General features: G+C 42.5%; 3 protein-coding genes and 1 pseudogene across 9 annotated transcripts; 1 reads left to right on the top strand and 3 right to left on the bottom strand.

Moving 5' to 3' along the window:
• Nucleotides 1-30,198: 30,198 nt before the first annotated feature.
• Nucleotides 30,199-39,388, bottom strand: NENF (neudesin neurotrophic factor). The gene is made up of 4 exons (XM_032466444.1): nt 39,057-39,388; nt 32,507-32,567; nt 31,701-31,804; nt 30,199-30,754 (listed from the first exon to the last, which is right to left on the bottom strand). Exons 1-4 carry the CDS (start codon nt 39,222-39,224, stop codon nt 30,578-30,580), a joined length of 510 nt encoding a protein of 169 aa, XP_032322335.1. The 5' UTR covers nt 39,225-39,388; the 3' UTR covers nt 30,199-30,577.
• Nucleotides 39,389-39,488: 100 nt separating this feature from the next.
• Nucleotides 39,489-81,172, top strand: PACC1 (proton activated chloride channel 1). 7 transcript variants are annotated; one of them, XM_032466440.1, is made up of 10 exons: nt 39,489-39,505; nt 39,739-39,843; nt 40,214-40,311; nt 49,636-49,732; nt 69,775-69,984; nt 71,413-71,564; nt 75,879-76,021; nt 77,292-77,436; nt 79,509-79,616; nt 80,224-81,172. In XM_032466440.1, exons 5-10 carry the CDS (start codon nt 69,873-69,875, stop codon nt 80,383-80,385), a joined length of 822 nt encoding a protein of 273 aa, XP_032322331.1. In that variant the 5' UTR covers nt 39,489-39,505; nt 39,739-39,843; nt 40,214-40,311; nt 49,636-49,732; nt 69,775-69,872; the 3' UTR covers nt 80,386-81,172. The 7 variants fall into 7 exon arrangements, with proteins under 7 accessions (XP_032322331.1, XP_032322330.1, XP_032322332.1 ...); XM_032466439.1 differs by lacking the exon at nt 39,489-39,505 and having other exon boundaries at nt 39,736-39,843; XM_032466441.1 differs by lacking the exons at nt 39,489-39,505; nt 40,214-40,311 and having other exon boundaries at nt 39,746-39,843.
• A 1,724-nt stretch (nt 81,173-82,896) lies between these two features.
• On the bottom strand, nt 82,897-142,447 carry PPP2R5A (protein phosphatase 2 regulatory subunit B'alpha). Its single transcript, XM_006193411.2, has 13 exons — nt 141,546-142,447; nt 111,620-111,816; nt 108,885-108,986; nt 99,155-99,247; nt 95,523-95,653; nt 94,351-94,410; nt 93,342-93,450; nt 92,483-92,536; nt 87,083-87,133; nt 86,656-86,775; nt 86,447-86,574; nt 85,610-85,711; nt 82,897-84,112 (listed from the first exon to the last, which is right to left on the bottom strand). Exons 1-13 carry the CDS (start codon nt 141,724-141,726, stop codon nt 83,980-83,982), a joined length of 1,461 nt encoding a protein of 486 aa, XP_006193473.2. The 5' UTR covers nt 141,727-142,447; the 3' UTR covers nt 82,897-83,979.
• Nucleotides 135,839-135,937, bottom strand: LOC116659435 (annotated as a pseudogene).
• Nucleotides 142,448-144,179: the final 1,732 nt, after the last annotated feature.

The raw sequence follows: 144,179 nt of genomic DNA, 5'->3' as shown, positions 1-144,179 counted from the left end.
GGAACCGTAGGGCTTAGTTATCACCCTCTGGCTTGAAGGCTTGAAGGAGGAAGGTGTTTCCAGAACTTGGAGACAGAGAGAGTGGTGTGGGGAGAGGCTTAGACTGGAGCTGTGATCATCAGCCAGACTCTGGCAGCCTGTTGAGGGATAAATGCGAACCCTCATCTTCTCCCGCTCTGAGCCCCTGCGGGGGCTGCCCGCTAGCTGAGCCCCGGGAAGGCCTGTGGCTAGGGAGCCACGAACCCAGGCCATGTGTGGAAAAGGCCAGGACGTGATGTGTGCACAGGATGCCATGTAAAACACACAGCATTTCTTCTTGTGAGTCTCAGTTCATGAAGTTTTAAAAACCCTAGGAGCAGTGTCTGACACTAAAATTACTGTCAGGAAGAGGCAAAATATTTCTGAATGGCTTTGGGTCAGGGCTTTGGGTGGCAACACTAAACCAGTGAGGACACGATCATGTCGGTCTCCTCTGCCGCCGGGTGTGCACCCATCCTCCAGGTATGCCCTTCACGCCGGGACGGAGATGCCCAACATTAGGGCTGAGCACATGCAGCCCGTGGTGCCCACAGGCTGGGGCGAAGGTCACAGAGGAAGAAGGGCCGGAGAGGGGAGTGCATGGGAGAGAGGAACAAAGGGGCCTGTGGTCGGGACACCCACGCCAGGCGTTTGTCTCAGCTCCTCAGGGACAAGGGGCAGAGTGATATTTCTGTCTCTCCGTGGGAGCAGGAGGGAACGACCTTCTTGCTTTCCACACGCCTGTGGTCAGCTCACTAATCCTCTGAGCCTTGTTTCCACGACCCACACACACTGCTGCTGAGTCTACATGGTGGGGTCACATGCTGGCGACGTCACATCTTCCCAGCCACATGTGACCAGGCTCCAAGGCCGGCTCTCCTGAACCCTGGACTCTCCACCCCAAGCCCACCCAACTCCCACCTTCAGGTGACCAGTTAGCAGAAGAGTCTCTCTTCTGGGAGTGAAGTAATTTCCTCTAATGATTGAAAGAAAGAAAAAAAAATACCGATCACGGTGTTCACGATGACAGAGAATTCTCATTTTGCCCCTGCTGTTTCCTTGGGCAGCAGAAAGCCAATGTGCCTTCACAGCCTTAGCTTCCTCCTGGCTTCCTCGTCTCCACTTAGGGCTGAGCTGTTTACTTGAGAGTTAATAACGTGGAGAGCATTTTGCCCTTTGAACGCTCCTCCTCCTTCAGGATTCCTTCATTTCTCTGTCACATTCCTGGTACTGGTCGACTTAAAGGTAGTTCCTAGACCCTGTCCTCTCCTTGCCCCAAACCATCGGGACCTTGGGCTGGATACTGATGTTAGGCCCTGAAGATGCTCCAAGGAAAAGGCTTACCAATGGCTTACTTTCTAAGTCAACCAAACAGAAAGCAGTTGCTTGACTGCTTAATCAATCTTAATCAGTCTTAACCGAGTCATTACTAAACTAAAAGGTAGAGAGAGGAAAAGAATACAAAGTCCAAGGAGATCAGGGTCTTCCCAAGGCTCTCTGCTCATCAGCTTGGACCATGGCCTGTGGAAACCAGCTTGCTAGTGGCAATGCCTGGTTAGCACCCTTTTACTGCTTCTTTTTATTCTTCACAGCTCTGCCACGATCCACGTGGTGATAACTCTTACTCCATGCCTCGTACTTCCAACCACATGTGATCACTGGTTAACTTTCTCCCTGGATAACTTGAGAGCCCTCTTGGAAGACAGCAGTCTGCCTCATTCGCCTCGTGTGACCCCATGGTCTGCACCAATGCCTGGGCTGTCGAAGCACTCCATAAAATGTATCTGGGGTGGAAGAGTGCATTAAACATGCATTACAGCTAAGTTTTTCAATGTGGGAAAAAAAATGAAGAGCTAGCTGTGGCTTTCCAAACTTTTAATTTTTGGCAGTGAAAACCTTCATTCCAAGAACATCCAACCTCAGCTCCCAAATAAATAAAAGCAAAGCAGGACCCCCAGGTAAGTTTGCCAGATTTAGCCATTAGAAACGCCAGCTACACATTTAAGATTGAATTTCAGAAAAAGAAATAATTTCAACAGGATAAGTATAGCCCAAATACTGCATGGGACATACTTATACTAAAAATTTTTATTTATTGTTTGTCTGATGTTCACATTTAACTGAGTGTCCTGATTTTAACTGGTGGCCCTCCACCCAGGCCTGTGCACACAGAGGACCCCAAGGGCACCCGGAGTCTTCCTGTCTGGTTTGTGAACCCCAATTTAGGAAACCTCATGACTCTCCCATGCTGCTGTCCGTCTCCCTTCTCTGGAGCTGCTCTCCCTGGAGCACGGGTGTCTGTGTGGGCCCCAGGCTGTGAGGAAAGGCTGCTGCTAAAAATGGGCTGTTTCCTGGAGCGTCTGAGTGTTTTGAAGTGTCAAAATAACTCGAGAGGCAGCCAACATTGATGACAAACAGCTACGCCAGTTTGTACAACCACGTCAAGCCAAACATACATTTCTTCACACCTTGTTTTCCCCAAATCCTGACTTTCCCTGAAAGGCTGCTGCGCATTGCATGAAGGCACCAGATGGAGCTGGGGTTGTTCTGCTCCCTCCTCGTGCTCCCAGCCCTCTCATTCTGGGGTGAACAGAGCAGCCTCCACATCCAAACCAGTCATCTGGGTTCTGCTGGGTGAATACTGGTGGCCTCTGTGGGTCCAAATCAGAGATGACCAGAGAAATGCCACCCCTCCCTCCCTTCAGTTTCTCTTCCCAAAAGGGGCAGTGAAGGGGCTCCTTGGAGAATCACGTGAACTCCTGAATGCCTTCCAGGATGAGCTCACTCTGGAGAGAGAGCCAGGGTATCTCAGTGGATGATGTCCGCTGATTTGTGCCTGTCCACCTGAGCCTCCTTCCCAGACGGGAGTCCCCCAGTTTGTGGTCTTGGTGGGGGACAGACAGTCCTCTAGGCCCAACTGTGACCCAGGCTCAGCCCACAGGATCCTCTGCCTTGCAGCTCTGACTCTCGGTGGAGAGGAGGGCAGTTAGGGATGCTGCTAAAGACGCCACCGGATGACCCTCTGCAGCTCTCTGGTCCCAGGCTTCCCAAATCTGCTGTGCTTTCTGAAAAACAGGGACATGGGCACCACTTCTTCTTCCAGGTAAATGTCATATAGGGTCACCCTCCCACCGTGGTATGTGCAGCGGCCAGAGAAATGTGGGCAGAAATGAGGAGCTTCACTTCTGGGTGGAAATAGTGTTAAAAACCAGTTCATTATGTAGCGTGTTTTCCCCTACTCTGTCATAGAAGCCAGCAACTCTCCAGGCGGTGGCCACTCCATCAGCCTGGGTCCTAAAATGAGGGCAACTCAGAGGAGAGTCCCAAACCGACTCAAAGTGACCTTTTGGAGTAAACTAGAAAGAAACATTTGTTGTGCCAAGCCGCTGAGAGGTTGGGATTGTTTGTTGTTGTGGCACATCCTCTCTGATCCTAACTGATGCCCAGGCACTGTCTCCTGAATCCCAGTCACCAGGGGAGCCCGAGCAGAGGCATTTTTCCAAGTCCCACTCACACGCTCGGGACTATGGCGATCAGCCAGATTTAGGAACCCCTACTTTGCTCCACACTGATTCTGAGGGATGGCTCTGAACTGTAGTGGGTTGAATGGTGCCCCCCACCAAATATATCCAAGTCCTAATCCCTGGAACCTGTAAACTGTACATTATTTCAAAGAAGCATGTTTATAGATGTAATTAAGAATCTTGAAAGAGGAGCTCACCCTGGATTATCCAGTAAGCACAATGACAAATGTCCGTACAAGGTGGGGGCAGTGGGAGATTTGAGACAAAGAGAAGCAGAGGAGAAGGCCATATGGGACAGAGGCAGAGACTGGAGTGAGGCGGCCACAAGCCAAGGGGTACTGGCCTCCCCTAGGAGCTGGATGAGGCAAGGAATGAAATCTCCCTTAGAACCTCTGGAGAGTGTAGCCCTGCTGCCCCTTGATTTCAGACTTCCAGCTTCCCGAACTGAGAGAGAATACATTTCTGTTGTTTTAAGCCCCAAGTCTGTGGTACTTTGCTACAGCTGCCATAGCCACTCATGCACTCAGTGGAAGGAGGGACCTCCGGCCAGGGTCTGCCCTCAGGGAGCTCCCAGTCTCACCAGGGAAATTGTGAGTCTGTGAGCTCTGGCTGCCTCTTTGAAAAACAAGCTCTGATAGAGGGGAGTTTGAGCAGAGGTCTGGAGGGGTCTGCATTGCAACTTAGTAGAGAAGGAAGGGGAGGGTGTTTCAGAAAAGGACAGGTAGGCGTGGGCACCAGGATGGGGGATGGTGGGTATTCCAGCCTCAGAAGAGCAGCAGCACCTGTGCTGGGGATGGTTGAACAGAACAGGAGGGCTGGTGAACATGGCCTTGAAACCCAAGCTGGCATTCCTTCATATCAATATTTATAAAGCTGGAATGGTAATTTGAAAAATTGTCTATGATTTCAAAATAGGCCAAAATAGTTAAATTCTAAATTGTATCTATGCCTTGACCACAACCACAAATATATATGTATATACACATACAACGAGACCAAAACATAAACAAATTATGGGATAGACTTAGGAATTTTTTTCTTTGTTTATTGTCATCAAAGTTGCAACACTTTAATAAACAAAGGAAACCCAAAATGAGAAGTGTTGGGTTAATGTGGAAATAATAATGAGCTACTGAGTGTCCTTGAGGAAGGGTGGGGTGGGGAAAAGGAAAGGTGATAAAAATAATGGTTAAGAAGGAGTCCTGTGCATAAAGGAGCGAAGATGGAGTGGCAGAAGCCAGAAAGCCCACAAAGGGACTGAGCAACATTCCAGGAGTGAGTTGTGGACAAGCGCAACTAGCGATGGGTGTGAGGGTGGAGCAGAGCTAGCGGAGCAGAGTCTGCAGCCAGGGGCCTCCCCGGCGTTCACAGCCTCCTGTGGCTGCCAGGCCAGATGCTGGCTGCACTCGACTGCGCTCTAGTGGCCAAATCCGGCAAGCCAGTCAAGCCTTTCACAGCTGCCTCCTTGGGATGGTCAGTGTCAGAGCATTGTGGAAGAGCCAAGAAGGAGCTCCTGGCTCTACCCGGTGGGAGAAAGCTTCCCAGTGGACACGATGCTTCCACTGACCATGGGAATTCTTTATAACTGGGCCAGTCCCGCTGGCGGGGCCCTGACCGGCAAGGCATGAGGAGTGGCACGTACAGTAGCGTAGAGGCTTGAGCCTGTGTTGCATCATCAGGGAATGCAAGGTACTGCACCGGGTGGTGGTGAAAGTTGAGGCTGAGGACGTGAGCTGAGGCTATGCCTCCCAGGGAGTTTGAAATGCATTGTAGACACTGGAGAGTTTTCCAAGAATTTAGGCCTGGGTATAATACAGGGATGAAGGAGGGTAACATGATAAAATTTGCTCTTTAGAAAGATCATTCTAGTAAAAGTGGAATATAGAAAATGGATAGGGCTGGTGGGAGAGGGACCGGTTAGTCCAGGCTAGAGAAGCCAAGGCCCTGAGCTAAGCGATGCCAGTGGGGGTGGAAAGACAATAACTCAGCCATTCTTTCTTTTATTCATTCAAGCCATGTGGCAGGGACAGTTTGTGATGCTGGAGTCACAAAGCTGCACCTGGGTCCCCAGGCACCCACACTGCCCCCTTATTCACAGAGTGGGAGGAAACCATTGATCTGCCCACACACTTTAAGCCCCAGGGATTCAGAGTGATCCAGAGCAATACTCACGGGGTGTTAAACACTGGGCTTTGCAAAAATTACGTGAGGACTGAACGCACACTGAGGGTTGAGAATCCTAGATCTGATAGCTTTTCCTGTCTACCCGTTCACCGTCGGTGCTCTGCTCCTGCAGACTTGCAAGACTGGAGACATCGTAAAGTGGCAGAGAACTGGAAGGCACTTAACATGTAAAGATGAGCACAGAAAACAGGTGACCGGGCAGCAATGTGGTCCAGAGCATGACGAACCACATTTCTGCCACATTCATATTGATTTGGAGTGCTATTGGGCTTGAGGGCCATCCTGCTGGGGTTTTTTTTAATTTTTAAAATAAGTTTTATAGAAGTATAGTCAGTTTACAATGTTGTGTTGCTTTCTGGTATACAGCATAGTGATTCAGTTATACATTTTACATATATATATTCCTTTTCATATTCTTTTTCATCATAGGCTATTACAAAGTATTGACTATAATTCCATATGCTGTACAGTAAGGCCTTGCTGTTTATCTATTTTTTATATAGTAGTTAATATTTGCAAATTCCAAACTCTCAATTTACCCCTCCACCCCTCTCTTTCCCCACTGGTAACCATAAGTTTGTTTTCTATGTCTGTGAATCTGTTTTTGTTTTGTAAATAAGTTCATTTGTGCCATTTTTTTTTTTGATTCTACATAGAAGTGATATCATATGGTATTTGTCTCTTTCTGGCTTACTTCACTTAGAATGACAATCTCCAGGTCCATCCATGTTGCTGCAAATGGTACTATTTTATTCTTTTTATGGCTGAGTAGTATTCCATTGTATATAATATATACTGCAACTTCTTTATCCATTCGTCTGTCGATGGACATTTAGGTTTCTTCCATGTCTTGGCTGTTATAAATAGTGCTGCTATGAGCATTGGGGTACATGTGTCTTTTAGAATTAGAGTTTCCTCCAGATGTATGCCCAGGAGTGGGGTTGCTGAATCATATGGTAAGTCTATTTTTAGTTTTTTAAGGAAACTCCATACTGTTTTCCATAGTGGCTGCACCAATTTACATACCCACCAACAGTGTAGGAAGGTTCCCTTTTCTTCTCATCCTCTCCTGCATTTGTTATTTGTAGAATTTTTAATGATGGCCATTCTGACTGGTATGAGGGTACCTTATTGTGGTTTTGATTTGCATTTCTCTGCTAATTAGTGATGTTGAGCATTCTTCGTGTGCCTATTGGTTATCTGTATGTCTTCATTGGAGAACTGTTTGTTTAGGTCTTCTGCTCATTTTTTGATTGGGTTGTTTGTTCTTTGGTTATTGAGTGATATGAGCTGTTTGTTTAGTCTGGAAATTAAACCTTTGTCAATTGCAGTCCACTGGCTTTGGGTGGGAGTGTTTTGAATCCCACCCATGATCTCTCTTGGAGCAGGGCTCTTTGTTGCCACGTGGCACTTCTGGGGCTTTAACATGCACCACTCTTTACACACCACTTAATAGGAGCTGCTCTCTGCCTTACACTCCTGTCCCCGGCTGGAGTTGGAGCCTAATTTGTGTGGCCAGGTCAGCTGCCTTGTTGTTTAGCATCAACAACTGGCATATTGATTAGGTCCCAGCTAGATACTGTTGTGTTCCCATCTTACAGAAAATTGACTCATACAGAAGCAGAAGGACTCACCCACAGTCACACAGGTGAGGTGGCAGAGCCAGGATTGGGATGCTGGCTCCCGACTCTATGCTCTTAACTAATTTGCCGTTTGGTCCCATGTGTGCAGGTCACAGAGCGATGACCAGAACCACATTGGGGAACATTTTGCCTTAAACTGTCCTCTATCCTGTTCCCCATTCGTGTTCAACCTGTTTCCCACTCCCTGAAGGTTACTGAATAGCTGGATGAATCCCAATTAAATACTAACTAGGGAGAGAGGCACCTGTGCCTTCTCCCCTGGAACCTTCCCTGTCTGCCCAGAGTCCTGGTGCTTCCTCATCACCTGTGTTCACAGGAGGTTCATGGGTGCAGGCTCCCCAGTAGGACTAATGGGAGGGCACAGCCTCTGATCTGGGGAAATTTATCTCCAAATGGAGTGGAGGCGGATGATCTGTTCAGTTTGTTCCTTTTGCCTGCCATCAGCGTGGTCAGCTAGTGGTTTTTAAACCATGAGTTGCCACACATTAGTGAGTCATGACAACTTAGTGCATTTCATGGAGTATGGTTAAGAGTTGTTTCAGGAAAATCTGTTTTAGTTATGTGTATCTGCGTGTGTGTGTGCACACACTTGGCTGTGATACAAAATATATTTCTTGCTATGAGTCAAGTCAGAAAAGTTAAGGAACCACTTATCTACATGTTTGTCTCCTCTGGCTTCACAATACTTGTTTGCAGGAGTTTTACAACCCATGTTTTGCTCGAGGCTAGTATGAAAGTGAGTTTCCATCAGCCCGTCTACACTGCCCGGGATGGAGCGGAGGACTGCGTGTTGAGGGGCAGGAGGTGCTGAGCTAGCACACAGAGGGAAGCTGTTGCCCACAGAGGAGTCAGGGTTGTGCCCCTCAGCCACCAGAAGTGCCACGCAGATACTGACCCAGCACCTCTCTTGCTAAACTTAAGTCACCCGCGCTCCATTAAAACTCTGACGCCTCTGAGCAAGTTAATTTGTTTGAACTGACGCAACTTGATGGGAGCCAACCCTAAGCTCTATTTTCCTAGTGCATGTTTGTCATTAAAATCCTACTATAAAATACATATTTTTAAAAATCCAGTTTATGAATTTGTCATTTATTCCCTGCTTCTAACTAACCAGGCCTGGCATATTTATAGGACTTCCTCCTCATGCCCCAGGCACAGATCCACAGATGTGTGGACTGGAGGGTGGTCTGGCCAGCCTCTGTGTCAACAGGACTGGTCTGGCTGCTTCTTAGAGGCCCCTCCCACCGCCCCCGCCAGCCTGTGCTCCACTGTGAGGCCCTGAAGCTGTGTCTTTATTTGGGGAAGATCACTTTCCTCTGTAGGGCCGCCCAGACCCTGGGATCACAGGGCTCCCTCGTGCTGAAGCCAGATAATTACCTGCACATCTGTAACGTTCCTCTTTCCTCAAGAAACCTGACACTCTTGACCTACCTTCTGGGTGGATCCTTTTTTTTGTTTTTGTTTTTTCAAGAAGCAGATATTATAGAAGTCAGAGTAGGGCACGAAATCTGACAACCTGGATTCTTGTCCCAGATCTTTCCCTGACCAGATGATGCCTTTGGGCAAGTTGTTGAACCAAATCAAGTTTCCGCTGCCTCACCTGTGCAATGAAGGATGCTAATGGCACGCATTTCATCATGTTGCTGGGAGGGTAAAATGGGGTAATACAGGCAAGGCTTCTGAGCCCCATACTTAGCATACAGTAAGTGCTCCCTGTGTGTGACCTGCCATTGCCGTAATGATTCCGAGTGTTACAGCAGTCTTCCGGGCAGTCTGAGAGGATGTACGTCTGAGACTCACACAGAGCCCCTCCTGGTTAATTCCAGCGATCCATTTCTCCACCACCCACTGACTCTAATGCCTCTCGCTTCCCACAGGGCCCCTGCCCCGCCTGATTTCCTGCCTCTTCCTGGCCCACCACCTGCCTCTCAGCTTCACTTCCTCTGCTCCAAGGCTGGCTTTGAGGGATGCTGGCTCTTCAGTACTTGCTGTCGTCTGAATAAGATAACGTGGGGTGTGGCGTGTGAGGCTCTGGGTTCAAGTCCCTGTGATACAGGAAGATTGGTGCGTGAGAGGATGGCTGTGTCCCAGGTCCCAGGAGAGTCCCTGGGATGTGCCCCCTCAAGTGGGAGTCCTTGGCTTCTTGCAGGAAAGAATTCAAGAGCGACCGTAGTTGAGGAAAAGTAGATTTATTCAGAGAGATACATTCTCCACAGACAGAGTGCTGGCCGTCTCAGAAGGCCAGAGAGTCCATGAAGCATGGGGTTGGGTGTTTAATTTAAAGTAAAAGTAAATACACACTCCGTAGAGTGCAGGCCTTCTCAAAAGGCAAGAGAAAGGCCACGAGGTGTGGGGTGGTTAGTGTTTATGGGCTGGGTAACTTCATGTGCTAACAAGTGGGAGGATCATTCCAACTGCTTTTGGGGGAGGGGCTGGGATTCCCAGGAACTGGGCCTCTGCGCCCTTTTTGGCCTTTTATGGTCAGCTTCAGAACTGTCGTGGTGCCTGTGGGAGTGCCATTTACCAGGCTAATATACTACAGTGAGCATATAATGAAGCTCAAGGTCTACTAGAGGTCAGCTCTCCCGCCACCTTGGGCCTCAGGGTCTATGGGGAGTTGAACTGTCCACCATCTTGGCGCTGACTGCTGAGTCATCCCTTTTCTGGCTGTGCCCTGCCCCCTTCCTTCCTGTCTCTCTCGCTTTGCTGCTTCCTGTCAGGAAGCATGGCTTTTTGCTTCAAGTAAATCCGGATGGACTGGAAAGGGGTCCTGAGCCTGAGACTCTACCAGCAGGGAGGGTCCTGCGATCAGGCAAGGCCTGGGGCTGCAGGTGTGTGACAGGGCTCCTGGCTGCAGGGCCCCCAGCAGGCGGAAGGAACACCCACCAGGGAGGGGTGAACTGGAGGAGGGGAGTCAGCCCTGCAGTCCGTGGCCTGGGCTCACGGGCGCCTGGAGGGGTCAGCGGACACGCAGTGGGAACAGGGCCTGTGTTGCGGGGGACGGGGACCTGAGGTCATCGCCTAGACCCATGAACTGGGCATGTCTGGTTTTTGTGGAAAAAGGTTGGATGTACACCCAGATGACTGAAGGGTCACCATCTCTAGAATCCACATGGCACTGGGGGACCCCATGTGGGGATGGCTTGGCTGTACTCCCTCCCAAGGGAGCCGTGTGGAGAGGGGCCTGGCTGGCCACCTGGGGCTTCCTGCCTCCCCACTAGACAGGTGTGGGCCAGTCGGAACAAGGTCAAGCTGGCTCAGCTCTAGGGGAGCCGGGGAGGCAGAGGCCTGGGAACTGGGGTTGTGAGGAAACACTGTGCTGCTTAGAGACACATGTCCCCTGTGCCTCCTTTAACTCTTCTGTGAGACAGGAATGGTGCTGATCCCCAATATGGAAACTCTTGGGTGTGTGACTGAGATGAACATAAGAAGTAGTTTGGAAACAGCTAAACTACTGTTCTTATATTGTCATCACTGTCCCATGTGTAAGGACACAAGGATTTTACTAAAATTCACTACCGTGTATATCGATACACCAACTTGGGGAATTCACAAAGGTTCCTGAAGTTGGACATGGCTTCTGAGCAGGACTGGAGCCGAGAATGGGCCCCGCTGTGGTGACAGGGAGTATCTGTGTGGGAGATGAGCCTTGGCTCAAAACTGGTGACAAAACAGGACTTTGAATTTTTCTGAACCAGGCGCCTGCCTGCCTCAGTGCTCAGCCGATATTCAGGTGTGGTGCTTCTGTGACCCAATGACAGTGAGGTCAAACAAACCAGATTGTTGGAGTTTGCAGCAGAGAGAGGTTTATTGCAGGGCCGAGCGAGGAGGACAGGCGGCTTGCACTTGAAAAACCTGAATTCCCCAGTGGTTTTTGGAGGAAAGCTTTTATAGGCAAAGTCTGAGGTGAGGGCATCAGGGTATGCGACTTTCTTCTGCTTGGTTGGTGGTAACGTAACAAGGAGGTGCTCCAGGAATCTTGTGCTGGGTCTGAAGTCACCATCCTCCACCTGGGTGCGGCCTTAGTTCCTGCTGGAGACCTCAGAGATAGTATGTGTATTCCCTGAGGAGGAACCAGAACCCTGCCCCCAGGCTGTGGTATTGTTTCTTGACTGTTCCTCCTTTGTTCTGCATTCCCTCCCTCCTCCGATTAGCAAAGGTTTGCATCTGCCCTTTGGAACTCAGGGAAGGTCATGGAGACTGAATGAAGCCCATTTCCTACAAACAAGAAATGGGGGACATGGGAAGATTTGTACCAGGGAGGACCCCACAGGTCCATTTCATTCCCATGATGGGCCCCCAGCCTGAGACTTCCCTGCTCTGAGCCAATCCTGGGGGTGTCTGTGGAAGTCCTTTGGTCAAAGTGGACAGACCAAGGTCAGCTGTGGAGCAGGGGAGTGGGTTCAAGGCTACCCCTGGGGTTAAATGAGCCAAGGCAGGGGACTGGGCATCCCATCTGCACTTCCTTACATTTGAAGAGATTCTGTGAGTTTGTAGTTTTCATATCTCCTCATACCTTTCATCCTCTCAACAAGTTAGCCTGATTATTATCCCATTTTTATCTGGATAGAAGAATAGGATTCACAGTGATTTGCCCAAGGGCACATGGCCAAGTTGGGACTAGACCCCTGATGCTGAAGCCCAGATCTGGCCTTTCTCCCCAATGCATTTGCAGGCTGTGTCCCAGGACTGGGCCAAGAACCAGGATCAGCCAGGGCTGTGGCCAGTAGCTCAGAGGACCAGAACCTGACAGCTCCAAGCACAAAGGCATATGGCAAATGTCTTGATGGACTGAAACAGTGTCTGGTAGCAGTGTATGGGAGAGAGGTCCTTTCTTTTTTATAGTTTTCCGTACAGATCAGAATTGTTGCATAAACAAGCTTTACATTTATAATCAGACAAAATAATCTCAGGGGTGGGGTGGGTGGAAATCTGTGTGCAAACACATTAGAGTCCTTCATCCACCAGCAGCTGCTCTTGGGGGCAATTCTCTGGCCTGAGTCCCCTGATGGTCTTTTTCCAATGATGGTTTCACCAGTGCCAATTTTCTAGTTCTCTCAGCTCAGTCTTCTTTCTGGCAACCACAGCTGCCCGCCCTCATCCGTCAAGGGTTTTCCAGCAAACCTTTGCACTCAGTTCCTTGGCAGAAGATTAGGGGAATCACATGGCTGAGTGACTGGCGTTTTCTGAATCATGGAATGGAAAGAAATGCTGCCCACAAGATCAGCACACAGGGCTTCTGTTACAAGTCTGGGTAATAACACAGTGTGGAAGTGATTCATCTGAGACTGCCTGGCATGTGCACACGCGCTGGAGAGAGGGCAGCGCGGTGCTCACCTTTCCAGTGACTAATGGAGCTTCTCAGACAGAGGGGAGCCCCGGGCCCCTCCCAGGCACACCACGGAGCCCGGTAGCCATGCTGCCGAGGGTCTGGGGCTGCCAGAGAGGTGTCTGGGGAGGTGACAGACAGCAGCTGAGGGCAGCAGGTGAAAATGTGAAAGATCTGGGGGACAGAGGGAGATTGGGGAAGACTGGGCAGACAGATCTAGGGAGAATATGGTCAGCTCTCCTGAAGACCAGGCAACAGGCTCTGACTTCTCCACTTCACATCCCAGACGCCCCTAGGGCCCACCAGGTACAGGAGACACGTGCTCACTAATGTCAGATTGGACCTAATAAATAATTAACGTGCTCACGGAGTCTTTATGAAGTCCAGGCATGGTCTCAGTCCTTGACCTGGTCCTCCCAACAGCCGCATGAGAACATCAGATTTTGTTTGGCTGGATTTATTGCTCTTGTTGTCACTTAAAGTTGATGTTTTTAGTTAAGCAAGGTGTGTATTCTCCAGTTCGCCTTAGTCCCCACCTTTCCCCATTGCCTTACACCACCCCACTCAGACAAGTTACCCTGTTACTGTGGCCCCTGATGACACTGGAGTCAGGAATCTGAGACATAAAGTAATTTGGTATCAGAATTTCACCTAGAAAAAAAAATACACGTGCCCCCTAGACCAAAATGGCACTGGGCCCTGGGAAGTTGCAGTCAGGTCCCAGTAAGCAGCTGTGCCTGGAACAGTCAGTTGTAGCTGGAGCAGAGCCCAGAATTTATTATAGTTTCTGCTTCCCTGGGACCTGGACCTGTGTATTATTATCCTGTGGTTCCCATAACAAATTATCACAAACTTACTGGCTTATAACAACGTATGTTTATTATCTTTACAGTCTGGAGGCCACATCTCCAAAATCAGTGTCACACTAGGCTAAACTCAAGGTGTGTACGGGACTGCGTTCATTCTGGTAGCTCTAGGGGAGAATCTGTTTCCCTGTCTCTCCTGGCTTCCGGAGGCATGTGTTGTTACTGTGCCCAGTGTAAGGTGGGGAGACTGAGGCTCCGAGCATTCAGCATTGTTTCAGGCAGCTCAGGGACAGAAGGCACGTGCAAAACAGAAGCTGAAGGTTTTGATGAAAAGACTAAATACAGAGATGTGGGAAGAGTTAGGGGACCTACAAGGGCTGCAGCCCGGAGTCTGCAAAGCAGGAGGCGGTTACTACCCTTGGCGTCTAGGATCTAGCGTCTGCTGTGACCGTAGGAGAGGGCTGCCTGTCAGGAAGGGGGCCTTTGGGAGAGAAACCAGCCACTGCCACGCCCCAGCCCAGCCGGGAGGGCACCTGGACCTCACTCTTCTCTCGTCCAGCTGATGCCAGATGTGGAGGGAGCCCACCAATACAGTCTCAGCCCAGCCTCCTCGGGGAGCTGAATCCCCACTCCAGCTTTCCCACCAATCCCCTTCCCTCACTGCCACCAAAAAACAAAACAAAACAAAACAAAACAAAACAAAAACCACCTCTGAATTCAGGTTGCCCACCCAATTCCACTGATTGGTTTGTCCAAACTGGACAACTAGACTCCATTTCAGCTGGAACCAGGCATATGTAGAAAGCAAACTGCTGCAAACAAAAATTTATAGAACCAAACATGCAACCCGCATCAACGAGAACTGGCTTGAGATGACCTGTTGCTTTGGTTCATCTCAGCCATTGATGCCCACAGTTCATTATTGTATGTGCTTGGAATTAGACATGGGGACTGTCACATGGAAATGCATGTTAGTGAACACACCCACAGGAAGAGGGACATGTAAATGCACATCCTTGGCTTTGCCAAATTAGGAATTATTTATTAGGTCTGGCTTCAAAAGGGGCCAGAGGCCATTGGTGAGGACAACTGGTGAGGCTGTTTCCATTTCATGATTCAGAAAATGCCAGTCACTCATTTATTCATTGCTTGCGTGGATTTTTTCTGCAAGCACCAATGACGTCTATAATACAAAGACGTTTCCGAGATTCCTGACAGTCAAGGCAGCCCTGGGGGCACGCGCAGCCTGGGACTCACTGCTCTCCAGACCCCCTGGTTCTTTGTAATGTTGACAGGCCTTCTCTAAGTGGAGAGGTGAGGGTGTGGGGTGGGATGCGGAGAGGAACAAGCTACAAAGGGACTTGCACGTCCACAGCTCCCCTTCTGGACCTGCAAACCTGTTGTTTTGCATTCTTTTGGCAGGTTGCTCTAACTGACCTGTGTAGCTCCTGCTCTGACACCTGCTTCTTTCCCACCCCTAGTGATTCCACCACTAATGTGAGCTTTCCTGTGTCCAAGCTTCCCATCTTCCGACCGCCTGGCTAGCTGACAGTCCTGGCCAGGAAGCCCACATCCTGCCCTGGTTCCCCTGGGATGAAGGCTGGCTCTCGTACCTGCCCTGGGTTGGGGCACGTGGGTGAACTCAGCAGGTTGAAGGGTGGAGATAAAGAGATTTGTGTCTTGGGGCTGACTCTGAAAGACCCAGTGCTGTGCCCAACAGAAGGGCCCCACTGTCCCCAAAGCCCCTGGAGCCATTGCAGGGCGGTCAGGGACACCCACCCCATTCCTGACGAAACTCCTAAAACCCGCACAGCACCAAGGATGCTGGGTCTGGCTGTTACCTCCCAAGTGAACCCCGCCCATGACTCAGCTGGTGCCTCTCCAGTTCCTGTCAAGCTCAGCTCAGAAGCATCAGCCTGGGAGCTGCCCCAGGGCCTCATTCTTCCCTGGGGAGAGTGCCCAGAGCCACAGCAGCACTGTGAACAGCACTGGACCATGTTCAAAGCACCCTGCACTCCACGTATAATCTCACATGGAAGGACGAGCAGAGGTGCCACCTCCAGCTGCACAGGTAAGGAAGTCCAGTCATTTACCTGGAGCCCCTCGGGTCCCATGCTGGTGAGTGGGGCCCAGAACCAGAGCTCATGTTTTTGGGCTCCTAGGCAAGAGCTCTTTCCCTCAGGAAGCAGGACGTCCAGTGCATGTCATGCCTCTGGGACCTCCACACCCCCGTGTCTGAGAGACAGGGGAGCCTGGTCCGTCTCTCCCTACCCTCCGGATTTGATGCTGGTGAGACTTACTGTGCACATAGCCCTGAACAAGCCCTGGGCACTGCCTCTTCCAGCTAATGACACGCAGTGGGTTTGAGGCTGCATCCTGCGTGGCCACTGTGGGTATCTGCTCCAGCCCACAGCCCTGGTGGAGAACCTAGAGGGTCATTTGAACAGAGGAGAGCTGTAGGCTTAGGATAGGCCCAGGGTCTGCCCAATCTTTGAGGCTGCATGTCCTTCAAATGCAAGCGGACACGGCAGCCCATTAAAACCTGAGAAGCTACCCAGATTAGCTACCCAGGCTGGGCCCTGCCTCCCCCATTGCACCAAGGCATCCTGCCCCTCCCCAGGCCCTGAGACCACCTACAAGGAACACCTTGGTCAGGTTGTACACCTCAGCCACTGTTGTGGGGCCAAGAAGAATGCCAGGTAGGCTGTGCTTGGTGGCCCGTGGGGGTGGGGAGGGGGGTGGGGGGACCAGGTGTCCCCTGAGCTGGTGCTTTCAGTGGGGTGGATGAGGGGTGCAGTGGGGTGGGGCCACCAGCCAGAGGGGACCCACAAGCAGAGGCATCAGTTAGGGGAGGAGCCAGCATTTACCCAGCCTCTTAAATAAATGATGTTTGACCAAAAGAAAGGAGGAGAAAGGAGGAGAGGGAGGGGATGGATCTGTTTAGCTGGATGATTCTTGCTACTGAGGGAGAAAAAGAAGAAATAAGACAGTCATCAAAGAGTATTAGTTTTTACTGAATATTGTACTGAATAGATGGTTTCAAGCTTGTGAACATTAAACCCTCTAAAAAGAAATAGGAGAGATGAGTTCAAGGAGCTTCCAGACCAGTTCTGAGTAAGAACCCCCCCATACCCCCCCCAGAATGGCAATAACCCAGTGACAAGGGCTTCACAGAAGGGCCACCTCCCTCCCACACACAGCTGGGAGCCCAGCAAACCTGAGAGGTGGGCAGGGTCGTGAGCATCCTGCTGAGGCCCAGCTGGGGCCCAGATGCCTGTTGGGCAGGCCTGACTCTCAGGCCTGGAATCCTCTTCCCCAGCTTCCAACCCTCACATCCCATTCCTCCCCTCCTCGTCCCCCTCCCCCCTCGAGCCCCCTGAAGCCACTCCCTGGCGCTGCCTGGCCTGGACCCATGTCCTCCTCTGAGCTGGACTCAGCGCTCCCAGGAGCAAGCAAGTACAACTGTGACCTATGTTTACCCCCTTTCTGAACAGGCTGGTCAGGCCTCCACCCATTTTCTGTCAGATGGTGAGTAAGGGGTCAGGGCAAACAGGGGTGTTGCTGAGGACAAGAAGGCTGTGACGTGCCTTGTGGAAAAAAAGATGTGAGTGAGATAAGCTTTGTCGTCACATAAAACAAAGCTGCACGTTTACTGGTATCATCTGGGCCTCCTGTTGGCGGGCAGGCCCCGTGCTGCTTCTCCCACCCGCCCCGCTTTAGCTGGGCTCGGGGGACCCGGCAAACGAGAGTGTGTGAGGCCGGGGTGCGTGCTCAGTCATGTGTCAGCTCTAAGTAGGAGGCGGGGGTCCCAGCGGAGCCAGGGTCCTGCTGCCGAGCTGAGTAACTCAGCTTCTGGCCTAACACAGCCTGGCTGTATACTCTTCCTCTTTGAAAAAAAAGCAACTTCCGCTGAGCTGCTGGGGGCTCCTCCAGCCGATGCCCACGACCTGGGAGGATGTCCATGGCAGAGCAGGCAACAGCCAAGGGAGCTTTGGTTACAGAACATCGTTTCCCTGGCCTGTCCTCACAGACCTCCATCCACTCCCCATTCGCCCCCACCCCTAGAGGCCTGCCCCCTTCCCCACTGAAAACACTGACCCTGGCTGTCACCCATCTCACAAAAGACAGACCTCTCCCACTGCCTGCCCAGCACACTGTCCTCGCCCCCCACCTGAGACTAGTGAGGTCCCCCTCCATTTTAGGGCCCAGGAGGAGCAGAGGGCACCCCTGTGCTCACAGCCTGAAGCCCCTGAGCCCTAAGGGGAGACTTGCTGGGGTTGGGGTGGGGCTGTGGTGAGGGCTTAGTCCTGGGCCCCCCAAAGTCACCACTTTGTCTAACTAGTGGGACTCTGTGACCCAGACTGAGGATCAACCCGCCAAACATGATTTCTGTAAGGAAACCAAATTCTGAATCTGGAGCCACCTGCTGGCAGAGGCAGGAAGTTCAGGATTCGTGGTAATTTCAGGGCTGAGCGGAGGGCAGAAGTCATAGCCCAGACCCAGCGGCTGCCCGCCACGGGCACCAGCCCAAGCTGCTTTCCGGACCCTCCAGGGCCGCACCCTTGCCCTCAATCTGTCCTCACACCTTCCATCACTCCCTTCCAACTTCCGCTGTCAGTTCCTGAAAGAACTGACATCACTGGACCAACAGCCTTAAAAACACAATCGAGCCTCACTCATCGTGGATTTAATATTTGGAAATTCACCTACTCGCTAAATGTGTTACCCCCATATCAACACTCAGGGCTCTTTCACGGTCCTTCATGGACACATGCAGAGAGGTGGGGACTTGAACTGCCTGTCTGGATGTCCCCAGCTGAGGTCGCCGGGACGCTCGGCCTCCCCGTTTCAGCTCCCATACTGGAAACAAGTGTCCTCTTGACTGTCATAGTTAGTGCCATGTTTTTCCAATTTTTGTGCTTTTTGTTGGCGATTTTGCAAGGATGGTGCCAAAGTGCTGTCATCTGTTCCTAAGCTCAAGAAGGCTGTGACATGCCTCACGGAGAAAAGGGCAGCGTTAGGCAAGCTTGCTTTAGGCAGGAGTTGTAGTGCCATGAGTTCCAACGTTAATCAACAATGTGTATTAAATAAAATATCTTTAAACAGAAACACACCTAAGACAAGGTTATGAAAAGTTTGTGCCCAAAGGCTCACAAGAGCCCAACCTTGTACTTCCTCCAGGGACAAAGTTTCAGGGTTTGCTAATTCAGTGTTCCCATGACTTCACAGAATGTAGTTACTGAGAATAAGGAGAATCCGCTGTCCAGGGGCTACACCTGGGCCCAGCCCAGTTTAGCTTCTCAGGCTCTCCTGGGCTTGGGTACTGACATGTGTTTTTCAAAGGTCCACAGGTGATTCCAGTGCAGGGCCTGGGGGCGAGCCACTGCGGCGATACCCGTGTTAGACCCTCTGGGCCTGGCCGCCAAGGCGGTGGTCCTGGTGCAACTGGGAGGGGGTGTGTAGCGGTGATGCGATGAAAGGTCGTAGGGACCTGAAGGCCCTGTGTGACCTCAGGCAGGTCATCTAATGTTCAGGGCCTCAGCTTCCCCACAAAGACAGCAACACCTGTGTGTGCTGAGGTTTTGCTGTGGGATCAAGCCTGTTTGGCTGTCTGCATCACTCTGTGGGAGCCGTACCTGCACCAGCAACATCCCGCTCCCCCCGTCCTCCCCCTGTCCTCCCTCGACCCTGTGATGTGGCTCCTTCTCAGCTCTGGAGGTGCTAAGGCAGCTGGGACAGGTGTCACCTTGGAAAGCGGGAGCTGAGAGGTAAGGTAAGATGCTTCCTGGGACAGTCCCAAACGGGAAACCGCACAAGGGCTGGGGAGGCAGAAAGCTGGGGAAAGACTGTTAGTTCCTGTTCGTGTGACCATTTTTTCACCCCAGATTGTATGGCTGGGGAGATAAGGGTCCCAGATGCTTGAGAATTTACTGAGCTGTTAACCACCAGCTACCAGAAAGATTTTGAAAAGGTACAAAAAGAGCCGGACACACACAAGTGTGTTTTTTATCAGTCCTTTCAGAAACACCCCTGGCGGGGTGGCATCCTCTGGAAACCAGAACCCGGTGGATCTCTGGGGCATGTCTCTGCAGGGAGGCCAGGCCTGGTGGGAGCAGTGCGCCCACATGTCCCCATTCTCTCAGAAGCCTGATGCCACGTAGCCTGGTCTTCCGTGAACAGGGCTGAGTTTTGTACAGGGCTACTGCATTTGCTTTTGGTTGAGAAACTGTATTTCCCCCCATGCCTACCCACCCCAGACTTCAAAACCAGAAGAGTTTGAAAAAAGAAAAATATGTAAGGGCAGAGAGCTGGTCCTGCCTGTGGACGAGCATCCTGCCACCTGTCCCACCTGCTCTGTGCAGGCTCTGTCATCCAGTTCCTTGTCACCATTTCTTCTGAGCTGTCCTCCCACCTCCACCCACAGCCCCATCACCCAGAGCTGCTGATCAGACCTCTAGTGTTATCCCTTCTCCATCCCCTTCCCCTCCCCTCCCCCACTTCCCTCTCCTTCCCTTCTCTTCTCTTCTCTTTTCTTCCCCTTGCTGCAAACCTCCCTCTTAGATTCCACCTCTTAGACTTTTCTGGCAGCAAGAAACAAAGACTCAGTCAAGTTACTTCAGGAAAAGAGGTTTTATGGGCAAGAAAGGCATGCCTGGGAAAGGAACCAGAACCATCCCAGGATCACAGCAGCCAGCTTCTGTCTCTCCCCAAAAGGCGCAGAGTCTCTGGTCACCCCTTCTCCCTCTGCCCAGCTTCTGCCTCAGTTCTGCTCACATGGGCTGCCCACCCCCTGAGCGTTCGCCCCAGCACCCCCAGCTGGCTCAGTTCCTGGGACCACCCCACCCCCGCCACTGGAATTTTCCAAGGCAGGAGCTGACTGGTCCACCACTTTGGGGCAGGGTTGCTGGCTGGCTGGCTGGCTCTGTGGGTCAGCTGCTGGGGTGGGTGATCGTGTGGGACAGGCAGCCACCCTGTGCCTCCGTTGTAGAGTAGCTTCTCCTGAGCTCTGTGTGGCCCTACAGCCCCCATGGATTGACATCGTGGCCTTCTGGGGGCAGCATGGCCCTCAGAGAAGCCCACAGGCTGGCCTCCCAGAGCGCTCTGCAAACAGGCCAGGCCAGAGGTGGGGTGCAGGCTCAGCAGGGAGGCAGGGTGGGTGGGGTGGGGTGTGCCTGAGACACTGAGCTGAGATGGCATGTCCCCTTTCTCCTCACTGTCCCTTCTCCTTGACATTCGGAGGGCAGGAAGGAGCTGACAGCAAACCCTCTGACCCCTCCCGCACTAGTTGGTCCTTCTCAGGGGAGAGAAGTTACTAACCACCTGCAGGCGTAGAAAAACTGCTTTTGATCTTCCCTGAATCCACTGTGGCACCCGGTGGCCAGGACATGGTTTGGGCCACCTGATGCCAATGTCAGAGATCGTTAAAAATGTATCACGGAGGTGACAACTGCAGGAAGTGCCACCACCCCAGGATGAGGCCACGGAAGGAAGCCCCAGGAATTATTAAAACTTAGAAACAGGGGCACGCACTGCAGGTTTGGGACCCGGACGTCTTCGGTGGGGGTGCTGGTGAGACTTCTCTGGGTGGGGGGGTGGGCGGGGAGGTGATGGAGTTGGTTCTGCAAGTGTCAGAAAACTGCAAACTGGGTTTAGCTGCTGCTCTGGGAGGGAACCCTGCTGCGGGGAGAGGGAGGAAGTACTGTGGGAGCCACTCACCAGACGGAGGTAAACAGGAGGGAGCAGGTCTCCCCTCAGCTCACCAGGTCTCTCCCAGCGCCTCCTACTGGCAGAGCCTGTAGGGAGCAGCTGCAAAAGCCAAATGGGGTTTCCCCAGGGCCCAGCCCCAGCACCTCAGAAGGGAGACCAGTGCACCTGTGAGCTGGGGCCAGAGTCTGTACTCATGCACATGTGTGTGTGCTCACACACACAGATAAACACACAGATGCACACACACAACACACAGATACCCAAACACACACACACTACACACACCACACACACAGATATACAGATACGCACAGATATGCACACACCAAGACCGCAAGCTCCCTCCCTGCAGGCTGGATTGTGGGCCCTGCCCCTTGGATGTCAGAGCTAAGTCAGCAAACCTCATGGCCCTGACTGGCAGGGACTTCTCTCACTCTGAACTGCCAGCCCCCAGGCCCTATTACCTCCCCACTCCCAAACAGCCCCTGGTTTGAGACCCTTGTATCAAAAGGAAGCTCAAAATCCTCCATCTCTGGGCTTGTGAGGGAGGCAGCATCAGCCATACCCACCCCACTGTCCTGGAGGAGAACCCAGGAGCCCAGATAAAGCCAACTCTACACTGAATTGCTCAGCACACAGGAAACACAATGAAACTCCTTTACCAATAGGAGGTACAGATGAAAAACATTCTTTTGGTCTCCATTTAAATGTCACCTCCTTGGAGAAATCTTCCCAGCCCACTCTGTCGAATTAGGTCCCTCTGCCACCCCGCTGTTCTCCATCCCTTTGTGTTGCACAGAGCACCTGTCATGGTGGGTAATTCTGTTTTTTTGCCATTTGCTTATTGCCTGTCTCCTCTTATAGACAGCAGACCCACAGGGGCAGATCCAGGCCAGCTTCCTTCACCACTGCGGACTCAGGATCTGACCCAGAGCTTGGTGCGTGGTAAGTCTGTATAAGGGTTTGTCAAATTAATCGACAATATAAAACGGTTCTATATGAGTTGTGATAAGTTGATGGACAATGGGTCTATGAATTAGCAGTGTGTGTGGCATAACAAACTCTGAAAAGAATACTGTGGAAGGCAATTTCTCTTCTCTCCTACAAATCGGTTTCAGATTGAGAGGATGGCAGGCAGGAGGATTGTTCTGTCCTCTGCAGTGTTTCTGCTGGGCTTGTGGTCCTGTGAATCTGTGGGGATTAGGGCCTAACCCAGGCTTTTTCCTTATCACAACTTCACCCCTTGACCCTCCAAAGGTATTGGGTTCATTGAATGTTAGAGCTGGTGGGACCCCATAGGTTCTAAAGATGGAGCCACATCACAGTCACCTGGAGGAACATTTAAAAACACCAATATGTGGACCCTGCCAGGAGCTTACGACCTGACTCTGCAGTACACTGTGTGAGCTTGGGAAAGTTACTTAGCCTCTCTGTGCCTTGATTTCGTCACCTGTAAAATGGAAATAATAACAATCTCAACCTCAGAAGTCTGCTGTGAGGATCAGAGTCAACAATGTACATAAAGCTCTTGGTGCAATGCCTGACTCAGTAAATACTGAATAAATGTAGCTATTATTGTGATGATTATCTCACCACTAGTTAGCGGCTGACGTGGAGGGGCGAGCATCCAAGCCTCCTGATCCCTCCCGGATCCAGTGTTCTTTCCAACACGTCACTCCGAATGTGCACACAGCCTTCCCTCAGAGGCCAGGCTCAAGCTCAGCAAAGAGGACATATGGTCACTGCTCTGGGACCTTTTGGTCAAACTGAATGGGAGAGAACGAAGGGCAGAGCTGACTTCTGGGGAACAGACAGCTGGAGAACGTGGGATTTCAGCAGGCAGATCTTGGGTCCTTTGGGAAGCCCTCTGGCTGCTCCTGTTAGCATTTCATTATGGAAATATTGAGAACCAAAAATAGATGTTCTTGAGGGAAGCTTAATCCTCTGGGCTTTACAAAACAGCTGCTGGGGAGTTCCACAAACCAACCGCCAGAAGGCACTACCAACCCATGGAAGTGGTTGCTGGTGGGCCAGAACTGGTCAGAAGTTTCCAGGAAAATCCCAATGCCCGTCCACAATCACATGCTTCAGCCTTGTCCTGCTCAGGCCCCTGTGTCTGGTGTCCCCGAAGATCACCAGCTCCTTGTCCCGGGAAACCTCTTTGCAACTCAGCCCACTGCTCTCCTTCTTGGGGACCCTGAAGCACAGGAACAGCTCTTGAATCTATTGTCCTGCATTTATTTTCCTGGCTTCTTCACCCTGCCCCACCCTACAGCTGGCAGTCAAGGGGAAGGTCATGGCTAAATGGGAAAGTGGGGTGAGGGGGCTCAGACAGGAAGGGAACAGATGTATTTCAGGGATACAGGTAATGAGAGGCTGCTCAATACTGAGGTCAGATCCTTGCCTCGGGGCCCTGGGCAGCTGCCCCAGGTTATGGGAACGATGACCCTGAGCAGCCCTAGCCACTGCTCAGCTGACCTCCAGAGGGGCATCGCTGGCCCTGCGGCCGTCATTAGCCTCTCCTGTCTTTGGGGCAGTTTGCAGCTGCCACCATCCAGCCGTGAGCTCCCACAGCTGGGCCTGGATCTCACTGCCTCCCTCTGAGTGAGGCCACGGGGCTCAGCACCCGCAACCTGTCCTACAAGTCCTTAGTCCAAAAGTCTCTCTAAGAGAACCTCAAGGATTTTAGAGTCTGTGCCACCAGCCAGGCATGCTGCATCTTAATTCCACCTGCCTGGGGTTAAGTGTCCCCTAGTAGACTTGATTTTCGGGTGTAATGAAGCAGAGCAGAAAGAACTCAGGATGGAAATAAGTCTTGTGTTGGAATCCTAGCTCTAGACCTATTAGCTGTCAGAGGTGTGGTTTTCCTGAGACCCAATTTGTCACCTGTAAACTGTTAGTCCCTCCCTGCAGGGGATCAGATGAAGTAGCAGATACTCAGTACTGGCACACGGCTCGTGCCCGGCCCAGCGAAGCGCCACTATTGTAATTGTCACAGACACAGCAGTGGACTTAGACAAGAGGCTTGCAGGGCCCACAGCAACCCTGACTAATGGGGTGAGAGTGTAGAGAAGGCAGGAAGCTGGGTTCAGCTGGGAGGGACGAGCACAGGATGGGCCTGCCTGTGTGGAGGTGACTGCAGCCAACTCAATACCCAGGAGGTCGGGGAAGGAGAGGGCTCAGGAGCCTCACTCAGGAATGGGGAGAAGTGGCATGATTGACAGGCCACACCTGCCAGCCTCTGCTGTTTTAGTCCTTTCCTCCTAGCACCCTCTGCCTCCCATACCCCTGGGGCCTCCAGAACCTCAGCCTATGGGAGCCCCAAGCCCTCTATTCACTCTGGAGGGGATCTGAGGTAGTGCCGAAACCAAGGGGTCATGGGCAGGGCCCAGACTGAGCCATGGGGGAGGGTTGGTGAGAATAAGGCCATGGGCCTGGCTGGAGGGCAGGCACTGAAGACCTGGGCAGAGACCCCAACAGTACGGTTGAGGCCTGGGGCGAGCTCAGCACAATGGGCACACCTGCTATCAGGCCTCTGGCAGCAAGACTGAGTCTCCAGTTGACAGCCTCCGATGTGAGGCCTGGACGGGGTGAAGGAGCCAATGGGGGACCTTTGTGACCCCACAGGAAGGGGACAGGGCAGCTGTACAGGGACTGAGAGTGATGGATACTCTGGGCAGATGGGCAGCTCCTTTGGCCATTTTTTCCCTTTGGGCTTCAGAGCAGGTGGTCCCTGAAGGCCCTGAGGGGAGAGGCAGCTCAGATGGGCCCTGTCCGGCCCAGGCAGGATAGCTCCAGTCAGGGAAGGGCTTCCTTCCTCCCAGCCTCAAGGCTTTCCAAGACTGTCCATGCTGGTTACCATCTGCTGTGGTGGTTGCCAGGGGAACCACTTACTATTTTTACATGTTCCCACATGACAAGGCGCAGAAAGGCTCAGGCGTGGCCAGTCCAAGAGGGATCCTGGGATCCTAAAGCCCAGTGGACTCTACTGGAAACCTTGGTTGGAGGGCAGGAGCTCCTGTGAGGTCCCAGTACAGCTCCTGGGATTCAGACCTACATCCCTGAGTATAGGGTGGGTGGGGGCTGCCAAGAAGAGGGGTGCCCTGGGTGTCAGAGCACCAATCCATCATCATTCATTCATTTCATCAAACACAGAGGGCACTGGGCACTGTGTGAGGTGGTGGAGAGACAGCTGGGAACAGGCAAGTGCAGCTTAGTGGAGAGACAGATAAATTAAAACACAGTTGCTTCTACAGAGCTATGCTGGATACCATCTTGGCAGGGAGGGATCCAGGAAAACTTCCTTGATGAGATGGTACATAAGCCAGGATAAGATTTTGCAGGTGATGTGAATTGGGGGAAGAGCATTCCAAGCTGGGGGAAGAGCATTCCAAGCAGGGGGAACAGCATGGGAGAGGGGCCAGGGGAGATTGTGAGTGAGGCACCTTCTAGAATGAAGTCAGTTAACTTCTGGAGTGTGGCATAGGGTCCAGCCCCAGGGGCAGTGAAAGCTGGGCAGGGACCCCAACTATCAGGTGCGGTTGGGGGTGGGACAAGCTGCCCACAGAGGGTACCCCCAAGCACACCTGATGTTAGACACCTGATGGCAGCAGTCCAGGCAATGCCCTAGGGGAGGAGGGACAGGGTTCTCCACCACTCCTGGGACAATCTCCAGAGTTTCTGGGGGACCAGACAGTCTGAGCTCGTAGTTCTGGGCTGAGCAGCTGAGTCCAATGAGGGGGAAGAGAGAGAAAGTGCTGTAGCCAGTCACCCTGACTTCTTCAACCCTAGCCTGTGGCTGAGACCCTGGACACACAACTAAAGGTGGCGTCTTACCTCAGTCCATGAAGTCCTGCTAGGAAGTCCAAGAAGCCACCAGACCTTGAGTTGGGGTGGAACGGAATGGAAGAGGGGAAACGAGAAGCTGACACAGCCCGGTGCCGGGAGGCTGATCACACTTCGCGTTCGCATGACAGGCACATCACACACACAACCGAGCCTAGCCCTAGTGCCAGCCTTGAGAAAGGGGTATTTTGGCTCCCATTTTAAAGGTTAGGAAACTGAGGCTCAGAGAAGCTAAATAACATCTCGAGGATCGTACAGTAGAAAGTCATGAAACCAGGATTCAAATCAGGTCAGTCTGACTCAAAACCCTGTCCGTCTCCACAAGACAAATGGGATTTATTGCACACCTGCTACGTGCCAGGCACTGAGCTAAGCCCTGCAAACCCAAAGACATGATGCTATGTCTTCTGGGAGAATCAAATGAGATCATGTGGGAGGAGCTGTGGCAGATTGTTTTTTCCCAAAATGGGCCCTGCCCCTTGACCCTGGGCGGACTCAGAAGTGAGGCTGTCTGATCCCGGAGGCTGGGTCATAAGAAAAGGCACAGCCTGGCCACTGTGCTGTGAGGAGTTCCACTTGGAGAGGACTAGAGCTCCTGCCACCGGCCCGTCACCCTTGGGACGTGTGGGCGAGCCTCCCTCATTCCAGCTGAGGCCCTGCACATCAGGGACCAACAGGCATTTCCACTGCGCCCTCCCAGAGTCACTGAGACGCACAATCTCTGAGCACGAAGAGTCGCTGTTTCGGGCCACTAAGTTCTGGGGGTGGTCTGTGAGCCGCAGTCACTGGAAGGAGAGCTTTGTAAACTGTAAAGTGCTATACATGTGTGAAGTGTTGTTAGTAAGCCTGAGTTTGGCATAAGGGATTGTGTTAGCATCTTAGGAAGTAAACTTTGTCTTAACCTGAGTTCTCCCCCAAAGCAGAGACTGAGTAGGGGCCTTTGTGCAGGGACCCACGTTTGGCAAGTGATCCATGCGGCGGGCCAGTTCAAGGGTGTGTTATTGAGCTGATTCCTACTGTGCACAGCTGGGGCCCTCTCAGGAATCTGCAGAATGGGCCTCAGGGTGTGGGATTGATCTGCTCGCTCCAGCCCTGTTGGCGGAGGATTGCTCCCAGGATGTTAAGTTCCTTGCACTTGACGGCTGGGAACACCCCAGGATGGCCCAGGGCAGCTAGCTTGGCAGGGGAGCCCCGGGAAGAAAGCTGAGTCTGGCACTGAGAGGTGACACCATGTGGACTGGGCTGACAGACTGTGAAATGGAGCATTGAACATGAGTGACACATCATGGTATCAAGGCAAGGATTACATTTGATGTCCTGGACAGAGGCCTGCAGGGCCAACCTCTGCCTGGTCAATTTCCCCACTGGCTGGGAGCAGCCTGCCCGCCTCTCTGGAGAAGCCCGTGCAGTTCCAGGCCCGCTTGAGCGAGGCCCTTGTGCCCCAGAAACATCTCAGGAGCTGACCCCGCTGGCAACGCTTACGGGAGCCTGGGGCTTTGAGAAGTGCCTTTTGAAGCAAGCCAGCTTAGAGGGTGAGGTTGCTTTATTCAGACCCTTAGTTTGTCTCCTGGAAGCTAATGATGTGGTGAGCAGACCCCGCTGGAGCAGATGCCTGAAGGAAGTGAGGTCATCTGTCCAGGATCAGGCTGGAATCTGGGCAGGATGCCCTCTGCCTCACCTCTAGGAGCTGGCTTGCTGGTCAGGCCCCTCTGCCTACTCTTCTGCAGGCCAGCCCACTCCATTGCTCTCCCTCTGGGGTCATCAGTACTTAAGGGTCTTATCTTCCAAGTGGAGAATGAGGCTCCCTGCTCCAGAGCCTTATGTCCTGCCTTTAACCCTTTAAGCCTCTTCATCCTTGTTGTGGCCAGGGAGCCGGTTCCCTGCCACCTGTGGGGGATGCCCTGGGCAGTGCCTCCAGCAGCACAGAGAGGGCAGGACGAGCACTGCAGGAACAGGAAACATGAAGCAGGAGTTGGCTGCACTTCCCCAAGGAGACGATGGAGGGGCCGCATTTCACAGGAGGAACTTAGATTTGGGGAAGGACTTCACGAATTACACCAATGTCAAGAACACTTCAATGCACTGGGCACCTGCTGTAGACAAGAAATTGAGTGTACTCTCTGGGAAGTTGGACTCGAAACTGTGTGGTTAACCAGCCCCATTCCACTCTCCCATTGCCTTTCCTTCAGCCTTTGCTTCTCCTTGGTGAAGAATCATGTCTCCTTTCTTCCTTCTTCATTCCAAAGTGGCACACGGCCTCCCTGCCATGCCTGGGGCCTTCGGCTGGGAGGAGGCCTTGCCTCAGCAGCTGGTGTGGCTGGCACGGCTCAGTCCCTCGGGTCTGCCCAGGACCGAGGGGTTTCCTGGGGTGCAGGGCTTTCAGTATAAAACCCAGAAAGCCCAGAAAAGTTGGCCACCCTAGATGAATGTCTGTGCTGGGCCCCCACGGCTCTCCTGTTTGGGGGAGACAAGCTCATTAATGGGTAATTACGACAAAGCAGGTGAGTGCTAAGCTATGGGGACCCCAGAAGGGAAGGCTTCCAGGCAGAGGTGTGTCCAGGCTGAATCTTGTAAGGAGGATATAAATCTTTAAGGCAAAGAAGACATGACAAGCAAATGTGGGAGAAGGGCTAATCAGGGCAGCAGGCTTTGGGGTCCAGGGATCTGTGTGTTTCTTTCTTTGGGTCCTGCAGGCACCAATGATACAAACCCCAGGCCAGCCTGCGTCCCCCACCCCTGAGATGCACCCACCCTGAGTGGAGCCTGTTTAGGGTGCTCAGATTTTTGTGTGCTCTGTCCTGGCAAAGGCTGACCTGAAATCTCTAAATGAGACATTTGTATTCAGAGAAGACCCTTGCTGGGTGTGGGAGTTGGCCCTGAAAGTGCAGGACAGGGAGCTGGGCTGCACTGTCCCAGGAGGGAGGGAGGAGCCTGAGGTCCTGAGGGAAAACTATACTGTGATGGGGGCCTGAGTCGGGAGGCCTTGCCCACCCTGCAGAGATGGGGCTCTAAGGGTGGAATCCTAGCCCTTCCATTGCTTGGTGGCGTGGGAAGTGGGGGTGAGGTGGGGCATAAAAGTAAAAGAAATCATCCCTTGGGGGTTCCCAAGGACTCATAACCATTTGTATTCATTCACACATCATCTGTTTTGGGGCAAAATGTCCTAGTACAGACTACCTTGGCCACATGAACAACTTCTGAACTCTAGGCCAAAGAGTCCTGTCTGATAACTTCTAGACCCTTGGAAGGCCAGCAAGCTCCCCTCTTCTTGAGGGGTACCCAGGAGTTCACTATTAGTCTGGACGCACCAAAGAGTAAAGCAAAGGTCAAACCTGGTCCTCAGAGAGGATCTGGATGAATCCTCCCTGAAGTGACTGCTAAGGCATAGGTGGTGGTTCTCAAAGTGTATCTGGGCCCAAGTGTATCACAGTCTCCTGGGGTGCTCATTACAAATGCAGTTCCTGGGCCTCGTTCTAGAAATACTAAATCATAAGCCCTGAGGTGGGGCGCAGGAATCAGCATTTTGAACAGTCACCCTAGGTGATTCTTCTGCTTAATGCATACATTCTCTTTTGAGGGTAATTGTATTCATTTTAATAAAAGACAAAGTTTTGTCAAAGAAATTCATCTCGATGGTAAAATTTCCAGGATGAATCTAAAGCAGAATTTCTCAACTTTGGCACAACAGACATTTTGGATCAGACAGTTCTTTGTTGTGGGGCTATCCTGCGCATTGTAGGGTATTTAACAACTCCCGGATACTGGATGCCAGTAGCATCCTACAGTTGTGACAAATCAAAACTTTAAAAATAGCTGCAGACATTGCCAAATGTCCCTGAGAGGAAAAAAATCCCGCCCTCAAAAGGGATTTCCTTATGAAATCCGACCTGAGTCCAGCATGCTGCATGGGCCTCACCATCCTTCGAACGACCTCCAGGCCAGGCTCTGCCCACACTGGACCCGGGGCCTCCTCACCACTTCCCAGCTGCAGACTCCACCCTCCACCTAATCCACCCATTTCTGCCACATCTTTCAGATGCCTCTGCTGCCCGGCCCCCTTACAGGGCAGCAGAGGGGCAGCACGGGGCTGCCGCTGACAAGTGGTGCTGACGAGGCTACAAGGAGAGGGCGTGTGTGAAGAGTTCACCTTTTGTGAAAAGAGGAAGTTTATTTTGGTGCTTATTCTAGAGTAAACATGGTCACAGTAGAAATCTTGCCAAGTACAGAACAATATAAAGAAGAACTAAAGGTCACTCGTAATTCCACTGCCCACACAGCCCACGCTGACACCCAGGAGGTGCCCCCTCGGCTACTGTTACCACCCTGGCTGGTGTGGGCAGGATACCTGGGTGGACAGAGCACCTGTCCACGGGCAACAAAGGGCATCCCGCATTCCAGGTAAACGCCTGCTTTATTCAGAACCGATGACCAGAGGCCCAGGCAACCTGTTTTGCAGGAGATTCCGCCCCTGAGTGTCTCCCTGCCTCACCCTCTCAGCAATGAGCTCCTCCAGGTGGGATGTCAGAACTCATCTTTTATGTCAAAATGGGGCTGGTCTTCAGGCTTGAAGTCCAGGTTGGGGCTGCCGTCCTCGTTGAGAATTCTTCGGGCCGTGTAGCCGACGATGGGGTATTTGGCTTTGTACACTCTGGTGAAGACATCATCCAGGGATTCTAGCTCCTCGGCCGTCAGGCCGGTCTTGGGGAGAAAAGCCCAAGAAATACAGGGATGGGAATGAGTGGCTGGTGCCTGGCACTGGCTCCACCATCCCCTCCCCCACTGCCTTACTCTCCCCGCGCCCCTAGTGCAAGAGAAAAAATATCTCAAAAACCAAATCATGGACAAGTAACTTTTTATAAGACAACCCTGTGTGTGTATGTGTGTGTTAGGGGGTGATGTTGTGGGGAGCAATGGCTTCATCATGTTTTGTGGTTTGACTGATGTACGAATTAATGATTCCAGAGAACATGGGCCAGCACGGGGTGCACTCTGTGTGTCTGCAGCCACCCTCTCTGCCCAATTAATCCCTCTGCTCGCTACCATCCTCTCCTTATAGATTTACACACCCTTCCCCTCCTTCATTCCTTAATTTGTTTCTGTAACTTTGCAGCTTGACAGTTTGACTCATCTGAGCACAATTGGGGTAAATGCCAGCCTTTCTGTTGGGATTATTCAGACCCTGGAATGGTCTTTGTTAATGCTATTTTCTCCTTCACAGAAATACGAGCGTGAGGGGGAGACTCTGCTTCTCAGACCTGTCCCTCCTCTGAGCTACCAAGGGTGGCCTGGAAAGTGGGTCTCGGAGATTAACAGCAAATCTCTAAGAGACTGGGGGTGGCGGGTGCAGACTGTAAGGGGGATGGGGCTGCCAGGGCAGGTTGGAGGCAAACTGTGAAGAGCACTGAGCTTGATCACAGGTTCACACGAGTTTGAACTTGACTCTGAAGGCCGTGGGGAGCCACGGAAAGTTTCTGGGTGGGAGTGGCACAGTAAGATATCTATTTCAAGAAAACAATTGGCTGCCACACTGAGTGGACTGGAACATAAACGGGCTAGTCAGGAAGCTTTGCTACAGCCCAGAGGAGGAAAAAAGCCATGGCCAAGGAGGTGGGCCATTTTGACAGAGGCTCAGAATCTGGCTCACAGTGTCATGGGTGAGGTCTGCAGGATCCAGGGACATCTTGGCCACACCTCTGGTGGAGTCCTTCCCAGTCAGGGCATTGTAGGGGGCTCCTCGGCCATAAAACTCTGTAGTGGGGAGGAAGGAAGAGGCTGTGAGTGGAAGCTGTACACAGTAGGGGCTTCCAGACCTAACCCAGTCCTGGAAAGGCTCTGGCCAAAGGAAAGGGGCAGCAGTGAGGACCGAAGTCCAATAAGCTGCCCTCAGCCATCCATTTGGATTCTGCTAATTCAGAATATGCTGGGCTGAGATGTGACCTTTTAAAAATACAGAATGAAAATAATCTCTTAAAAATATTTAAAATGTAAAGAAGAAAAATGTTCTTTCTTCTTAAATGTTCATGGAAGCCAAGTCTATTTCCACACATCTTTTGTTTGGTATCAAATAAACAATGAACTATCACAAAACCACTTCCATGATATCAGTTGTAGTTTCCGTCAGGGAAACCATGAAATGGCATTAGAGTGTTTTATAATGTTCTATGATCTCAATGCTTTGCTAAGCGATACTTTTCCTCTCACTGCTTTAACTAAGGCAAGCCAACCAGTTTGACTCTGATTCTATAGGCAGCAGGGAGCCATGGAAAACTTTTGAGCAGGAGCATGATATTATTAGGAAAAAACTGTTGAAGTGTAACACTGATAAACACTGCTAACTCCATCCGGAGAAAAGGACTTGCTCAGCGTTCCCTCCCTTTCCTCCCACCTCCAGCACCCACTCTGGCTGCCATGCTCCCCAGAAGTAAGGATTCATAAAGCCAAGCCACTTACCCTTTCCAGAAGTGACATCAAACACCACCCCCTTCACTGCCATGTAGATGGGCTGATCTTCCTAGAAAGCAGAAGAAAAGTCGTGAGGAGGAGGCAAAGAGCCCAGCTCTTCCAGCTCAAGGGCTGTGCAGAGGACGGTGGGTGAAGTTATAAAGCAGCCTTCTGCAAGCCTACTCTCAGCCAGCCAGCCCTACCTGCGCACACACAAACTTGGAAGAGTTACAAATTATCATGACAAGCCCAAGGCAATACCTTTCTCTCTAAAAAAAGAATCAGGAACTGAAGCAACTCTACACAGATTAAAAAATCAAAAGAAAATTAAATGATGAATTACCTAAATCAGCCCAAACTTCCTTTCATCTTCATCTACATAAATGGATGTAATCAGTGTAAATGATCTATTTTATATTTTGCTCCTTATAGGTAAATTTTAGTTCATACAAGCATTTTCATGCATTGATATAACCAAAACGGCTGTCACTTAAACAGCTCTATCTTATATTAGTGATGCTGGGCACTGTTTAGCTATCCTTCTATTTTGGGCATCTGGATTGTTTCCAATTCCTTAGAACTATAAACGGCAACTTTACGAATGTCTTTCTACAAGTTACTTTATAATTTACTGAGTTATTTCCTTGAGGCCTATTTCAGTACATGGAGTTCCCGGGCCAAAGTAGATGAACAAAGTAATCACTTTTTATATTTTACTGGTTTGTCCTTCAAAAAACCATTTACAGTGCTAGAAATATACAAGCAATGCTGTTTCTTTGCAGTTCTAACAATGAGTTTTACACTTTATTGTTTGCTATATTCATGGGTACACTAAAGGAAGGACAGGAAAAAATGCAATTCCCAAGAGACAGGTAAGAACTCTGGAGGAATTTTTACTTAAAACCAGAAGGGGCCTTGAAGATAATCTAACACTTTCATTTGACAGATGTGACGATCCAGGCCTGGGGAGATTATGAGACTTGCCTGGAGTCACAGAGCGTATTAGAGGGAAAGCGGGGTCTGGAACCTGGAGCCGTGGAATCCCAGGCTCGGTCCCCTCTCTGGCCTGCCCCACCGGAAAGCACACAGCACAAGGACCCTGCACTTGCCTGGGACCAGGAGATGGTGAGTGTGTCCTGGGAAATTCATCCAAAAGACTCAAGACCACAAGGCAAGACACAGGTCAGAGGTACCCAGAGGTTTGGGAACCAGGGAGCCACCTGCATGAACCAGGCTGGGCCTTTATCTTTCCTCTGGGTGGTGGGTTTGCCTTACCATCTGGCCTTCCTCCCTGCCCGTGGCCAAGCAGGGCCTGGAGAGAGTGCCTGCCGCGGGTGCGACCTACCATGACCAGGGGCTACCCAAGCTGTGGGGTGGGGGAGGGGGGCTGGCTGTGGGCTGGCGGCTCCTGAGCCTCTGAGGCCCTCAGACCCCGCACCAGAGGCCGGGGGCGGGGCAGAAGTTCCTCACCAGGGACTCTTCTTGAGAAAGAAACTGCTACCAACATTCTCTCCTGCAGAAACACCCGGGGCCTCCAATAACAGTCTAAGGCCGTGTTTTCCTAACTGCAGTTGGCATTGATAACATATTAGTGGTCAACAGAATCAATTTAGTGATTTATCAATAGAGTTTTTTTAAAAAATGAAATAAGAACAAAAAGTTCAAAGAAGAACAGAAACTAGAAAACATTAGAGTGCATCACACATAGTAAGAAAGACTGTTTCATGGCACTTTTGTTTCAGGTGTGTGTGTGTGTGTGTGTGTGTGTGTGTGTGTGTATACTGGGGTAGGATGCAAAATACATTCCTTAACACAGCCAAATGGCTACAAGCCATCGTTCTATTGTGTAATTAGAGAGGGTGGTTTCACATCTTTACTCACCTGCCTCTATCCAACAGCCTTCACTGTCTAGAAATGCTTTGCTGTCTGTCCAAACTGACTCTTCCACAGAAAGCACAGCCCTGCTTTTCACTATTGTTAAGTTTTAGAAAAGCAGAAAATACCTGTAGCCCCCCTCCCTGTTTAGTGCAGATTCCAAGGAGAGCTGGTGACTGAGCACGGACATTTTATTTACAAAGAATAACCCTAATGGCCAGAAGGGCCCTGGCCAAGTTCAGGGTCCAGGGTTGTTCTACATAAACTCCAAAGCTAAACCACATTTCTGGTCATGTTTGCCCTCTCTCTTCTTAGACCGAATTAATATATCCCAGAACAGGTTGCTGCCTGAAAGGGAGGCTCTTGGTGGCTCATTTAATTTGCACAAGCCGGAGAAAGCACAGCCTGGTCCACCTCTATTACTCACTAGCTGTGTAACCTTGGGCAAGTTACTTAACCTCCCTGTGCCTCCTTCCTCACCTGAAAAATGAGATGATAACAGCACTTTCCTCAGGGGGCTGTGGTCATCATTAAATGAGTCAATGAGTCAATGACAGTGCCTGGCAGAGTTGGCTCTTTAATAACAAACACTTAATATGTGTTTGTTAAATTCAAACATCTGGTCCCAGGCCCAGATGTCGTGCTGAGCGTGCGGGGGGCAGGCGGGGGAGGGTGGGGCGGCCCTCCCTGCACTTGGTCTCCTACTACAATGCAATTAAGGCAGAAATGTCTTCTGAGGATGGCAAAAATCAGTGTTGCACTTGGAGGGTTAAGGATGACATTTCCTCTGGATCAAAGAGAATCCTCGAAGTCACCCCAGCCTCCCTGCCCCAACTAACTGCTTCATGACATCTGTTTCCCTTAATAAACCAAGCCTTCCCCCACCGTTTCCCTCTATTGCCGTGATGGAGGAAAATATACTTCTTGTGCCACTGACTCGTCTCCGTCAGGGAAAATTCTTAAGACTCCAGTGTCTGACATACAGGTTGGAACACCAGCAGCAAAGACAGTACACCCCTCTCACCCCTAGTCCCAGCACACATTCATTTCCCAAGGAAGAACGAAGACCAAACTCATGAAAGGCTTGTGATTTATGCTGTTACTTAATTCTAAAAGTGCAATGTGAGGGTAAGTCATGCAAGAATATTACTTTGATCACATTGCCTGGGCTGGGCCCTCAGCCAAGCACGCTGGCTACTAGAGGCCTGTAATTCAGGACAATTAATATATTTTAGGTGTAATCAAAGGAAGAGCAGGGAAATTCGCATTTACTGAGAATCTGTTGTGCTAAGTGCTCTCCATTTGTTATACACATTTACTTATACTTACGTATGTCACTTAGGTCAATTTTTATATTGACCTTAGAGGGAGGTATTACTATGCCTGTTTTGTAGATGAAGAAACTGAGGCTTTGAGTTTAAATAACTTGCCAGCCGTTTTTCTGCTGGAAAATGAATGAATAGCCAGAATTCAGACTCATACCTGTTCGACTCTAAAGCCCTGGCCCTTCCCATGGCATCCTTCCTTGTTGAAAACTTGAACGCCAGTCTTTGACCTGTAACTTGTAAACAGTGGAACCCGGCTATGAGAACAGCTGTTGTGACGTGGAAAAATTGCTGGTGAAAGTATGCGATCAATGCGTCTGCGTATAAGGGCAGCGGAAGAACTCAAGGAGCACTGGAAGGCCCTCTGGAAACATGTGACCTTTCTTGACATACTTTCATTTTTGCTCAACATGCTTACTCCATGATCTATGTGTTATCTACAGGACAGGTCCTTAAAAATGGCCTCCTTGATGCAAGCCTTACTAGAATTACTGGGAAAATGGCCTTCGAAGAGGCATCAAGGAGGCCAGATTTCGACAGGTATTCTGAGAGGACTAATTCATGCTGGAAGCACACATGTAGCTGTCTTCATCCTCCCACGTGTGAATGATTCAGGGAGCCTTGCTGTGCATCACTCTGAGAACGCAATCTGCCCCAAAGGAGTAAAGAAGCATAGGGCCTCATGCAGTATGTCTAGAACGCCGTAGGTTCTGTGAAAGACACCAGCAGCCAGGACCCCTGTCTTTTGTGATTTCCAATCTCTCTCCTCTTTTTTAATGGAGGTATTGGGGACTGAACCTCACGCATGCTAAATACACACACGTCCACTGAGCTATACCCACCACCCCCACCTCGTGATTTCCAATCTAAAGCATCCACTGAAGATCCTATGCAGCTCCCTGCACGGTGTCCAAACTTTGACCACAAACCACCAACAGGTGGGTCTGCCTTGACTCTCATTCAAATGATTATAGGAGAAATGAGACATTCACAGCTCGATGTTTCGGAAAGATTTCTTACACGAGGCCCACAATCCCCTAGCAGAAACTCTTATGGGTCAGATGAGTTTTTGAATTCAGAATTTGTCAGATTGTAGAAAGGTGTTACGGGGTGCATGCTGCAACACCTACAGGGGGTCTGAGGCAGCACCCCATAACCAACCATATTACTGTTTCCACAGTAAAGCATAAACGTGAATACTCACACTAAGTAGGGTAAATAAAGACTATAAATAGTCCCGTGGAGCTCCAACAAGGTTCCATCACCGAAGGAGGTCAGATCAGGTCGGGTTGTGCTGTCAAATGACTTATAAAAAAAACCTTCTGGTTTTCAGAGCTTATTTGATTTCTGAATTGCCTAAGAAGATCATGGGCTTGTTATACTGCCTCTTGTTTGTATCTGTAATGATAAGCTAATAAAAACAATAGCAGCTAAGATTGATTAAGGCTCACTATGCTGAGACCACACCAGGCCTATGCTCAGCAGTTTGTATATCACCGTCTCATTTCATCCTCACAGACTCCTGTGTAGAGCAGGGATTCTTATTACGTGTCAGTTTGGATAGGTTACAGTACCAAGTTATTCAATACTTATCTAGATATCGCTGTGGAGGTATTTTGTAGAGTGATTAACATCTACATCAGTTGACTCTTTGTAAAGGAGATTATCCTGGATAATCTAGGTGAGCCTGATCACGTCACTTGAAAGGCTTTAAGAACAGAATTGAGGTTTCCCTGGGGAAGAAGAAATTCCACCAGTGGGCTGCAGCATCTACTTCTGCCCAAGGGTTTCTAGCCTGCCCTTCCTGACAGCCTGCTCTACAGACCTTAGGCTTGCCTAGCCAGTCTGCTTGACCACATAAACCAATTCTTGCAATTAAAAAAATATATTTTTCTTATTGGTTCTGTTTCTAGTGGATCTGACGAGTACCACAGATTAAAAAAAAAAAAAAATGAAGACTCCAAGAGGTTTAGCTATTTGCCCAAAGGGACTCAACCCAGATATGATTCAAAGGTATAATGCTCTAACTAGGGTCACCATATAATGTATTGCACAAATAGTAACAGAGTGAAAGGCTGGTACTATTAATAACTATCTCAGGACAAGAGGCATAAACCAGAACCATCCAGGGCAAATCTCTAACTAACTGCTCTCAACTGCCCCCTCCCCTCTTACTCTCTCTGCCTGCAGACATCCTCTGGGCTCCACACCAAAAACAATTCTTCCTGTAACCTGTTTCCATCTCAAGCTTCCCTCTCTCTTTCCCTCAGCTGAGTATCAATCATGATAGTATCAGCATAAAAAACTAAGGGTCTTTTCTCAGTCCTCATCCTGCAGCGTGGGCATGGTGGCTGCAAGAAATCCCCACTTAGAGCTCTCTCTTCCTTTGGGATCTGTGTTGGGGGTGGGGGCCAAGATTACCCCCACCTTGGAGATTCACTAGAAGGAATCACAGAACTCAGCATATACTTGTACTCAGAGGTAGGATTTATTACAGCGATGCAGTTAGGACACAGAACTGGATCATAAGGGGAGAAGACACAGGTGGAGTCTAGAGGAATCCACCTGTGCACTTACGCTCTCTCCTTCCCATGAGGGTCACACGGAGCACATTCTTTCCTTGGCAACCAAATGCAGCAACACATGTGCAATGATTCTGCCCAGGAAAGCCCATGAGAGACTCAGAACCCAAGGACTTTCCTGGGGGCTGGCCGTGCAGGCCCTCTCTGCCCAGCAGTGTTCAACATAAACACAGTTTGTACAAAGAGCCCAGACTGAGCCACTCTTAAATGCGGAACACCTTGGAAATGCAGACACCAGCCCAGAGCCACTCTTGCAAGCAGGCCTTTCTAAGGAGAGCAGGCCTGCTCTGTTAACTCTTTCCTGCACAGAATCCCTGATCCTGTAGCATCTAGTTCCCTAGGCCAGGGAGCAGGCCTTGCTTCACACTCCCCCTCCTCCCCGCCACTCCTCCAAGGAGCAGGCAGAAGTGTCTGCCGTCAGCTGATACCTATACTGAAAACAAAAAGTTCTGAGGTTCCTGTACAGACCGCCAGCCAAAATGCGCCTCAGGGAAGAGGGGGAATGTTCAGGAAGGGTGTTCCGGCTAGGAGAGGGGGAAGCAGGGCGCCCCGACTGCTGGGGACTCCCCCGTAACCCCCGGCGTTGATCGGGCCTGGAGGGAGGAGCCCGGCAGGCCTCGCGCCCAGCTCCGAGCCGGAGCTCCGGGAGGGGGCGCCTGTGACGGCCCGCGCCTTTCCCCGGGCCTCCCCTCGGCGCCACGGCCTCCCGGGGTCCCCGCCTCCCTCTCCGCGAGGCCCTACCTGGCCCGGCCCCTGAGCCCGCGCTCGCCCGCTCACCTCTTCCCCGCCGTAGCGGGCCAGCTCTTCCTCCGTGAAGAGCCGCACCGGGGGCCCCCGCTCGGCGGGACGTGGCGCCTGCCCGGCTCCGGTTGCGGGTAGCCCCGCGGCCAGCGCCAGGGCCAGGGCCAGCGCGGCCAGCCGCCGCCGAGGCGCGGGGCCCGCCATGGTGAGTGCGCCGAGCCGGGCCTGGGGCGGCTTGAGCGCTGGAGCCCGAGCGCGTCCGCCCCGCGGCCCCGGAACCCCGCCCCGCGCGCGCCCGCCCCTCGGCCGGGTGAGGGTGGCCGCGAGCCGGACTCTGCGCCGTCCGCGCGCACCGGGGCGCTCGGCCGCCGGGACCCGAAGCCGCAAACCTGGAGCTCGGACCTTAACCCCAGGCTCCCGACTCCAAACTGCGGACTGAAAGTTGCGCCAAAGAGCGGCGTGTGTTACAGCAGTTCCTTGATTAGGTATAGAGTTGGCCCAGCCCAACATTCCAACATCTAGGAAAGTATATTTATAAACTAGGCCCCCAACTTTATTAATTCACTTTTCCTTTTGGCCGATTTTTCTTCTTCCCAGTTGTGTTTAAATTTTGGGTCCCCAAAGGATTTTTGCGAAGGGTAGGGCACGTCAAAGATACGCACTGAAATAATAATAGGTCACATTTCTTCAAGGATTTCTTCACTGATTTATTCAGCAGATGCTTTTTGAGGGCCTCCATGTACCAGGTCACTGGAAACATCGCTGCACAACACAGATCCACGCCCGCGTGGAGCTTACATTCTATGGCTGAAATAGCCAAGAGGTAAGATACACGAGAAGTATGTTAGATAGTGGTGAATGCTAGGGAGAAAAATAAAAACACGAAAAGGGAGAGGGAACACTGAGAGTTACTATTTTAAACAGGCTGACCACGGAAGGCCCCACTGAGAAGGTGCTGTCGGTATAAATATCTACAGTAGGTGAGGGAGGTAGCCTGGGGGCAGTCCCCGCAAAGGGAAAGACTGATCCATACATAAATACTGAGGAAGGAAAGTGCCCAGCTAGTTGGAGGAACAGCAGGTAGGGAAGGGGGTGGGAAGCGAGGTCAGTGAGGTAAGGCGGTGAGGAGGATGGAGGAGGGGGGAAATCTTGTGGGGCTTCACAGCTTATTTTTGAAAGATCTTGGCTTTTAGGCTGAGTGACTGGAACAGAGGAGTTAAAATGTTAACGGAATGACTCTGGCTGCTGTGTTGAGAAGAGACTGAAGCAGGGAGCTACTGCAATAATCCAGGTGAGACAGTGGTGGTTTGGACCAGGATGGTAGCAAGGGACGTGGTGAGAAGTGGGTGGATGGTGCATATATCTTGAAGGTGTGGCTGACAGGATTTGCTGACAGATGAGCCATGGGGTGTGAGAGACAGAGAGGAGTCAAAGATGACCCCCAGGCTGGGCAACTGGAAGGATGGAGTTGCCACTTACTGAGATAAGGAGAGATGGTAGGAGGAGCAGGTTTGGGGGAAGATCAAAATCAGGCTTGGTCAGTTTGAGAACACTTAGATAGCTAAGTGGAAGTATCAAGCTGACAGTTGGCTGTATGAGTCTGGACTTGGAGGAAGAGTTCCAGGCTAGAGACATAAATTTTAGAATCCTTGGCATATAGGTTGTACTTAAAGCCGCAGGATGGATGAGATCGTCAAGGAAGTGCATGTGGATAGGAAGGAGGGAGGTCCAAGGACTGAGTTCCCGGTGCTCACCAACATTCTGTGGTTGGGAGAACTGGCCACCAAAGATGGGCTTGCTGTGTCCCAAGCACTGGTTCAGCACTTTTATGTGTATTAACTCATTTAATCCTCACTATAACTCAATTATTGCCCATTTTACAGATGATAAAACTGAGTACCTTGCTCAAGGTCACATAGTTGGTGGCACAGCCGAAACGCTGTGTCCTGGAGTCTGCCCTTGAGGCAGGTCTGCCACTGAGAGGAGGTATATGGCCCTGACCACTGGGCTATACCTCCCCTCAGTGACTGCACCAAGTTCTCATCCACGTTCTTCTTCAACAGAATGGGCTCCTGGTGCAGAGCAACCTAAACAAGATCTGTCCACAAATTGTCTGAATCTCAATTTCTACTTTAGTAACATATCAGCCTGACTGATTGATAGGATTGTGTTGAAACTAAAAATGACATGGACATGAAAAGCCGTGTAAGCTGTGTATATCCACATTACACTGTCACAGCATCTCCAGGTTAGAAGAGGCCCTTCTAAACCCTTAGAATATCACCCCCGCCCTGATGTATCATGTTCCTTGGCATACAAGGTGCTGCTTCTCTGCTTGAGCCCTTTCTCTCTCCTACAGTTCTATTTGTTAGGAACTGCTTTGAGCCAAAAGAAACTCCCTATAATTTCTTTTTTTTTTTTTAACATTTTTTCTTGATTTATAATCATTTTACAATGTTGTGTCAAATTCCAGTGTTCAGCACAATTTTTCAGTCATTCATGGACATATACACACTCATTGTCACATTTTTTTATCTGTGAGTTATCATAAGATTTTGTGTATATTTCCCTGTGCTATACAGTATAATCTTGTTTATCTATTCTACAATTTTGAAATCCCAGTCTATCCCTTCCCACCCTCCACCCCCCTGGCAACCACAAGTCTGTATTCTCTGTCTATGAGTCTATTTCTGTCCTGTACGCTTTGTTTTTGTTTGTTTGTTTGTTTTTGTTTTTGTTTTTTAGATTCCACATATGAGCGATCTCATATGGTATTTTTCTTTCTCTTTCTGGCTTACTTCACTTAGAATGACATTCTCCAGGAGCAACCATGTTGCTGCAAATGGCATTATGTTGTCGGTTTTTATGGCTGAGTAGTATTCCATTGTATAAATATACCACATCTTCTTTATCCAGTCACCTGTTGATGGACATTTAGGCTGAGAAACTCCCTATAATTTCTGTTGATCAGATCTAGCTTCCCCGTCCCTGAGATGCTGTGTGTAAGCCTGTGATTTAATAGCATGCTCATATACCCTTGGATTTCTCCAGGCATCCTAGTGACTGCCCTTCTCTACTTGATACCAGATTATTTTTCCAAATGAATCAGTCACCTGCAAGGAAAACAAATGACTCTTTAAAGAAATTTTTTTTTCTGGTCTTTTTTTAAAACATATATTTATTTTTATTTATTTTTCTTTCTTTCTTTCTCTCTTCCTTCCTTTCTTTCTTTTTCCCTTTAATGGAGGCACTGGGGATTGAACCCAGGATCTAGGACCTTGTGACATGCCAAGCACGCACTCTACCCCTGAGCTATACCCCCAACCTCCCGAAGCTATTTTAAGTAAAACAAAATGGCTGTAATGCTGGAAGTTGGTTACACAGGTGATGGAAGAGGCTGAAAAGCAACCCTGAGGGAACCCAGAGATTAGCAACAGCAGAATGATTAGGAATATCCTGGTGTTTTTAGAGTTTAGGGCCTAGGTCACCTGGCTAAAGCTAGGACCACAGAAAAACCTTTGCATCAGGGGCTGGACCTATGGAAGGAAAGCTGCTGGGGGCAGAGAGTGAGGGAAAGAAAAACCCTGGCTTCTCCCTTGCCCTGATCCCCTCCAGTCTCCCAGCAGTGCTTCCTCTTGACTGAACCCAGTGGAAACCCAGGCCTTAGGGCCAGTCCTTATAACCCAGAGCTGAGGAGAGGCGAGGACAGGATCTGAGAGCAAACGAGCCAAGATTAGCGCACCCCACCTCCGCGATCTGGCCTCTGCCTGCCCCTCTGTCTTCTAAGTGCTCCTCCATTGGTCCCCTCCAGCCACACTGCCTTCTGCCGGGGTCCCAGCCAGGACCTCTTTCTGGGGTGCAGGTCGTCATGACCTTCTTATCACTCAGGTCTCAACTCACAAGTAACTACCATCTTGAGGCCTCTCTTGACTCCCTGAGATCAGCACCTCCTCCCACAGCTGCCCTAGCACTTGCTATCACATATCCTCGTTTCCCTTCTTTAGAGCTCTTGTCAGTAGGTGAAACTATTTTGTTTGTTTATTTATTCAGTGACTCTTTGAGTACCAGTAACTGCTGGGTGCTGTTGGAAGCACTGGATAGAGCAATGAACAAAACACAGAAGAACCCTGCCTTCATGGATCTTACATTCTAGTGCAATAAATGAAAGTCAGAAGGTGGTACATGCAAGGTAGAAAAATAAAGCAGCATATGGGGATGTGCTAGCAATGAGGTTTCCTGGTTTAACAAGGTGCTCAGAGGAGGCAGTGCTGATAAGGTGATATTGGGAGGTGGTGAGGAAGTGAGTCATGGAGATACCCAGGTTAAGAGCAGTCCCAGAACAGGGAACTGCCAATGCAAAGGTTCTCAGGCTCAGCATGTTAAAGCTGAGAGAGCAAGGGGAGGAGTAACAGGAAAGGTAGGGGCTGCAGGACAGATCCCATAGCACCTTCTAAGTCGTTAGGAGGACTTTGGCTTTGGAGGGATCAGAGCAGAGGGGTGACATGATCTGACTTCGTTTAGCAGGCTCTCCCTGGCTGCTGTGTTGGAAATTGACCACAGTTGTGGCAAGGGTGGAAGAAAAGAGGACCAGCTAGGAGGCAGCTGAAAGTAATCCATGAGAAATGCTGGTGGTTTCTACCAGGGTGCTGATGATGGAGTTTATGAAAAGTGGTTAGATTCTGAATAAAGTAGAGCCAGCAGGATTTGCTGATTTAGATGTGGGGCATAAGAGGAAGGGAGGAACTGAGGATGACTCCAGAGTTTTTGACTAGAGCAAATGGGAGGATGGAGTTTATTACAGTGAGAAAGCCTGGGCTGGGAGCAGATTTGGGATAGGAAGATCAATAGTTCCATTTTGCAATAGGATCACTAATACTTCTATACTACACCCTCACAATGTGCCGGACTTTGTGTTCCTAGTACTTTACATTTGATGACTCAGTTAATCTTCTCAGAACTCTTCTTATTGTACATGTAAGGTAACTGACACACAGAGAAATTAAAGAAAGTTTCTAGAATCATAAAGCTGGTAAGTGGCAACTCAGAGGTCATTTGTAACCTTGACAAACACCCTTTCAATGGAGTGGAGAACATGAAGGCTGACTGGTGTATGCTCATGAGGAAATGGGACTTGGAGACAGCAAGTACAGAAAATTCTTCTTACATGTTCCTGGTCTGTCTCTCAACTCTAGCATGGAAGAGCCACAGAGCAAAGACCTCAGAGTACCCCATTCATGTCTATATCCCAGTGCCCAGCACATTGTATTTGTTAAACCACATCAAATATTGTATTATTATCTCCTTCAAATGTGGGAGCCCACAATTTTCCAGCTTGGTCATACCGACAAAAAGTAGAAAGGAATGATAGGGCTGGACTAGATTTCTCTGGTTCCTTCCAGCTCTAAACTTCTATGATTGTGTGACTTGTCCTATCAGCCCCCTTGTATTCATGCAGTAAGTTGTTCATTTTGACAAGCAACTGTCAAATGAAATGGCTGGAGTAAGTGTTTCATTCATAAACTTAACACACATTTGTTGAGTGCCTACGATGTTAGGTGCTATATATATATTGTCCCATTTAATAGATGTGAGAGCAGAGGGCCTGGACTGGGCTAGGGTGGACAGAAGAGGTGGTGGAGGCCTCCCACTACTGACAATCTGGAGGTCCAGGGTGCTCTGATGTGCTTGGTGCTACTGTGGTTGCCACCGAGAAAGGAAGAGGCCCTGAGTGGCCTGAGTGCAGGGATTTGCAGAGCTACAGCTGCCGGGGACACAGAGCAGCATTCACCAAGGCATAAGCAACCTCTATCTGCTTCACTACTCAGCAGCCCAGGGCGGCTACACAGAACAGCTGTTTCAGGCAGTGGGAGGAGGGGGAGATGTGGTCCTCAGGCCCACCCTGCCACAGGGCAAACGCCCAATTTTCCACCATATTCAGGGCAGGGGTTCTCTGCTGCCATGAACAGCACCTTTGGGTTTTGCTGCATGACCTATTTTGGCTCTGGTAAGGACCTGCGAAGCAGGGCAGGGCTTAGTGGTTGCATTCTAAGGCCAACAGAGGAGGGCTGAGTATTACAAGATCTGTGGGAGAGGGGCAGGGCCAGGATAAAAACCTAGAGGTCCTGACTCCTAGAGTCTGCTCCAGGAATAATGGAAAGAACTTGGATTCTGTCATCTGTTCCTGAATTAAATAATCTTCACTTGGTCACAGCCCCCATGCTTTCTGAAACAAAGTACCTCAGTTTCCTTATCTGTAAAGCAGTGGGAAAATGCCCTTCGTACAGGGTTCCTTGCCGGATCAAGGGCATAAAGCGCGTGAAAGTGCTTTGTAACATACAGAGTGCTCTCCAGACATTTATTATGGTTATAAACCACCAGGGCAAGCTTCCTTTCACAATTATAGATTAGGATCTCCTACCGGCCTGACCTGGCTCCCTTGTTCCATTTTCCATTCACTTTTTCCGTTTTTCCCCACCAATAAAGAGAGGAAGTAAGATATGCGAAGAGCACGTGTATCTAACGCGCGGGTTAAGCCTGGCAATGGGGAACGCGCGGGCTTTGCTGCCTCAGGGAAGCTGAGAGGCGCCCACCTGCGCGGAACTACATTTCCCAGCAACCCTTACGCGGTTCCTGCGGCGTCGGGAGCGAGGCGCATGCGCCAAGTGCGGCCCCGCCTAGTCTTGAAGCCGCTCCTCCGAACCGGTTTTACCCCGGGGAGCGGGCAGGTCTCGGCGCTGCAACTGCTGTGCTCGCTTCGCTGTTCCCCGCGGACCGCAGCGGGCTCAGGTGTGCGTTAGCTCGGGTCAGTGCCATGATCCGCCAGGAGCTCTCCACATCCTACCAGGAGGTATAAGGCAGTAGGGGGGTCGGAAGCAAAGTTTCCCGGGATGCGGAGCGGGTCCCGGGGGTCCGGGCGGCTGGGCTACTGGGGGCGTCCGGGCGTGCTGAGCGCGCTTCCGAGGAGCGGTGAGTGTGTCGGGGGAGGGGTCCCCGCGTGCTGAGCAGCAGCGGAGCAGGAAGGAAGCGGGGCGCGGAGCCGCCTCCGGATGCACCCGTCGCTTGGCCAAAGGATGGAGCCGGGGCCCCGAAGCCGCGACCCGTAAACAGCAGGTGAATGATTAAAGCTTTGTCGGACACAGGCATCAGGGCAGCAGGCCCGGCAGGACCCCGGGTCGCCCCGAAGACTCCGGCGTTCTTTGCAACAAGTGGAAGCACCCGCGCTTTCCTTCCAGCTGGAGCGGAGGCGCGCTGGGGCATCAGCCCCCTCCACGCCCAAGGCCTCGTGGCTCTTGCAGCTGTTAACGAGAGGGATAATTACAATTTGTTTTGATGGGTAACTAACGTTGAAAATGTGCTTTCACAGGCAGAGCTGCTTCTCGCTCCGCTTCGTTTCTCTCTCGAGTCTCACCTCCTCCCACAACTTTGAACTATCACTTTGCAGTTCTTTGTCTTTTTCTTGTCTGTCCTGAGCCATGGGCTGCGCTTCTAGCTTTTCCCTCAGACCATCTCCTCCTCCTGACTCTTGCTGACAGCATTGAATTGCTCTCCTCCTCCTCTACAGCCCCAAACCTTTGTCATCTCTGGTTACCTCCCCGGTGCTCCTCACCGTGCCCCCCTCCCTTGGCAAGTTCAGGCAGTTCCACATCCTCAGTCCTCAGGTTAGTGTCTCTCTGTGTGTGCTCTAACCAGCTCTCCCTTGGGTGTCTCCCGTGCTCTGCAGATTTGTTTGGGGGCCCTACCTTGATCTCAGGGCATTCCTTTTTACATACATTTTATGCTGCCATTGGTCTCCCCAGAACAGCTTGAACTTCTTAGGAAGCTTTCCCAGTTCTGCAGCCATCGCTTCTATTACCGTCATCATCTCACCCGCCTAGGTTCTGGCCACACTGGAAACTCACCTTTTAAAAATGTGCTCCTGCTAAGCCTATACTCGCACTATTCCTTCTTCTTTAACCTCTTTCAAGCTCCGTTGGTTAAAATTCCTCCCATTATTCAAGGAGGGATCTCAAATCCCACATGCACCGTAAAGACTGACTTCCCAGACGAGTCTAACATTCTTCCAGTCCTCGTATGAACTGCTGCCTGTCTTGATCGGCACTGATACTGTGTGGAGTATATAAAGCAGGTGGCTTAGCCCCATAGTAGAAGGGGAAGCTAAGCTGAAGACAGATGAGATTTGCAGAGGCTTGCCATTTTCTAGTGTAGGACCTGGGCTGGAATCTGACTTTGGGAGATTTCTATATTTCTTTTATCATTTCCTTTATCCAAGAGGAGCCTTATGGATTTTATCCAGTGCTGTGGATTCTGTGACCCCTAGATCCTTAACCCTAGGCAGTAGAGGAATCCTGGGGAATGAGCTGTGTCTTTCCCTGACTGAAAATTTTCAGGTTTATAAGGAACAAAGCATAGTGGGTAAATACGGGACTTTGAAGTCCAAAAGCCCACGTTCCTATCCTGGCTCTGCTTCTTGCCGTTTGTGTGACTTTTGTCAAGTCACAGCTCCTCTGAGCCTCAAGTTGATTCATCTGCACAATGAAGGTAATGATAGTCCACATCTCACAGGGCTGAGGATTAGAGGAGCTGGAATGTGGAAAGTGCTTAGCTCAGTGCCTGGCAGTAGTGACCCCTCAGTGAATGCTGGCTCGTGTTGACAGGGTGTGGGCAGCTTTTGCTCCTAGGGAGCTTGGGGTCCTGGTTCACAGGACCGTGTCTCTCATCATCTACCTGTAACCTACAGTACTCCTCACCTAGCAGGGCTCCTAAAATGTTTAGTAAAATATAAGCAGTTTTCCTATTTGCAGAAGCAAGGCCAAGGGTAGAGCCAGTTTCTGTTTGGGGGCACCCCTGTGGGGGAAGCACTGGAAGGAGCCTGCCCCTTGCCTTCTTCAGTGCCCCTTTCTGAAGTCCACATCTCTCACCTTCAGAAGAAGGAGGCCTCCTGAATCTCTCTTACATGGAACTTTCTGAGAGTGGATTTAGATGTGAGTTCAGCTTTACTGAGGGAGATTTTGACTCTGCGGGATGGGGCATTTGAGAACTTGGCCAGGGTCAGACAAGGAGATGGCCTCGTTATGGCTTTTGATAGGCAGGAGGGGAACTGGGTTAAGAGCATGTTAGAGTTAGGCTGAATCTGTGTGAGGCTTCGATCAGAGAACTTTGGGCCTTCTCAGGACTGATATCCTCCTTTCCCTTTGGCCAGCGACAGCCTGGGGACATCTTGATCTGTGTTCCCGCGGGAGGCCTGGATCTCATGGTGCCTTGTCCAGCCTCCCAGCCCTCTCTCGTTGACTTCTTTTGGGCTTGGAGGGCTTTAAAGGTTTTACCTGATTGTAAGGGGCAGAAGCGGAGGCATGGAGAGGGAGGTGGAAGCGTCTTAGATACAGAAGAGATTTATTTAACTCAAGTTTCTTAGAAGTAAATTTTTTTTTTGTTTTTTGTTTTAGGGGGAGGTAATTAGGTTTATTTATTTATTATTTTAATGGAGGTACTGGGGATTGAACGCAGGACTTTGCACATGCTAAGCACGCACTTTACCGCTGAGATATACCCTCCCCACTCAGAGATGAATTCTTAATGGAAGTGTCCTGAGAGCTTAGGCGTTAACACTGTGAGCCTGAGAAAATACTTGGGAAATCTGTCCTCTCCCCTACTCTCCTAATCCAGTGATAGGTCCTCCTTGAAACTCTGGTCTTGATCTCTCTTGCTCTCCTTAACACTAAGGAGCCTGGTTATCATTGTATCGTTGCCCCCATTCCACAGGTGAGAACACTGATGATGTGGAGGTTGCTGCCAGGCTACTTAGTAGCACCTGTCCCTGGGTGGGTTGCCCTCCCCACTTTGTCTGCGGTTTGCAGCCTGAGTCCAGGGACTTTAGCTCTGACACCAACTTCACTGTTCCCTCTTCTCTCTCAGCCGTGTTTCTCCCTTCTTTGGGAAGTGGTTAAGACGGTGGCCTTTGGAACTAGACCAACTTGGATGTGCCTCCTGGCCCTGTGGCCGTGGAAAATGTTGTGGGTTGAATTGTGTTTCCCAAAAAGATATGTCGAAGTCCTAACCCCCAGTACATCAGAAAGCGACCTTATTTGGCAGTAGGGTCGTTGCAGGTGTGTTTAGTTAAGATGAGGTCGTACTGGAGTAGGATGGGCCCTAATCCAGTATGAATTGTGTCCTTATGAGACAATGACCACGTGGAGACAGAGACTCCAGGTGAGGATGGAGGCAGAGATTGGAGATTAGATGCACCTGCGAACCAAAGATTGCTGGCCATTACCTGGAGCTAGAAGAGGGGCATGGAAAGGATTCTCCCTCAGTCCCCAGAAGTAACCCTGACAATACCTTGATTTCAGATTTCTAGCCTCCATTACTGAGGGAATAAATTTCTGTTGTTTTAAGCCACCTGGCTTGTGGTGCTTTGTTATGGCAGCCCTAGGAAGTTGCTTGTTTTCTGAGCTTCAGTGGGCTCATCCGTAGAATTGGTGTAACTTACCCTACATCATGTGATTTGTGTGTGTGTGTGTGACCATTAAGTGAGAAGCAGCTTCTGCTTTCTAATTCTAGTCTAGAAAAGCAAAGCTGATGTTGCTGACTTCTCTGCTCTCTGTGTTTCTCCCTGTAGCTGAGTGAGGAGTTGGATCAGGTGGTTGAGAACTCAGAGCAGTCGGACGAACGGGAAAAGGAGACAGTCAAAGTCCAGGGTCCGGGGATCTTACCAGGTAAGTGGGTTCAGCTCGAGGAGGTGGAACTGCTGGAAAACGGGGTGTGCTGTTGCTGCAACTGGAGGCCCCAGTCCAGGCACCTCGCCAGCTGGGTACCGTGTCAGAGGAGCTACCGTCTTGCCTGGTGTCGAATCTCAAGTATTGCCCTCGTTTTAAAGCTATACATATTTAACCTGCCTTAGGACAGAGGTTGGGTCCAAGCCGGCGTCTGCTCTTTTTTGTCCTCTGGTTTGAGCCGGTGGCCAGGCCATTAGATATGATGGCAGGGGCTTTAGGTTTCCACTCTTATGTTCCCTCTTCTCTAGGAAGCTGTGAGCAATTGAGCCTCTAATATCTGGGTCACTTCCCAGGGCCCCCTGGGAGATTATCTGGTAGACCTCACCCCTGGACATTAGGTTTCTCCAGTTCCGTTGCCCAGCCGGGTGACCAGGGTCTCAGCAGTGAGGTGGCGTCTGTAGAGCCTTGTGGGAATTTTTGATACTGTCGACCATGTCTTCCTCCTGGATACACTCTGCCCCCTCAGCTACCATTATGACGCTCAACTTCTCAGGCCACTTCTTCCAGCCTCCTTTGCCATCACCTCAGCTCTTGGGTGTCACGTGTTTGTCAGAGGCCCTTCTCTCAGCCTCTGGTGGGCGACCTCACCCAGGCCCCCTCCCCTTCAGTCACTACTTGCTCTCACATGACTGCCATGGTTATATCTCTGGCCCAGAGGTTACCTGTAAACTTCAGATTTACATATCCTGTGGATCCAAATTCTTGAGTGGTGGCTCTGCTTGGATGTCCCAGAGGTCCCCTAAACTCCACACGTCCAAAATTGACCTCATGGTCTCCCCATCGCCAGCTTGGCCTCTTCCAATGTTTCCTGTTTCCAGGAATCGTACCATCCCTATCCAGGTGAACTTGAGAGTCATTCTTTTTTGTTTCTTTCCCTAATTCCCCCTTTTCCATGCTGGCCTTCTTTTACTTTGGGCCTCACTCCCTCCCACCATCAGGCCTTTTTGTTGTTTTATTCCTCTGCCTGGGCTTCTCTTCTTCCCTCTATTACCTAGTTAATGTGTAATCCATCTTCAGCTCACTCAGTTTTCCCCTGCAGCACCGTCTCTGGCCTCCTGGCCTGATCACCCCCACCCTCCAGCGCTGTCACTTGTAGCCTATGCACCTCTCCCTGGCAGCTGTCGCTGATGGATGGTGTATGCGTTTGTCTGTTTGATCATTGTCTGTTTTACTAAACTGTAAACTCCACCAAGTTAGAGACCATTGTGTTTTGCTCCCCACCTCAGCCCTGGCCATGCGATAAGGATTTGTTGAATGAATACATGAGTGAACGGTGCCCCAGCCTGACTCCAGCTTCTTGGGTGGATTGAGGGAGGTGGGATTCTGCTCCTCTTGATTCCCGTATTCGTGGAGGAGAGAACGGGATAGGAAATTCTGTGATTGTGCTTAATCCTTAGAGAAGACTTTGTAAAAGGAAGGAAGCTGGAAGGGCAGCTAATGCTTCCTGACTGCTTCCTCTGGGCCAGGCTCTGTCATACCCATTGCCCATTGAATTCTCATAACAACCCTGTGAGGTGGCCATCCTCTTGTTTATAGATGAGGCCCTGAGGCTCAGGGAGGCTAAATGAAGTGCGGCAAGGTTACATAGCTGGCCAACAGACAGACTGGATCAAGCTCTCTGACCCCAGACTCTTTTTACTGCACTCGTGATTTTTTAAAAATATTTTAAGCATCCTTCTATTAAAGCCCATGTCTGCCCCAACTCTGACTCTAGGCATTGCCTCCAAAGCCCTAAGTTCTCAGGGAAAGCTGTTTAAAAGCCCTGTATATTAGTTTCTATTGTTTCTATAGCAAGTTACCGCAAACTTAGTGACTTAGAACAGTTCAGATTTATTATCTGACAGTCCTGGAGGTCAGAAGTCCAAAATGGGTCTCCTTGGGCTAAAATTAAGGTGTTGGCAAACTTTCTTAACGGAGGCTCCAGGGAAAAATCCATTTTATTACCTTTTCCAGCTTCTTGAGGCTGCCTGCATTCCTTGGCTCATGGCCCTTCTTCCATCTTCAAGTCTTTCTCACATCTCATTCTGACTCTGACTTATGCCTCCCTCTGACTTATGCCTCCCTCTTCCATGTTTAAAGGGCCCTTGTGATTATGCTGGGCCCACCCGCATAATCCAGGATAGTCTCCCTGTTTTAAGGTCAGATGATTAGCAACTTTAATCCCATCTGCTGCCTTAATTTCTCTTTGCCATGTATGTAATTTGGCATATTTACAGGGTCCAAGATTTGGGATGTGGACATCTATGGTGGGCCATTATTCTGCCTACTGTACCCTGCACTGCCCTCTGGCCCCCAGTCAGAAGAGGATAGAGGGAGGAGAGAGGAAGGCCAGACTTGGAAAGATGAAGCTTCCTCTTGTGTTTCCTTGTATATGTAAGTGCCAGGCATGTTAGAAAGTGGCCATGATGACCTTTGACCTTAGCATCCTCTCTTTTGCCTCAGATTTTTGGGGCCTCAAAGCCTGGGATAAGTCAGAGCAGGAAGCCAGACTCAGGCAGAGCAGATTTGGGGTAGTTCCACTGGCTGGCAAGAGCCACCTTGCTTTTGGGGAAACTCCCCTGGGCTCATGTCCTGTTTAGACTGTAGACAGTCTGGTGCTCAGAAGGCCATGTGGCTGATCTCAGTAGTGACTTGGCCTAAATTTGATGACCTGGTATACAATTTTCAGAGCTCATTTCCTGTCTTTGAATCTTCTAACAATAATAAAAATGATGACTGATGACAGCAGCCACCATTGAGTAGGTGAGTAGGTGCTTCCCTGTACTTGGCCTGAGGGCTTTTTATGTGTACTCGATCGCATAACCTTCCTGGCCATGCTGTGAGGGAGGCGGTTAGCCTAGTTTATAGACGAGGAAGCTGAGGCACAGAGAGGCTGAGTACTGTGCTCAGTTAATGAGTGGCAGGGCTCAAACTGAGCCCAGGCCTGTCTTTGATGGTGTTCTGACTCTGGCTCAGTTGTTCCTAGATGAGATGCTTTCTTGTTCCAAAATCCTCCCCTTCCTGCACCAGAGTCACTCATGGACTTCTTCACCTATTGTGCCAAATGCTAAAACCACAGAGAGGGTGAGTGGAGCGTGGCCTGCTTCCAGGAACTCAGGCCATGTGGGGAGAGAAGGCAGGTTCCCGAAGAAGAACTTACCCCTTCGACAGAGCCTGCCCTGAATAACCTAATGGGGTCCTTTTCTCCCAGTTACCTGCTTTCAGTACTTTCCCTTTGTAGCATTTGGCACAGCTGAGAGGTCACATTTATTGACTATAATTCTTCAATTGATTGTTGTCAGCCCCTTGGCCCTGCTCCTGAGTTCTGTGAGGCACAAAGTTTGCGCCTCCTCCAACCGTTGTAACTCCAGTGCCTTGTACAGTGCCTGGTCCGCTGTGGGTGCTCAGTATATACTTGTACCCTAGAAGAGGGAGGTGTGGGGATTTGGAGCATGCATGCATCTCACCTGAGCCAATTTGAATGAAGAAATGAGGGCCAAAGAGATGCTAGTGAAAGATGCCTGAGGAATGAACGAAGGAGGGCTGGTTGGTGAAGGAAGTGGGATCAATCCGAAGGAAGGGTGACACAGAGGTGCAAAGGAAGGGCTGGCCAGGGAGGAGGGGTGGTGCACGCAAACACGTGGAAGTGGGAATAGAAATGGGATGCTTCAGAATCAGCGGGTAGCACGGTGTGTTTGGAGCAGAGGGTTGGTAAGAGAAGCAGGAGATGAGGTAGGAAAGCTAGGCTGGGTCAGAGTGTGGAGGGTTTCAAGTGTCGGCGTTTGGACTTTATCTAAAGCAGGGAGTTTTTAAAGGGGTTAGAGCAGAGCGTCAGAGGGGTGAAGTGGGCATTTCAGGAAGTGTGACAGGGCATGGGGCTGGATTAGGGGGAAGCAGGGCAGCTGGGCCACGTCAAAGCCTGAAGGCTGATGTGATAGGCTGCTTTGGTGTGGGGGAGGGGAGAAGGAAGAATCAAAGAGGCTGAGGTTTGAAGCCGGGTGAGTGGGAGAATAGTAACATACAGAGAGAGTCCGGAGGGGCAGGTGCTGGAAGAGGAGATGCTTGTCTGCTGTGGACACACCAGGCTTCAGCTGATGGGGCAGGTCTGGGTGGAGATGCCCAAAGGCAGAGAGAGGTGTAGGGGAGACAGGAGAGAGGTGAGGACTGGAGTTGTGAAAGTGGGAGAGGTCCCAGGGCGGGAGGGTTAGGAGCCTGGAGGAAAGCCAGGGACACAATGTGCAAGGAGCGGGAGAGGGCCATGAAGACTGAGCCCCAGAGGATGTCCACATTTGGGGACCAGGAGAGGAGGTGGAGCTGGAGTTGAACGGAGGGCCTGGAGGTGGGAGAGCAAGACAGGAGGACAGTACGAGCAGGCTGAGCACTTAGCAGCTGAGGTTCGGGTTAAACACCCAGCATTCAGGGTTATATTCCCAACTTCACTCTCCGAGATAAATAATTCCATACCATAATGTGGGAAAAGCCTCAGTACATTCATGTCCTCTCTACCAAGGGAAGCACAACCGCCTGTTCTTTCCGAAGGGAGGAGTGAGACCAGGCGTGCTAATTGAATAAGCTGTTTATGACATCAGAGATGTAATCAAATTGAGGAAGACACTTGGTTACTGAGTCATTACAGTCAGTTCTCCGTGGAAACAACTGTATATTAATAGAATAGAAAAAGATAACCAACCAAGAAAAAAATTAGATAAATTGGACTTCATCAAAATGAAAAACTTTTGTGCATGAAAGGATACTGTCAAAAAAGTGAAAAGATAGTCCCCAGGATGGGAGACATTTTCATACCATATATTTGATAACGGACTTGTATTTAAAAAGTGTGAAGAACTCTTGCAACTTAATAATAAAAAGACACATAACCCAGTTTAAAAATGGGCAAAGAATGTGAATAACATTTCTCCAAAGAAGTTATAAAAATGACTGATAAGCACATGAAAAGATGCTCAATATTATTATTCACCAGGGAAATGCAAATCTAAACCACAATGAGATGCTACTTCAAACCTGCAAGGAGAGCTGCAGTCATTAAGATGATTATAAGCAAGTTTTGGGGAGGATATAGAGAAATTACAAATTGCTGATGGGAATGTAAAGTGGTGCAGCTACTGCGGAAAATAGTCTGGCAGTTCCTCAAAAGGTTAAATATAGAATTATCATATGACCCAGTAATGCCACTTCTAGGTGTACACCCAGGAGAAATGAAAACATTCACACAAAAACTTAGTAATGAATGTTCATAGCAACTTACTCAGACAACAAGCAGAAACAACCACATGTATATCAACTGATGAATGGATAAATAAAATGGTATATCCACACAGTGGAATATTATTTTGCAGTAAAAAGGAATGAAGAAAACATGCTACAACATGGATGAATCTTGAAAACATTAAGTGAAAGAAGTCAGACATAAAAGATCATGCATTGTATGATTCCATTCGTGTGACTTGTCTGAAATAGGTAAATCCATAGAAACAGAAAGTAGATTATTGGTTCCCAGGGACTAGGAGGTAAGAGGAGTGACTGCTAATGGATGTGGAATTTCTTTTGGGGTAATGACTGTTCTGTAATTAAATAGTGGTGATGGTTATATACTATGTGAATGTAAAAAACTACCAAATATATTCACTTTAGGAGGGTTAATTTTATGGTATGTAAATTATATCTCAAAAACAGAACAAAACAAAAACAACCCCACTACATCACTAAAAAGAAAAAAAGGATAAACAAAAAACTCATTTTATTCTTCACATTCAGAATGCATCTTAGCCCAGTGCTCTCTGCAAGGTAGAGTTTTGCAGGGTTATGTAGTCAACCAGTTTCCCTTCCTGTGAATGTAGTTTCCATGATGTTTTCAGAAATTGAATTGCTCATCACATATCCTCTTAATGGCCTGACTTACATTCTGGGGCAAGTTTGGGTTTTTGAAGCAATTCTGTCATCAGTTTTACAAAACTCATGAATTAAATCTTTCCCAGGGAAATCTTATGCATTATTTCTTTCTTCTACCATGAGTTTACAAATATATAAAGGAGGTATACTTTTAAAACATTCATCCAGCTTGCCACATAAAGAGCCAGTGTTTGCTTTTTCTGACTCCAGAGGACATGGGACATTATGCCAAATATTCAGCATCTTTTTTTTTTTTCAGTGGTAAAATGTAATGGTGTCTAGTTTCAGAATCGAAGTGTCACTTAACCAGCACATGTGAATGATAATTATATGGTTTTTTGTTTACATTATATGCCAGCTTGTGGATCAAGAAAAGGCTTGTGAAGAAGCTAAGCTTGGCGTCTGAGTGAAACAACACTCTCTGGGCCCATGTTCCCACTAGAAAAACTTGTCCAGTTACCTCTACCAAACGAATCCAGGTGGTGCAATTGTCGTGTGACCTTTTTGTCCTTTAAGTTTAAGTTCTTTTAGAATTTTCAGGAACATGTAGGGAGAGAGTCTTCTCTTTCCTAAACCAAAGGCATCACGAAGGCAGAACCTTTCAAATCATGTTGATCTGGCTGTGATAGCGTAGGTGCCTGCCCACAGGTGCCCATCATTCTTCACCTTCACTACGTGGTGCAGCCTAGGTGTAATATGCAGGTTACCTTAAAAAGGTCCTGAACTTCTGCTTGTTTTGAAGTTAAATTTTTTCAATAAGATCATCTTTTGTCATCATTAGTATCTGGAATCTTCAGTACTAACATTCACTTTTGTGGAGGGAAGGATCATGGACCGAGAGTCAGGACACTAGGACTCTGTGGGACCATTTATTGGCTGTGGGACCAGAATCACTGCACAAGAAATGGGGTTGGGCCAGATGGCCTTTTAGGTCCCTACTGAGTCTTAAAAATCCTATTCAGATGTTATGCACCAAATCAGTCATTCAGAGTTCCTTTATTTTCTTACCTTGTGGTCTTCTCACACCCCTTTAGAATGTAGCAACCTTGTACCTGTTGCCAGTGCAGTTGTCAGCAGCTCATGACAGTGAATGTGCTTTTTGCCTGCCCTGTTTTGTTTCTGTTTTTTAACACCTTTATTGTGGTATGGTTCCCGTACAGGAACCATACATATTACAAGTGTACAATTTGATGAACTTTGATACATGTATACACCAATGAAACCACTACCACAAATCAAGATAACTAGCATTTCCATCATTCCCAAGAGGTGCAATTTTTGAATTCTCAATTTATCCCTTCCCACCCCCTTTACCCCCTGGTAACCTTAAGTTTGTTTTCTATGTCTGTGAGTCAGTTTCTGTTTTGTAAATAAGTTCACTTGTGTCCTTTTTAAAAAGATTCCAACATATAAGCAATATATGGCATTTTTCTTTTTCTGGCTTACTTCATTTAGAATGACAATCTCCAGGTCCATCCATGTTGCTTTTTTATGGATGAGTAGTATTCCATTTTATACACACACACACACACACACACACACACACACACATCTTCTTTATCCAGTCATCTGTTGATGGACGTTTGGGTTGTTTCCATGTCTTGGCTGTTGTAAATAGTGCTGCTGTGCACATTGGAGTGCATGTATCTTTTTGAATTGTATTTTTCTCTGGGTATATGCCCAGGAGTGGGATTGCTGGATCATACATGGTAAGTCTGTTTTCAGTTTTTTTAGGAACTTCTGTACTGTCCTCCATAGTGGCTGCACCAATTTACATTCCCACCAACAGTGTAGGAGTGTTCCTTTTTATCCACATCCTCTCTGGCATTTATCATTTGTAGACTTTTTAATGATGGCCATTTTGACTGGCATGAGTGATACCTGATTGTAGTTTTGATTTGCATTTCTCTACAATTAGTGATATTGAGCATCTTTTCATGTGCTTGTTGGCCATTTATGTGTCTTTGGAGAGGTGTCTGTTTAGGTCTTCTGCCCATTTTTGGATTGGGTTGTTTGTTCTTTTGGTATTAAGGTGTATGAGCTGTTTGTATATTTTGGAAATTAGTCCCTTGTTGTCTTTTCATTTTGTTGATGGTATCCCTAGCTGTGCAAAAGCTTTTAAGTTTAATTAGATCCCATTTGTTTATTTTTGCTTTTATTTCCATTACTCCGGAAGCTGGTTCAAAAAATGTATTGCTGTGATTTATGTCTGTGAGTGTTCTGCCTATGTTTTGCTCTAGGAGATTTATAGTATCTGGTCTTATATTTAAGTCTTTAATCCATTTTGAGTTTATTTTTGTATATGGTGTTAGAGAATGTTCTCATTTCAGTCTTCTACAGGTAGCTGTCCAGTTTTCCCAGCACCACTTACTGAAGAGACTGTCTTTTCCCTATTGTATATTCTTGCCTCCTTTGTCATAGACTAATTGACCACAAGTGTGTGGGTTTATTTCTGGACTTCTATCTTGTTCCATTGATCTGTGTGTCTGTTTTTGTGCCAGTACCATACTGTTCTGATTACTGTAGCTTGTAGTGTAGTCTGAAGTCAGGGAGCATAACTCCCCCAGCTTTTTTCTTCTTTCTCAAGATTGTTTTGGCTATTTGGGGTCTTTTGTGTTTCCATACAAACTTTAACATTTTTTGTTCCAGCTCTGTGAAAGATGTCATTGGTAATTTGATAGGGATTGCACTGAATCTGTAGATTGCCTTGGGTAGTATGGCCATTTTAACCATATTGATTCTTCCAGTCTAAGAACATGGTATATCTTTTCATTTGTTTATGTCATCTTCAATTTCTTTCATCAGTGTCTTACAGTTTTTGGAGCACAAGTCTTTTGCCTCCTTGGGTTGGTTTATTCCTAGGTATTGTATTCTTTTGGTGTGATGGTAAATGGTATTGTTTCCTTAATTTCTTTTTCTGCTATTTCATTGTTAGCATATAGAAATGCAACTGATTTCTATATATTAATTTTGTATCCTGCAACTTTACCAAATTCATTGATGAGATCTAGTAGTTTTCTGGTCTCTTCTTTAGGGATTTCTATGTATAGTATAATGTCATCTGCAAACAGTGACAGTTTTACTTCTTTGTTTCCAGTTTGGATTCCTTTTCTTTCTTTCTCTTTGATTGCTATGGCTAGGACTTCTAAAACTATGTGGAATAAAAGTGGCTAGAGTGGGTATCTTTGTCTTGTTCCTAATCTTAGAGGACATGCTTTCAGTTTTTTACTGTTGAGTATGATGTTAGCTGTGGGTTTGTTATATATGGCCTTTATTATGTTGAGGTATACCTATATGCCTGTCTATGCCCACTTTCTGGAGAGTTTTTTTTTAATCATAAATGGATGTTGAATTTTATCAAAAGCTTTTTCTACATCTATTGAGATGATCATATGGTTTTTATTCTTCAGTTTGTTAATGTGGTATGTCAATCAATCATTGATTTGTGGATATTGAAAAATCCTTGCATCCCTGGATAAATCCCACTTGATCGTGATGTATGGTCCTTTTAATGCATTTTTGGAGTTGATTTGCTAGTATTTTGTTGAGGATTTTTCATCTATATTCATAAGTGATGTTGGCTTGTAATTTTCTTTTTTTTTGTGATGTCTTTGTCTGGTTTTGGTATTGGGGTGATGATGGCCTTATAGAATGAGTTTGGAAGTGGTCCTTCCTCTGCAATTTTTCGAAGTAGTTTCAGAAGGATAGGTGTTAACTGTTCCCTAAATGTTTGGTAGAATTTGTCTGTGAAGCTGTCTGGTCCTGGACTTTTGTTTGTTGAGAATTTTTAAATTACTGATTCAATTTCAGTACAGGTAATTGGTCTCTTCATATTGTCTGTTCTTCCTGTTTCAGTCTTGGCAAATTGTACCTTTCCAAGAAATTGTCCATTTCTTCTACATTGTCGTTTTTTGGGGCATATAGTTGCTCATAGCAGCCTCTTAATGATCCCTTGTATTTCTGTGGTGTCTGTTGTAACTTTTCCTTTTTCATTTTTGATTTTATTAATTTGTCCCTTTTTTCTTTAATCTGACTAAAGGTTTATCAATTTTGTTTATCTTTTAGAAGAACAAGCTTTTAGTTTCATTGATTTTTTTTCTTTGTTGAGTCTCTTGTATTTATTTCTGCTCTAATCTTTATGATTTCTTTTCTTCTACTCTGGGTTTTGTTTGTTCTTTCTCTAGCTGCTTTAGGTGTAGGGTTAGGTTGTTTACTTGAGATTTTTTTCTTGTTTCCTGAGGTAGGCTTGTATCACTATCAACCTCCCTCTTAGAACTACTTTCGCAGCATCCCAGAGGTTTTGGATTGTTGTGTTTTCATTTGTCTCAAAGTATTTTTTGATTTCCTCTTTGACTTCTTCAGTGACCATTGGTTGTTTAGTAGCATATTTTTAGCCTCCATGTGTTTGCAGTTTTTGCAGTTTTTTCCTTGTAGTTGATTTCCAACCTTTTGGCATTGTGGTCAGAAAGATGCTTGGTATGATTTCAGTTTTCTTAAATTTACTGAGGCTAGCTTTGTGGGCCAGCATGTGGTCGATTCTGGGGGATGTTCCATGTGTGCTTGAGAAGAATGTGTATTCTGTTGCTTTTGGATGAAATGCTTCATAGATATCAATTAAGTCCATCTGGTTTAGTGTGTTATTTAGGGCCTGTATTTCCTTACTAATTTTCTGTCTGGATGACCTGTTCATTGATGTAAGTGGGGTATTAAGGCCCCCCCACTATTATTGTGTTATTGTCGTTAATTCCTTTTATGTCTGTTAACATTTGCTTTATATATTGAGGTGCTCCTGTGTTGGTTGCATATGTATTTACAATTGTTATATCCTCTTCTTGGATTGATCTCTTGAGCTTTATGTAGTGTCCTTCTTTGCTTCTTGTAACAGTCTTTATTTTAAAATCTATTTTGTCTAAAATAAGTATTGCTGCTCCAGCTTTCTTTTGGATTTCATTTGCATGGAGTATCTTTTTCCATCTCCTTACTTACAGCCTGCATGTGTCTCTAGCTCTGAAGTAGGTCTCTTGGAGACAGCATATATTTGGATCTAGTTTTTGTATACATTCAGCCAGTCTGTGTCTTTTGGTTGGAGCATTTAATCCATTTACATTGAAGGTAATTATTGATACGTATGTTCTTATTGTCATTTTGTTAATTGTTTTGGTTTTGTTTTTTTTTTTTTGTAGGTCTCTTTTTTCTCTTTTCTTGTGGTTTAATGCCTAAAAAAGTTCCTTTAACGTTTGTTGTAAAACTGGTTTGGTGGTGCTGAATTCTTTTAGCTTTTGTTTATCTGTAAAGCTTTTGATTTCTCCATCAAATCTGAAAAAGAGCCTTGTTGGGTATAGTATTCCTGTATATATATATATTATATATATATATATTTATTGAAGTATAGTCAGTTTACAATGTTGTGTCAATTTCTGGTGTACAGTGTAGTGCTTCAGTCGTACATGAACATACATATATTTATTTTCACCATAGGTTACCACAAGGTATTGAGTATAGTTCCCTGTGCTATACAGTATGAACTTGTTGTTTATCTATTTTATATATATTAGTTAGTATCTGCAAATCACGAACTCCTAATTTATCCCTTCCCACCCCTTCCCCCGTAACCATAAATTTGTTTTCTATGTCTGTTTTGTAAATAAGTCTGTTTTGTAAATAATTCTGTTTGTCTTTTTTTTTTTCTTTAAATTTCACATATAAATGGTATCATACAGTATTTTTCTTTCTCTTTCTGGCTTACCTCACTTAGAATGACAATCTCCAGGTCCATCCAAGTTGCTGCAAATGGCATTGTTTTATTCTTTCTTATGGCTGAGTAGTATTCCATTGTATAAATATACCACATCTTCTTCATCCAGTCATCTGTTGATGGACAGTTAGGTTGTTTCCATGCCTGAACTATTGTATATGGTGCTGTTGTGAACATTGGGGTGCAGGTATCTTTTTGAATTAGAGTTCCCTCCAGATATATGCCCAGGAGTAGGGTTGCTAGATCATATGGTGAGTCTATTTTTAGTCTTTGGAGGAATCTCCATCGTATTTTCCGTAACAGCTGCACCAAAGTGCATTCCCACCAGCAGTGTAGGAGGGTTCCGTTTTCTCCACATCCTTTCCAGCATTTGTTGTTTGTGGACATTTTAATAATGGCCATTCTGACTGGTGTGAGGTGATAGCTCATTGAAGTTTTGATTTGCATTTCTCTGATAATTACTGATATTGAGCGTTTTTTCATGTGTTTATTGGCCATTTGTATGTCTTCATTGGAGAATTGCTTGTTTAGGTTCTGCCCATTTTTTGATTGGGTTTTTTTTTTCTTATTAAGTTGTATGAGCTGTTTTTTTCTTGTTAAGTTGTATGAGCTGTTTATATATTCTGGAGGTTAAACCTTTGTCAGTCACATCATTTGCAAGTTTTTTCTCCTATTCTGTAGGTTGTCTTTTGGTTTCCTTTGCTGTGCAAAAGCTTATAAGTTTAATTAGATCCCATTTGTTTGTTTTTGCTTTTATTTCTGTTGCCTGAGTAGACTGCCCTAGAAGAACATTGCTAAGATTTATGTCAGATAATGTTTTCCCTATATTTTATTCTATTTTTTTTTAACATTTTTTCTTGATTTATAATCATTTTACAATGTTGTGTCAAATTCCAGTGTTCAGCACAATTTTTCAGTCATTCATGGACATATACACACTCATTGTCACATTTTTTTCTCTGTGAGTTATCATAACATTTTGTGTATATTTCCCTGTGCTATACAGTGTAATCTTGTTTATCTATTCTACAATTTTGAAATCCCAGTCTATCCCTTCCCACCCTCCACCCCCCTGGTAACCACAAGTCTGTATTCTCTGTCTGTGAGTCTATTTCTGTCCTGTATTTACACTATGTTTTTGTTTGTTTTGTTTGTTTTTGTTTTTTAGATTCCACATGTGAGCGATCTCATATGGTATTTTTCTTTCTCTTTCTGGCTTACTTCACTTAGAATGACATTCTCCAGGAGCATCCATGTTGCTGCAAATGGCATTATGTTGTCGGTTTTTATGGCTGAGTAGTATTCCATTGTATAAATATACCACATCTTCTTTATCCAGTCACCTGTTGATGGACATTTAGGCTGTTTCCATGTTTTGGCTATTGTAAATAGTGCTGCTATGAACATTGGGGTGCAGGTGTCATCCTGAAGTAGATTTCCTTCTGGATACAAGCCCAGGAGTGGGATTCCTGGGTCATATGGTAAGTCTATTCCTAGTCTTTTGAGGAATCTCCACGCTGTTTTCCATAGTGGCTGCACCAAACTGCATTCCCACCAGCAGTGTAGGAGGGTTCCCCTTTCTCCACAGCCTCTCCAGCATTTGTCATTTGTGGATTTTTGAATGACGGCCATTCTGACTGGTGTGAGGTGATACCTCATTGTAGTTTTGATTTGCATTTCTCTGATAATTAGTGATATTGAGCATTTTTTCATGTGCTTTTTGATCATTTGTATGTCTTCCTTGGAGAATTGCTTGTTTAGGTCTTCTGCCCATTTTTGGATTGGGTTGTTTATTTTTATCTTATTGAGTTGTATGAGCTGTTTATATATTCTGGAGATCAAGCCTTTGTCGGTTTCACTTGCAAAAATTTTCTCCCATTCCATAGGTTTTCTTCTTGTTTTACTTCTGGTTTCCTTTGCTGTGCAGAAGCTTGTAAGTTTCATCAGGTCCCATTTGTTTATTCTTGCTTTTATTTCTTCTAGGAGAAAATTTTTGAAATGTATGTCAGATAATGTTTTGCCTATGTTTTCCTCTAGGAGGTTTATTGTATCTTGTCTTATGCTTAAGTCTTTAATCCATTTTGAGTTGATTTTTGTATATGGTGTAAGGGAGTGTTCTAGCTTCATTGTTTTACATGCTGCTGTCCAGTTTTCCCAACATCATTTGCTGAAGAGACTGTCTTTATTCCTTTGTATATTCTTGCCTCCTTTGTCGAAGATGAGTTGACCAAAAGTTTGTGGGTTCATTTCTGGGCTCTGTATTCTGTTCCATTGGTCTATATGTCTGTTTTGGTACCAATACCATGCTGTCTTGATGACTGTAGCTCTATAGTATTGTCTGAAGTCTGGGAGAGTTATTCCTCCAGCCTCTTTCTTTCTCTTCAGTAATGCTTTGGCAATTCTAGGTCTTTGATGGTTCCATATAAATTTTATTATGATTTGTTCTAGTTCTGTGAAATATGTCCTGGGTAATTGGATAGGGATTGCATTAAATCTGTAGATTGCCTTGGGCAGTGTGACCATTTTAACAATATTGATTCTCCCAATCCAAGAGCATGGAATATCTTTCCATTTTTTAAAGTCTTCTTTAATTTCCTTCATCAATGGTTTATAGTTTTCTGTGTATAATTCTTTCACCTCCTTGATTAGATTTATTCCCAGATATTTTATTACTTTGGGTGCTATTTTAAAGGGGATTGTTTCTTTACTTTCTTATTCTGTTGATTTATCGTTAGTGTAAAGAAATGCAACTGATTTTTGAACGTTAATTTTATAACCTGCTACCTTGCTGAATTCTTCAATCAGCTCTAGTAGCTTTTGTGTGGACCTTTTAGGGTTTTCTATATATAGTAACATGTCATCAGCATATAATGACACTTTTACCTCTTCTTTTCCAATTTGGATCCATTTTATTATATCCCTTTATATATAGAGTATTTAAGCCATTTTGAGTTTATTTTTGTGTATGGTATGAGGGAGTATTCTAACTTCATTGATTTACATGCAGCTGTCCAGTTACCCAGTACCATTTTCTGAAGAGACTGCCTTTACTGCACTGTATGTCCTTGCCTGCTTTGTCAAAGATTAATTGACCAAAATTTTTTGGGTTTATTTCCTGGCTCTATATTCTGTTCCATTGACCCATATTTCTGTTTTTGTACCAATAGCATGCTGTTTTGATTACTGTAGCTCTGTAGTATTGCCTGAAGTCTAGGAGGGGTATTCCTTCAGCTTCATTCTTTTTCTTCAGTAATGCTTTGGCAGTTCTGGGTCTTTCGTGATTCCATATACATTTTAGGATTGTTTGTTTAAGTTCTGTGAAAAATGTCCTGGGTAATTTGATAGGGATCACATTAACTCTGTAGATTGTTTTGGGTAGTATGGCCATTTTAACAATATTGATTCTTCTTATCCAAGAACATGGGATATCTATCCATTTCTTTAAGTCATCTTTAATTTTCTTAGTTAATGTTTTGTAATTCTTTGTGTATAATTTCTTTCACTTCTTTAGTCAGATTTATTCCTAAGTTTTGGGGGTTTTTTGGATGCAATTTTAAAAGGGATTGTTTCTTTACTTTCCTTTTCTGATATTTCATTGTTAGTGTAAGGAAATGGAACTGATTTCTGTATGTTAGTCTTGTATCTTGCTACCTTGCAGAATACTTTTATCAGGTCTAGTAGTTTTTGTGTAGAGCTTTTAGGGTTTTCTATACATAGTATCACGTCATCCACATATAATGACGGTTTTTCCTCTTCTCTTCCAATTTGGATCCCTTTTATTTCTTTTTCTTGTCTAATTGCTATGGCTAGGATTTCCAATATTATTCACTGTTGAATATTATTCTGGCTTGTGGTGTGCCTGACAGGGCACCCTGTATAGGACACTCTCTGGGAGAGGATCGTAGTGCAGGACTCACAGAGAGGGACTTAGATAGTAAAGCAGAGCAGGGTAATGAGAGAAACACAGAGGGAAGGCAAATGGCAAAGCTGTGAGGGAGTGGACATTGACACAGCCCCTAATAACAGTAAGAAGCAGCAAAAGTAGAATCAGGGACAAAGGAAGTTGACAGGTGAATTGCTTTAATTCCTTTTGGAGAACTAGAGCTGCTTTGTACTTGGCTTCACTTGCAGCTCCTCAGGGGATTTCCTTTGGGCTTCCTGGTTCCTCACTTTTTGTAGCTGTAGAGTAAATGTCCATTGTCTCGGAACCTGTTCTTCATGGCCTGAAGGAACCCCACAGACACTTCTCGGAATTGGTATTCCCATGTAAAGTAAGAATTTTCTAAAGTATTTCGCCAGAAATAATAAGGCACACCAATTGGCTTATAGTTTTATATGCCTGAAACACACTAGTATTCTCTGACAAATTGAGAGTAGCTAGTTAACAGCAAAACTTAGTTCACCTGTCCTTTAGATTATTCATTCATTTAACAGACATGGAAACATTGTGCCTACCATGTGAAAGACATTGTATTCTGCCCCACCTCCATTTTTATCTTTAGCATATATATTTTTTCTAATTCATTATTGCGAGATTATAGTTCCATAATCTTCATCTTTGCTGTCTTCATCACTGAGGGCTTCATTTTTGGAGGTGTAGAGCCTACATTCATTTTTTCCAATAACAGTCATTCATTGAGCAGGCCCTCTGCATTGCATTCTGCAACAATCTCTCATTTACTTCTCTCAGAAATCCTGGAAAACTGAAATGATTATTTTTCACATGAAGAATGTGAGCCTTAAGAGCATTAAGTTTCTAGTTGCATAGTAGTTCGTAGTAGAGCTGGGGCTGGAACCCAGATCTTTCTGAGTCTAAAGCTTCTACTCTTTACCCCTGGGCTAGATATCTGATCTTTCAGTTCACAAAACAAGTGAGTAATGAACACTGAATTATTTTTTTCCTTAAAATCCTCCTGGTGCTTTAGGCACAGGGCTAATGTGACCTCCTCCACAAAGCCTTTGGTAATCTCTGTCCTTATCCCTGCACTCTTCGTTAATCATGCTGAACAAAGGAAATCTCATATTTTACATCCTCACATCATTCTGAATTCTCTAGCACTTGTAGCACAAACCATCAGTTCTCTCTTGCTATCGGCCCGAAGCACCCAGCACAGAGTGTTGCACATGGAGTTGATGCTGGATGCATGTTTGTAGAAGTAAAGAATGAATGGTTTCCTTCTATCAACCTAGGACACTTTGGTATTTCTGTGCTGCTCTTGTTTTTGTGCTTTTAGAAAAAAAGAAATTGAAATAATTTTGAGCAAATGCTCTTGTGTCTTTGCATTTAAAGTGCATCTTTTATAGACAGCATTTGGTTGGGTCTTGTTAATCCACGCTGACAGTCTCTGCTTTAATTGGAGTGTTTAGTCCATTTGCGTTTAATTTAATTATTGATATGGTTGCATTGGTTCTGCCATTTTACTGTTTTCTGTTTGTCTCATGTCTGTTGTTTCTGTTCCCTCTTTCCTGAAAGTTATAAACTTTACAATATTGTTGATAATTTTTGCTTAAGATCACCTCAAATTTTAAAAACATATAAATCGTTTTTTATATTTACCCAGCTATTTAATATTTCCAGTGATCTTTATTCCTTTTTATACATCTGAGAATTACCATTTAGAATGCAGAGTTTTCTTTAGCGTATGTTATAGTGCAGGTCTGTTGGTGATGAATTCTCTCAGCTTTTGTGTTTGAAGATATCTTTATTTTCCCTTCATTTTTGATGGTTTTGTTGGAATTTTACAATTTGAGGTTGTTAGAAAATTTTTTCAGTACTTTAAAGACGTTCCTTTGTCATTTGACCTTCATTATTTCTGATCAAAAGTTAACCTATTGTTAAATACTATTTCCTGTATGTGATAGGATTTTTTTTTTTTCTGACTGCTTTCAAGATTTTTCTTTTATCTTTGCATTGGCAATTTGACTGTGATTTGCCTGGATTGATTTTCTTATTTATCCTGCTTGGTGTATATTAAGCTTGTTGGATGTATAAATTGTTTTATCCTCCAGTTTTGGGAAGTTAGGGCCATTATTTTTTCAGATTTTTTTGTCACCCATTTTCTCTCTGGTTACATGTTAGAGTTCTACATAGTGTCCCACAGTTACCCAGGCTTTGTTAGTTTTTCTTTGCAATTTTTTTTTTCAGATTGAATAATTTCTGTTTAACTTCAGTGACACTGACATTTTTTTCATTCCATCTTTCTCTGTTAAGACTATGCAGTGAATTTTTAGTTTTATTCATTTTTCTTTTCAGCTCTAGAATTCTTATTGGTTCTTTTTTTGTAGTTTTAATTTCTCTATTTCCCCTCTGTTCGTCCCCTATCCATATATTTTCTTTTATATCCTTTAAGTGATGTAAAATTCTTTTCTGCTAGTTACAACATCGGGGTAATTTTTGGTCTTAGTGTCTATATACTGCTTTTTCACTTGAGTATGGGTGGCATTTTCTAGTTTCTTTGAATGCCTAGTGTTTTTTTTTGTTTGTTTGTTTGTTTTACTGAACACTAGACATTACCAATGACACATTATGGAGGTTCTGGATTCTCCTGTGATCCCGTGAAGAATTTTTGTCTTGGCAGGTAGTTAAAATGGCAAGACTCAGGTTCTGAACTGCTGTGTCCCCTGCATTAGCAGCTGAAATCTTTGCTCAGTTCTTTCAGTTTCCAGATGCTACTGTTTTGCTGGAGCTCCCTGGGGTCTCCAGCCAAGTATTTGAGCAGATTTTATTTGCAGATTTGAAGGTTTATTCCCCTGTGTGGCTCCCTCCCTTTCAGGGTTTTCCCTCTAACTTTCTGACTGCCCTGCCAGCCCTGAACTCTGTCCACTGTCCCCCTGCACTGTGCCTTTTAGAGCCTGTTGAGTGCCCTCAGGCAAAAAGTGGCAGATTGGCGAATCTCACCAAATGTAGTTATTTTCTTTCAAGGGTAAACTCTCTTCCAGTTTCTGCGTGCTTTGGATCATTTCCGAGTGCCTTCAGATAATGTTTTGTCCAAATTCTATCATTGTTACGTGTAGAAGGGCGGCGTGACCAAGCAGCTTCATCACTGTTGGAAGCCACAGGCCAAGCTGATTCCTTTCTGGGCTTACATTCATAGCCCTCCTCACCCTCATCCTGTGCTCAGCTGCCGTGGAGGAGCCTGGGCTTTTCTGCAGGGAGCCGCAGTTCCAGCTGAGCAGCAGAGACGGTCCAGGAGCGCTGTGGGAGTGTCTCTGTTAGCTCGGACTATCCCAACAAAGAGCCGCAGGCTGGGTGGCTTAAGCAACAGAAATGTTTTTCTCATTTCTGGAGGCTGGAAGTCTCAGGTCAAAGTGTTGGCAAGTTTGAGAGTCTCTTGAGGCCCCTCTCCTGGGCCTGCAGACGGCTGCCGTCTCCATATGTCCTTATGGGGCTTTTTCTGTGTGTGTGCGTGTGTGCACCCCTAGGGTCTCCCCTGCTTCGGGTAAGGACACTAGTCTATTGGAGTAGGGGCCCACCCTTATGACCTCGTTTAACCTAAATTACCTCCTTAAATGCCTTGTCTCCAGGTATGGTCACATTGGATGGGGGTTAGGGCTTCAGCATATGGCTTTTGGGGAGGGGAGACACAATTCAGTCCTTAACAGAGAGGAATGGAGGCTGGGGATGGTGTGAGAGCAGGCAGGACACAGTCATTCATTGTGTGAATGCAGAGTGCCTGCTCTGTTCCAGCACAGAGTGAAGGGCCAGAGGCTCAGGAGGGACAAGACCCGCCCTGTCCCTGCCCTCAGGGAGCTCACACCTAGGGGGTTAAAAAGACCTGTAGACAGTGACATTGCAGAGTGATGCCAGGGACACAGGGTGCCCCAGGAGCACTGAGGGGGGAATGCCCACATCAAGTTACGGGGTCAGGGAAGGCTTCCTCGAGAAAGTGCCTTTCTAAACTGAAACCTGAGGGATGAGTTAGGAGTCAGCTGTGGAAGAAAAGTGTTTCAGGCCAGGCTTGGGGAATGGCAGGTGTGAGGGGCCCCAGAGCTGAGGAGGGCACACTAGGGGACAGTCCTTTAGTACAATAGGAGATGGGGAGCTTGGGGGAGTGAATGATCGGGAGGTAAGGCCGGGAGGCTGGCTGGGGCCACCCCCTTGCTGGAATGTAACTATCTGTCCCTCTAGAGAGGAGTCGTCTTCAGCTCGGGATCTCCTTCCCGGCAGAGCACATGCATGGGGAAGGTTGACAGGTGCCGTGTGTGATGATTTGGGGCTGGGGACTGAGGCGGGGAGGCTGGGTGTGCAGGTGACCTCGCCTCCTTGGTGAAGCAGGTAGGGGACCTGGAAGTTGCCCACCTCTCCTGGGTCACATGTGTGTCACTCACTGTTGTTCAGCCCTGGACAGCGAGTCCGCCTCCAGCAGCATCCGCTTCAGCAAGGCCTGCCTGAAAAACGTCTTCTCAGTCCTGCTTATCTTCATCTATCTGCTCCTCATGGCCGTGGCCGTCTTCCTAGTCTACCAGACCATCACAGACTTCCGTGAGAAACTCAAGCACCCAGTCATGTCAGTGTCGTACAAGGAGGTGGACCGCTACGACGCCCCAGGTAGAGCCTTCCCTGGATGGGCACCTGGCCCAGGTCTGGGGCATCAGCTTGCAAATACTCCGAGCTACTGTTGTGCTTCTGGTGCCATGCTGGGCACCACGGGCAGGGTGAGGAGTCCCAGCGCAGTCCAGGTGTAGGTTACACATCCCAAGAGCTGCCTTCAGTGCCCAGCCCAGTGTTGTGTGCTGAAGAGGGATGCGGGCTGAGCCTGTAGTGGTTGCTGCAGAAGCTGGGTGGGCAAGGAGCACTGCACAGAGGCAGGATCTGAGCTGGGCTTTGGTAGGTAGGAAGAGAATTTCTCTGGGAGGAGGATCCACAGAAGCAAAGGTGGGTGTGGGGAGGTGGGGGCCTCTCTGGAGAGGATGAGTCTAGCCTGGCTGGAGCCAGAGGCCAGGGATGAGAAGTGGGAGTTAAGAGTGGCAGGGAGGCCAGGCCATCCAGAGGTAGGTGGGGCCCTGCCTGGAGAGGGGCTCCTCGGCCACATGCCTCTCCTGTCCCTGCGGGGAGTCCAGTCCCCGAGTGAGGAGTCATCTCTGCTGTAGAGTAGACTGTCTGCTCCGGGGCAGTGGCACTGGCACTGAACTCTATGTGGAGTGAGCAGGGAGGCATGAACTCTGTGGGCTCAGGCTCTGCCCACCCGGCCTGTGTCACCTGCTCTGCCCTCAGGATGACCCCGAGGGACCCTCTGGACAGCCTGCTCACAGGGCAGAGCTGGAGTCTCGAGTCCGCTCTGCCTGGGGCTTCTTGATAACTGCTGGTCCTGGGGCCTCGCCCACCTGCCTGTCTCGTGATTGGCCCCCTTCTCTGTGTGTCTGCTTCAGTCTCTTTATCTGTGGGTTTTACTCTCTGTTTCTGGTCTCTTGGTCTCTCTGACTCTGCCTGTGTCTGGAGCCACATGCTGTTCTCCGTGTTTTCACCACTGAGGTTAGAACAGCTACCGTCTGTAAAGCCTTGAATGAGGTGCTTTGACCTGGGGAGAGGGAGGGACTTTGGGGATGCACATTGTGCACTTGGAGCTCCCAGTTGGAGCGGGAGGTGAGAGGCGGAGTGAGACCCGGGGACTCGCACAGCCGAGGGCGCCTGGTGAGCACAGGTGGTGGTGGTGCCGGGAAGCAGGCACTGCCAGGCTCAGTCTGGGAGGCCCCCTTGGAGGGTGTGGAGCTGGGTTCTGAAGTGGGGCGGGTTTTGGTGCGGGTGCTGGGGAGGCCGTGTCCCAGCCGGGAGAGGGCTTACTGAGGAGGCAGTTGCCTCCTCCCTCAGAGCAGGGCTTTCTGCGGGCAGGGTGTGTGGCTCCCCCTCTGTAACCCTGTTCTTCTTGCTCCTCTTAGTTAGGTGGTTGTTGGTGTGAAAAAACCTATATAATGTGATTTTAGGGGGGTGGTCAGGGACTGTGACTCCTGAATTCACTTTTCCCGGTTTGCCCTCCAGGCATTGCCCTGTACCCCGGTCAGGCCCAGCTGCTCAGCTGTAAGCACCATTACGAGGTCATTCCACCTCTGAGGAGCCCCGGCCAGCCAGGAGACTTGAACTGCACCACCCACAGGATCAACTACACGGACCCCTTCTCCAATCAGACTCTGGTAACTCTTGTCAGCCCGGGCTGGGGCTGGGCTGCATGCTCTGTCGGCCCCCAGCACACGTGGGGCGGTCAGGAGGGGGCGGGCCGTGGCGGGCTCGCCTGCATTCAGGGAGGGCATAGGGGTCCTCAGCCTTCTCTGAGTGACCATCAGGGATTCCCAACATTGTGATAAAATCCCGTCCTTTGATGGAAGGATGAAGTGCTCCAGGGTGGGGCTGGTGTGACCTAGTAAAGTGGGTCCTACACCTGACTGCTGGACCAAGTTGCCAGGATTCTTTTTGAAAATATAGATTTCAGGTTCCCCATGGGGCCAACTGGATCATCATTCCTGGGGATGGGGCCCAGGAATCCGTATTTTGAAATAACTGCCAGCATGAAGAAGGAGCACTGTGCTGGGGACGAGGACCCCAGCCCTGCTGTCCCCCAGGGCTCAGCTCAGCGGGGAGTGGACGGTGGGGGAAGCGGCGCCTGCACAGAGTTCCAAAGGCAGGGAAGGAATTTTTTATTTATTTACATCTTCTCCGTTTCATCCCATATCCTTGTTTCCAGAAGGATTGAACAGGGCTGAGTAAGCTTTCCAACTCAAAGGGAGGAAGTAAAGGTTTCCTAGGCAGAGGAACTCTGCACCTGGACATAAAGGGGGGAAACAGCATGTTTGTGCCGTAGCAGAATTCCAGCGGTGGGTGTTTCTGGAGGCTCAGGTGTCCCTGATGAGCAGTGGGAGGCGGAGCTGTGGACAGAAGTAACGGTTAGTGAAGAAAGCACGCATGTCGTGCTGGGGAGCCAGGCCTGCCCCTCCGGCTGATAGGGAGCTACTGGTGGGTCTGAAGATGAGAGAATCACACAAGACTTTTTGTTTATTCTAAGCTTCCTCCTAAAATCCTGCTGAAATGATTCCCACTCCTTCAAAAAGAGAGTAAGATAAAATATCAGTCTTAGTCCTGTAAACCAAAAACGGGTACCATAGGTAGACCAGAAAGTTTGAGGAACTTTCCAAAACATGAATAGCAAATTGGGTCAGATTGGTGGAGCAAGATGAGAGAAAACCTAAACCCTAGAACAGATGCAGGAGAGGACTGCTGTCGAAGCGAAAGCTTTCCTTCCAGCCCCCAGCTCTGCGTCAGCACGTTCAAAGAGCAGGGTAATAATTACAGGATCTCCTGCTGGCTGTGCCGTTCCCCCTCCCAGGGCACACAGAGCTGGGGGGACCGTGTTTGCTCTGGGGAAAAGGCCCCGGGGCCGTTCTCTGCGTAAGCTAAAGGGAGAGTCCCTGCTTGCGCTTTGGGCCAGCAGAGAAAAACAGCAGAACTTGAGACTGGACCTCCACCATGGTGGGAGGAGAGAACCACCAGGAAGGAATGAGCAGTGCAGGAGGTGCCCGGCCTGCTGGCATCCGCCCGCTGCCTCGGAGCCCGGGACGAGGGCAAGCCTGGCAGAGGACCACTTAGGAAGAAACCCGCACTGCAGACCCGTACTAGTCAGTCTAGCCCTCAGTCAGAAATAAGAATGGAGAATTAAGGGCCACTAGACATTTACATGAAACCAATGACGTAAAAGAAAAGGACGGAGGGGAACACACAGAATGGACTCCAGGGAAGTGGAAGCTAACTTAAATGAAAAGGAAAATAACTTCTAAACATTTTAATGAAGAGCTGGAAAATACAGTAGAACGCCATCTCCCTGGATTCCCGGGTCTGTCCGTCCCCTCTGTACTGACCGGACGCCCGTGCACACGCTGAGATGGCCCCGCGGGCACAGGCTCTCTGGCCGCCCCTCCTCTCAGCTCCCACTTGAGTGGTACCCGTCCTAGGAGTCCTTGTGTTTATTCCCAGCCCTGCTCATGCCAGCTGTACTTGCTGTCAGAGTTATGTAATGTAACTAAGTATTAGAGAAACCCATGAAGGAAGGGCACAGGAGATTTGTTTCCATGAAAACTTAAGTTGAAAGAGGTTACTCCTCCAGCCCGGGGTGACGGTCAGTGTTCCCCACCATGGTGGCCCCTTGCAGTCCACGGCTGTAAACTAAGAAGTCCCCTGCTCCCTGGGCACCAGGTCCCCTCCCCGAACCAGTGCAGAGCAGAGGAGTGCAGTGAACGCCACATGGGAAAGGGAAGAGTGGGAAGCACACTGCCCCAGGCCGCGATGAACCCGGCGGGTGGGACCTGCGAGGTGTCCTGCCTTGGCCCCAGGTTGGTGGCGGGTGGAGTGGGGTTGGGGCTGCACCTTGGTAGAGACTCTGTGTCCTCAGTTCCCCCCGGCCTCGGCTGGGAGAGCCTGCCTTGGCGGGGATCCTCCAGGGTCAAATCTGCAGTGGCCACTAGAAAACCCTCCCTGGGCCGTGTGGCTGTCGGCTGTATAGACTAGGGGGGCTGAACAGCCCGCATCCCCCCATCCCCACTCCCTTCATTTGCAGTGAGATGTCTTCAGAAACGTGGGCTTCTGTTGAGTCCAGGGGAAAGCGAGGGTCTCATCTGGTCCTCCTTTGTCCATCTTCAGATTCTCATTTATCTTCTAGTTTCTCTAGTGCCATCGACTCAACCTTGTTAACTTTTACCAAATGCTCTGTTTGCTCTGGCGCAGTTAGGGTCACCGCCTTTCCAGCCTGCAGGACCCGCGTCTGTTCCCTCACTGCCTGCCGTATTCCCAGTGTCCACATGTTAGGCCGATGCCTCGTGTTTCGGTGGTGGGTGCTACGGCACTCCAGTTCTGGAGAACAGCTTATGTTGGTCAGACTGCAGGCTAAGCTAGTGGACACACACTCTGGACAAAGACAGTGGCTGAGATAAGGGAGAAGTCTGTTTCTTTCTCTGGGGACATCCGGGTGTGCCGGCAGTGCCACTGCGTGGGCAGTGCTGCCTCGTAGGATGGTCAGCGTTGGCTCTGTCTGTCACCCTGCTGTCCCCGGGCGTTGTCTTGGTCCTTGTGGTCAGCGCTGGCGCGCCAGCATGCACACTGCCCGCACCCGGAAAGGTGAGGGGTGGAGGGCAAGCAGTCCCACTCTAAGGGCCTGGCACGGAGCTGCGTGAGTCAGCCTCTGTGCCTGTTCCAGGAACTTCGTCCCGTGGCCACATCTGAGGCCAGAAATGAGGTTCCAGCAGGCGACTATATTCTGCGAAAATCTGGGATTAGGGAAATGGTGCTAGTTCTGTGGAAGGAAGTGGATGATGGAAACTGGGGACAGTTAGCCTTCTCTCCTGCCACTTAACCTGTCATGGAAAGATTGAGAAATAAAGAGACGAAGATCTCTTGGAAAATGCACTAATAACTAGGAGTGGAGTGGCAGTGTTAGAGCAGTTAAAATGAAATCCCAGGTGCAGGGAGTTCAGTGAGGGATGTCTATATTGATAAGAGGGTCAAACTCCACTTCTGTCCACTAAGATTTAACAGGCATAAATCTTCATGTGCAAAACAGCACGCCCTTTGTATACCTGAGGCAAAACCTGTTAGAAGTTAATACCAGCACCTTAGAGTGTGACTAACACCTCTCTCCAGAAATTCGCAGATCAAACGGACAAAGTATAGTAAGGATAAGAATGGAGAGTTGAATTGCACAGTTAATAAATTCTGAGTCAGTGCATGTTGTAAGACAGTACAAACTCTGAATATCTGTGGAGCATTTGTAAAAGTAAAGGTATTTTTCCCCAGTTAATCTATAAATTCAGTGTCATCACAGTTAAAAGTCCCAGTTGATTTTTTTCATGAAACTTAAGCTAGTTTTAAAGTACATTTAGAAGAGCATGTGCACAAAATAACCCTGCCAGGCTTGGGGATGGGAGGCACTGACTGCTCAGTCAAGATACCAGAACAAGTAAACGTTTGCTCAGAGGTCAACCCTCCATCTGCTGTGCGAGTTAGATTGCTGTTTCACACCATGTGTACAAACCTGAAAGGCAGACATACTGTGTATCTAAATGTAAACAGGTTAAAAAAAGTTCTATGAAGGAAAATATTGATGTAATTTTGGAATTGCTTAGCAAGCAAAACCTAGAAACCTAAAGAAGATCTGCAAATTTTAGTACGTCATATTTCGAGCTTCATAGAACAAATGACATGAGAAACAGTTAACAGAAAAGTGACAGACTGGGGAGAAAAACACTTGTTTTTGTCCTTTCTAAATAAAGAGCTTCGGCGGCACAGCCAGTCAGTGAGGCAAGCTGATGAGGATGGTTGTGCTCAGCCCTGGTCCAGGCGCTGCTCCCAGGGGGCTGAGGAGGATGGGCTTCCCAGTCAGTGCGCAGACTCTGAAGTCTCTGTATGCCTGGGGCTCAGGGTCTCCACACAGCCCTCCAGGCTGGCTGTGGCCTTTGTCTCTGCAGAAATCTGCCCTGATTGTGCAGGGGCCCCGGGAAGTAAAGAAGCGGGAGCTGGTCTTCCTCCAGTTTCGCCTGAACCAGAGCCGCGAGGACTTCAGTGCCATCGATTACCTCCTCTTCTCGTCCTTCCAGGAGTTCCTGCAAAGGTGGCCTTTCAGAGCTCAGGGCGGGCTTGCTAGACACTTATCTTACTCCAGCTGTGCATGTCCCTGGGCTGGGGTGGGGGTTAGGGAGGTGAGACTGCAGATGACCCACTGGCCCCGAAAAAGACCAGCCTGGAGGAGGGCCTCTTCACAAAGTCAAGCAGGCCTGGTGTGGGGTTTTCTGACCGCACACGCCCAGTCGGCTGTTTCCTGGAGGGAGGCTTGGTCTGGCCCCCTGCTTCCTACTGGGGCTGCTGAAGACAGGAGGAAGCCGCCTGGGTTTTGTGAGCCCCTTGAGAGCAGTCCTTTCCCAGGCCATGTCCCCCGCGGTGGCAGGGAACTGGGTCCAGCCCTGAGTGAAGGCTCAGTGCAAGTTTGCCACATGTTTCTAAAAGGAGGATGACAGTTCCTGTCCGGTGCTGCCATCCTGGGGGCCCAGGGTGCTCGTGGGGGGTAGGAGCATTTTCTACACATGCTGAGCTGAGGGTGACTCAGTCCCTCCAGGTCCTGTAAGGCCCTGGGGCTCCATTTCAAGGAAGTAGGCCGGCAGCCCCAGCAAAGGGGAGGCTGTTCCCCCAGCAGACAAGGCCATGAGCTGTCTCCACTGTTCACACCCCACTGCCCCATCCTTCCCATTCTGGAGCTTGAGGCCTCCGCCTTGGTATCTTCTGGCTTTTTTGCCACTTGGAACTCCCTGTCCCATCCCTGCATGGAGCTGGCCGTGTGGCCTCCCTGCCGAGCCCTGTCTGGGCCGCTCTCCTGAGCTTCTTCAGCACCACGCTGCCGTTTCCACCTACCCGTGTGCACTCTGCTCTTGCTGCATCTGCACCATCCTGGGCAGATGCTGTGGGTGTCCTGTCTGGCTGAGAGCTCCTCGAGGAATGCTCTTCCCCTCCCCGGGCCTTCCAGAGGGCAGTGAGGGCACCTTGGGCCACTGAAGGCTGGAGTTCTCTGAGGATTTGGGGTGGGGTGGGGCACCGTACTGTGGGCACATCTGCAGCCCTCAGTGCCAGCTTCTCTGGGAGCAGGGGGTGGGGAGGACAGGGTGGGAGGGAGGAGGGCTTCTCTCCGTGCTCCTGCCTTAAGTGACAGCTTCCTCTCCAGCAGCTCCCTCTCCATTTGGAAGCCAAAAAGCAGAACTGAGGACGTGGGGAGTGGGCAGCATCCTGGTGGTACCAGCAGAGAAACTGGCTTGAAGTAGGGGCTGGAGTTTGAGTCTGGCACGTTCAAATCTTGCCTGATTATTTTGGACCTTTCTTCTCTGTCCTCCAAGCCCAGACAGGGTAGGCTTCATGCAGGCCTGCGAGAGTGCCTATTCCAGCTGGAAGTTCTCGGGGGGCTTTCGCACCTGGGTCAAGATGTCCCTGGTGAAGACCAAGGAGGAGGATGGGCGGGAGGCGGTGGAGTTCCGGCAGGAGGTAGGTGGTGCTGGGCTCCCTTCCCTCTGCCACTGACTCCACCCTGAGTCCGGCTGCAGGGAAGCTCACAGAGGGGGCAACCTTGCACAGGGTCTTCAGGGCGGGTCTACCTTCACCAAGATGAAAGGGGAACCCCTGCCAGGGAGTCGGGTTCTTCTCTGGGCAGTGCCCTTTGCCTCCATCACAACAGCCCTCACAGAGCACACAGGTGGAGTGTTTCACAGAGTGGGTACCTCGACCTGCTGTGTCTGACACCAGAGCCTGGGTTCTTACCTCTGCACCCCTGGTGCCCTGAGAGGCTGGTGGCTGCATAGAAATTTGATTATTTACAGGGAAGAGAGTAGATACAGTAGCCTCTAAGTGCTGGGTGTGTGGTGATCCATTGGGATGCAAGAAGAAAATAGTAGTTTTCTTTTGATTAATTTTTAAATTTCATCCTTTTACTATTTTTAAAATGCATGTAACATTAGAACAATAATAGTAAGTTGCATCACTTGCAAGACAGTTACGTGTTGGGTACATGCTCAAAATTTTTTATTGGTGGGGAAGTGCGATTAGAAAGCTTTCAGCCCAGTGGCCTGGAGCTAGGAGACACGCTGGGAGTTTCCAGCTGTGATCCCGGCAAGAGATGGACAAGACCTTGGGAAAAGGCATGGTGGTGGGGATGGAGGGATAGGACATTTTGTGGCCTCAGCAGGGCTCATGGTCATTCACCACCAAAAGCCAGGCCACACCCCTGCCTGTGGGGCAGTGGCTCTGCCTTCTTCCCGGCATCCACACCCAGAGCCAGACCATCCCCGTGGGTTGGTGGCTGGGAGCCTGCAGAGGTGGCGAGGACATAGCTCTGTTCTCGCAGCCTCTGCTCCTTTTTTGAGGTGTTCCGTTTGGGCTGGACTCTGAGGGGCAGTATTAGGAAGGGACTGAGTAGAAGGATTCACTCCATCCGGCGGTGCTGTCGTCTGCCGGAAGCCATGCACTCTTCCAGGTCTACCCCTTCCCATGCTATGGCTCCTGACCATTCCAGATTGGAGGCCTTCGGGAAAGGCTTGAAGCCACTTTTCTTCAAGGAGGCAGGCTCTTTTCTTGCATTAGGCAGTGACAACCCCCTGGCAATAGATTCTTAAAATATTCCTATTTTGTAAAATAACTGTCTTCTCCTGGATTTTTACTCCACACTCTTCTCTGAAAACTCCCAGGTTCTTTCTCATCTGGTCCCCAGATCAGCTGAGGAAGGAGACTCGATGCGTGCACCGTACAGGCAGGTCTCCCCAGTACCCCCGGGCTTTCCTGGTCGCTCCAGCCATGATCTGAGACCGGGGGGCCGCACCTCCAGGAGCCTGTATCCTGCAGAATGTTCTGTGTGCCTTTCATCACTGTCCACATTGGGAGTCCTTTGGTGGGGGATGTGAAAATTTCTGAACAAAATTTTAAATGCTTTTATATTGTGTTTTAAAGTTTAAAATTCTTTCCTATGTGTTGTTTCATTGGAGCTTCATAGCATCTCAGTGAGGTGGGCGTTTTGTCCCGTTTTATGAGTGCAAAGTGGAGGCTCAGACCAGGTGACGGCCCAGCCCCGCCTCTGGAACCCGTCTACTCGCAGCCTCTGTAGTAACCGGTAACAGGTCTCACCAAGCACGCCTGCTGTTTACAGGGAGTGCTGGGCTGGGTAGATCTGTGAGGCTGTGCTTTGTCCCTGCAGACTAGAAGGGTTGACATACTCAGTAATTGAGGTCAAGTATTTTCAAATTTGGGGTTTTTATGGCTTTTATCTGTGAGTCGTACACAGTACTCTGAAATGGTTTAATCATGGCAGATTTCGGTGACAATCCAAAACACCTGTAGTACACACCAGGTCACATCCATTTCCTCAAAGAGCCATGGAAACCATGGTAAGGCCTTGGCCCTGGGACCAGTCTCAGGATGTTGTGTAGAGATTTCTGGCTCTCTTCCTCCAAAAAGTGGTGTGAGGAGAGCCAGGGTCTCAGATTCCCTAACTGCCCCCTCTTTCCGCATGGCCCAGGTCAGGGAAGGACCCAGAAGTGGTAACACTGCTTTCTCTCCTCTCTGCCTAGACCAGCGTGGTTAACTACATTGACCAGAGGCCAGCGGCTGAAAAAAGTGCTCAGTTGTTCTTTGTGGTCTTTGAATGGAAAGACCCTTTTATCCAGAAGGTTCAAGACGTGAGTATCACCTAAGACTCCGAAGAACTGCCAAAGGAGTTTGTAGGATAAATCTCTGCTGAAGTCGAGAGGGTTTTGGCTTAGTGGTCAGAGAAAGGTGAGGGGCCTAGACGGGTTGGGAACTCTAGGTGGGAGGAAAGTGTCACAGGCAGCGGAAATCAGAGGGGCCAGCCTGGAGGCGGGAGTCCACGAGGTGAGTCACTGGGCCAGATGGGAGGGAGGTGTGAGTAACTGAGATGGGAAGAAAACAGGAGGAACAGGCCATGTGGACTGGGCGTATAGTTGGGGGGAAATTTGTCTCAAAGCAAGGTCACCTTGTGGATGAGGCCAAAAATTTAAAGCTCACTACTGAATATCTTATTTGTGCAGAGCTTTTTGGAAAAAATAATTTTCTTCTTTCAGGATCACTTTATTCTAGGGAGGGATTAGTATTTTTCTCCTCAAACTGAGCTATGGACAAAGTATAGAATTATGGCTGTTTTAGAACCCAGTTGTTTTTCTTGTCACCCGCAATAATATTTTTGTGTGTGGAGGGGGCTCTGATAATAATGCTAGGAATCAAAATTGAAGCCAACTGGTAAAGTTCTGTTTGTTTCTGTTTTACAAGATCATCACCGCCAATCCTTGGAACACAATCGCTCTTCTCTGTGGAGCTTTCTTGGCATTATTTAAAGCCGCAGAGTTTGCCAAACTGAGTGTGAAATGGATGATCAAGATTAGGAAGAGATACCTTAAAAAAAGAGGTCAGGCAACAAACCACATAAGCTGAAGTCGGCTGTGTTGTTCATCAAACTGAATTAATGGAAGTCCTCATCGCTTCCATTTTGGTAAACCCGGCTGCCAGCAATCCTGTCCTCACTTGAAGAAATGGGCCTTGCTGGGAGACTGGCCTGTGACATTGCAGCTTCTAACCTGGCCCCAAAAGAGACTGTTGGAACAGATCCAATGGATAACCTAAACGTTATTTAAGTATTTAAATTATTAATGAATGTTTTAAGACATATGACATGAATAGGGTTTGTGGAAGATGGAATTAGACATACATCAAGTCTTCTGAAGGTTTGTGGAAGAAGCCTTTCTTCTTACTTGGTTTGGTGTATAGTTAAGGTCTGACAGGATAATTAAGACCCTCACCTTAGGTTTTTCTCTTGAGGTTTTTAAAATGGACAGAAGAGAATGTGATGTTCACCCCCTGCCCTGCCCCGTGCTGACGCTCCAGACGTGGAGGTAACGCTGTGAAACGGGTGCACTGTGCACAAGGAAGGCAAGCCCCTCGTGTCTCCGGTGCCATCTGCTAGCCTCTGACATGCTCTTTTGTTCTTTAAATATGAAATGAGACTTTTTTTTTTAAAGCTACCAGAGACTAGTTAATTAGATTTCTCGTGGACTGACTAGCCGCCTACATGTCTGGCTAGAGTATGTGTTGATACAGGTATGAGTGTGGGGTGATTAGCATGCAAAAGCCCTAGGATGTATGTACATAGTAGGTGCCTACTCAGTGTATTCTGACTATTTCATTTAACAGGTAAATAAAAGTTAGATTCATACAAAAGGAATCAGTGTGCATATCTGCTCAGTAGGCACCAGTATGCTTTCACTTTGGAACCTCCAAATAAAAGGGAGTGTGAGCCTGGACACCCAAAATGGACGGGCCTGGACTCCTGAGGTATGTCATGACTACGTCCCAGGGAGGGCAGGGTGGGCAGGCGATGGGTGGCGGGTGGTCAGGAAGCGACGATGAAGCCCCAAGAATGAGCTTTGTTAACCTTCCTGTCCTGCCAACCCATCCATCTGAGAAAGGGGCACCCAGGAAGACCTTCAGAGCTTCCAGCCTAGCCTATGACCCAGATGAGTACCATCTGGGTATTTTTCACATGGTAGCCACTGGCTGATTTAAGGTTATGAAAATTATTTCCAGAGTTTTAAATTATTTGTTTGCCCTTTGCATCCTAAGAGGACTTGGTAGCATTTCTTGAATTTTGGAACCTGACTTTAGATAATTCAGAGAGAAAAACTCAAATGGTATGAGTGGGGCATTTTTACTCTCATGTCTAATTTAGCAACAAGAAACTTTTTTTCAGTTGAATTACTAAAAGTGAACTTGTGTAAGGAGCTATTCCCTGCTATTTTCTATGCCACAGAAGCACGCAGATTCAAACTTAAGCCTAAGTCTTATCTCTGTAAAATCTTCTTGTAAGGCAAATGCAAAGCCAGGCATAAAAGTTTACATTAACAGTATTGAGAAACAAGTATGTGTGTTTTTAAAGCATCTCTAAAGATGACATACCACTTCAATATTAAATATCTAATAAAATTTACTCCAGTGAACATACTAAAACTACTTCCTGTATTGTAGAAAGTTGAAAGACCTCTTGAATGTGCTTTAGCGTAAGTAGCTAATTAGGAAGTGAGCATTTCTAGTTCTTCAGAGAAAACATCTTTCACAACTGTTAGCTGCAGCCTGCCCAGATGCACTCTGGCTGCTCTTCAGTGAAATAAATATATGCCTAAATCTTCCACAAAATAGACATTTAGACCCCACCTTCACTGCTGGGGAGGCCAGGGCTTGCCTTTTCTGTGTTCGGATTGCCCTTGTCGTCTACGTGCGCTGCCCCCAGCTGTCAGTAATCCCAGCCGGCCTGGGGCTGCTGTGGAGATCTGGCAAGAACACCTGATGGGGGTGGCCGAGGTAAGGCGGCCACTTGCAAATGGTGTAAAATGTGAGCCAGGCACTGTAAGAGAGTCTCTCCTGAGGCCACAGTGAGCAGAAGGAGTTGCTCTTACAGTGACCTCGGAATAGTGTGTAGAAGCCAAGCTAGAGTTTTTCATGAGTATGAAAGAGTAGAAGCAGACCTCAGTACCTGAAAGCTGTATAACAACTCTGAACTCTGCCACGGTCTCCCTGCCCCCACAAAAACGTGCTATTACTTACAGATCTTTTGAGATTTATCCTCCTGAGTCTATTTAATTAAAACTATGTACATACGTACATACATTTAAGGTTAAGTTAAATCCACCCTCTGAACATAATAAAGGGACATGAAGGAAGATGGGAGCATATCCTAGAACTTAGAATTTTATGTGACTATTCTATAAAATAGACTTTGGTTAACAGCTGGAACACTCTGGCACACAATCTTCCTTTTCTTTAAGGCAAATTGTGGAATATATTCTATTTAAACTTTTCTGTATATACATGTATGTACGTACGTATGAACAAAGGGGGCAGGCTTCTTCTGGATGCCTAAACTTAGTGCTGAAAAAAAGCAAAAACATAAGGCAAAATACAAACATAGACTTTATTAAATGCTGCTCAATCCCTAATGAAGAGCTTTCATTACAAAACAGTTCTCCACACAACTGCAAGGTAAGAGACTGGAATGGTACTCTGATAACAAAATGTGAGAAATACCTCACCAAGTGAAAACATACACGGCCTCTCTATAGGCAGCTTTTTCAGAGCCCTACAGAAGAAGCCTACTGCACTTCCTTTAAATAAAGCCAGGCAGTGACAAGGAGCGCTCCTCATCACCACACTGTGGGTCTCGACGCCTGCCTGCATCCCTGTGTCAGGAGGGACTGGAGAGGGCAGCGTGCTCTGTGAGGACTGGAAAGGCCCTGCCTTCAGCCTTTGGGAGGAAGAGGAGGAATGAACTGAGAGGCCAAGTGTTCACTGCACTGCCTCCACTCATCTGTGCTCATCACTCTGGGGAGTTGCAGGTGAAGGGGGATATTCATGAGGGTCAATCTAAAGAATCTGGTTTACTTTCCCAGCTTTTACTTGTAATTTGTGCTTTAAAAAGCCTGGAGATTTAAGTTTTTGCTCAAATTCCAGAGTAGAGTAATATCTCTAATGAAGGAAGGCTTAGGGCAGGTAATTCCCTCCATCATATGTCTGGGAGAGGTGAAGGGAAGGGTAAGAATTACACCTTAGTTTTATTTTTAGGAAAGTCTTTTTCCTAGGATGTAACTAAGGTCTGCAGCAATGTGAAAAGCACATTATAAAAGGGGAAATATACAGAGCAGATTACTCTATCTATGTGCAACACAATCAAAACAAGAATTCAAGTCATAATTCTTACCACTCCCATAATTATTTCACTCAGTATCAGATGATAAAGTTCAATTCATTTCTGTGAAACTTTAGAAGTGACACAAATCAATGATTAGACAAAAGCTACAATATACTGTGGCCACGATATAGCACAGGGCTATGTTTAGTCCATATATTTTTTTCATTTACAGTTGCCAGAAAAAAATTGGCCTTTTAATTATATTATACTGATGAGGTTTGTTTCATAATTTTTACATATTTCAAGAAAGTGTACAAAACCACCTATCCAGCAGAAGTGGGAGGCTTTTTTTATTCATCATTTGTATTGCTGAGAATACTGTGCATGTTGTAAGCACTGTTCTGCTTTTCTAGAGCTTTCTTTAGCTTTAGCTCCTCTAATTTTTTCCATAATTCTTCACGTTCCAATTCCTTCTTTTTCTCTCTGTAAATCAAACATCTTGTAATTAGAAATTTTTATTTCAGAGCTTGAAGAAACATGTTGTTTGGCAGTTTGCTAAGGAGAATACACTGTTCACTCACATTTCACTTAAATCCCTCTACTAAAGCATTTGAGGTCAATTACCTAGAGCACCTAATTACTCCCTGACACTCTCCTATGTCCACGCATCTCCTGTACCCACTGCAAGTTACTACTTGCTTTCTCTCTCCTACGTATTATCACCGCTACTGTACCACTGGTGCTGTATGGCTGACAGAGTACTTTCACATTAACTTTCTCATATAAACTCCTTGCAGTGGCTGTAGTGGTCGTGATCACCCTTCTGCAGACAGACAGAAGGGCTGGCCCCTAGGTCAGTCTGGACCCATTTCCAGGTGGAAGCACCACATCCCTAGCTACTAACCAGTGTGTCTATCTCGTTTCTTACATGTCAAATGAAAACTTTCAAGTTTGAATAATCTCTAAAAAACAAAACTTAAAATACGTTGTTTCGCATACTTAATTTCAGTAATACGGAAAACATTTCTGAATAACTTGGACTAAACTATTCTGAAGGACTACATGAACATGGGAAAAAAACCAATGGGCCTACCATTGTGCAGTTATGTATGCCTTATGGGCACAAAAGTGGTAAGATATGATTATTCTGAGTCCCATGAAATAAGCATTTTTCAAATGTAAGTAACATATAGGATCCTAGTCATCTTTTCCTTCTTCCCAGTGCTTCCTGGGGCTCAAACTATGTACCTAATTTCTATTCCTGCCTGAAAGGTGTTTAAAAGAAATAATGCATTGAGTTAGTTTTTAACGGACCAGGCTGGCCTTGAAGAAGACCTATCCTTTCTATACTTGCCACTTCTAGTCAAAATAGATCAGCTTTTCCAAACAGAATAGGTAGTACACTTATGAGAAGTAAACGGGATCAGATACAACAGTTACTGCCCACCTTAAGTTTGAAATAAATGTGTGAGAGGAAAGTGATTTTTAGAAGATTATAAATATCCGTTATTGCAAGGAACAAAATATCAATAACACTAAGCCCACAGGCATATCATTATGTGAGTTTCCTCTTCTGAAAAGGGAGCTATACTAAAATGTACAGTTTAAAAACTATCAAATTATTGTGCAAGGAACAGTTGGAGAATAAGCTCACTATGGAAACCCATGTGGCCAGAAACGATTCTCATAAATGTAAACGAAATAAAATTGTGTAAAATAGGATTTAAAATTCAGCATAAATTATATTTCACAATGCAGATGCTACCTAGGCTGCTGCAGTCTAAGATCATAATCTAACCACTAGGAGAAACTTATCTAGAAATGACTTTAAAGTGTTTACTAGAGACATTCAAATTCTATGCTTAAAGTAACTGACTTCTTAAACATTATTTTAACTTAGAGAAGATACCTTATTAGACTGACTCACCTTCAACTAATCTAAAATGTACAAGTAACTTTGTAATTTAAAATGTCAAATACCTTTGTCTCTCAGCTTTGTATGAGCTAGTAAGGTCATCAAAAAGCTTGCCATTCATCTCCATGAGGGTTTTCAGCACATTGTATACCAGTGCTACAATGGTCCTAAAATCAAAATAAGCCAGTGCTGTGTTACTGATGCTACCACCAGACAGGAAACGTAACACTGTCGTCTCTGAAACGAGCTACATGCTGGCTGATTCACTTAATCCATTTTGGAGATGATAAACTGAAGTTCAGGAGGTTTAGTAATTTGCTCAAGGTCACAGCCAGTGGTGGTAGAGATGGTATGGTTCCAAAACTCAAATCCTTTCCACTGTATCATGCTTAGATTAAATCCTAAAAATGTGGTTAGCTTCATGCCCGCTCTAGAGTCTACCGTTACAAACCCCCAAGTATAAGAGCATTAGAAGAAGTTGAAAAAGATTCAATTATCATAACTTAGAAGAAAACAGGATGTTACAGAATTTACAGAAAACGGATGCAGTCAGCATCACTGCTACGATCTTAAGCACTGCAGTCTCTCCCTGGGCTGGCCTTCTGTGGAGGGGAGACTGGATACTGGCAGCACAAAGTTGTCTCTGCATGCCCTGCAGATGTTGGGTTGGTCTCCCCACAGGGTTTAACCATACACCGCTGCAGGATGTCACACAGAGTCCCTAGATTTGCAATTCTAGTTGAAATTAAGAACATACAGACACATACATTTACAACTTCGTAAAGCTCTGTATATAAGGTGCAGAATAACAGAATGAAACTAGTATTTGTATGAGTTATGAGATCAAATGACAAAAAGGTTAAACACCCAAGAATAACACAAACAACAAAAAAGACACTTACGGATTCCAGTGTTCTTTGGAGATTTTATACAAACTGCCAAACATAATTGGCAGAATTTTATCAATATTCTCCTCAATCAAACTAAGAATATATTCATTATTCCAGAAGTACAATGCCCTTTCTGCAACCTAAAAAAGACATTTAGAAATGTGAAAACTAAAAGAAAAGAATAGTATAAAATAAAAACGGCTTTGCTGAAATCATCATACCTGAAAATGAGAACTGGATACACACTTGGATATTTGCTTAAAAAGGGGCTCCTCAATTTTTTTGAATTGTGTTGGTTCAATGACATCTAAGATTTCTTCAATTTCTCCTAAAAACATCACCTAGGTTAAAAGAATTTTCTTTTAAGAAACATTATATGACAAATTATATGATGTTAATATAGGAAACACAAATGAGAATTTGTGAGATTATGAGACTATAATCTACAAATTAAACAGTGGACAAAAAAATCTTGATGGTATATGCAATTTACTATAATGTACAGCTGTTCTACCAAGTCTCTAATCCCCATGGAACATCTCCCACTTGGTAGCAGTTAACAATACACCCGGCCCCTAGGGGCATGGTTTACAGACCTGAGATTCAGAAAGTTCCAATAAAATGAACTTTTTGTTAAACAAAACCCACCTCTTTCTGACTGCATGTTTTTGGCCAAAATTTTAGCAATCCTCTGATCACCTGCAAAAAAGGGAAAAAGTCCAGCATGAATTAAGCAATGAAGCTGGTTAATCCCAGGACATTTTTAATAACTATGATAATATCAATACCCATTCTCAAGTAGATCAATATTATTTAACATCTAAGTGTATCTCTGACTCTGCTCAGCTTTAGACTTTTACCAATTCAACAAATATTTGCTGAATGCCTTTATACCAGATGGTGTTCTAGATGCTAGGGACACACTGATGAACAAGACAGAAGAGGTCCCTGATTTTCATGAAGCAGGACAACCAACATAAGTTACCAATTAAACTTATAAATAAAATAGTTGTAATAATAGTAAGTGCTACTTTCTACTAAGAAAGGAAAATGAGATAATAACTTGGTGGGGTGAGGGAAGGGAGGTTATTTTAGGGGGAAATTAAGGAACAGATAATTCCTATTATTTAAATCACTATGAAACACGAAAAAAGCCAGAAAGCTTCCCATTTATTTCATGGCTGGCACAGTCTTGATAACCCAAATATGACAAAACAAGGGATCATGAATTTTAAGTAAACATAGTTGCAAAAATTTGTATTAAACTAAATAGTAACAGAACAATCCTAGTTACCCAATAACTATTCCAGAAATTCCAGGTGGTGGTTCAACTCATTATAGTTGCAGGTTAAAAGGGGAAAAGAAAATTATATGATCATCTCAAAAGATTCTAAACAGTTATTTGATTTCTTAGTTGACTATATTCTGATAAATTCTTAGTTCTAGCTTACTAAATTTTTATCAGAAACCATCAGCAATCAACTTACGTAATGGTTTCTTGGAAACAGGTAGTACAACCATCTGGGCCTGGTGCTTTTGTGGAAATAAATCTTTGACAGCCTTTTAGGTCATTTTACAGTTATTGGTCTTGTCCAGTAATGAAGAATACTCATCCAAATTAAAATTGGGAAGAACATTGTTCTGGAGCCCATCCAGTAAGATAAAAAGGATTTGATGAATAATGTTGGAAAGGAATACCAGAATTATACTTATTTGTCTAAGTATATAATAATAGTAATATAATAAAATGAGTGTGAAAATTCAGTTATGTGGCTATATAAAAGATAAATATATAAAAATCAATATCCTCTAAAACAAAGTATCAATAACAAAAATAAGAATATTCCTTTCATAACAAAATTAATGTGCATAGAGAATAAAATTTGAAGAAAACTATAGAACTTTCCTGAATATCATGAAAGATTACAAGTAGATGAGATGATTCAATACTGTACAGATATTTCTCCTACACTTAATCTGTATATTTAATATAATTTCAATCAAATACCAATTGAATTATTTTCTGAAACTAGAAACATTTATTCTAAAATCCATAAATGTATACAAATCGCCAAGAATTATTTTAAGGAGAGGAGGGGGAGAATTAATGGAATGGAACCTGCACTAGATATCAGTAAGTAAAACAATAAGGTATTAGTATGGAAACTAGCAAAGATACATGACATAGAGGAGTATTCACAGAGATGCAAGTATATATAAGGTTTAATATATGACAAAGGTGGCATTTCAGTTCCATGGGAAACAGCTGAATTAGTCAATTAGGTGGTGGTACTTGAACTGGTAGCTCACCAGTTAGAAAGAAAAAATGTAGCTCCTTGTTAGGCAGACTCCTAAAATGATCATCTATGATCCTTACTTCCTGAATTCCCACTCCCGTGTAGTCGAGCCCAACCCTTAAGTGTGGACTGGCCTAGTGACGTGCTTCTAACCAACAGAATGTGACAAAAGGGACAAAATGTCACTACCATGAGAAAGTTGTAGAAGATTGTGACTTTCATCTTCCCAGCAGACTCTCTAGAACCTTCTCATCTTGCAAGCTTTCATAAAACAAAGCTGCTGTGTTGGAGAAGCCCAAGTAACAAGGAATTGAGGATGGCCTCTAGCTAAGGGCAGGCTAGCAAGAGCAGTCCGACAGCACCTGAGGAACTGAATTCTACCAACAACCACGTGAACTCAGAAGCAGATCCTTCCTCATCTGAACCTTTATATGCAACCCCTGCCCTGGCCACCACCTCAGCTGCAGCCTTGTGAGAGACCCTAAGGCAGAGAACCCAGCTAAGTCATTCCTGGATTCCTGATTCACAGATAATAAATGTTTGTTGTTTTAAACCACTGAATTTTGTGATAATTTTTTAGAAAACTAATACAGTTCTTTACCCTTGTCACACAAAAGTTTCAATTTCAAATGAAGTAGTGGGTTGAATGGTGACCCTCAGATATGTTCATGTCCTCATCTCTGAAATCCATGAATGTGACTTATTTGGAAAATGAGTCTTTATAGATATAATAATTAAGGATCTTGAGATGACTTCATCCTGGATTATCTGGGTAGGCCCTAAAAACAATGACAAATGTCCTAATAAGAGACAACACAGAAGAGAGGCAGAAGAAGAGGCAGCAATGTGAGACTGGAGCGATGCAGCCATAAGCCAAGAACACCTGGAGACACCAGAAACTGGAAGAGGCAAGGAACGGAATCTCCCCTAGAGCATCTGGAGGAGTGCAGCCCTGCTGACACCTTGATTTTGGACTTCTGGCCTTCAGAACTGTGAGAGAATAAATTTCTGTTATTTTGAGCCACCAAGTTTGCAGTAATTTGTAATGGCAGCCCTAGGAAACTATTATAGATGGAATAAAGTTTTTACATGTGAAAACTAAATCCATAAAATAACTAGAATATGATACTGGAGAATTATTTTTATAATCTCAAAGGGTAGAAGGATTTTACTTAGCATGACATCAAGGCCAGAAGCCATAATGATGAATAGGTTCCATCACACAAAAAATTTTTTTTAGTGCTTTAAAAGAAAAGATTCAAAACAGTATACTCAAAATTAAAAGAAACACTCCAAATGGATAAAAAATGTTTGCAAAATATAATAGGGAAAGGCTTAAAAGGAAGCACAGAAATATAAATGACCAATAACCATATAAAAGGATGGCTGTAATAATTTTTAAAAAGCCAGTTAAAATAATATTTCATACCTATTAGACTAGCAAAATTTTAACACAGTATTCAGCACTGGCTAATAAGGGAAAATAGACCCTTGTGTTCAAATTTTAAAAAATTTTAATGACTTTTTTGGGGGGGGGGTAATTAGCTTTATTCATTCATTCATTCACTCAAATGGAGGTACTGGGGATTGAACCTAGGACCTCATGCACGCTAAGCACATACTGTACCACTGAGCTACACCCTCCCAACTGTTCAAACTTTTTCAAAGGCAACTTGGAATATGTTAAAATTTCCATGTAGTCTTTGACTCAGCAGCATGGTTTTAATTTCAATAATTTGGTTTTTAAAACATTTTAATACAGTAAACTTCTTTCTTCTTTTTTTTAGTATACAATTCTGAGGGTTTTTTATACACACATACGTATTTTTTGTAACCACACGACAGGACACAGAATAATTCCAACACCCTAAAACATCCCCACACCCAGCAACATGTTTATAACAATGAAAACTCGAATAACTCAAGTGTCCATCAACTGAGGACTGATTAAATATGGCAATCCATGTAATGGAATTTGATGCTACCAGTGGAAAAAATGAAGCAGATTAATATGGAAAGATACCTACATTATACTGAGAGGTGAAAAAAACCTGGTCAGCACTGTCCGGCTGCTTAACCTACACATAAATATACATATAGAAAGATTTCTATAAATACATTCACCAACCTATATAATTATCTCTAAGGGACCAAATTTCAAGGAATTTCCTTCACATTGTGCTTTATGATTTTGTCTTGTGTGAACCATATTAAACACATTACTTTCATAAACTGAAGTAACAAGTCATTTCCATTTTGGAAAATAAAAATTTCAGTAAAAGATTTAGGAACATGAAGAATGTAATAAATTGACTTACTTATAATTTGTAGGAAGCTTTGTTATGGATGCTAGGCTTCTAGAAAATGAGTATTAGGGCTCAAACCCAAGTAATATGGTCATAATTTTGGTGCTAGAATGGCCTACAGTAGAAATTGCAAGATCTCTGTATCTACAGATCTTTACGAATACAAAAATATTTTCCTTTGTCACCTTGGACACTTTACCTACTCACTCTGCTCCTACTTCCATTAACCTGACTCACCTAAGTCATATGTCTGGCCCACATCCCTCTCCCTAACCTTTTATTCTTTAAAAAGGAATCACCTATCTCCCCTGTCCACTCCATGTTAACTGTGTATAAATTATATCTGTTTACTGTTCACCAAGCATGAACCATGACTTACTGTGTTATGGGTTTTTTTGGTCTCAATCCTAATGAGCGTTATCATGGATTTATATTAGGTCTTAATCCATTTTAGAGGTTTATATGGCTTCATGTAAATACTGGGCTTCTAATTCTCCTGATTTGTCTTTAAAAACTGGTTTTAGCTTTTTTCAAAAAGAACTGCAAGTCTAAAAAGTCTAAAACTCCAAATATCAGGGAGTGGAAAATATCTTTTGTTCCTTCACACAAAGCTCAATCAAAGGGAGAATACTAAGTACATACTTTTTAGAAGTACCTCCTAGCCTCAGAAAGTTCTAATATAAAGAAAATCTTATAATTTAAATCCTTTAAAACTTCTGCTATCCTTCAAGAACTCTTAAAATATGTAGATTTAGGATACCTAGAAAACACTCTCTCAAAATAGTTGTTTCACCAAGGTTAAAAATGTTTTTTTCTACACTTTCATCCTTTTCTGTGTTTCCCTAACTTTATCTTTTGTTTTTCTTAAATCTTCAATTTCCATGATAACATTTTAATTTTCTCCTAAATTTGCATTATTATAGACAAATAGTAAGCAGTAGAATTCAAAGACTGAATTGCTATGCTGATTAAGTAAATAACCTTATTCTAAGATTTTATCTTAATCACTGAAGGAAGGAAATGTTTTCAATCCCTATCATGTGGTTTATCATTAAGAAGAGGTAAAATCCTGTTTCTAAAACAAAACTCAAGGGAATAGTCTTGGAACTCTTACAGTATGTTTTAATTTTAAAAGGTGAATGAAGATTAAAAAGACTATCAGTGAAGATACTATGTAAATAATAAATTTCACTGTAGTCATTTGACCCTGTCATCACACATCTTAACTATTATGTTATTAATCTATATTTAAATTATTCAAGACACATAACTCATGAGAACTCCCCTGCAACCCAGTTCTGTGACTAGATTAACCTCACTTTCCTTCTTCTAAATGATTTTAATTTAAAGTATATTACTACTATGTTTGATAACTCTATAAGGGTATAAAGAAAGCTACAATGAAATGCTACAATGTAGACCAAAAACATAAGTAGAACACTTACTGGTTCTGTTAGTGTTGTATCTTTCTCCAGGAACTGTACAACACAGTAGGCTAGCTGAAATGTAAGGAACAGTTTATAAATATTATGGAGTGAAACAACATTTAGTAATACAGGATTTTTATATTTAGCTAACAAAACTACCTCATTTTGACAAACTTTAGTTTATCATAATATATAAAAATGAATATACTCATAATTGTGTTATGTCTACTTCAACAAAGATGATGTTCATTTTTCAGTAATATCTTCTGAATATAAAGTTAACTGAAATATTAAAACGTAGCTGGGCATATCAGTCTTTTTATATCATTTAGGTGGCAAACCATTTCTTTGGGGAATTAAAAGCAACTGTCTGTCCTGCAAATCTCTACAAATCAGAAATGTAACTATAGCCCACTAAATACATACATAAATAGATAAAGTTAACTGAAATAAGACTAGAGCTAATTTTCATTTTTCAGCATGTTTCTAACATGTATGTCTATACTGATATGATACTATTCTCTGAGTATTAATAGAGGAAACTAAAACCATTCTCTAACTAGGTTATGTGGCTAGATGGAACATTCTGTAAATATGTGGGATTTATTTAAATTCACATAGCTAATTAGGTCAGGGCCTGGACTAGAAGAGAACTTGATATTATCTTATTATCTGTACTTTAAGTGCATTGAGCTTATTAAAGAATACTAAATATCATAATGTTTTAAAATTATAATAAAAATTTGCTTTGGGCAACTTACAAAGCAAACTGCTTAATTATACTTAAAATTGCCACCTCAATATTTCTCAATTTCTCTGCCTTTATATAAGTCTTTGAAACAACATTCATTTCACTTGAAATGTTTCTGAAACTTACCTGAGCATGAAACAAAGCCAATCCTTTCGCAGTATGCATAGGAATAAGAACCTTCATTAGAAACTGTTTATGTTCTGCTTTCAGTGGCAATGCAAAGCCATTGATAATACTGGAGGGAAAAAAAGGCAGGGGAAAAGTTAAGTAGTTACTACTTCTAAAAGTTATTATATCCACGAGTACATAAGGAACTGCATTACTTCAGTCCCGGTGTTGAGTGATTTACTCATCTGCAAACTACTTTAGACAAACTATCACTATGAAGTCTGTTCCTCTAAGTCGTTAAATGATTCCCAAAAGAGAACTAGGACTACCAAGTTAATAATGTCCCAGTAACCAATTTTGTGTTTTCTGTATAGCCTATCATTCATTTATTTATGCATTGTTGCCTTTTTCTTCTCTAAAGCATGGGAGAGTCAGTATCACAATGTTATAATTTTCAGTATTTTCTGTAGTAAATGGGTAGTTTCTCTTACTTTATTGAAAGATCTGATATTAAGTAGTTCTCACCATAATCATTCTCTAAATATTAACAAAGGAAACTAAAACCATTCTCTAAATCAACAGAGGGTCTGAACTCTCAAGTTAATACTGCTATGTGGTGAATAAGGAAGGCAAAATGTTCATATAAACTAAAATAAAAGAACAGAGGGATTAAAATGATCTATCAACATCTGAACAAGAATTCTTGTAATTTCATCAAAGATTCACTATGGCTTATTTCATCTCTTTCCAATCAGATCCTATAAATTTCTGAGGCAATCTGGCAAGATCAGGCATAAAACATGCCACAGATTCAAAAGCAGGAAGCCTACTCTGAAACAGATGTCTTGCATGGCAGTATTTAATATAAGCTGACCCCCTAAAAAGCTATAGTAAGAATTCCTTTGAGAAACTATGTCTTATACTCTATTTTAAACTCTAAAATATGAAATAATTTCTCTAATCCCAGCTAATATTTTAAGATGTAAAAATGCAGGTACTTTTCTAAAAGAACAAAAAACTGACCTACCTTCCTAATATTTCAAGGAGTTCAGCAACACCATTGAAATGTTCTGTTTCATATATAAACCTGAATTTAAAATAAAGATAGATGTAATGAAAAATCAAACATGAGAAAACTAAACTGAGAAAGAGGCAGGAAGGTATAAAGAAATCAAAGTATAAGAAATGTACAAACACATTTTAGGAAAGTCTTTGTAGGCTATTTTGCCCCAAATCAGTTACTTCTTAGCAATTTTATTAAAAAAAAAGGTCTATTTCCTATTAAACTACATATACTTTTGCTAAATATTAAGATAACAATATAATTTCACCTGAAATATTTTAATTTTACTTTAAAATTTATGAGATGTGTTTTCTCAAAAATTCTTTTCAAAATAGGAAACCTCTACTCATAGAAAACTCCAAGAGAAAAGGACTCATATGTAATTAAGCCACTTTTATTCAGAATTTCTCTAAGCCTAAACTACATAGACTGCCTGGCTTTCTGGGATTAGGGTTTGCCTTCAAAGCAGAGAGTCATAAACTCAAATGACTACAGGACAGGCAGGGACGATACCACAAATGATGGAAGAGGACTCAGGAGAGAATGACAGAACTGGAGAAAGATGCTCTCTCTAGAGGAAGCAGCTGTTACTTACTCATCTCTGACTGTTACAATGTGAAAACACTAGCCTAATTTTGCCAGATCTTCAATTAAAAGCAAACCAAACCTGAAATGATTAAAGTGAAATTCCCTATCTGAAGCAACTACTTAATAGATTATCATCTATAAAGTAGTCAAAAGATAGGCCTCATGTAAATTTAATTCACTTTGTCAGAAAATCAAATGAAAGTGCTTCCAAGAACTACTGATTTAAATAGTATTTATACATAATTTTTTAAACAAATGCTCAAGTAGATAACTAGATAAATTCTCCCCTCAATAAATTTTAAACATGAATAACATTGGTATTATGTATTAAAAACTGTCTTCATTACTTTTATCGACTTAGATGAAGAGGTTACTAGTTTCTATAAAGTTAGATGCAATCAAATGATACCCACAGAACAGGCTAAAAATGATTCAAATACTATCAGTTAAGTTTTCAGGTTTCGGAAAAATTAACCTAAAGGAACTGGAATAAAAAGAAAATACGGAGGGGAAAAGAAGTGCTATATATGAATATACAACTAATTTACCTGAGGAAAATGTTGTTAATTTGTTTTCTGATGAATGCTCTTAATCCAAGAAATTTCCCATAAATTCGATGCAGAACAGTCTTCAGGAAGTCACGTTCTCTGGGATCTTCACTATCAAAAAGCTCCAGGAGCTTTAAAAAAAATCTGAGAAATTACTTTTTAAAAATAATCGAGCTAAAACTTCACTCTATTCTAATTTTGGTTTTAAGATAACCCACAAAATCTTTAAACATTTTTGAAAGATTCTTTCTTATCAGATTGGTTTTATTCTTGCTAAATAATGAAGCTAAAGGAAAACTTAGGGAGTATTTCTTTTATTTCATTTTGAAAAATGACACAATATAAATAATGTAAACACTTCCAAAAGTGGGGTTTTTTTTGTCTTACCACTCATTTTAAAATTCTGTCCTACTCTTGACTACTAAACATGGCTCATAATTTTAAAGTGTTGAAATATGAGAGATTTTTGATGCTTTCTGATAGTAAGTCAAAACTACATACAAAACTTAAGCTTGTAGACTGCAAATTGTTATATGAAGTTTAAAAAAAATACATGCACAAATGCGTATTTCTAGTTTACTAGAAAAGTTTATACATCCTTTTTTTTTTTTTTAAATTGAGGTACTGGAGTTTGAACCCAGGACCTTGTGCATGCTAAGTGTGTGCTCTACCACTTAGCCCTACCCTCCCCCTTCAGAAAAATTTATACAAACCAAGGCTTCTTTTTTTGTGATATTACACTAAAAAAATTCAACAGTCAGCAAGCCAACAACTCAAAAACTAATAGTTAGTAGACAAAATATTGGTATATACATGATAACAGAGTAAAAATCATTCATGAAATAACATTGAAATAAAAGATGAGACTACAGATCTTTACTTAAAGTCAGCTTAGGAAATGGTTGAAAAATTTTAAACCAGTTCAAACTGGCCAAATCAGCATTTCCCTACACCTCTACACAATTCTTCAGCAAAGGCAGAATAAAGAGATCTTTGAAAAATTTAAAGTCAAAAGCTCAAACTTCCATTTTAAAATGGTAAAGAAACTGAATTCCTACTGTCAAAAAAAAAGTATTACTATATTTTAAATGAAACACTGGATTTTCTTAGGAAAAAATATAAAATAATCTCTCTCTACAGAATATAACTACCTAGGAAGTTGTCAAGGAATTTTCTGTTCTGTACTTTGGGATTTATAATCACTGTCATGATGGCAAGCTCTGAACCTTAAGTTCTTTTTCCATTCTGTTTTCAATTATATGAATTGTTTACATGTGTTATCTCTTCCACTAGAGTGGGTATTTTTTGAGAGTAGTGGGGATTTTAGTTACATTTATATAACCCTAAAGTGTCTTCTTGCTAGGTTATTAAAGTACTGCATGAGGCTCCAGCAAAAAATATCCAGACTATGAGATTTATGTTACTATACCTAATTAGTTCACTTCAAATTATTCTAATTAAAATAGCTAAACTACTCATTTACTCTAATCCAAGTTTCCAATGTTGAGTTTACTTGGAAGAAATGCTTTCAAATTAATAAAAGAGACCTTTAATTGTTAAGGTCGTTGTATCTAATTCATGAACACATATAATTTAATACAAGTTGATCCTCAGGGGGAAAATATTAGATAGTTATTAGCTAATTGTCAAATCTACTTAAATAAATCTATTTTGAATTATAATCTAAATAGGACAATCTATTTTATATAATTATTTATATAATCAAATAGATTACTTATATAAAATCAAATCCTGATTGTGCCATCTTCTAGCTGTGTGAATGTGGACATGGTTGAGCTCTTTATATAAAAGCATAAAAATAGAATGGTGCCTGGTACATAAAAAGCACTCAATAATAGCTTTCTTCTTCTGAAATCCTGTGACTTGAACACAACCTTGAATTACACCTTTGTTTTCTTCTCGCGAAATAATGAATGCTCTAATTTATACTTTAGATTTTTCTCCTGTGCTTCTAAGTCTTAAAACTTACCACCTAATCAAATAATTTCAAAATACAAAAGCTGAGAATTCCCATAGTACTATTTATTGAAGCAACACACTAAGAATACCTTAGAGAAGTCATCTGTGAAAGCACAGTGATATAAACTGCTAGAAACAAACTACTGGGTCTTGGCTTCTCAGATAATTCAGACATTTAGAATAGAAGGTAGAAAATGGGTCCCACCCTACCAGTTTTCTTCTTGCTTCCCCTCAAACCCACTGAACAATCCAGCAGCCAAAATACTTCAAGGTCCAGAGTGAGGAAGCACTAAGGCAACTGTTCCATTCAACCTGGTATTATCTTAAATACAATTTAATACGGCATTACTGGAGTTCCTTAATGTACTGTGTTCCTTTTGTGGTACACAAGAGCAACAGAAGGAAATAAATAAGCATTCATTTGCAGTTACCAAAATAACATTCCTCCATTTAATCTGACTGACTTTTACTTGTGACTGAAATGAAATTAACATTTTATTTTTAACACACACCTAATACTTCATAGTTTATGAGAAGCTACTTGAATGGTTGAAGGACATATTCTTAACAATGGTCTTCATTTATCAATACTTCACAGCAACTAGTCAGAATACTTTGTATGAAATCAAGGGTACTTAGAACAAATGACTAAAAATGAACTCCAAACATGTGGAACTCATAATTTTTCTATGTTTGTATAATCTTTATCATAGGGGACACACAATGGTGGGAAGAGGGTAGCAAAGTTCCTTGTAATGATCTTTAATCTTGGTCTCAACATTTACTACCCTTCCATTCATCTTCTACCTTTCTTTAAAGTGCTAGTATCTCTAGCAGAGGAGAGTATCAAATTCCTAATGAGACCTAAGTATTTTAGAAGAGAAAATGGATCCAGAAAGGTTTGACCTACTTCACAATTCTGTCGAGGACTAGCAAATTCCACATAGTTAAAAAGAGATCTTTTAACTGTTGAAAGATTTTGAAAATTAAAAAAAAAAAATATTCTGAGAAATTAATTTTGAGACTTGGTTCAAAAAATAGCTAATAACCAATTTATAAGAAGAAGGTATTACATATGTTTAATCCTAGCTCCTTTTCTTCATAAAGATCCCATTTTATCTGTGGTTTAGGAATTAGGTGGCTAGAATGCCTGAGGTGGAAGCGGTGGGGGGAGGGGATGGGGAACGTAAGTGATACCTGATGACAGGAAAGGGGCATAAAGCTCAAACTTCTCACAATGATTCCATTTCTGTTTTTCCCCTGTCATTTCAAAGTCATAATGCTTTTACCATATGTCAAGTTCAAAGACTTAAACATTTTGGAAAAGGTTTGCCCTTAGATTGCATGGTTAAATCCAATTTTCTCCGTTAGATATTTCGGAAAGGCTTGCCTTTCCAGTCTTTATAAAATAACTATGAGAATTTAGGATTGGATAGAATAATTTGATTGACTTTAACACAAGCTCACCATTGATTAAAAAATACTCATATTCTCAAAGCTACTTCATTTTTATTGTCATTGTCTGGCAAGAATACTGAATGCTGTTAAACTGAAATCATTAAAGTTTTGAAAGACTACCCTATTTTAATCACAAGCTAATAAATCATTGCTAAGATGAATATAAGAAAATTTAAGACATAAGGATTCCTTACCTGTTGTACAAATTTCTGATCAATGTATCTTTTTGCAATGCTTGGCTGGAAGTCAGGACTCTCTAAAAATCTTAAGAAGAATTCATAAACCAACTATAAAAGAAAGCAAAATAAAAGCTAAGATGATGCCTATATAATTTCACCCTAAGTCATCACTTCATACCAAAAACATACCTCCCTTACCAACTTAGTAAGGAGATTTCAGATCTCATTATAAAATGTGGTAAGTAACAGTTTTTTGAAAACTAAATACATATTCACAATTTGGTCTCCTAAGATGGTAAATTCTGGGATTTATTTATCGCTCTGAATCACTCATTGAAAATGTTAATTTACAGGAGCCAGAAAACAAAGGACAATACTTATAAAATATTTAATTTAGAAGACTATTTTGCACTCTATAGTCCCTGAGAACATGTTCTTTCTCCAGTGGACTACTGACCTACCTCAACTTAATCTCCAGAGTTCCTTAAATGCAGGATCAGAAACCTCCAGATAAAAGCAAATTGCATTGTTAAGGGGCAGTGTATAAAAGCCAATTAAAAAAGAGAAAAAATCAAGTATTTCTATAAAACTACAGTGGGAAAGAATTAAATCAAAATCAGAATACCTTACCCACACTTGGGAAATTAGAAACCAAATCATACAGGGCTCAGGAAGGAATGTCTATGCACCACAGTGAATAAACTAGAAGTCATAACAAGCCTTCTCCTAAAAAGTGCCAAGCATCTTAAAAATACAATAGTCCCCCCTTAGCCATGGGGGATAAGTTCTAAGACCCCCACTGGATGCCTGAAACCTCAGATGGCACCGGACCCTGTTTTCTGTTCATGTCTTAAATCCACAAATTTAATGCCTTTTCCATCTTAACTAATCACGCACCGTAGCATAACTTTTGCAGTCTGAAGGGTGGCAGCATAACTAGCATGGTTTTTTCTCCTTCTTCACAATTTCACTGATAGAAGATTCATTCTTACCATAGATCTTAGAATCTCAACATATGATTTTTTTCTTTCCTTGTTGAGAATTTTCACCTTTTCACTTAAAGGAAGCATTTTACAGTTTTTCTGTGGTGTATCTAAATTGCCAGCATCACTACTTTTGCACTTTGGGACTGTTATTCAGTAAAATAAGGGTTACTTGAATGCAAGCACTGTGACATGACAGTCGATTTGACATAACAGAGACAGCTACTAAGTGACTAATGGGTGGGTTACGCTGAACAAAGGGATAATTCACATCTTGGGCAGGACAGTGAGAGATTTCAACATGCTACTCAGAATGGCAAGCAATTTAAAGCTAACGAATTGTTTATTTCCGTAATTTTCCACTTAGTATTTTTGAACTATGGTTGACCCTGGATAACAAACTGGGGAAAGCAAAACCATGAACGGGGGGACTATTGTAATAGCAAACGTCCACTTGCAACCACAAATCAGAATTAAAAGTAACGTTTAGTTCAACTTATGTACATCATACCTACATCTGTCTTCCCAGAAGAAAGGCAAAAACACTAAAGTTTGGTGTTTTTTTATGGTAACCTAACAACTACAAAAGGCAGGAGTATAACCCAAAATGTGCCTTAATTTATCAGCTACTAAATAACATGTCAAGCTGGTGCCCTAAAAATAATAAAGATTGGATCCCAAAGTAAAAATAGTCATTCAAAAAATATTTAGGTAGCCAGTTAGGCCATAATACAGGGGTTGGGGGAAAACGGCTACACTAAATTTACAGACTTCACAACATACAAAAAGCATTACCAGATCTGGACTCTATCATTCAGTACAGAATGGCAAATTTTTACTATTATGAATTCAATAATATGCTAAGGTTAACAACAGTTTTGAGAACCGAGTAAATATTGTTTCATTTGATACATCTTTGCCCAACTATGCAAAAAGTAATGTATATCTGGTCTATTATCTAACTTAACATTTAATGTTAAGCATGAGTTAACGACATAACAAGAGAAAATAAGACGTTGATATCAATTTTTTATTTCTAATCAATAATTTTCTAATCACATAGATAATTTTGCTTTGGGGTAATACATGCAAAAAGATATACAAAATTATCACAAGAGTCCTGTGAAGAGTTAGTACATTCTCATGGACTGTTATGCAGTTTCACTGGCACGACTTGCTCAGTGCCTATTTTCATCTCTGATACTGGGCTACTGTGATAAAATTAGAAATATATATTTGGTCTTCACCCCTGGTTATTGGCACAGAGCTCCTAAACCTTTGAAATTCCTTGAGTGATAAAGTGAGAGGAGCATCTTTTGTTATTCATAACAAGCCCCTTCTAACCATACCTGAGTTTATGCTAATGAGGTGACTCTGGAGGATGAAGTCTGATTATCAGAGGAACCAACTATGATTAGAGGGTTGGAACTTTTAGCCCCAACCCTCCATCCACCAGGAGGAGGAGAGAGGCTGAAAATCGAGTTTAATTACCAGTGGCCAATGATTTAATTAATCATGCTCACCGAATGGACCATCAAAAAAAAAAAAAAAAAAAAAGCCTAAACAAGGGGGTTTGGAGAACTTCCGGGTTCGTAAACACATCAAGGTGCTGGGAGGGTGGTACACGGAAAATATGGGCCCCTTCTCCATACCTTACCCTATGCATCTCTTCTATTTGGCTGTTCCTGAGTTGTATCCTTTATAATAAACTGGTAACAGTAAATAAGGTGTTTCCCTAAGTTCTGTGAGCTGTTATAGTAAATTATTGAACCTGAAGAGTGGGTCACAATAACCCTAGATTTATAGCCAATTAGTCAGAAGTATGGGAGGCCCAGACTCATGAGTGCCATCAAAATGAGGAGCAGTCTTGTTGGACTGAGCCCTTAAGCCATGGGGTCCTTGCTAAGTCAGGTAGTTAGTGTCCGAAATGAATACATTGTAGGACACCCAGCTGGTGTTCACAGAGAACTGGAGAGTTTATTGGTGTGGAAAATCTATATATTTGGTGTCAGAAATGTTAAGGGTAAAAGAAACAAGTTTTTCTTTAGCAATCACTATTGTGAACAGATAGCCATTGTAAAGCTCCAAAAAGCTCATTCACTTGTTAGGGAGGTAAGACAAAAATATAAACATTAAAAATGGTATAGACAGAAAAGTTACATGGCACAAACTGAGTGCAGGAGACATTTAGAAAAGGGCTATATCACTGTGAAAGATCAATAGGAAAAGTTTTAAGGAGGACATATAACTTGAGCCCAGCATTCGATTTGATTTTGGACAAGTCAAGAAGAAAGAGGAGGGTTTTTATTAAGAAAGGTAGAACTTATCTCAAGAAGATGGTGTAGGGTATAGGTTAGTGGGTATGAAATCAGAGACTTGGAATCTTTATGTGGATCCCAAGTTTAAAGCTGTGATAAGGTGGGGCCAAGTTAAACCTGAGTCAAATATGGCATGAATTATTATACTCATGTCTATATATATATTATATTCATGTCTATATATTCTACTACTTAAGATCTGCATCAGAGATACTGGCCTAAAGGCTTATTTGTTTTAATAGTGATAGCATGTCTTTTGGTGCACTTATATATTAAGCTCCAAATCAAAATGAATCCTCTAAATCACATATACAGTTGAAACTTGTGCTTATCACAGATATGACATATTATTTCTTACAGTTTTCATCTGTATCATTTACCTGACACAGTGAACATTAATTATGTGACCAGTCAAGATTAGCAGCAAATTGCTTTCAATGCAACCAGCTTAGCACCACTGAAGAGATGGTGACAAAAGGTTATCTAAATACATGTTGAGTAATGTCAAACAGAGGTAGAAACAGCAGTAGTCACCGTCACTCTCTTGTTTTTATCCTGTATTACTTTTTTCTTGTATTTATGACACTCTGATATAGTATTATTTTATTCTTTTCTGCTAGAATGTAAGAGAGTTTGCTTATTAGTTCAATACTTTACCCCCAATATTTAGAATGCCTGGAACATAACAGATGCTCAATAAATATTTGCTGAATGAAAATCATAGTTATTGAGAGACTGTATTTAAGTATTAAAGTTCTCTATGTTCTTCCATGTGAAGAAATAATTTGCTCCAATAACCTAAGAAAGAAACAGAGCTGCAAGAAACGATAGATATTTTCAGCAATGGGTTTCCTTCTCTAGTAAAATGGCAAACTTCACATATGTTCAATGTATGGCTGTTCCTTGTACTTTTTTAAACCAAGAAAAAAAAAATACCCTAAAAGATGAACGATAACTAAAAAGTGTAAGGAATGGAAGGTAATCTTACCATTCTACTCAGTACTGACAGTGTCTTTCCTAAGGTAGTTAAAATAAAAAACATAAAACTCTGGTCTTCACCCATAAAAAATTTTAGAAGAAAGTACAACACAAATTAGCATAGATCTTTAAAGTCTTTGAACCCTATAATTTTTGATTCGTAGAACATGCAAATATTTAAAATGTAGCATCTGGCCAAGAGCTATTTGAATGTGAAGGTGTATATTATAAAACATGTACATCACCAGTCTAAAGTTTTTAATTATACAGATCATAAAGAAGAGCCTCTAGTCCCTAAGATCAGGTTATTCCTAAAAAGGTCTATGTACTATTCAGTATCCTACATAATTACATCTTTAGTTTCTTTAAAGAAACTAATTGATAAAAGAAAATAAAAATACTACATAATCTGGCTGTATTTAAGGCTAGTAAACCAGCCATATCTCTAATTATCTGAAAGTAGGTATACAGATAATTACTATTTTGTTGGTCTTTAATAAATATAAAGCAATAATACTTAGCAAAGAAAATTTAAAAATAACTTATAACTGTTGTACACTAATTATCATCATATAATACTTAGTAAATTAAAAGATATGACCAATTCCTTAGTACTGAAATGGTCTTCTTAAAAAAATTTTTTTAAAATTCTTTTTGGTGGGGAAGGAGGAGGTAATTAGGTTTACTGATTTTTTTTTTTAGTTTTATTTTTAATGGAGGTACTGGGGCTTGAACCCAGGACTTCATGCGTGCTCAACATGCACTTACCACTGAACTATATCCTTCTCCCATGAAATGGCCTTTCTTTTTGAAGAAATAAAAATATGAAAGGTTTTGAAATTACTTGTAATTATTCCCCTTTCATTAACTAAATTTAATGTTTATTTTTCATCCTATCAAATTAATTTCTAGTATCAAAGATCTGATAAGCTAAATGTAAAATATAAACTTTGGGTACAAAACAAAAAAATTCCAGGTTAATTGATTCAAAATATGTTAGCAAGTAAAGAAATATTCATGGAGCATATTTTCTCAGTGCTTCACTCTCTAATTTCATTCATCAGAATAGCTTTAACATTCCACTCCAAAAAAAAGTATGACTAAATAATGATGTAGCTAAAATATACCAATGAATCTTATCAATTAGTTCAGTATTTAGCAGACCATTTGACTGCCAAATTTAACACATTTTAGTTTCTAGAAAGATTTTTAACTATAAATGTATATATCCAGAGCACAGCCTTTAAATCAGGGGACCACAGATGTATAAATATTTCTTATATGTCTCTGTGAATTTGTCTTGAGAGAAAACTCACTTAAAAAAAAAATGTATTTTGAAAGCAACTCAACATCTAAAATGTTGAAGTAAAACTTCAAATCACACCAGTGAAAAATATAAAGAATATTGTTTATAGACTGAATTTTCACTGTTAATTTCCATAGGCATATAAAAATCTTAATGGCAAAACAATTTTTTAAAAATTCAAAGACTGAGCAGATTTTTTTCAGGTTATCCAACTACATGTAATTAAAAAATATGTAACTTACCAGCTAATGAGAATTTCATGTTTTCAAAACCTTTCGATTATCAAACATAGTATCACTAATTTTATACCAACTATGACATGAAATTTCAGATGAACTGTGTGCAGTGCTATTAAAAAATAATTTACAACTTCAGATTTTCTAATTCTATAAGCACTAATGTGCTGATAAATTTTTAAATTTTTACTGTGAAAATTTTACACTAATCCTAGGATTCCTCTTCCATTTTATTTGAATGTATAGGTGCTAGACAGAGTGAATAATGAGACAAAAGTGTCTCAAATAGTTTAGAATATAAATTTATTTCTCGTGTCTTTTATAATAAAGATAAAATAGCCACCAAAAAATATAAGTTTAGGCAAAATAAAAAATCAACAATATAATCTGAAGTAATGCTGAGCACCCATACATAAAGCAGGGTTCATCTTTACCTCCCAGGAACTATGTAGAAAATAGCTGATGTTATCCAGTCTACTGTCATTACAAAATCTATCATTTTTTATTTTATTCAGGACACTCTTGCTTCCAATGGTTCAAGCTTGTGGCAGGCACTGGTTGGCTAACCTAACACCCATTCCCTTCATTTTGTGTGTCTCTACTACTGACGCTGGAAAACTAAACATTCTGTCAGTCTGCCTTTCAACTAGAGTAATGGAAAAATGAAAAAAGAGAAAGTAAAAAAGAAAAATTAAAAATAATTCAAAATAGAATGAAGAAAGAGATAAGAAAAATAAAGAGATCAGAAGTGTGACTATATAGACAGAAGCAAAGAAGAGCCAACACATGAATAGCAGGTATTTCCAAAGAAGAAAAACAAAGTGGTGGAACAAAAGAAATACTAAAAAATACTACTGAAGAAAACTTTTCAGAAATAAAACTGGGCTTTTATAGTGAAAGAACACTATTCAACTGGGAAAACTGACCCAGAGAAATCAACACTTATGTATAGAACAGTAAAAGCAATTGGCCGCTAGAGGGAAAACATCCTTTGGGCATCCAGGCAGAAAGACAAAAGACCAAAGGGGAAAAAAAATCAGACTGAAATTAGAAGATGATGGAATAACATATTTAAGGCACTTCAGAAAATTAAGGAAAGAAGCCAAGGATTTTATATCATCAAATCAAGTGGATCTTTAAACATAAAGGCTAGAGACAAACTGCTATGAAACACACAAGAACTCAGGAAATAATGTTCCCATAAACCCTTCTACTAAAGTGTGAGCTTCAAATTAGCCAAGAAATGATCAGAGAAACTTTGACATAAGGATTGATGGTAAATATAAAATGCATTACCTGCAGAACTAATGACAAATGATGGGCATAAAGGTGACAGAATAGTATGAAGTCAGTTACATATTCTAACTACATAAATATTATATAATTATCAAAAACATGGAGCTGCAGGAGGAGGAGAAAAGTGTAAGGGTGGTAGAAGCAGCCTCAAATTGCCATATAGGTATTTATTGTGAGAGTAAATGGATATTACTTTACACTAGATGCTAGGGAAGAAAGAAGTGGGGGAAGAAAAGACTACTTATTCATTTCAATATTGTTCATTCTAGAGAATCAATAAACTAGCTACGAAAGAGGGAACCAAGGGTATTAGCATAAAGGTAACCATAAGAAAAATAAGCACTTCTTCTGAAATATCAAAAGTAGTATCTTTTAAGAAAAAAAGGGAGAAAGCAAACAAGATAGTTTAAAAAGTTGTGTGAGGTTCTGTGCATACATTATCCCATTCAATTCTTACACAACCCTCTTATCCCAGTTTCATAAAAGAGGATGCAGAGAAATTAAGCAGCTTAACTAAGATTCCATCAGTAAAAAAGTATCAAAACTGGGATTTGAGGCCTGTGACCAGAATCATTTCCATTTCACCATACTTTGTAATGATAATAATTCTCTTACTTGTTAGAATATTTTTATATAAACTTTTGTTCCATTTAACTAAGGCATATCTGTAGCTGTATAATTATACCTTTAAAAACTCATTTATGAGGGCTAATAAAGAAAAAGCGACAGCTAGTTGAATTATTTGGGAGATCTTATTTATTGGTGTTTAACGAAGCTAAAAAGGTATGAATTAAACTGCATGAGAATTTGCGATGTTGAATATAGCTCCCTGTGCTATACAGAAGAAATCTGTTTATCTATTTTTATATATAGTGTTTAACATTTGCAAATCTCAAACTCCCAAATTTATCCCTTCCTACCCCCTTCACCTTGGTAACCATAAGATTGTTTACTATGTCTGTGAGTCTGTTTCTCAAACTAGACTGCTGTAACATGTTAATTGTAAACCCTAGGGTAACTACTAAGAAAGTAACTCCAAAACATATAGTTAAAGAAAAAGAGGAATTAAAATGGTATTCTAGAAAATATCTATTTAATACAAAAGGCAGTAATAGAGGAGTAGAGGAACAAAAAAGATATGACATAAAATAGCAAAATGGCAGATGTAACTTCTACCTTATCAATCAGTAATTGTATTAAGTGTAAATGGATTAAACACTCTAGTCAAAAGGCAGAGATTATCAAAACTGATTTTAAAAAAACCCAGGATCCAACTACATGCTGTTGATGAGAGACAATTTAGATACAAAGAAACAGATTAGAAGTAAATGTATGGAAAAGATGTATTATGCAAACAGTAACCAAAAGAGAGCTAGACAGAGGCTATAAAATATAAGACAAAATGAACTTTCACACAGAAACTGTTAGAATTTTAATAAGGGAGATATCCCAGAGGAAGACAAAACAACCATAAACATATGTAGCTAACAATAGGGCCTCAAAATACAGGAAGCAAAAACTGACAAAACTGAAGAAAGAAACAGACAATTCAATAATAGTTGGAGGCTTCAATATCTCACTTTCAATAATGGAGAGAACTAGACAGAAGATCAACAAGGAAATAAAAGACTTGAACATTATAAACCAACTAGACCTAACAGATTTCAATGGGATACTCCACTCAACAACAACAGTATACACGTTCTTCTCAAGCACACATGAAACGTTCTCTCTGATTAACTATATGGTAGGCCATAAAAACAGCCTCATTGAAGTCAAAAGTATACTCTCCAACTACAGTGGAATAAAACTGTAACTCAGTAACAGAAAGAAATCTAGGATTCACAAATACATAGAAAATTAAACACATTCCTAAATAACAAATGGGCCAAAAAAGAAATTACAAGGGAAATTAGAAAGTATTTTGAGATGAATGAAAACAAAAACACAACATATCAAAATTTACGGAAAACAGATGTTTTTATAAAAACTTATACATGACTGTTTATAACAACTCTAGTCACAACAGCCAAAAGGCAGACACCATCCAAATGTCCATCTAGTGATTAACAGATAAACAAATGTACTATGTCCAAAAAATGGAGTATTATTCAGCCATTAAAAAGAATGGCATATTGATAAATGTTATAATATTGATGAACCCTGAAAATATTATGTTAAGTGAAAGAACCCAAACATAAAAGGCCACATACTGTATGATTCCACTTATATTACATATCCAGGACAAGCAAATCCATAGAGAAAGAAAGAAGATTAATAGTTGTCAGGGGTTGTGGAGGTGGAAGAATGGGAAATGACTATTAATGATGAGGGAGTTTCCATCTGAGGTGATGAAAAGGTTGTGGAACTAGATACTGGTGATGGTTGCACAGCATTACAAATGTACTTAATGCCACTGAGTACACTTTGAAATGGTTTAAATGGTAAATGTTAAGTGTACTTTATCACAATAAAGTGAAAAAGAATATTTTGGGAAAAGAAAATGTTAAGAAAATATATTAAAAGTCAAGTATTTTAAACAGACACGCAGATCTAAAAGAGTACTATTTCAGCAAAATATCATAAATGTAAAAATTGTGTTCATAAAGACAAAATTATGTTCCATACTTGTATGTGAGGCCAAGAGGCCTCAAGCGTGGGTTCATCCTCTTCTGGGTCAAAATCTGGATTATCACTTGGAGGAAGAGTTCGGAAGATGTTAGCACTGATCTGCAAAGAAAAATTAATTTAGATTTATGTTCTTTGTTATGTAATTGAATTTAACAATGCAAAATGAAATATTTTTATAATAACTTTAAGTAAAAAGTTAAGTTGTGGCTGTAAGCTTAGTTCAAAACCTATAAATGTCTTCAAGATGTGAAGGCGGCCATTTGTTTCTTTTTTCTGTCCCATAACTCTGACTTCTATAGACACAAAACTTCATACAGATTACCTCTAGATTTCTCTTCCTTAAATCACAAGTTGTTCTTTCCAAGTTTTGCTTGAGAAAAAAATTAGAGGAGGGGAGAGAACTGGGGAGGGGAAACATAAAGTTCCTAACTCTCCCTATCCCTTACTTGATTCCTTTCATCTTTTCACAACTCCCCACATACTCTAACACAGCCATTTATTTACCTGACATCCAAAAAAATTTTGGTAAAATATCTCTACTCTTATACATACACACCACGCTTAAGAAGAGTAGGGATGAAGGTAGAATAATAGCTCATGATGATTTAATTTACTGTATTTCATTTATTCTGAGCCTTTAAAAAAATTAATCTCCCTGAAATAAGAATGTGATTTGAGATTCTTCATTTAAAGTTTTTCATCTCATATTATAATTTCATCTTTTGTGTTATATGTCTTAGTACCAAAGTAAACTACATATCCTTTTTCTCCAACAAAGGACAGACTGTGAGCCCAACTCACAATTCTTTGACAAATGATGAACAGACTGACAAACCAAATGGTTTAGTAAACATTTAAGGCCATACTACTGAGGGGCTGGTCATTTAAGATAAACTGTTTGGGGAGCAGAGGATAAGACAAGTGTTATTTGCTGGTGCAAGCAAATTTCCAACCATTCTTAGGAAGTGGCATCTATGACAGGCCAAATAACTGCTAACAGTCAATTACTATAACCGTAAGACTCAGAAAGTAATAACCTAGAATTTGATTTGCTAGAACTCAAAATTTGATTTGCCAGTACATGAGGGCAGAGCCAATAAATAGTTTGATAGACACCAATTTCACAAAGAGTGGCAGAAAGTCACAGATAGAACTTGAAAAGGAAATATATCCCATAAGAGGGTATAATTTGCCTTTGAAATCATATTTATTTTTGGTAGTAAAAGAAAAAGTTAACCTTGTAGCCACCAATAAAATTAACTATGTAACAAATACACAGAAGAGATTTAAAGAACTAAGTGGGTGAGCTGGTTTCAACTCTTACCTAGAAATTAAGTACCCAGAAGTTTAAAAAAAAAAAAAAGGACAAAACACACCCTTTTACTTGGGAAAAGAAATTAAGCCCCAGAATTTATCAGCATTCCAAATTACAGAATAATTTGATTCAAATATTTGAGTACTTTCAATATCTGAGGTAATATAGAGATAAAAATAAAATATCTTCCCTAGGATTTTCAAAATTCCTGAATATAAACCAGTATTGAAATCAGTAAAGTGGAAATCAGTAAACTGTGTTTTTCTCCTAAATATTTTTAATGATAAACAAAAACCAAAAAAACAAAATACAAAGTCTATCAATATTCAATATTTAAATTACCAAACTGTCACTGACTTTTAACTATCTAGGAGATTTAGGAAGCCACTTTCATTTTGATTAATGTTCTCTCTAGAGCTAGCCTTTAAAAAAATTTAAGGCTTTTATTTTCCTTTTAAAAACAAACAAACAAAAACAACTAAAATGTCCTAAGTCCTTTTAATTGCTCTTCTAGTACAATGTGATAAAAGAAAACTCAACTAGTATATTAGGGCCAAATTTAACTTTCCTACACATTTGGCTCTTCCCCCAGAACATACTATTAGGCCAGGGGAAAGAAATTAAGGAACTAATTAAATACAGGTTATACTTGCTATAATCTTCCATACCCTGGTAACATTTAAGCTTAAATTGTGTATCAGTGATTCTAATTACTCCAAATGAATTTTTTGTATGTGTTTTTTTAGTATAAACCAAGATACAAAAATCTCAAATCCTAAACAAATTTGATTCTCCTACTGTTTGATGGAGAATATGGCTGAATAATTAAAAGTTACCTCAACAACCTTACTTCAGTGCAGTTGGCAGTAATTTTTTTTCACATCAGATATTTCAAATGTTTGTCTTATATTATTTAATTTCTTAAAGGTCCTGAGTTTCTATTAAAATTCACTGTTACAGAATCTACAAATATGATATGAAAATGTTATAAATAAGAATTTTTTTAGACCTGACTCCCTTATCCACTGCTGAGATGCAAAGCGCTCTACAGTTTTTCACTGGTCTTTTATTCCCCTTGTAGATGTTCTTTCTCTGTAACTATTCAGTCACATGACATTAATTATCTATCAATCTGTATAATCTTGAACTTTCATCTTTCTCCTAAGCTCAAGATCTCATTATCCAATATGGTAGTCACCAGCCGTTGTGGCTACTGAATTCACAAACTACTGTAAAGCAATAACAGCATCATTAGAATAGACGAATAATCTTTCAAATGGACTTTTTGAAAAAAAAATTCTTCTGAATACATTAATTACTGTAGATTTATTAAAAATCAGTCTCAGTAGTTCATAATTACACCTCAGATCTTACTTGAATTTATAGAAATCTGAGGAACTTAAGTCTAGAGGCTTACCATTTTTACTATATCAGAATACGCTGATTCAACAATTACACCACGATTAGTTGAAACATACTCAACCAGTTCATTCAATGTTGCTCTTTTAATTTCTTTGCTCTTCAAGTCTGAAACAGAGTCCATGAAATCAAACAGTATGCAACACTGCTGCAACTTCTGACAGAAAAGCTCTTGCTGTTCATTTGAAGTGGCATCTATAAATAAAAATAGAGAAACTTAGAAACAACCTACTCAGAAGTCACCGTTATATTTATTTTGTAGAAGCTATTCACATACATAAAGTAAAACTTTTCTCAAAAATCTAGTGAGAAATTGACCCATCTAATCCCATCATTCATTCCAGACATGAATTTCTACCTTTGTCTTCTCTCACTATCTACAATCAATTATTAAACGTTATTGATTCTGTTTAACTTATCTGGAATCTATCCTTTTCTTGTCATTCCTACTGCCATTTTAATGACCCTCCGCATCCACCATCTAGACTACAGCAATGACATCCTAACTGCTCCTCTTGCCTGTGCCCAGAAGCACTGCGACTCCTGATTTATCCTCTGAACTACCTCAAAAGGTAAAATCTTGCTAAAATGAGAATCATTCTGATCATACGCAATACTTTTCAATGATCATCCAATTTATTACAGAACAAAGTTCAAACTCCTCAGGATTGTACATAAAATGGAGGTGCCTACTGCCAAGTCATCTTTCAGCACTATCTAGCATGCACCTTCACTTTGGTTAAACCATACTCACTGCAATCTACTGAAGATTTTACTGTTTCCTCTGCCTGGAATGCCCGTTTCCCACATTCCCACCCTGGGAACTCTCCATTTATTAAGTTTCAGCAGAAGCCTATTCCACTCTCAGAAGCTTTCTCTATGGCACTGAAGCTAAGCTGGTTGGTTAATCCATCTTTACCCAAATGTATCTTAAATGCTATCTCTATTATAGTATGTACTGTGCTATATGGCAGTTATATTTTATACATTGTACACTCCTAGATTACAAGGCCCCCCAAACAGGAAACAAGTGTTCTCTCCCTCTCTCTCATTACCTAACACAGTGCCTATGACACAACATGCATTCAATAAATGTTTGTTATTTTACCTTCTACTTAGTACAAAAATATGGGCACATTTGATTCTAACAAATATATTAATTCCTTCTGTTGCTAACATTCAAAAAATAACAAAATTTCAATTCTGAACTTTCAAATCCATAAACAAGGACCTTCAATTAGCTCATTTAAGTTTCTTAAACTATTGAGATTAAATTTTTTCAACCGTGTATTTCAATACTGATATTAAGCTCACAGTATATAAAAGTATTCCTTCATTCAAAACCAATGCCTTCTAGGGAGAAGGCCTAGTTTACTCCAGCTAGAAAAGATCATTGCTTAATTCACCTATACTCATTTTGTGAGGAGGACAATCTCTAATAATATCACTGAACTGTGAGTATTTTGTTTTCTCACAAAATATAAGAAATAAGAAAAAATAAGAAAAGTGTATTTATGCTACCTTAATTATGAATGTTAATTTTGTTGACAACTTAAACTATTATTAAACTGTAAGATATTAATTTAAAAAACAAATATCTACTTCATATAAAGATAGAGGTAGAAATCTTTATAAAGATAATCTAATCAAGGATACCTATGCTTTTTAAATTTCTCTGGGGCAGGAAGCCAAGTGAATTTACTTTGCAACTATATTCAAGTTGCTGTCCTCAAAAAGCTAAGTTAAATAAGGTAATACTAAAATGCAGCAGCTCAGATATCTTAAGCCCACTCATAAAAAATAAGAACACAAATACAGTATACCTTTTTGATTGGTAAGCTTTACTCAAATGATAATTTAAAACATATTTTCAATAAAATAGTTGTGGATATATTATAAAGAATGACAAAATTCATATGACTTCTGAAGTAAAAATATAAAGATTCTAAAAAAATTTGAAATTGCTGCTGTCCACTTATGGCTATGCCAGCAGAAACTTCTATAGCAGCTCCACTTACAAAGAAGTTGTATGACGCCAAGTCCCATAATCAATAATGACTCTGCTATATGAAAGCTAAAGTCAACAATCCTAAGATTGGCATCAGAGTCCATGTAGTATTGACAGAGTACATAACATTTTTAATGATCACTTCCATAAAGTTTTTGATTCAAGATCACCTTTATTGGAACTATTCTGAAGTGGAAACATTTTTAGGTATCCTTAAAGAAAAAGACTATTAAACTTGCAGCTATTTTTAATACCAAGTAATATTTTAAACAGTTATCTCTACCCTAGAATTAAACCTCAGCCTACTGGGGGTTGAGAGTGAAGCACCCTTTGGCATACACAATGCACATAACCTTACTAGTCATATATTCACTATCCTTATTCATCTGAAAATGACCATTAGTCATTCTCAATATAATCTGCTCATTCTCTAAGAAGTCAGTTGTATCTTGAATGGCCTTTTTCTTAAATTCTCTAGGGTTTGTCTTCCTTAAAGTTAAAATGATGTCTACTTAATACTGATAACTGTTTATTTCAGTTACTAAATATATGCCTGCTTAATACAGACACTTAGATTGAAAAACTGGAAGATGGATGCCTCTGCTTTTTGTAAGCTTCCTAATCATGCTTATTAGATTGGGTATGTACTATATACTAGAGAAGGGGTGATAATTTGAACTATATAAATCCTTCTCAAATAACACTGTACAGGAAATTCCCAGAGTTCTCTCACTCAGTGATATCTTTATTTATAAATATATCTATATCCTTATTATATAGCTTTATACTACACTTTTATTTTAATATATATCTTTATATATAGTTAAATTCCATTATAATGATGGTTTGGAGAAATTAGGTGCCATATTTTTTAGAAGGTAGCTCAGTTCTAACAGAGTTTTAAAATATTTTTACCTTTTTCCTTTAAGCTAAAAAAAAAAAAATACAAACTCATACAATACCTCATTTCAATATGTGATTACCTTATGTAGCCTGTCCTATTCTTTCCTTCCTCCTCCTAACCACCTTCTACCACCTTCTCAATGTGAAATCAGTCCTCTCCCTGTTCTCCAAAGGCCGCATCTTTTTTCAAACTCTTTTCCCTGCCTAAAATACCTTACCAGATTTCTCCCCTATGTTTCCATATCCCATAAACTTAAATGATTTCTCACATTCGCCACCAAACTTCCCTTAAGGTATGTCAGGATAGAGTGATCCTTCCCTTCTCTGAACATCTGTAATACTCACAATCTCAATCATACACTTGAGTATGCACTAACTTTGGGCCTGTATTTAATGAATATTTCTTTTGTTACCCACCAAAAGCATTCAGGTTCCTCAAGGGCAAGGATCATTCACTGAGCAGGGTTTCCTTTTTATTTCTTTTATATCTAGCATAGGGTGTATTTGGAGCCAATAAATATGTACTGATGCTTGACAGAACTATAAATCTGAATAAAATTACGTAATGAAAAACAGGCTATAGAAAAAGAAAAAGTTCAACACTGGTGCTGGACTTCAAAAGTGGCATAATGAATTATTATATATCATGTCTATGCTTAAGAATTTATAACAATGACCATTTTTTATCAATCACCTACCTTGATGTAGATTTAGAAGGATTAAATGAGATAATGATCATGAAGGTGAGTGTGTATATTTGAAACTAGAATACAAATGGAAAGCATTTTTCTCTTATACCAGTCTAGTTGCCTACAGCTAACATGTGAGGAGACACATAACAATTTTCAGGACTGGTATAGAGCAGATTCAGAAATATGTTACATATAAAAAGGAAGTTTCTTTTTCTGGGCATCTAATTCTTGAGTCTCCTTCGGGAAGAAATTAATATTTTCATACCTTCTCCATTCAGTAATCCACTTCTTAGCCTTAAGATTTCTTTGAATTTGATTTCTCCTCCAGAATTCCCTCCCAGCATTACCTAATATTTGGATTGGGATAGGTCACATCTGGATTTTCCCAAACATTAGAATATTTAGAAAGCAGTTAACATTTCAACTCCTTTGGCTCTGAGTGAAAACAGAAATGTCCGATCCTCAATTACTTTTAGGTATTAGGGAACAGAAAAATCCTTCCCTACCTAGCCCTGTCAGTACATGTTCTATTGAGCAGTCTGCTGTGCTACATACTAAAACATAATGCTGCTAACATTAGTACTTCCTTCATGCCAAATACAATTCTAAGTGTTTTCATATGTCTAACTTATTTAGCTTTCAAAACAATCCTCTGAGGTTAGTTTTGAAAGTCAGAGATGATTTCCTGCCTTCCAGAGCTTAGAAGCAGGTTGGGAAGGCAAGATAAAAAACATAAAGAAATAATGCTATCAGGCAACAAGTGTAAAAGGTACTGTCATTTACCACATGTATACATGACCTATTCTCTACATAATCTGGAGTCAAAAAGAACTTGAGAGCGCTTACAATATTAAATATAAACAGAACAATTAAAAATAAAATCAGAATTAATAAAAAAGCAGCAAAGTCATAGCTATTACATGGTAATTGCTATATTTAAACACTTTGTGTTGACTTTCTTGGCAGCTAAGGTAAAACAGCTATGGAATAGTAGATCAGATTGTAAAGGTTAAACGAGAGAAGAGAAGCTCCTGTCGTCTCCTATTGGTTGGCCTACTTCTAGCTTCAAGACATGCAACCTTTTTACATAGGTCAAAAATATTTTTATAATGGTTATCCTAGTAAAAAATAGTGATCATAGTTTTTTTATCATTAAAAAATTATGAAACATTTTGCACCTGTAGATATTTAATACATCCCAATTTGTAGGTGCCTTTTTGAAACATCAATTTTCAGAATTTTCTCATAAGAAAGACACAAAAGCAGAAAATATATTTCATTAAGTTGAAAAAAGATCAGACTATATTCTGGCTATATTTAATAAATATGAGTAACAAATAATTTGTGAGAAAAAGAATATATATAATAATTCTGTTCACTAAATGTAAAAAGCACTAACAGAATCTATACCGACTACTTTGTAATTCAGCTTCCCCATTACAAGAATGCTTGCAAATAAAGTCTATCATATTCAGTGGTGTTTCAGTCTGGCAATGTCTTACTTTTAGGCAGTAAGGTCACATACTGTTTTTACTTGTCTATTTTTACTGGACTAATGTTGATTATCCATTTGCCATTCTCAATGTGGATGATAATGTCCACTCTGATTCCTATGGTGAAAGCTTCTTCACCTGGGATTCTCCCTGCAATATTAACTGATATTTTCCACCAGAATTCGACTTAGAGGTTTAAAAATGAAAATGCCTCTTGAAACATACAAATTTACAGGAAAAATTCAGAACACCTTATAGTGCTGTATTATACAGCAATTGGAATGGTGGATGCTGATGATGTAACTGTTTTTCGCATCATGCCCAGAGTATAACACAGTACCTGCTCAGTCACCTTGAAATTAATTGCAAGAGAACCCAAATTTGTGTTCGAGCAGTTTAACCCAGGACTTCTTGAAAAGAAGACACTGTATCTATTTCAAATGAATATTAATTTCTTCTAAAATGTGTATATCAATCATGAGCAAATAAGGGATGAGTATTAAAGATCCTAGTGATCGACATTTAAACGAAGAGAAAAACCCAGTCCTACACATAAATTTAGATAGTACATCTTGACCTAAGTATTAATCTGGGAGCAATTCAGACCAGTATAGTATATTCAACAATTTTAAATGTCTTAAGTCTCCATGTTGCCTCAAAGAAACTTAATCACAACTTAAGAAAATAATGTAATAGACATGAAATACCAATTTATATTCATCTCTTCAATAACAATATCAGAGTTAAGGATTTATTAAAAGTGTTCTTCTAGAAAAAGTTACTAAATCCCCAGGATAAAAAGCTCTTCATGAAAATTATTAAAGATACAAGAAAAGCTGCACAATCAAGGAATTATCTAAAAAACAGATATGCCTTGCCTTGCAAAACATAATTTTAAATTTGACTGGAAGATGAATTTTTTAAGGCATCTTAACTGTCTCCTATTTTAGGATTATCACTGAAGTTTCATCTCACCAAAAATTCTCACTACTGTTGACATCCCTACTTGGCCTCAGGTTGAAGGAGAATCAGGACAACTCTAAGCAAGTGAGGCATTTCATCTTTGAAAAACTCTTAATACAACTTTTAAAACTCACAAAAGCCCTATGAGGTTTTCCCCATTTATCTCTAAATTATTTTCTTTAACACCCAATTTGAAGATGTATCTGGCTCACACTGTAAAAAAAATACTGCTCTAAACGACCGTTTTTCAAGGTCTGGGTTGTAACCCATTAGTGGGTAGAGTAAGATAATTTTAGTGGGTCACAACCAGAATTTAAAAATATAAAATATCAGTTTATTGCATGTAAGAGTATTTATTTTATATAACTTTATATGTGAACTGAGTTGTAAAGTAAGATGTGTTTCTTATTACAGTTTACATGAAAAAAATCTGAAAACCACATGTTCTACAACATGTAAAGTACCGTACACACTTCATAGCATGTGCAAGATCACAAGAACATCTGCAATGAAACCAGGATTCAGATCACCAAGAATGCAAGAACAAGTATGACTATACTGTCTTTGAAACATTAACTGTTCCTTTAATAGATATATTTTAAATCTTTACCTGCTTAAAAATTACAATGTATATTCCTTAAAAATGGCAAACTTGTTTATCTCTTCTCCTTCACTCTAAAAGATTAGATCAAAAAAAAAAAAAAAAAGGAAAAGAAAAGAGATAAATCTACAATATCAAAGAGAATAAAAGAATGAGTCCTTAGGCAATATACTTCAACAAATTTCTGGAAAACTTAAAGTACATGAAGTGGTAAGTGATAAAACCAAAAGAGAGGAAGTCATATCCTAGAATAAACAGAAAGGGGATCACAGACAAGATTCCCATAGAACTCCATATTAGAAATGCCAGCTGAAATAGAGGACGGGATTAAGAGCTGAAAATAGGGGGGATTATATAAATCTGTTTGTGCTGAAGTTTGCCACAGCTCTCCAAAAGATAGTGAAGCATTTATGCTCCATGCCAAAAAAGAAGAAGAAAAAAAAGACACGTCTTTTCCTAAAGAAACTGAATAGTCCCAGATAAAGATTCGTACATTCTAGCTTTTAACTAGTTGCCTGCCCAATTACTCTAAGCAAAACCAGATAGTCAACAAACCCCATCCAACTTCTAAAGTCATTTTTTGCTTACTTATACATATTAATAGACTATTAAGGATCCCCAGATACTATAGGAAAGTCTATAACATGAAAGAAAACTAAATAAACAGGGGGAAAAAGTTCCCAAACAAATAAGATAATTTATCTAACACTGAAATTTCAGATGCCCAGGAAAAAAGACTAAAAGCTTTCAGACTAAAAAATTCACTCACAAAAGAACCAGAGGCAGATAGCCAACAGATTTCTTAGCAGCAAGAGTGATGCCAAAATACAACAGGGCTCTGCCATTAGAATTCTTATGCTAGGCGGGAACTCTACAACTAGCCAAGTATCAATAAAGTATAAGGGTATTATCAGACATGCAAACACTCAGAAAACTTAGCACCCTCATAACCTTTCTCAGAAAATTTCCTGAGAATACGATGCAGCAATAGGGAGAAAGAGAAAGGAATGTAATCCAGGAATTGGAGAATCAACCTGGGAAAGCAATAAAGGCCTAGAGAACAATTGGATCAGTTTAGAGCAGGAGGAGAGATGGCCCCAGAAGTCTGGTCTCTAGAGAAGGATCAATAGGATATCTTATTACATGGAGATCTGGAGGAAAAAAATTAAGAGTATGTTAAAGGTACAAGGAAAAAAGACACAATTAGAAACTCCAGAAAATACTAAAAAAACCAAACCAAACCAAAACAAAACAAAAAAAACTATGTAAGAATGGAAATAGTAATTATATTATGTGGCTCCGAAGCCTATACAGTTACACAATATAAACCCTGTTCACTGACTTTCAACTTTTAGAATTAAATTACAATTTACAGAAAACTTAGTTATGGCTATAGAAAATGTTACCAGCCTTAAAAACGAAAAGATAACTAAAGTTATAAACGAGAGGAGGAGAAACTGAGGGGCACTACCTTTCCAACCCATTTCCCATTACTCCCCCGTTTATATCCCATATTCCATTTACACTGATAACTAAAGTTCCCCAAATAGCCTGTTTGCACGTGCACTGGTTGGAATGCACGCTCCCATCATTATTCTTCATTCTCTTCAAAGGCAATAAAAACAGTGCCCATCCAAACACTAACCAATGAGTAAAAAACTTTAGCCAAAGAATTTCAAGTCTACCAGGACCATTAAATATGACTATATCTCCTGTTGTGAGACAGAGTATCAGGATATTTTAGCTTAATACCATTAAATATTTACAAAACTTCTCTTGTTCTAAATCCATGCTTATCAAGTGTAAGCAGTTCTAAAATTTGTCCAAAAATTATTTGACACTGCCTCTCCTCAAAAGGTGGAGGCTGCTTCTCTTCCTGTGAATGTGGGCTGGACTAAGTGACTTGCTTCTAGGAAACAGAATGAGTATTGTGGAAGGGATGCTGTAACTTCCAAGTCTGGGTCATAAAGATGAGGCTACATGACTTCCAAAGTGCATTCTTCCCAGAAAGATCTGGACTTACAAGAAACCTCAAGGTTCATAGAATAAACTGTTTGAGAAAAATACTACCTATGTGGATGAGTGTATAGCCTTGCTGATGACACTAACTCATTTGATATTAACAAACTTTGTAAGAATTTTAAGTAAATTAGAATCTTTAGGAAAATGCTGTAAGGAAGTTTTACATTGTACTCTTTGGTGTCAGTTTATGAAACCTATATAGAAAGACTGTACCACTAAATCAAGAGGTCTTTAAGACAAGTTTAGTTTTTTTTTTTAACATTGTACAAGTGTATCTAACTATATACACACAGATACATGGTTTCTTCTTATCATATACAATACAAATATAAACTAACCAAGCTCATGACACAGTCATAAATGCAATTTATTAATTTAGGATGAGAAATTATTCCATGTACTATGTTAGAATGTTTTAATTAGAATATAATTAGACCTTAGACAGACCTACAGGATAAACCAAATCAGAATCAGAATGATGTTTGGGATATTAATTTTCTATTGCTTAGTAACAAATTATCCCCCAATTTAGTGGCTTAAGACAACAATAATTATTATCCATCAATTTCTTTGGGTCAGAAATTCAGACAGGACATAGCAGAGGCTACTTATCTCTGTTCCATGATGTCTAAGGCCTCAGCCAGAAAACTAAAAAGCTAGAGACTGGAATCCTGTGGAAGACTAAGTCACTCATATATCCGAAGGATTAGCTGGGGCTAGTGCCAGAACCCCTACATGTGACCTTTCCATGCGGCCTGGACCTACTCATAATATGGTGACTGAGTTCTAGGGGCAAGTAATTTGAGAGGCCTAACAAAGGACAAACATAACTTTTAGGAAAAAAATTATAAAACTTTTATGAAATATATCAAAGACATAAATAACAAAGATACATCATATTCATGGGTGGGAAGACTCAACTAACCATTCTACGCAGAGAATATAATTTGGATTGCAATAGGGTGTTTTGTTGTAACTTGGGAGTTGCTCTTAAAATTCATCTGGAAAAATAAAGAGCCAGGAACAGCCAAGATAATTAAAAATCATCTTTTTAAAAAGAAGAAGGGATCAGTCATCTTAACACATACAGTAATTAAAAGTACATGGTGGTGTACAGGAATAGACATAAACACTGTTGGAGGAGAATAAAGCACTTAGAAACATGCCAGTGTACATATATAGAAGGTTAATATATAGTATAGTTGGTGTTTTTAAAAAAAAAAGTCAGCGGGAAATTTTTGAAATTCAGTAAATTATTCTAGGACCATCATATTAAAAAATCAGATCCCTCCCATACATTGTTTATAAAAATTGCAAGAAAACTAAAAAATTAAATGTCAATAGGAAAGTTGTAAAACATTTAGAATTTTATAAGCCAACTCTGGATAGTATCCAAAATGCACACACATAAAAAACCTATAAATCAATAAGAAAAAGGCAAATAAATCTATAGAAGAGCACATGAAACATAAATGACCAATAAGCATATGAAAGATCATTTAATCACACTGGTAGGCAGAAAAATGTAAATATGTATAAACTCTCTCTATACATGAATTTATGTATGAAATGCCATATATCATTTCATAACCATTGCATAAGGATGACAAAAAGTATGGGCAAGACTTCTGCTTCTGGCAGACTAACCGTCCTATAGTAAACTACTAAAAACTGGACGAAATACATGAAATAATTTTCAGATGTTAGAAAACAGGCAATATGGGACTGTGATCCCTGAGAGAAGGGGAAAAGGGCGAACCCCACAATTGTGCCAGCTCTCTATTAGCTCTTTACAGATTGCAGCATAGGGAGAAGCAATGTAGCTTCAAAATAGCAAGCACCTTTACTGAGCTAAACAGTGCAGCTCAGGGTTGACAACGTGGCTGGAATCTGCATGGAAAAGTACTAAAGAAAAGGAAACTATATAGAAAAGGGATTTTCTACTTTTCTACTTATAATGAAGTGATGATATGACTTTTGTCTTTTATTCTATTTACTCAGCAAATTATTTTTGAATGTAAAACCAGCCTTGGATATCTGGCATAAATCCCACATGATCATGCTGTATCATCCTATTTATATGTTGCTAAATTCAATTTGCTAATCTTTGAAGATTTTTGCGTCTATGTTCGTAAGGGATATTGGTCTATACTTATCTTTTCTTGTAATGTCCTCCACAGGGTTTTTAATTAGGATTTAATTAAATAGATGTAAGACTTATTCAGACTTTTGTTTCTTCTTGTGTCAGTTTGAGAAAGCTACTTATTTCAAGGGATTTTCCCAATTCCTCTAAGCTTATTGGCATTAGTATATACCTGAAAGCTATGAATTCCTAAGTAATAGTAAGGTACTAATTATTACTATAAAAAGCTAAAATTTTAGTCAACAGGGAGATCAACTTTTAGCAAGAGAAGGTTAGGAGTTCCACAGACCTGCTCTCCAGTGAAGCTGACAAAAATCATTTTTAAAACAACCTTTTAAAACCTCTGGAAATGATGCTAAGGTAAAAAAGCCAATAAGGAAACATCTAAGAATATCTATGAAAATTTGGTAAGAAAAGCCAGAGTCTTGGTATCTGAACCAAGATAGCTTCCTTCCTTCCTCCTCTCAGCTCAACTAGGCAGAACCTCCACTCCAGAGAGGTGCAGCTAAGGACACAGGGACCCCTCTACTTCCAGCTCCCAGGCAGACTGTTTCCTTCAGATGAGGAGCAGAATGCTGGCATTTCTCATTCTGCCCACAGCTACCTGTTTTTGAGGCTAAGTTCCAGGCCAGTGCAGTTGAGAAAAGGGGCTCCCTTCTTCTGCCCAATCTCTATTCGTGCGACAGAGGCTCTACTTTTGGTGCAGAACCACTGAGAACACTGATGTCCTGATTACCTTAGTCCTGCTTCCACATTTGAAGAGGCAAGCCAAAAAGTTCTCAGGCTACTGCCCCCTTTCCACCTCATGTTCAGTTCCTAAAGCAGGCTGTCCCTCAGAGAGAAGCATGTCATTTTCCCTACCCCCAGCTCCAGAGCCCTGGCTCAGAGATTTTGCCTGCGGGGAGAAGCAAGCCATAAAACACTTGCTATGACCCTTCCTAAAAGAACTGATTTCATTTGCAGTGGAGCACAGAAAAGTTCAAGCTTAAATTCAAGCTTAACCCCTCAAATAGTGGGGGTTGTGGCAAAAGGCAATGGAGAGATTTATAGATTCAATGAGGATATAAGGCTAAACTCTAGGCTGGCTAGTTTACAGGACAACACTAGGGAAAGAAACAGCTTGGAGAAGCCCTCTTGGTGTCAGAACTAATATCAAACACTAATTTCTGGAACTATTTCTTCCAAGGACCTAAATTTGATTGGACCGCTTTGTAGAACAATTATGCCCCAGAGTACTGTTGAAAACAATTAAGCAATCAGCTGAAAGTCACTGGAATTTAAAGTTGGGGGTGTGGTCAAATAAAGACAAAGAGAACTCTGTCAAAACTACTGTCATCTTAGAGTGACTACTGGCATACCCAAAGCTACACCTGGCTGAAGAACAGAGGAGGCTTAACACTGTGGTGAGGGAAAACTTCACTCAGTCACTTAACAGTTAAACAAACAAATAACAACAAGCCCCAAAGGGTGGGAGCAGTACCCAGAGTCACTAGAATATATTACCTACAATGTCCAGTTTACAACAAAAAAATTACAAGATATGCAAAGAAACAGGAAAGTATGACCTTTAAACTGACCAAAAAAAAAAAAAAAAAAAAAAAAAAGAGGCAACAGAAACTACCTGTGAAAGTAACCAGATGTTGGATTTAACAGAAAATGACTTCAAAGTAGCCATTATAAATATGTTCAGAGAAATAAAGGAAACCATGGTTATGATCGAAGAAGTAGAGATGATGTGACAATGTCAAATCAGATAGAGGATATCAGTAAAGAGAATTTACAAAAAGAGAGAAGCAAATGGAAATTCTGTATTGAAAAGTATAATAACAAAATGGAAACTCACCAGAGGGACTCAACAGTAGATGTGACTGGCAGAAGAAAGATTCACAGAATTTTGAAGATAGAATGATAGGAATTAGGAAATGTGAAGAGCAGAAGAATAAAAAAAAAAGATGAAGAAAAATGTACAGAGCTTCATGGGACATCATCAAGTTTACCAAACACACATAATGGTAGTATCATAGGAGAGGAAAGAAAGTAGCAAAACAAAAACATTTTGAAGAAATAATGACTGAAAACTTTCCAAATTTATTGAGTAACACTAACCTACACATCTAGGAAGCTTAACAAGCTCCAAGAAGAAAAAATTCAAGGAGATCCACAATCAGACTTATGACAGTAAAACTGCTGAAAGTCAAAGACAAGGATAAAATCTTGAAAGCAGCAAGAGAAAAACTAGACTCTTAAAAGGGATAAGATTAACAGCTGACTTCTCAGCAGAAACAACAGAGGCCAGAAAACAGCAGAATAACATATTTAAACTGCTCAAAGGAAAAAAAAAACAAACTGTCAACTCAAAGTCTTGTAAAGCTCTTTTAAAAATGAAGACAAAATAAAGCCATTCTCAGATAAACAAAAATTAAAAGAATTTATTGCTAGCTAGCCTTCCTTACAAGAAACATTAAAGGAATTCCTTCAGGCTGAAAGCAAATGACCACAAAGAGTAATTTAAATCCTCACATTTACAAACAAAACAAAACAAAACAAAACAAAACCAAAACAAAAAAAAAAAAACAAATCCTAAAAGCAAAGAGCAATAGTAAAGGTAATATTGTAATTATAAAAGACAGTATAGGGGGAGGGTATAGCTCAGTGGTAGAGCATTTGCTTAGCATGCATGAGGTCCTGGGTTCAATCCCCAGTACCACCATTAAAAAAAAAAAATCAAATTACCACCCCCCACCTTAAAAAAAAAAAAAAAAACCTCTCAAAGTGAACATCATTTTATATAATAAATATTTCTATGTCCCCCAAAAAAAGACAGTATAAATGCATACTTATTTCTTTCTCTCAACTAATTTTTTAAATTCTACAAAATAATACGTATATAATGTATTGTTGAGTCATTAACATATAGAAATGTAATATATTTGCCAATAACAGCACAAAGGAGATAGGTAGGAACAAAGCTCTACTGAGCTAAAGAAATAACTACTGATGGTAAAACAATACTTATAACAATGTATGGTTGGGTTTGTAACATTAATAAATTTAACTGCATAACAATAATATCAGAAAAAGGAAGAAAAGGAAATAGAGGAATATAAGAATAATAGTTCTATTATTTCACTGAAACTAAACTAATATAAATCTGAAGTTGATTCCAGTAAGTTAACATGTATATGGTCAGCCCAAGAGAAATCACTAAAAATAAGCTAAAAAGGATATAGTAAAAAAAAAAAAAAATACATAAATAAACAAACTTAAAAGCTGCATTGGGAAATATTAACTTAATACTAAAGAAAGCAGTAAAGAGAGAACACAGAACAAAAAAGACATGAGGCATATGTGAAACAAAAAGTAAAACAGCAGACATAAATTCAACTATATCAATAATATTAATTATGAATGGATTAAGCAATCCAATCAAAAGGCAGATATTGTCAGACTCGAATTTTTAGAAAAATGACCTAACTGTATGCTGTCTCCAAAAGATATACTTTAGCTTCAAAGATACAAATAGACTGAAAGTAAAAGGATGTAAAGTGACATATCATGCACACAAATCACACAAAAGCTGGAGTGATTATCCTAATATCAGGTAAACAGACTTTAAAGCAAACAAAAAAGTTTACTAGAGATAAAGTTTACTAGAGGTCATTTTATAATGATAAAATGGTCAATTTATCAGGAAGATGAAACAATTGTAAAGCTAGTTGCAACTAATAACACTTTGCTAAAATACATGAAGCAAAAACTGACAAAAAATGAGGACAGAAATAGGCAACAGGACAATAATAGTTGGAGACTTCAACATCTCACTTTTCATAATGGACAGAACAATGAGGAAGAAAATCAAGAAGATAGAAAACTTGATCAACACTATAAACCAACTAGACCTAACAGACTTCTAAAACACTGTAGAATTTATATTTACTGTAGAACACTCTACCCAAAAACAGCAGAATATACATTCTCAAGTGCACATGAAATTCTCCAGGACCAATCATATGTCAGGTCACAAAACAAACCTCAAAACATTTAAAAAATAGAAATAATACAAAGTATATTCTCTGATCACAATAGAGTAAGATCATAATGGGATAAAAAACAAAAATATTTGGAAACTCAGAAATATGTGGAAGTAATCAACACACTCCTAAATAATAGATCAAATAAGAAATCAAAAGGAAAATTAGAAGATACTTTGAGACAAATGAAAATGAAGACATAAACATATGTGATGTAGCTAAGCAGTATTTAGAGGGTAATCTACACCTATAAACGCCTATATAAGAGACTAAAGATCTCAAATCAATAATCTCACCCCTGCAATTGTAAGTGACCTCGGATATCCAAAACAATTTTGAAAACCAATCCTTTGAAGTTAGTTCCAAAAATTAGAAATAATTTCTTCCCGTCAAGAGATTAAGAAGCAGGTTGTGAGGGCAAGATACAAAACATAAAAAGAACAAAGTCGGAAAACTCATACTTTCCCATTTCAAAACATACTACCAAGCAGTAGTAGTCAAGACAGTGTGGTACTGATTGAAAAAAAAAAAAAAACCAGACATATACAGGTCAATGGAATAGAATTAAGAGTCCAGAAGTAAAACCATGTGTCAACTGATTTTCAACAAGGGAACTGAGACCATTCAATGGGGAAATTATAATCTTTTCAACAAATAGTGCTAGGACAACTGAACAGACAAATGCAAAAGAATGAATTTGAACATATACATCACACCCCACACAGAAATGAACTCAAAATGGGTCAAAGACCTAAATGTGAGAACTAAAACCATAAAATTCTTAGAAGAAAACAAAAGTGTAACTCTTTATAACCTTGGATTTAGAAATGATGCCTATATATGACACCAAAAGCATAAGCAATAATTTAAAAAAAGTTAACTTGGGACTTTTTTTTTATCAAATTAAAAACATTTGTGCTTCTAAAGACACGAGTAAGAAAGTGAATAAACAAAGCAACTTCATATATCAAGAATATATAAAAAATCTTACAACTCAGTGATAAAAAGACAACTTAATTTCAAAATGGGCAAAGGATCTAAAGAGCCATTTTTCCAAGAAGGATATACCAAATGGCCAATAAGCACATTAAAAGATGCTTGACATCATGATGACTATAATCGAAAGGTCAGAATACAAATTGTTGGTGAAAATGTGAAAGATCAGAACCCTCACACACTGCTGGTAGAAATGGAAGATGGTGGGGCTACTTAGAAAACAATGTAGCAGTTCCTGAAGTGATAAAACACAAAATTACCATTTGACCCAGCAATTCCACTCCTAGGTATATACCCTAGAGAAATGAAAACATATGTCCACCCAAAAACTTGTACACAAATGTTTATAACAGCATTATTCATAATAACCAAAAGGTGGAAAGAACTCCAAATGTTCATCAATTGATAAACGGACAAATGAAATGTGGTGCTAAAGATATACTATGAAATATAATTTGGTCATAAAAGGAGTGCAGTACTGGTCTGTGCTACAACACAGGCAAACTTTGAAAATATTATGCTAAGTGGAAAGAAGCCAGTCACAAAAAAGCATATATTATATGCTTCCATTCATGTAAAATGTCTAGAATAGGGAAATCTATAGAAACAGAAAGCAGATTAGTTATTGCTTAGGGTAGGGTGTGGGAGGGATAAGGGGCTAGTGGGGGTTAATAGAGTACAGTATTTCTTTTTGAGATAGTGAAAATGTTCTAAAATTTACTGCAGTGATGGTTGCACATATCTGTGAACACACTAAAAGCCACCACTGTATACTTTAAATGGTGAATTGTATGGTACATTACATCTCAATAAAGGTGTTTAAAAATTTTAGTATAGTCCTGGTCTCTAAAATACTTTCATATCAAATACCCAAGACATTATTGAAAGACAGCAGAAGTTTAAAGATCAAATGCAGTTTAATGATCAAGTGCCACATACTAATCACATAAACTTCATCTAAACAACACACGCTTAGAATACTCTTAATTTGTCTTCATGTTGCTTATACTAATTTACAATACTAAATTAGATTGATAGAAATTTTCATGGAATATGTAAATGAAAATTCAAAAATCACAACATAAAATAAAAGGTAATAACAATAGTTTGTTAATATGGCTAATGTAGGGTTGGTTTTAAGAATAGTTAATTGAATAAAAAAAGATTAAATTCAGTACAGTAACACAGTTTGCATTTTTTCCCTCATAATGTAGTTTTGCTGGTACTGTCTCAAATGAATCTTATCAGAAAATCTAGTTTATATTCATTTCTCTCAAGACTTCAAATACAAGAACACTGAAATTTTAAAATATTCATTACCATAAAGTCTTCCTATTCTTGCCCATTTCCATAAAAGTCAATGTGATAAACTAAACTTCTTAAGGATAACCAAATTATTTCAAGTTGCTCATTGTTAATCCTCTACTTAACACCTAAGAATAAATAGTCTGAAGTACTAGGTATTATAATTTATAACAGAAATAATAGTTTTATAGGTATAATTTTCCTTAAAGGAAAAAGGTAACATTCTCAATTACTGCTGCTGGCATATTTGAAATCTAAAGTAGGATCTCATATAGGATTCATGCTACAAATTATAGAACAAGCACCGTATCATAGCAACCCAGCAATACCACTACAGTGACACGCTGAGGATGCAATCCAAGATTCTAATTTAAGAAACTGGCACAGAATATAGGACATGTAGCTTTTTTTGGCAATACCCCTTGAACATTAATAACTAAGAGTCTAAAATCAGCTTTTATTTGAAACTTTAGAGGATCAAGCTATTATAAAGTAACAATAGAAACATTTATTAACAAATGATTCACAGCACTGTAACTAAATATGACTTAGTTAAGGCTCTATGATTTCATTAAAATTAGAAATGGTAGAAAAAATTGTAGATGCAACATTTCAGAAATTTGAATACATGCACCTACTAGTTTATGATAAAGTATTTTAATATACAAATGCATATCATTTTAAGAAAACCCCTAGAATACTATCTAAAACTTTAAAAAGCATAGTTACATGCTTTACTCAGTTACAATTTGAACGTGAGTATATCCACAATGACTGCATTATAGAAGGGTTAAAATATACTGTTCAATTTTTATTTTAAAAAATTGACTGTGTTATCTTTCCCATTCAAAAATCACTTCTGATAAAGTAGAAAAGGAATGAAGATGAGCTAGTGGGATATCTTATATAGTCTCCCTGAAATGAAGAACCTTAAGAAGCAGAACACTAAAAAACAGTCAACTAGGAGAATAAATGGAATATTTATGTCATGTCTGCTTAATTCAATTTTAATACAGAATCTGCTATTCATCAAATAAAACAGGTTTTTAGAAGCACCTTTGTTTACCATTTGGGACTTTGAGGGAACAAGAAATATTAAACAGATCTTTATAGATGAGATGGTTTTGATGGCTGTGATGAGGTTCCATCCTGCAGCTACTCCTACCGGCACCTCCTAAGAAATACCTACTACTGTGTTAAGGAAAAGGATTACCTACCGTAACAAGGTTGTTCAAGTCTCTAGAGCAGGGCCTAAAGTCCATAAACACCCTACCCACTTCCCTCCTCTACCTGACCTCAGATGGGCTTCAGGGTAGTGTTGGTGGTGCAAATCCAAGAACTCTGAAATTATATACAAAATATTGTATATGATGTTTTCTGAAAAGATGATCAATTCCTTTAATCAGATTTTCTAAGACACCCATGTATAACTTCTGTAAAATTAAATACTAATACTCTTAGAAATTATTGCCTCTTCTTTTAACATAAGGAATTTTTATAATCAAGATTTAAAATCATTTGATTCTGTATTCCCAAAAATAAAGTTTATTCCAAAACAATTCTAACTAGATTTTAATTTTTTCTTTCAGAAAAATGTTATTTATAATATTCTATTAAAGTAAAAGCAATAGGTTACAGAATGGCATACATCATATGATCTCACTAACAGGAAAACATAGGAAGATGCTCAAAATTTTAGAAGTTTCCTTCAGCTGGGGATTTTTATTTTCTATTTTCGTAAGATTCTCTTTTGACTTGTTTTTAACACTGAGTCTATAAGTTTTTACAAAAATAATAAAGCCATTATACAAGAAATAGGATACTTAAGAATATGACGTTTCTCATTTCTTAGTCTTTAAATGAGTTTATTTTAGAAAACCATGAAAACTGAGACTCACTCATGACTCACAGCAAGTATTGTATCCTAAAATAGTCATTCCTATTCCACAGGAGAAGCTACTTTCTAGACTTAAAAAAAAGCAGTTCTCAAAATATCAAAATATGTTATGGGTAAGGTCATTCAGGTGGTCCCTATTAAAAATGGAATAATCAAAGTATAAAGTACCAAAATCTGTGCTTGGGTATTTGGTAGCTAGGTAAAATCCAGGTTATTTTTATCTTTTCTACATGAATGATAGAAATTTCCTATGAAGAATATATGACTGTGAAAATTAAATGCAACTTAAAAGCATTTCATTGTTATATCTGCTACTTTATTTTCATTTTGGATTCAAATTTAGTCTGGTTCATTCACTGGAAGCACAAATGTACGTAGAAAACTACTCAAAGAGATGACATATTGTCTAATTTAAGTTTTTCTGGGGTTTTAGCAGGAGAATAAAATCAGTAAAGTGATAGATGGATTAGCCCAACTGACTTATATCCAAGTCTCAGTTATCTGGCTCCAATTTATTTTCCTCCCTCAAATTGGGAAATAATTATCAGAAAGACAGTGCTCTGTTAATGTGGTCATAGTTAAAAATTTTTTTTCAAAAACTGTGTGTACATAGCTAGTGTAGAAGGAACAGAGAAGCAAAAATAAGCAGAGTCTAATCAGTTTTTGATATTCCATAGTAATTCCATAATTCGTCAAAGCTGCTGATTACAGATTATAACTTTAAATGAGTAGAGACTCTAAATTATAAATCTAGCTCTGACACAAATGTGCTGAGTGATTAAAAGTTCACTTCATCTTGTTTCTCAGTACTCATTCATAAAACAAATATTCTCCAATCTCTTCTTCAGAAAAGCTTTACATTACTTAAAAAAGGGAAGAACAGTGCTAAAAGGGAGATCCCCAAAGAAGATCAATGAAGCATTTTTATATCAGAAGAATTTAAGAAAAAAAGATCCTCTGCTTTAAAAGGTCTTAGAAAAACCTATGTTCAGTACTGGCCTACTTGCCCAGGACCTTAAAAAAAAAAAATCAGTATTTCTCTTAAAAGGCTCTCAACAACAAGTATTTCTCCTTTGCACTGTCAGAAAATAAGATGCTAATTTTGCTTTAGTGCAGGCAATACATATCTTCAGTGTAATAAAGAGGAAGAATCAATTGAGAAGATCAAGCTATAACTGACTTGGCACAAGAATATAACCTACCTGTTTTGGTTTCTTCACCAACAAAATGCTAAATTGGGGGCTGTACGTAAACTATTAATCACAAATCATTATAAAATTGTGAATTACTGCATGACACAAAATGGTACCTTTCTTTAAATCAATATAATAGCATTTGCTTCATTATTTCATTCAATAAATACTAAAACCAAGCACTGACCACCTAACTGTTGGGAAGGAAGATAAGGATCTCAGGTCTCAGAACACTTAACTTACAGCCTAAAGACAGAAAATAGCCAATTAAGTAACTAACCTACTCATGCACCTGTCCCAACATATTTTGTGATCTACCTTACACATTTGTCAAGGACATTTTGCCATGTGGTATACACAGACACTCCACTAAATGGGGAACAGATACTCCCATTTTGGCCAGAAGACCAAGTGGCTGGCACCCATAACTATGAACATTTTCTAATTTAAAAAAAACCCTGAAAATCTTTTAATTAATATTTAGAAGTTATAGAAATTGCCAGTGGGCACTCTGTGATTCACATACACAAGTCTTTGATATTTATACTGAAGTTTTCAAAAGACATCTTAAAATCTCTAAGCTATTACTCTGGATTTTCCCTCTTTATCTGGTTCCTTCCCTAATATATTCCTTCTCAGCAGCGGCAGATCTATCTTCTCAGCTGGAAAGCAAGCCAGATCACCTGGGAATCATTCTTGATTCTTACCTTTAGGGAAAAGTGTCCATCTCCCCCAAACAATTCATTAACAAGTTCTAGCTGAGCTATATTTTGAATACATCTCTTTCTCTCCATCTTTACTGTTACCATCTTAGCCCAAGCCATATCATGCCTCATCTAGCCTATTAAAACAACCTCCTAACCGGTCCTCTTTCTAAAATTCTTGTTCTGCTACAATCCATTCTCTACCCAGCAGCTAGAGTGATACATTTTTTTAAAAATTATTAAGCTTCCTCAAAGAGATATCCATACTTACTGACTTGGGCTTTCTCAACTTCCATTTCACTTCTCACCTTACAGAAGTCTGGTCTCAAGTCTACCAATCCTCTGAAAGGCCTTACGAGTCACAATGTTGCCTGAAGACTACTAAACCCATGGAAACTTCATTTCTAATCTGTCAACAGCTCTTCTCACTGTTACTAGCCCCACCCCACCCCCATTTAAAAAAATATTCTCTTCCCCTGACTGCCTTGTCTCTACTTTCTTTCTTTGCTTCCACCCAAGCTGCTGCTCTTGCCTCATGGTTGCTCCTTTTCCTTTCATCATCAGCTAAATGATGGTACTCTTTGCCTTTTCTTATTCTATACATTTTCAATGGGCAGTTGCTTCTACTTGCATCTCTTCGAACACCACTTTTACTCTAAAGCTCCTAAATTCTTATTTCTAGCACAGATCTTTTTACTTAGCTGCATACCCAAATATCTAACTTTCTACTTCTATTTCCCACAGGCACTTCAACCTGTCCCACATGTACAACCGTTACCTAGTTTTTCAAATTAGAAATGTATCATTATTGATTCTTCCTTCTCACCATATCATCCTGCCTATGATATCACTCCATCCCCATTTAGACAAGGCTAACATCATCTCTTGTCTGAATTACTATGCTAACATCACCTTATTCCTCACTCCCCTCTCCCAATACCCTCTTCACACTAACGTCAGGAATAAATGCAGGACATGGTATCAAGACTACGACTTAAGACTCTTAATTGTTACTCCAGTATCTTCTTTAGCCAGTTCCCTACTATAATATTCTTTATCACAGCCACATATACTGCTGGCAGTTACTGAAAAATGCTATGCTCACTCACCTCTGGAGCAACCCATATTGTCCTTTAGGTAGACCTCTTAGACCCCATCTAACACCTCTGGCCTTTTAAGTCTTAGTTTACCTGTCACTTTCTCCAGGAAGCTTTCCCTGATCCTTGTCCCTCACATACCAAAACTAAGTTGGGTCCCTCACATACCCTCCTGGCCTTTTACTGCTTGCTTTTATCACATTTACCACTAATTGAAACTGCTGTCTTACATGTCTATATTTACCCTACCAGACCATAAGCTCCTAGAGACATTTAATTTCAAAAGAAAAAGCATTCATCATTTTATTCACTTTGTTAAATAAAGTTTTAATCTCTACAATGGTTCACCTAAAATTTAAGTATTCTGAACATCAAAAGGGGGAATATTTCTGCATTAGATTTTTTAAGCAAAGTATGTATCTAGTTTCACAGCAGACAAACAAAATCTTTTTCCTCTGGCTAATTAAAAGAAGAATGGCAGTGCAAGGTAAAAAAAAAATACATTATGTCAGTAGAAGTTATATCTTATTTTACTTATGACTTCAACAGATGTTTATCTTTAGAAAAGTTTGTCTGAAAATTATGTTTTAAAAAAACCTTTGCTAAATCAAAATTCAGAGCTTATAACAAAAACTGTCTCATCTTTTTTACTTTATTAATTCTGAGGCATAGGATTAACAATGAATTCAAATTATCATTTTCTGGTAACAGTTATAGTTCTAGAATAGTTATCAATGAGTGTGACTCAAAGGCAAAATCAATTAAACAGAGAAAATGTATCATTTTTGAAATTATATTTAATATTTATACTTCTGAACTACAAAGTTCTAAGCCCAACTATAAGCAAAATCTGAGAGAGTATCTAAGAGTTTAAAAGCCCTGTATTTTTTCTCCTTACCTTAAAGAAAGCTTTTCTGATGAAATGACAAGCTAGATACTTATTTAGAACAAGAGTGAAACCCATTCCCAGTGAAGGGAGATTTCTGAGGTCCCATTCAGCACTGGAAGGCTCAATTTGATATAACAATACAGTAAGGTTACAGTATATGCAATTAACAACACCATTCCAGTAGGAGGAGTGTGTCCCCAAGAAATTCCTTGCCTTCAGTATCCAAGCTAGAAATAGGTTCTCTGAATTATGTGAACCTATCATATTCAGCAAACTTCAAAAAAAAAAATCTTAATAGGTTACTTTAGGAAATCTGATCAAAACTGCAGGATTTCTAAAATTCATCATTACTTACTCAAAACACCCAAACAAATTCCTTCAGGGAAGAGTTCAAAAAGATACACATAAAAAGTGGTTTGAAACTGCTTATTAGTTAATATCCTGCTTAGACAAGTAGAATTTATTTCGCATAAACCTAGACTGTCATGTAAAACTCTTCTAGCAAGGCATTTAGGTTCCTTGTTATTTAATAATGTACTAAAAGTAATTATATATTTAAAATTTGTTCCTTTCATCTCCTTCAAGGACCTCCTTATAAATAAAGGTTGTATCTCAAATTTAGAAATGACTGTTAACTAGTAATTTCAGTTTACCCAACGTTTATATAAAGATGTCCATGTCTCAGAGTCAACCCGTTGTTATTTACTATCATGGTATTAGAAACCCAGGATTCATTTACTTTAAAAAACTTTGAATCAGATTTATTAAACATATTAAAACAAAAAAAGGAAACAGAAGAGAACCAATCTGTTGGTAGATAACATAGAACATCACTGAAAAAAAGCATGATCAATAACTGGGGATGTGTGTAAAGGGGGCAGGGCCAACAGACAACCAACAGGTAATTTCTTAATCAAAACAGTGACTCTCAACATGACCATACTTGTTATGCACAGAATACTGTATTTGGTACTATAATAGGACATGAAAACACAGACGACTTCTGCTTTCACAAAAATTTTACCATCTCATTCTGGAGGGAGAAGATCACCACATAACAACTAACACTGACTCAAAACAACAAATCAACAAATGCAGGTATAATTCAAAGTGGTTAGCAGAAAGGCCAAAGACAAAAGAGGGGGATATGGAATATGAATGTTCCCAGTTCCTTGCTGCCCTACCTTCAGTAAAAAGCTGTGATTAAGATTAAGATGACAGATGTGAAAATATTCTGAAGAAAAACATTTTTTTTCCCTAAAATGCCCTGTTTATTATGCAAAAATATGGAATGCATCATAAATCTGTGTGTCACCCTTTGTCAGGGGCAAAGCTAATCTTCTATCATTCCAGTTTTAGTACATGTGCTGCTAAAGCAGCCACCAGAAATATATTACTTGATGCTAAATGAATATAAGGTATGACCAAAAACAGTTAAGGAATGCCTCATTTGTTCAATACCTAATAGTCAACATAATACAGCAGTAATATTAGTTCTAAATCTTCAAAAGGCAGAACAATGCTGTGAACATACAGCAAATATCAGTTTTACATTCCAAATTGGTTAGGATTATCATACTAACCTGAATGATGGGATTGAAACTAGGCAAACTGCTATCATATGTTCTCACTTTTACTTGACAGCTCAACCACAGCTCCAGAAATCAGGGTAGAGGGGGGAAACCTGACCACCTTGTATCAAAGGAGAATAGTTGAGTTTTAAATACAACTACAGCAAAATCCAATAGAATCAAAGCATCACACCTAAAACTACAGAATCCAACAGCACGGTCCCTCTTCAGGAAAGCAGCTGATTAGCCATAGGGGGCAGCAAAGTTAAAAGAGTGAAAAGTAAATAGCAGGAGGTGAAGCGAGGGCAGGAAATGTTAATAGGCTGAGTAATGAGCCATGAGTATTGAGGGAAAAGGACAAAGTCTCAATTAATGAATTAAATCAATAGACAGATAATGCCAAGCCACTAATTCTCAACCCTGGCTGTACATTAGAATCATCCCGGGAGCTTTCAAAAATGCAAATACCTGCATACTACCTTAGGCATTGATGTTTTTTAAAAGCTCTCCAAGTGCACAGCCAGGGCTGAGAACCAGAATGCTAAAACACATAAAAACAAAAATAAGCTAGTCTCTATCCCCAGCTTTTAACAATTTGAAAAGTTAAAAAAATTTTAAATGCATAAAAATCTTATTTTTGTTAATAAACCTGTCTTTGTCATCCAGAGAGGGGAAACAATTCATTAAAGACTAATTCATCTTTGTGATTTTATCAAGGGAAAATGTTATTCTGATATGCAAAAATGATTAAAATGAAGTTCAAAGGGGTTAACCAACTAGTCCAAAGCAACTGACTCATCAATGATGCAGGAAGACAATTTAAGTCTACTATTTACTGGATGGTACTCTATCCCAATGATCATACTATTTTACTTAAATACATTTTACTGGATTCTTAGTTTATAGGCACTTCATAAAAGGATCCAAAATTCAATTAAGAATCAGGAGAGGTAATAAAATTGGGGGAAAAGAAATCTGACCTTAAATGGGAATTCTGAAGATATTACATTAGACTTAAATAGAAAAGTTTTTCCTTCATGTGAGGGCCAGCAACGGACACCACATCAATTTCTCTAGAAGTATATCCTAAATAAGTTTTTAAAAACTTAAAAATAAGTCTACTGGAAGAAATATATAACTTTCAGAAGATAGTCCTAAAATGACTAAAATGTTATATCCCTTTGCAAGCAAGTATTTTTAACATATTGAGATAAATTTCAACTCTCCTTTAGTGCCATTCCAATTACAAAAGTGGGTTTTGGGTTCAGACAGAATGATACTAACTTTGAAAAAAATTTATCAGCCTTAAAGTTGAGTGAGTAGTGTCCCCCACTAGCACAAAAAAGTTAAGTTAGTTATGAAATTTCAGATGGTGTGTTTTTGTTCCAGTTATCCTAGAAGACCACATACACTGAGAAAAACAAACAAATTTTCCCTAAAGGTAAGCAAGAGACTTCAAATGAGCACCACTGTTACTGGCCTCAATATCTCCAGCTTCTAAGAATATGCCAACCAAGAAACTGAGGAAATTTGGGTAGTTCTTTACCTCATCTGAATGGGACTTTAACCTCAAAATCAGTTTCATTCTGTTCTTTGCTATTTACTAGCTGTCTCTTAAAGAGAAATGCACATTATACAATTTTACCAGTTGATTTCTCTGCTTGATAAAAAAAAAAACTTTGAACTACAGCTTTCAATATTTTAAATAATCACTCTACCTTATTTCCACTTCCATGCTTATGCTGAGGTTACAGCTTCACCTCACTTCATATGAATCAGATCTGAAAACTGATTATAAATATATATACTCAGCACACTAGGAACATTTACTATTTATGTAAATCCTTCATTTAAAAATAATTTTAATCTGGATTTTCAAATATCAAAGAGAATGGGAACTAACATTCTTTGACTGCCTATTTTTAGGCACTAATTACATTATTTCACTTAATCCCCACAATCCTGGGGAGATCGAAGGTATTATCCCCATTTTACAGATAAGGAGACAACTCAGTAAGATTAAAATCTTACCTTTGACCCAGGACTGACTTCAATGGTCCAACTCTATCACACTGCTTCAAATGTTCATAAAGCAGATTAACAGCAAAAATACTGAAATCATTTGACCTGGGTACCAGTGTCAGTTGCAACACCATCCAAATAAATAATCACAGGCCTGAAATAAAGCTGTTTAAGCCTCAACTTTCTCATCAATAAAATGAGAATAATACTGGTCTTGCACAGAGTTTCTGGGATAACCCAATGAAAGATGTTTGTAAAAATACAATGAGCTGTGGATTGTCATACAATATCACCTCAGCAGGTGTGAAAAAGCAGTGATTAGGGGTTACACATTTTTTAACTGTTTCACTTATTATGAATAATCCTGTTTTTATAATTTAAAAATAGGAAGAAAAGTGTAAAGTAATTTGCAAATGCTAAATGTTATCTAACTGTAAGGCATCTACTGTTTTACCAACCCAATCGATTTAGAGACTCACACAAAATAAGTTAGATAGACTGAAAAACTTCCTGTTAATAGATTTTTTAAAAGCTCAAGGTTTCCTAACTGTTGGCTACCAAAGGAAAAGTTTAAGGTACAAAAATTAAGGCCTATACTACTGTAAATTTAAATACAGGAAAAAAATGGCAGAATATTTCTTTTATTTTCTAATACCTAGTTCTCAGAGGAGCTTGGAGAATTAACATAAAAAAAAACTTCAAGTATTTTGAAAAAAATATTTTTAAGCTATAAAATATAAGGCAGTTTAATTTTTCAAGGCCCACATAACAGTTTCTCATAAAAAAATCCTTTTAACAAGGTTTGTTTTTAAATACTTTGTATAACAGAACAAAATTTTCTCTGAATATTTTCACCATTAAAATCCTGCAACCCACTTACTAAATTATTTTGCACAAATAAACATCTTATAGATGAAAAAGTGGGATTATTTTGTTAATCCTTACTCATAGCATGCTTTGAGGAAAACAGCTGGCACCTTTCCAGTTTATATCCACGTGGACAAAGTGTAACATAAGTAGATTGGTATAAACACTTAACAGATCTTGGATGCCCACAGATACCACAGGAAGATAATATTTCAGAGCAGGAAGAAAAATTCTCTTTCATGCACATACTACAGGGCTTTCCACTGGTTTTTGTCAAGGCCACAAATGGAAAAAACTACTACTGACAGAAAAAGCACACAACGCTGTGGTATCAAGTCCACTGCCAAAGTACCAAATGAAGGAACTGAATTTTAAAAATCACCTTTCAAGTATTTTGGCATCTGGAGTAAAAGTACTTTTTTCCTAGCAGTGGGTAATCCAAGTAAAGATCTTATTTTCTCAATTAAATTTACTTTAATTTATCCTAAAAATGTAACTTTCCTTACAAAGAATACTATATTTTTATGCAAAATATACAGAATAAATCTAAAGTTCCAATTTTACTTTTTTCTCTATTAGTGAAGAAATACTATAAAACATCCAATGGCACCTTCAACTTGTTGAACTATACACCAAGTAACTTAGATGATTACTGACTCTGCCAGTATTTTTGCCAGGCTTTTAAAAACAAAATATATTAAAGCTGCAACTCCTGGTTTGAACCAACCATATGTTTAATATTCAATTATTTTTACTAAATATAAAGAAATATTATATTAAAAAGGACAACATAAGGAATCACAATATCTTACTAAAAAGCAAATTTTAAAAAATGAAAGAAAAACACTGGCACCAAACCTTCCAACTGCAAAAATAATCCGACAATTTCATGAAAAAAAAAGTAAAAATAACTATGATGTTTTAGTTAAGTTTAAAATTGAAAATTCAGGAAGAGCAATTCAATGTCTTAATAGAGAAGATGATATTCTTGTACAGCTATGGTGTCACTCAAGAATTAGAAGTCTTAACAATACCTACCATTGTGGTCTATCATTGACCATGATATGTAAATTTTAACAATTTTTTAATGCTGAAGAGTACGTGATAAATGCAATACCACAGGCTACACATATCTTAAATAAAACCTTTCAATAGTCAGTTGATTCTGGCTGCAGGATGTCCTTAATTTACAAGCACCCCAAGAGTCAGGGCAGTGTAGGATCTGAATGGGGTTCCAGAGCTATTGCAGGTCAACTGTGATTTGATCTGGGGTTTTCTTTAGACTCCTAGCCAAACTAAAGTTGATTCGTAGGCCCAAAGACAAACCAAAACCAGACTGGCCTTGGAGGGGAAGCTGGAGCTTTTAAAAAAAAAATTGATCTCAAAATCTGCTGAACATTTATCTAGTTTAGTATGAACTTTTCATTTCCTGGCTTTGCAAAACAAATGATCTAGATTTCTATCAGTTTTCTTTTGTCGAAAAAAAAATTTTTAAATGCTTAGGAGCATTATCTACGTGTTCCATGATGATTTCTATCTCAAAAAAAAAAAAAAAAAAAAAACCAGACATTAAAATCACAAAAGTAAAAGGTAGTACTTCACAAAGAATAAACTAGAACACCAGGAACTAATTTCTTCTTTTTTTTAATCCTCTAAACCTAGTGGGAAAAGTAAGTGAGCCAAAAGGAGTGCCAAGTTCTCCTGCAAGGCATTAGGCACGGATACCAATTTGAATTACTGTACAAACTTACAAAGTCCCTGGAATCACTGCTTGGCGAACTATGTTTCCATTCCATCGCAAAGCAACACTATCGACTCTTTAATACTTGTCTAAATTTACCGTGTGTATCTTCTCAGACAGTAAGATTTTAAGTCTTTCTATTCTTTGGGCTAAAGGGTAACATTTAAATCTTAAAAGAAAAAAAAAACAGGAAACAAAACCCCTAATGACCCAGTAAGATACTATACTGGTCAGGTGTTTAGGCTTTTTCTTTATAAACAAATCTAAAGGCCAGGTAACTCAACCGGTGCTTGCATTAGGATTCCTGGTCTGTAAAACTCTTAGGAACGATCAATGGGAAGGGGAGTTAGGGAGAAGGTGGGCACAGGCACTTTATAATTGGAAAAGTAAAGGACTAGCTAAGAGTGGCCGAAAAGAACAGGTCGGCAGGTGAGACAAGTTGTTAAAGCAAGATGGGGAAGGGTAAGACTCGGGGAAGAGTGAAGAACTCTACCACGCGGGACGCAATGGGAGAGTTCCAATCGCCAGGGCAGGTAAGCGAGCGCACAGGTGTGGGCCTCCTTCAAGATGGGAATAGTTAAGGTGAATCCAGGAGGAGTAAGAAGCCAGACTCTTTAACGTCGAACCTGTTTGAATCAAAGGGGGAGGACGCCAAGGCACCGCGGGGAAGTCGACTCGCACGCTATGAGCCTCAGCTGGGCAGAAGGAACCCCCGGGAAAAAATGGCTCTGCGGGCGCGGAGGCGAGTCCCCGCGCTCGCTCTCGGGCTGCGCCCTGGGAGGTTACCTTTGAGCTGGGGCAGAGGGTGCAGCTCCGGCTGGCTGCCCTGGCTGCGGAACTGCGACGAGCCCTGCGAGCGCTTCTGCCTCTGCGCCTTGCGCACCGATTTCCGGGTGAAGCCGTCCACTTTCTCCGCTGCCGAGATGGCGGCGCTGGCAGCCCCCGCTGGCGGCGACGACGACGACATCTCCGTGGCCCTGGCGCTTGGCAGCTCCGGCTGCTGCTTGCACGGAACGGGCAGCGGCAGGAGGAGGAGGCGGGGGAGAGGCGCCCCTCCGCCCCGTTCCCCCGGCCGCACCGCCCTCCCGCTCCCGGGCGCCGCCGAGCTTCTCCTCGCCGCCCGCCGACGCCTCACGGCCACATCTCACTGCGGGAGGTTCCTGGTCCCCGCCGCGCGGCGAGCTCCCGGGACTGAAGGAGGTGAGGGGCGGGGGCGGAGCGGGGTGAAGAAGTTGTTGACTCCGGGCGCGGAGAGCGGGTGGACGGGAGCCCGAAGTTTAGACGACTGAGGCGAGGGCGCCGGGTGCGGACGCCGAAAACGTTTCTCGTCCCTGCAGCCCGGGTCGCCAGCCGGCCAGCCCGCCAGTACCTCAGTGGCCGCTGCCAGCGCAGCCCGCCCTGCCCGGAGCCTCCTGCTGAGGCGCTGCCATAGCGGGTCCCCTCCAAGCCGCCGCCGCCACTACCGCCGCGGTGCCCGCTCTTCCCTGTCAGCGTCGGCCCCTCATCTCCCGGGGCGGTGACCCGCCGCCCCGGCCCTGGGCGAGCACACACACTGGCTCCTGAGCGCGCCAAGCCGTCCGAACCCCCTCCCCCACGCGCCCTTCCACCGCCCACAGAGAACCCCCGGCGAGCGACCGCTACAACTTGAGAAGGTGCTGGCTAGAGGCAAGAGGGGAGTGTTGTGTGCGTGTGCGCGCCCGCGCGCCAGGGAGCGCGGCCCGGGGGCGGGGCCTCGCGAGGGATGGGGAGGGAGGAGTTTGACTGACAACTTCCGCGGGGTCCTGCCAGCCTCTGGGATGCTCGGGAAGGAGTAAGGGGTGGGAAAGCATGCCAGCTCCCTCAGCCAATCACAGGGCTAAGCGGCAGGAACTGGGTGAGGCGTGGCCTCCTGCAAGGTCTATCAAGCGGGGAGGTTAGGCAGAGGGATGGGGCGTGGTTGTGTGACGGACGTCGGCCATAGCCAATCGTAAGTGAAGGCGGCGAGCGGAGTACCACTCGCGTCACAACCGTATAACTAATTCTCTAAGGGTTGAGGGGAGGTGCCCCTCCACCAGCGAGTACCTTTGCACGCCTGCGCGACAGCTCCCGGCTATAATTGCTGTCCTGACAGCCTAAGAGAAGACCGGAAAACTAGAGGAGGGAGTTTAGAGAGCGATATAGAATCCCTTTCCCTTCCGTCTCCTCTCTGCTGGCCAATAAGGAACTGAAGCGACTGGTGGGGAACTTGAGGGCTGGGGCGCGAAAGAGCGCCAGGTGTTGCGTCACTAAAAGGGGCGGAGCTAAGGTGGGGTCGGGGAACAAGCAGTGTGATTGATAGGCGAAGGAGCCCCGCGGAAGGCGAGAAAATGAGCTTGTCCAATTGGAGCGAGGTTCTGGACTCTTGGGCGGACCTTGGAGTCTCACTGGCCGTAAGCCGCGTTCTTGCTAGTTAGAGTAAACTTGTGGCTCACAGGTGGTTCTGCCGCCGCATCCCGAGAGCTATTCTAGCGCAGGTTTTAGGCAGTCTAGCATCTACTACTTCAAAGAGTTTCCCAAGTCCACACCCTCCAGGCAGATGTTTCTCATTCCCAATTGAGTATCCTGCTAATTTTCACCCCTTCTTTAGCCAGAGAGACCTTCAACTGCTCCAACAGGACTAGTACAGATTCACTGATGGGTGGTTTGTGGATTCGGAGGCTTGCCATTTAGACTTACTGGAATCTCTTACTTGTAGATTCCACTCAGATTTTAAACTTTTTAAGGTCAGGGGCTGATCATCTTAGTTTTCGATGCAGTACTTTGTGTATAATGATGCTTAATAAAAAATAAGTGAGCTGAACAGTCTGCCTTCTCTTTTGGCTTGGAAGTTTTGCGCTGCTGGACCCCAATCTCCATTTTCTCTCCCACAAGCCCCAGATCTTTCCCTTTCAACATAATAAAAAATAGCTGCCGTATAGTTAAGCAAAACTACCTGATGCATATTTACAGGAGATTCCAACTTTGGGTAGGATGTTGGATTCTAAATCTAGAACCAAACACCGCCTTAAAATATTTCCTTCCTTAGATTCACTGAGTGGTGAAATTGTACATCAACCGCGCAGTCGAGGAGGTTCAAACTTCAGCAGCGTCTTTTAACACCTTTCTCTTTCTCATCCAAACTCCAGATCGTGTTGAATCTACCTTTACAAACGATCAGACCAAGCCTTCCTTAGGATTCACTTAACTGATCACCAAACATAGTTCAGGCCCTCCAAACTCACTGCTAGATCAGTCTTTTTAAATGCCACACTTATCTTATTGGCACGTGTGAAGAACCACCCAGGGCATACAGAATAGAGTCCCAATCCCAGGCTCTCCACAGTCTAACTCATAGCTGGCTTTCCAGGCATAAGTTCTGCTATGTCCCTACACAAACTGGTTTTTCAATTCAGATACATCATT

The sequence above is a fragment of the Camelus ferus genome, chromosome 23 (assembly GCF_009834535.1).
Source record: "Camelus ferus isolate YT-003-E chromosome 23, BCGSAC_Cfer_1.0, whole genome shotgun sequence".
Lineage (NCBI taxonomy): Eukaryota > Metazoa > Chordata > Mammalia > Artiodactyla > Camelidae > Camelus > Camelus ferus.
The sequence above is the reverse complement of the archived record's forward strand: the minus strand, read 5'-3'. Positions and strand labels throughout refer to the sequence as shown.

What these genes read in the sequence shown, in the direction of transcription:
- PPP2R5A (XM_006193411.2), bottom strand. Translation starts at nt 141,726, where the DNA reads ATGTCGTCGTCGTCGCCGCCAGCGGGGGCTGCCAGCGCCGCCATCTCG. An exon ending in TGGCTTTGTTTCATGCTCAG is followed by an intron (nt 92,537 to 93,341) that starts GTAAGTTTCAGA and finishes CTTACATTTCAG; the next exon opens with CTAGCCTACTGTGTTGTACA. An exon ending in TCCAAAGAACACTGGAATCC is followed by an intron (nt 85,712 to 86,446) that starts GTAAGTGTCTTT and finishes TTTTGATTTTAG; the next exon opens with GACCATTGTAGCACTGGTAT.
- PACC1 (XM_032466437.1), top strand. Translation starts at nt 45,832, where the DNA reads ATGATCCGCCAGGAGCTCTCCACATCCTACCAGGAG. An exon ending in GGACCGCTACGACGCCCCAG is followed by an intron (nt 69,985 to 71,412) that starts GTAGAGCCTTCC and finishes TTTGCCCTCCAG; the next exon opens with GCATTGCCCTGTACCCCGGT. An exon ending in TTCCAGGAGTTCCTGCAAAG is followed by an intron (nt 76,022 to 77,291) that starts GTGGCCTTTCAG and finishes CTGTCCTCCAAG; the next exon opens with CCCAGACAGGGTAGGCTTCA.
- NENF (XM_032466444.1), bottom strand. Translation starts at nt 39,224, where the DNA reads ATGGCGGGCCCCGCGCCTCGGCGGCGGCTGGCCGCGCTGGCCCTGGCC. An exon ending in TGATGTCACTTCTGGAAAGG is followed by an intron (nt 31,805 to 32,506) that starts GTAAGTGGCTTG and finishes TCCCCACTACAG; the next exon opens with AGTTTTATGGCCGAGGAGCC. An exon ending in CAGACCTCACCCATGACACT is followed by an intron (nt 30,755 to 31,700) that starts GTGAGCCAGATT and finishes TTTCTCCCCAAG; the next exon opens with ACCGGCCTGACGGCCGAGGA.